The sequence below is a fragment of the Triturus cristatus genome, chromosome 1_2, assembly GCF_964204655.1.
Source record: "Triturus cristatus chromosome 1_2, aTriCri1.1, whole genome shotgun sequence".
NCBI lineage: Eukaryota > Metazoa > Chordata > Amphibia > Caudata > Salamandridae > Triturus > Triturus cristatus.
Window position 1 is genome coordinate 755,507,215 of NC_140580.1, and position 121,896 is coordinate 755,629,110.

At 44.3% G+C, this 121,896-nt stretch overlaps 1 protein-coding gene across 1 annotated transcript; it reads left to right on the forward strand.

Annotated features, from left to right (window-relative positions):
- Positions 1 to 9,315: 9,315 nt before the first annotated feature.
- Positions 9,316 to 104,285, forward strand: TMEM72 (transmembrane protein 72). Its single transcript, XM_085608693.1, has 5 exons — positions 9,316 to 9,775; positions 57,104 to 57,170; positions 58,177 to 58,248; positions 95,099 to 95,238; positions 102,056 to 104,285. Exons 1-5 carry the CDS (start codon positions 9,706 to 9,708, stop codon positions 102,538 to 102,540), a joined length of 834 nt encoding a protein of 277 aa, XP_085464819.1. The 5' UTR covers positions 9,316 to 9,705; the 3' UTR covers positions 102,541 to 104,285.
- The last annotated feature ends 17,611 nt before the right edge of the window (positions 104,286 to 121,896 follow it).

A 121,896-nucleotide genomic window follows, 5' to 3' on the forward strand; every position in this document is an offset into this window, starting at 1 on the left:
ACATGACTAAACAAGCATTGGCATAGCCAATAGGTCTCGCCTTTGAGACCTTATAAATGTTTAACCATGCAACAGTTAATGTTGTTGCACCAAGGATATTGTGCTGCATAACTAAATACTTATAAGGTCCCAAAAGCGAGACCTATTGGCTATGCCAATTCTTGTTCCTTTTTAAATGCATCCCATTTTCCTCTAAGAAAAAAGGGCTGCATTTCAAAAACAAAACTGCTTCATTTAAAGCAGGCCACCATCTCTGTGACTGCTGACCCAATGGGGTCCCAAATTGCAACCTGCCTCATGAATTGTAATGAGGCCGGCCGTTTGCAACCCCATTGGGATTTGCAAACAATGTGTGAGACTCTGTTGTACATTCCATTTTGTGAGTCACAATTTGCGACTCGCAAATGAAATGGTCCTACATCTGGCCCTAAAACTCTTGATTGCTGTAGATTTCACACTGATTTAAGTTTTAGTTGGAACATACCATTTTTCTATTGGGCAACCACTTCATGCAGATTAGGTTTAAATATAGTCCTGATGAATTGCCATAGATCCTATTGGAGTATGACAGGCAAGAAACATGTTGCCCTATGATTACGATATGAGGAACATTATTTTCCCAGATATTCTCTTCTGATTTTAACCTTTAACATGGCCCCTTGAATAAATATTTTTGATAGTGGACCTCTACTTAATTTTAACCTCCCTATTTCCAATCTACCCTTCTCAGTTGACAGTCCTCCTTATACATAGATTGAAGGACTCTTAGGGGCTTATTTACACGCCCCTATCGCCACAGGAATGTCACTTTTAGTGACATTCCTGTGGCAATAAACCCTTCACCTTATTTACAAGGCGGCTTTAAGCCAAACGTGACTTAACGCTGTCTTGTGAATAAGGCCCCCTTTCACGCTACACTTAGCGTGAAAGGGGCATGCAATGGGTGTTGTGATGGGTGTTCCGCCGCAACACCCATTGATGTTGATGCTGCCCTCTATTTACGAGGGTGGCGTAAATAGGAGGCAGCACAAAAATAAACACCAGGAAAAACCTGGTCTTAACATGACGAAAGGAGAAGAAATTCTTTATTTCTCCTCAATTTTGCTGTTTATATGTGTGCTACATTGTGCAGCTCACAAGACAGCAAATTGCCATGAATGATTGTTTATGTGCAGGAAGGTGTCCCTTCCTGCACATAAACAATCATTTAAAAAATGACGATTTGCAACTTCTATATGTGCTGCAGATCTCCATTCTGGATTGTTTATGAGCAGGAAGGGACACCTTCCTGCACATAAACAATCATTCACTCAAACCAGCCAATGGTGCAAGAGTGCCTGCAATGGCTCTAGGCAGCTGAATTTAGTGCAGGGGTGATACAGCACATCCCTGCGTTTCTAAAGTGACGGAGCGCGACGTTAGCAATTTTGGAGCTAACCAGCACTCCACCCCTTTTTCATACAGATGCCCCTTGGTTCTCTAAGACTTGTGCGGTCAGAATCAAAAGGATCTCTGGCAAAGAGCCCCCTCTTGGAGACCTGTTGGCCATTCCAGCACAAGAAGCTAAGCTCGATGATGAAGCATGCCACCTTTGGGAGGGTGAGGGATCTTGCTCCAAAAACATGAACACTGTGTGACCATATGTGTCTTTAGGCACTGATTTGGGGTCCCGTGACACTGGCATGAAACTGCACACTTGGTTATATAACTGTAAGAATAGGGGATTGTGTGCTGGACCTCAATTACTCTCTTTCTCTCCATTAATTGTTGCTATATTTCATCCATCCGTTCGTCCCTCTCTCAATCAATTCATCCATCTTTCTTGTTTTCTTTATATCTGTCATCAAACCTTCACTTCATTCATCTATGCACTCTGCTCTAAATCTATCCACTCTCCCTTCCATCCATCCCACTCTCGGTCTGTCCCCCATCTATTGACCCTTCTCTCAGTCACTAATCTGTGCATTCATTCATTTCCTTCTCCAACCCTCTCATTCGTCCATCTATCTGTTATCAAGCCACCCTTCCCTGAGCCCTTCTTCCCTTTGTGTTGGGGTCTAGTGTTTCATTTGGTTCTTCGCCCACTGCTCCGTCATACCATCCTCTTCCAATGTTATCTATGAGCTTCTTTTTGAAGATCGACACTTTCCGATTAAAGTCAAAAGAGCAATAAACCAAAGAAATTGAGGTTTTAATTCAAATAGAGCTAACCCCTGTGTAGGAGATTGGCATCGACTGCATAGTTGCCCCCAACTTTTTGCTGATGTTTTGACTGTTTTTTACTCTAGCCAGGCTGTAGCCCTGCTATCCAGGACCCCAGCCTATCTGCTTCCTCTCTAAACTAATGTGAGTACTCTAGGTACATATCAATTGGATACTGAGGACACCCTATGAGCCCCTTGTAGATGGTACCCTAGGTACCCAGGGAATGGGTTCCTCAGAGGCCTACCAGGGGCTGAAGCACTCATTGTGCCACCCCTGGGACAGCCATACAAACTGACACCACCAGACCACTACTGTAGTCTGGGTAAGGTGGTGCTTGCACCCCTTACAGGGATATAGGTATTCTGTATCCCACTTAAATACAACACATGTATCCTCATAAGTCACCCCTAAGGCAGGCCTTGCTAATCCTACAGGGCAGGGCGCTGAGATATGTGTGAGGGGGAACACCTACCTGAGTAGGGCCCCTCTGCAACTTTCGTGAAAACGAATGCGAGGTTGTTTGTAGTGCAGCCATACCATATACTCTTAAGCGCATTATCATCAATCGCGATAGGATGCTAACTTGAGAATGGCTGCACAGAACCATGTTGTGTTTGGTGTCAAACATCTTGGAATCATACCCCCAATCCAGTCATTGGAGAGAGAGCATGATTCCACCCTGCTAGTAGGGTGATATGGTAAAAGTGGTTGAAATTTATACACCAATTTAAAAGCGCACACGTAGTACAAAATGGATGCTACCCGCCACCCACACGATTCTGGCTGCCTGTTGCTGGGCAGAACTCCAGCCACGGCAGCTGGACAATTGGGATCTTGTTGCAGGGAGGTGTCCTCACCTCCCCAGACAGACTATGTGGATTGGAACTGGGTGGGTGCACCTTAGGATGACTTTCAAACATGCACGTAGGCTCCTCCAGTGCCTACTTCTGCATACACCGGCTCAGACCGGTTCAGGGGCATACTGTCCCCTGCCCTGGCGGGAAACACATAAAGGGGAGAGGGTGTAGCCACCCTTTCCCGCCTGAACTCCCATTGGTGGGCTCTGATTTAGACACTCCCCTAATCCCTGGATAAAGGTGGGTGCAGGGTCCCCAGAGCATCAGATTAATCTTGGATGAGAACTCTGCTTCAAAGACTTGAAACTTTGATGAGCTGCCGCTCAGCTCACGGAAGAAATCTCCCTTGGGGTAAAGGAGTTACCCCTCTGCTTGACAGGCACCTGAAACACTGCAAGTGACCCGGTTGGAACTCCACTGCTCCTATGGACATCGAAGACTCCTGCCTACCCTGAGGTGGGTTCCCAAGCATCCCAGAGGCCAGTGAGTGTGCACAGCTGAGCACCGTGGACCCCGTGGGTGCCGAGATACCCAATACCCCAGGACACCGGCCACCTCTTGCTCAACACATGAACCCGACGAGTGGGGAAGTTGTGCTTTGGCCCATCATTGAGCCAACCTATCTGCATCACCTGTGCCAAAGGACGACACCCCAGCCTACTCCGGCAACCCGTGGGCACATCTTTACACACTCCAAATTGCTGCCTCCTGCAATCCCTTGTCTCTCGACTGGTGGGCCCTAGCGGAGGTCAAACTTTACTTTCAAGGGCTCTCCTGGTTGCTCCAGGCCTGCCCTACAGTCTCCTCACTGGAGACCTCGCTCAGACCTCGTGGATCTGCACCATAGCTGTTTCTTGATCCTTGCATGGGTTGCGGTTGCCAAGGCTTAGTGGATACAATCCGGACACTAACACCGCCGCGGCCTTCATCCTTCGTGGGACAGTTGCCCTCCAGCAGCTGGCCTTCCTTGAAGCCCTTCCTCACTACCTTGGCTGGTTTCGTAAGGAGCCAGCGATCCTAAGTGCCCTAGGCACTGTCTGCAGAACTGTTGTGGTTCTTATACCACTTTTTTAATATATGGTTTGGTCCCCCCCTGGGGCCCTGTAATTCCAGTGCTATTTATTGTGATTATAAATGCTTTATTGAATTGTATCTTTACCTCCAGTCTCTCAAGAGACTAGTGGGATTTGTTCTTAGAATAAATACATATATTTTGAATATATACCTGTGTGGACAACTCTTTCATTTGGTCATTCAAGAAGTTATCCATGGTAAAACAATAAACTTAACACTCCTTCAAGACTTAGCCTGAAGGCTGCTCTCCACAGCTACCACTAGGATAGCTTTATTTAAAGGTTGTCTTTTTAACCTATCACCTTAAGAGTCAAATTGGACTGGTGCAAGGTGTCCCCTATAACTAGTGGACAGCATATGCCAGGCCAACTTCTCACACCCCGCTAAGCTGCCTTAGTGGAGGTGCGTGGTTTATGACGCTCCTGCACTTACTAATTACTATAACTGAGGATGCGGTCCTTTATTGATAAGGGGTTGCAGGCACTTCCGCTTTTGGCGCACACATGCAAGCATATCCGGAGCAATGGAGCACACACCAGAGCACAGGTGGCAGCATCATACTGATACTCATCATTTCCTGTGTCTGCGAAATGCGTCATATCCTGGGGGTGATAGAACTATGGCCTGGGTCTTGTTTATGCCAGCGTCGCAGCATAGAGGACAGTGCTGCATGGAACACGTGAGTGTTGTGCCATTGGGGCGGGCGAGATGGGTGGGAGATGGTGGGAGGGTGGTTCTCTTTTCTTTAGTTTGCCTGAGGGGGACAGAGAGGCAAAGAGGAGACGGAGTGAGAGGAATGGCAAAAGACAGAGAGATGGCAGAATAGAGGGATGGGATATAGATGTTTAAGGCATGGGCAGAGTGGCCAGTTGCCCAGGGCCCCTACCTTCCAGTGGGTCCCCTGGAAATGTAAACTTTATCCCTCTTTAGCTCACCTCTCTGTTTCTATATCTGACCCTTTCTCATTCTCTGTGACTACCTCAACATCGGGCTCATTTTGCCCAGTAGGATTTTGTGGATCCTGAAAAGACATTTTTCCACTGTTTTGTGTGAACCCATTTCTAAACATGCTTTGGCTTCATGCAGGCTACAATCAGCACAAAAGTTGACAATAAAATCCAAAGTTGTTATGATGAAGGGTTTCCAAAATATACCCTGCCCAGTTCCCCAAATATCTTTAAGATGACACTGAGCTGGGCATTGGTTGATAGGAGACAGTGGAGGAATAGAGGCCACAGACTCATCAGAGAGAAAGGGGAAGTGGCATGTGAATATTGAGACATAGGAGAGAAAATAGTGCAAAAGTGGGCCTGAAAGAGAAGTCAGAAAAGGAATAGAAGGGAAAGAGTTGGGGGATATAAACAGTGAAAAAAGACTCAGGAAATAGAGAGAAAGAGAATACATGGAAATGAGAGAGACTGCAGAAGCGGAAGGGAGTCCATGAACAGAGAAGAGCACCAAGGGTGAGAAGACACCTTTGGCAGATATGTCTGTATACTCTGACACAATACAAAGGGCAAACATGTATACTTTTGCAGCTTGCAATAGGAGGCTGATGAAATACTGATTCCAATAAAATACCTGCAAGCTGGCCCCACCCATAGTCCCAACCCACCACAAACTCCACCCCTAGTGCATAGCCCAGTTTGGTGAGTACCTGCACTCATGTTCCCCATTTAAAGCACCGAGAACATTCATCCACTAACGTGGAAGTCAGAATGGAGTACAGCCACCAAGAGTAAAGTAAGCCCCCGAGTTCTTAACCCATCCTAGTCTTCACTATGAAAATGGAGGCTAAATTATTGATAAATTGTCCGCTCGAAATTCGAATGAACTGAGAAACATTGATTGGTTTGTATTTAATTGAATAATAAGCCTCCGAGTCTTTTCTTGGTTGATTGCAAGACCTCTATGACGCTACTTAAAATAATTTCAAAGGAGACAAATAGTGTTCATGTTGTGATCTATGGTCTCAGTCTTTAAAATAACAAGTACATGTCTACAGCTCCTCCATGTTTTTGTGGATGTGGGCTTTGTAGGTCTCTTTGTGTAGGGTGACAGAACAGCCCAGTCGTCAACAAAAAGGCAGCTTATCTCTTATGGGCACGTCCTCACAATAGAGGCGGGGCTGGAGGCGGAAAGTCCTCCGTGTAAAGACTGGAGACAATGCGTCTGTCTGCCCCCCCCCCCCCCCCCCCCACCCGCCGAGTGAATCAGTTAACTTTCAGGCTGTTTGCCGTTACCCCGCATTTAGTTTGCTATCGCAGATGTTTAATCGCATCACATTTCGTTAGCATTCTAGGCCGCTTGAAAGGGACTTTGGTACTATCCGTGGGTCTTTGACAGAGGCCATCGCTTTTAGAAACTTTCAGAGCAAGTTAATGACTTCCCATATCTATCACGTCTGGAAGGTGCGGCTGTGACCTGAGGTTCTGCGTTGAGGATGAAATCACACAGATCCCCATCCAGGAATATCGGTGGTCTGGGATTAGGGATGCTGCAGCTAAACTTACTTTAGGGATGGATGGATGGATGGATGGATGGATGGATGGATGGATGGATGGATGGATGGATGGATGGATGGATGGATGGATGGATGGATGGATGGATGGATGGATGGATGGATGGATGGATGGATGGATGGGTGGGTGTGCAAGAAGGACTTTTGGCTGTAGAATATGCCCACTATATATATATATCTATATACATATATATATATTTTTATATATATATATATATATATATATATATATATATATATATATATATATATATATATATATATATATATATATAGATATATATAGATATAGATATATACAGAATAACTTTCTCACTAGTGTCGCGCAGCTCCCTCCACTGTCGTCCACTGTCTGACTACCTGAGAAGGGGACAAAGAGAATCATCCATCCACCCATGTTGGTGAAATCCCTGCCCACGTCCAACCCAATAGGCCACTGGGTGATTCAGGATGAGTGGGAAGCATGTAAGAGGCGGTAAAAGAATCTTTGGCTGGGACAAGCAGGAGGTGGTGTGCACTGAGCTCTACTGTGCCTAGGCCTGCCGGTTCTCCTGTGTGCGTCTCAAGAAACCAGAGACAGACAAAGGGGTTATGAGAGCATTCCGATTCTGGACCTGTGGTCCGGGGACCCCTAGGGGTCTGTGACGCCTAACCAGGGGGTCTTCTGCTGCTTAGAAAATTAAATATTAATAACAGATTAATAAACTGTATATACATTAAAAGATTCCTTCAATGTGAAGGTGTTTAAAAATGGACGTGGGTGCCCTCAGGTTGATTTGTGGGAGCTGTGTAGATGCGTCAACCAGGCTATAGTATGGACAGTGGGTGGCCTCAGTTAAATTTAGAAAAGCACCAACATTCCCATTACATTTTTTTTTCTTATATTTGTTTGTGAATTAAATAAAATATTTTACTGTGTGTGTGTTTGTTTGAAGTATGCTTGTTTCAGTATTTTTGTGTATTTTTTTGAGGTTCAATTCATCACAATTGCTTAAGCCGGGGTCCCTGGCTTCCATTAATGACTCCATGGAGTCCCCAGATTCCAATAACTATTCTGTGGGGTCCCCAGATTCCAGTTATGATTAAGTGGGGTTCCACGGAAGTCAATGGGTTAGGGATCACTATTCTAGCTTGTTCCGTGGCCAAGGGGGGAGAGACAAGGCACCCAAAGTCATGGTGTGAAAAGGGAATCCTAAACATGGAGGGGGGGAGGGCTCAATCATCCACCCAGAGCTCATCTAAGCAAGAAGAGGGCGGGGGGGAGGGGGGACTCCATACAATATAACCTGTAACCTAAATCACTGCAGGGTTTGGGAACAGACGGCACCGCAGAATATCATATGATCTGAGTGCAGAAGGTGCTCTATGCTGTGTTGTCTCCCAGTACTGTGCTATAACGTTTGATGGCACACAGTGCTGTTGTATGCAGTGCATAATTTGGGCCGGTGGTTTTAGGTGCTCGGCACTTATGACAGCTGCCACAGGGTGGTGCTGTTTGTGAAATATAAAGATGGGAATAACAAAAGTTGTTTATTATTGCAATATAAATTTAAAACAACTAATACCTGCCACCCAGGCTATTATTATAGCTTTGGGGACCTCGAACAGTCTGAATTGTCACGCGTGTACCAGTGTGATGGTGAGTACTGTCATTGGCAGCGCTGGCAGGGGCAATGTGTGGTGCAAGCTGCGGTGGCCTCCTGATGAGGGCCTTGGCGCTTATGTCTTTTTCCCCACAAATCAAGCGCGGGTCGTATGGTATCTAACCCCGTCAGTAAAGTGCCATGGGGTTTGCTGGCAGAAAGTGCTGCACTGTGTGTAACCTGTCAGTGCAGTGCTGTGTAGTTTGATGGCCGAAAATGCTGCATGAAGTGGGGCCTTTCTTAAAGTGTTGAGAGGTTTGAGGATGGACAGTGTGCTAGAAGGCTGGGTATGACGTGTTTATCCCAACCTCACAACTGCCACCTGTAAGTAAAGCAGACCACCAGCCATGCAGAATCTCAAGTTAGACTGCAGGGTGCAGTTAACAGTTCTATGCTAGGAATGGGAAAGCTACATGCAGCGCCTTGAAGCGCTACATCTCAGGCCTGTCCCTGCCCCCTCGATAAAACACAATGGCGGCTTGTTCTGGCTGCAGTGCCACCCCGCCCACGCGCCGCATGGGGTTAATCTCAAACCAAAGCCTCGAGGTATTAAGGGGCTTTATGCGCAGAAATCAGACGGCTCCGGCATAGCATCGACGAAACAACAAACTCCCTTGGCTGGTTCACCTGGACACGGCCCCAACCCAACTCCTGCCTCTCCCCCCGAACTCCTCTTGGACCGGACGCTTCCCCCCCACCCGGACCCCACCGCCGCCCACCAGAGCCCAACGCCTCCAGAGCCCTCCCCCACCAGGGCCAGCAATGCCCGCTCCTGGGCCAGAGGTGCGGGTCCAGCTAATGATTAAACTCCATCATTGGTAGAAGAGCGCGAGGGAAGCGAAGCGCAGTAGAATTCCATCAGTGCCGGGGGGTGCTGGACCAGCCCTGACTGGTTACACTTGGATGGAACCTGCTTCGTGCTCTCCATCTCCTGAGGGTTAGTGTTTGCACAATAACACCCTACAGCTGCCCTAGCCAGCCTTTCCGCCCTCAGTCTGCACCTACAGCTCTCGCTGAAGGTCACTGGTGAGGCAGAGGGTGTGCCGCGAATCTTTGGTGCTCCTCGCTGGGGTTTGTGAATGCAGTGCACAGCCTGAACACGTCAAGGCCTCGGCAAGTCACACACTCAGTCTGAACTGGCAGCCTTTCATGAAGGTCACTCGGATGACCGTAGGTGTGCTGAGGTCGCGAGCGCTTTCCATCTCGCGAGGGTCACGCCTCCATTGCACCCGGAGTGACCAAGCGAGCCCTGTGTCTACTCGCAGTCTTGACTGAACAGGTCGCCGTTGAGGCTGTGGGCATGCTGGGATCTGTGGTGATGCCCATCCCCTAAGCATCACTGGTGGGACAGTGGATGCGCTGGCCCGGCCTCTCGAGCCTCTGAAGACAGACCTGGCGCGCGACCATGAAGTCCCAGCTGTACTGGAAGGTTCTGGAGGGAGCCTGCAGGTTCCTGGGAGTGTCCACGGCGGCAGGTAAGGACCCCGGGCTTTGATGCCGAGTATCTGGGAGGTCGCTCTTTACGAACGACACGGTTTAACAGGGACGGCGATTTGGGATAAGTTATGACATGGTTCTATCTAAGAGCGAGGGGGCTTTAGATAAGGACGTATCCTGAAGGGGTGAGGGGGTGTTTGGAGTGTTACACCCCCTAATAAATGTATTATCTAATTCTAGTTCATAGGTGGGCACAGGTACTTTCACTCGGGCATTGGTGAGGTGTCTGTCCGATTTCACCATAGATTTTTACATACAGACAGACACACACTTGTCTCTGTAACTTCTCAAAATAATGTTGGTTATTTCATAGAATATTGTTTTAAGTACCCCTAACACTTAACACTTGTCTCCACTGCCCCTCAAGCCCCCCGTGCCCTCTTCTCATATAATGAATGTTATCGTGATTTGCCAGCGTGATTGTAGGTTAATCTGAAGCTCACCCCCCCCCCCCCCACTCCAGTCTTACCTGTCAAGCTACGCCCCATGTTTTAGAAGCGGAGACCACAAGACCACTTGGGGTATTGAGGGATCAATAGATGAGGGAACGGCGAGTGAATGCGGAAGGGTGGGCTCAGTCGATTGCTTGAACGTTTGTGGAAGGGAGTGATCGAAGTAATCCACGGTGCAACCACCAGAGGCTCCTGGAGAGAGATGAAGGGACATCCCCTGATGATTCAAGGGGAGAGGAAGGATGAGATGGAGGAAGAGTAGATCCATGGGGATGGAGAGAGAGTGCATCCATGGGGATAGAAGGAGGGTGGATCCACTGGGGATGGAGGGAGAGTGGATCCATGGGGATAGAAGAAGGGTGGATCCACTGGGGATGGAGGGAGAGTGGATCGATGGGGATGGAGGAAGAGTGAATTCATGGGATAAAAAGAGAGTGGATCCATAGGGATAGAAGGAGGGTGGATCCACTGGGGATGGAGGGAGAGTGGATCGATGGGGATGGAGGGAGAGTGGATCCACTGGGGATGGAGGGTGAGAGTAGATCCACTGGGAGGGCAGCCTGAGGAGAGGTGAAGGGGCGCCACCAATGACCTGCGAGGAAAGGGAGTGGCTTTGATTAGAGTAGGGAGGAATGGGTGCATAGGGTGGTGTGATTAGAGTAGATCTTAGGTGACTCGAACGCAGAGGCCGATCTACTAATGATCTGGGGGGCGCATAGTGAGAGATGAAGACAGAAGGAGAGGAGCAAAGGAGAAAGCGCAGTGGAAGGAGACAGAGAAGGGATGCAGAAGAGCTAAGAACAAAGTATTAGGAACATTAGAAAGTCTGCACATGAGACGACAGAGGTCTATGGAAAGGTGACAATGGACAGGCCTTGTCTGGCCACACATGAGTGCAGGATGGACAGGCCTTGTCCGGCCATGGGCGAGTGCAATAAGGACAGGCCTTGTCTGGCCATGGGCGAGTGCAGTATGGACAGGCCTTGTCTGGCCATGCCCGAGTAAAGGATGAACAGGCCTTGTTTGGCCATGCTCGAGTGCAGGATGGGCAGGCGTTGTTTGGCCATGCTCGAGTGCAGGATGGGCAGGCCTTGTCTGGCCATGCCCGAGTATAGGATGGACAGGCCTTGTTTGGCCATGTTCGAGTGCAGGATGGGCAGGCGTTGTTTGGCCATGCGCGAGTGCAGGATGGACAGGCCTTGTTTGGCCATGTGTCAGTGCGGGGGGTGTCCACTGAATGCCTCAAGTCTGCTGTCCTCCGAAGGGGCTTCAAGGCAAGAATGGAGCCTGCACTCACTTCCATCCATCATTACTGTTCTCAGACCAGCAGTAGACACCCCGGTGAACCAACAGAACACCTTAGTTTCAGAGGAGGAACCAGAGAGACTATCACAGAATATACTTGGAGAACCAGTCAGGGTCAGGAAGGAGAGATCCGGGGAGGCAATGCCTATATAAATACTCCCTAAAGAGCCCATAATAACACGTCCCGTCATTATAGGCCCACAGGTAGAAGTGTAGTAAATCGACAAAGCTGGACTGGGTCCTTCTGGGTCTCCGATCCGATAGTCGTAAAAAACTTACCTTGAAACGGTCCTTGTCGGGGTTGATGTGCATGTCCTTCGGTTCATAGGCAAAAAGATTGGTCAGTTTCTCACCAATGAGTTTAAAAACCCCTAATGTAATACATGTCACTGATGCAATCCCTGTTTACATTTCACATTTCTTTACTTCTTCGTGCATTCCCTGAGAGTATTTGCTTTTTCCAGTAGTGGTGTTTTATGAAACCCTCCTGCCCAGGTGAGACTGCGCTCTACAAATCTGCATAACATAACATAATTTGCACCATACAACTCTTTATTAATGCATACGATTAAATGAGTCACCTCTTGGAGTCCGGGTGAGTTCAGGTTGTGGGTAGATGTTTACGATGGGCCATGATTGAGAGCTCAGGAGCTGAAACTGAAGGGAATGCTTGTTTCTCACAGGGCCTACCTGTGGGTCTTAAACATATTCAGGCTACATGCACATCCAGTCCTTGGCCTCTCTGGAGAGCACACTGAACGATAGTCAACTATCTACCATTTGTATTTGTGTTTCTCGGGAAAGTGGGCGAAAAGGGTACACTGCTGTCCAAACACTGACAGCGCCAGTGAAAAAAAATGCAGTGTTTACAAATATTTCTCTTATTCATTGTTTGATTCTACCATCAAGTGTTGTCAAAGCCAGTAGGACCGGTTTGTTTAAGGCTGCCAGCAAGTGTCGTCAAAGCCAGAAGGTCCGGTTTGTTTGTCCATTGCTGTGGTATGTGTCTGGTGGCAAAAACAGAAACCTCACAGAGGTACCGAAATAGTGCTGACACAAAGCGATTCTCCTCTAAGCGGCTTCTGGCTGAGGAAGTGATGGTGTGACAAGAGCCAGTGAAAGTATTTTACAGCCCTAGGCTCACTTGAGCAGGTTCCAGCCAGTGAGCCCCTTCCGAGGGAGGAACTACGGTAACGTGTTCAAACGTTCCCTTGGTATTTTTTAATTTGCTTCCTTATGAAGCGCAGGTCAAATGAGCCATGAGTTGACTTGCAGCCCGTGGTCACTGTACCACCCTGGCACACGTCCTTGTTCCCAGCACTATTACGTGCTCTCCGGTTCGATACAAGGGGGGAGATTTACAAGCCCCTTGCGCCACTTTTGCGTCACTTTTAACATGGGAAAAGTGACGCACAAGTGGCGCAAGGGGCTTGTAAATCTGCCCCGAGGTATTCAGCCCACCGTCATCTGTTATCTTCACTTTCAGCTGTAGTAGTCAATAAATCATCCCTCACTCACTGTTGATAGCTTCCGCTTTACGCAATTCACTCCTGTCCATGACCGTTTTTAACATCACAGCCCAAGCATCTCACGGCGCCAGTTCTCACATCCAGTCTCTTAGTAACTTACATTTTTCAGGCACTACCTCTCTGCGTAAGCATTGACCGGCCCATTCATAGGCTTTGACCAGACTAAATTCTACGATTTGAATGTCTTCTTGACTACAATGTAATTCAACTGAATATGGCCCTTTTTCACTTCACTGACTGTCATTATTTTTCTCCCCCCTTTTTCCTTTACCGAAATTGTGCCATTTTTCCCTTTTCCTATCTAGTAATTACAGGCAATTGTTTTCAGGCATCATATCTATAATGTCCTGATGATGATCCTATATCTTTCTGTAAAGGATCGAAACGCTGTTGACATGTTGTCAACCTTATACACTGTTATTTTTAACCCCTTCGGTGCTCATGACGGAACGGTTCCGTCATGAGCCACGGTTGAGCTGTGCTCATGACGGAACCGTTCCGTCATGACCACGCCCGCGCAAGATTCCGTCAGCACAGCGGCGGAATTTGCGCAGCATGGAAGGGGTTAAGATACATTATGTGTAAAGGTGACTCTTCTACAAATGTTGTTTGTTGTATTATGATTGCTTCATACAGGCAATCACATGCTGCCTGAGCCTTCTCTGTCCCCCCCCTGTTATGTGAGTTCATTGATACAGGCTTGTGTCCCACTGTAATTAATTCACGTTTTGTATATCTCTTTTATTTGCATATTAAAATTGACCTTAACCGGCTAGATAACGGCTAAAATATAGCACCGATTGGGTCTATATTTATTATCTTTCCTTCCATTATTCTCTTGCCCAGGGACCATTGTCTCTTATAATAAGTTAAGTTCCCAAGGTCCCTGACCGATCCAGAATTGGGTTCCCTTGTCTTTTACAATATATATATATATATATATTCACTTAAAAAACCATAGTTTTCACACACGTTATAGTTAGGAATTAGCATTTAAAAAACCTTGCAAATTCACTTAAAAAACCATAGGTTTCACACATGTTATAGTTAGGAATTAGCATTTAAAAAACCTTGCAAATTCACTTAAAAAACCATAGGTTTCACACATGTTATAGTTAGCTGGACATTTCACTCGTAAAAAACCATTGAAATTCCCCCGTTATAGTTAGTTCAGATAACTATAACTCGCACGCCCGCAATCCACTGCTGATGACGTCACATATTACATCACTCATGACATGGTCAGTGGCATCACTCATGACATCACTGATGACATCATCCTTGTGATAGAGTGGCGGTCGCGCGAGTTATAGTTATCTGAACTAACTATAACGGGGGAATTTCAATGGTTTTTTACGAGTGAAATGTCCAGCTAACTATAACATGTGTGAAACCTATGGTTTTTTAAGTGAATTTGCAAGGTTTTTTAAATGCTAATTCCTAACTATAACGTGTGTGAAACCTATGGTTTTTTAAGTGAATTTGTAAGGTTTTTTAAATGCTAAGTTATGTATGTTTTATTATATTTTTTATATATATATTTTACAATAAGCTACCTATGTATATAGTTATAGATTGACTGTATCCTGTAATATGGAATGGCTCGTTTAAAATGTTTTTGTTTTTTTTAAGGATTTTTCACGGTGCGCGCACCCCGCGGTTTTTTGAAAAAAAAAAAAATGTTTCACCCTTCGGGGTCCTTCAGGGACCCCCTGACAAAGGCTAGGGGGTCAGGAACTCTCTACCCTGCCCCCTTTTCACGTACTCTACCTTTCTTTTTCACTGTCACACACAAAATGGCGGCCGACACTTCCTGATTTCGACCGATTCGAATGTTGACTGACATGTAACCACCAATCAGAATTACGCTCGCGCACGTTATGGTGCGCGCACGGTGCGCGCCTATAGATATTTATGGACTTTTAACTGCAATCAATTTTCTCAGGAACTACTGAACAGATTGACACCATATATGCAAAAGGCACATGCCTGACCTGAGGACTACCTCTTTGCCAAATTTCAAGTAATTCTGTTCAGCCGTTCGGGCTGTACCTTCGACTAAAGGTCCTATGGGAAAATGCATGGGGAAAACACCTTTTGGGACCCCCCTTTTTTCTCAGCCCCCGCTTGACGAATCACCCCGAGACTTTCAGGGTAGGAGCTGAGCGGAGCGCCCCATTAGTTTTGAAAATTTCGCGAGGATTCGTCAACCGGCGCCAAAGTTATTCAAAATAGAATTTTCAGATTTCCTATGGAAACACGGTCCTAACTATAACTATCCGCCAGTAGATAATAGACTTGCAGCCAATAACAAATAGCAAAGTGTTTTGATGCCCAGCTGTCAGCGCTAAATAAAATCTTATAGGAATTAACGCTCTGGAGAGGAGATAGTGAGGGGTATGGGTGGCTGGACTGGAGAGATGTGGAAGGCATTGGAGAAAGGGGTTTGGGAAGTCTACGGGCAGGGGGTTCAAGGCAAGTAGGTACACCCAGATTGCGCCTTGGGAGCGTAACATCTGTGGCGATGGAGGGGGCGAGATGACGTGCTGTCCTTCACTGACCTGACACGTTGGGGTTTGCTCCACCACACTATGCAGGGCCCAGATTGAGAAGAATGTCCCTTATCTACACCAACCCGAATCAGCAGCATGCAATGGTAGGGCCGGCTCTAGGGCGCACACTTTGGTGGGGGCTTCCTGTTTGAAGTATATTATGGTTTTAAAAGCACCTGCTGCTGTGTTCCTGGCCTCCAGCAATTTTCGGGAAACAATAGAAATGTCAATATATCTCCAGTGATTAATGTTCTTCTTAGAGAGACATCTGAGGTTTGTCTAGTGGACGTTTTGACTCATGTTAAGGTAGCACAGAGGGTTAATATGCCTGCTGCAAAGAACGTGTACCATTCAGATCTCAAAGTGCATATAATGTAAAAAGGTCAGTGGGTTACTGCTTTTGTCCGAGAGATCCTTTGTTACTTGCAGTTAAAAAGTTATAATCTTAACATAGAACAGTGAACTATTAACTTCAAGGAGCTGAATGCAAACTGGAAGGTATTGATTAGAGGGTTATGGTTTTTTCCCCCAGTCTTTCGTATCCTAATGTAGGAAACGGACCATTTCGGTAGCAATCAATTTCGATTATTAAGGAGAACCCCCAACCATTGTGTTACGTTTAAAAGTCTTCCTTTGTGCTTCTCCAGACCAAGCACTCCGAAATTATCCTGCCCAACAGTCTGGATGATGTGACTCCTACACCTTGGAGTCCTCTGTCTTATGTAACATTTCCTGTACACTGATTTACACACCTATGATTGATTGTCTCTGTGAAGTGTGTTTGATATAAAGTGCTCTGACACCCTACACTGGTATGATTGGCAGTGGCACTATAAAACGAATTAAACGCACCAGAGAGAGAGTGGTTATGTAGACTTGAGGGGCACTGCTAAGGGGTGGTAGTGAGGGAATCCATGGTGGAGTTGGTCATTGGGGCGCCAACAAACATTGTGGTACCAGGCGACACCAGCGCTAAAGCCGGTCCTGTATGTACAATGGTGTCAGGTTGTGTTATCGGTTGATGCACCCCCTAGCCCCTCGCGCCCCACCCAGGCGTACCCACCCATCTCGGACCGCATACAGAGGGAAGCGCAAAGGCTACCTGCAATGGCAGGTAAAGGCCACATATGCCAGGATTAAACCTACACCGAGTACTGACACTTTCATCACATGTGACCCTCGGGGTCATGAGTACAAACATCCGAGGACTGTGAGAGGCCCTGAAGGTGCTACTCCCACCTGGAAATGGATTTCAATCTCCGAGCCCATTTCATTGTTGGCCTCTGTTGCTGGTGTGGTCCTCGCTATGATGTATGTGGTGCTGCACACCACACCTACCCATCCTTTCCTTGGCCCCTCTGATTGCTGGTGAGAAGTAACGTGGGAGTCACAGGCCTCAATGCCAGGAAGAAATGGGCCCGGCCACGGATTGGCTGCTAGATGATAGCTGTAATGGGGAGTGCAGAGAACCCCTCACACCCCTGTGCCCCAGTGCTACTGCACTTGTTGCACCTCTGGTAGCTAGGGCCTGTCACATTCAGCTGTTGATCTCTCCCAAGGACATAACAAACCCTCGATGTCTGTTCACACACCTCCTCTTCTCCGGCGGATTTTCCACTCTGAGCAGTAAAAATATAATTTTTGCCCATTTCATGTTTGGCCTCATTGCAAGCAAACTGTCCGGCCAGCGTCGTTTGTGAATGGCACGATGATGGCCACTAGCCTTTGCAGACCACTTCGTCATCAAATTGTTATACATGCCCTGATTTACACGCTCCCTGTATCTATGTGTGATGTAAAACAGTGGACAGGAGCATTCGTCCTGTGCTGTATTGTGTTGCATTGGAATTGCATTTGGATGGTCCTTCTTACTCCAGTGCGAGCTGTCGAAGCACATTATCGAACGGATGCCTTGCTACACCACGGGGAGAATTATATTTGCTATGGACCTATGTGGAAAATCTTTTGAAGTTGTGTGTGAGCGACCAGTAGTGGTGCATTTACCCTGTGTGATGGTGGTGGGATGGGTGAGAGATAGGGCGCACTCAGATTACATGCACTAGCTGCTACAAGTTATTCTGAAGGTACATCAGCCACAAGATCCTCTGAAGGTACATCAGCCACAAGTTGCTTTGAAGGTACATCATCTGGCTGCTGCATGTTACTCTGAAGGTACACCAGCCACAAGTTCCTCAGAAGGTACACCAGCCACAAGTTCCTCAGAAGGTACATCAGCCACAAGTTCCTCAGAAGGTACAGCAGGCGCAAGTTGCTGTGAAGGTACGTCAGCTGGCTGCTGCATGTTACTCTGAAGGCACATCAGCCACACGTTGCTCAGAAGATACATCAGCCATAAGTTCCTCTGAAGGTACATCAGCCACAAGTTCTTCTGGAGGTACATCAGCCACAAGTTCCTCTAAAGGTACATCAGCCACAAGTTGCTTTGAAGGTACATCAGCTGGCTGCTGCATGTTACTCTGAAGGTACACCAGCCTCAAGTTCCTCTGAAGGTACATCAGCCACAAGTTCCTCAGAAGGTGCATCAGCCACAAGTTCCTCAGAAGGTACAGCAGCCGCAAGTTGCTTTGAAGGTACATCAGCTGGCTGCTGCATTTTACTCGAAAGGCACATCAGCTACACGTTGCTCAGAAGATACATCAGCCACAAGTTCCTCTGAAGGTACATCAGCCACAAGTTCCTCTGGAGGTACATCAGCCAGAAGTTCCTCTAAAGGTACATCAGCCACAAGTTGCTTTGAAGGTACATCAGCTGGCTGCTGCATGTTACTCTGAAGGTACACCAGCTACACGTTCCTCTGAAGGTACATCACCCACAAGTTGCTTTGAAGGTACATCAGCTGGCTGCTGCATGTTACTCTGAAGGTACATCAGCCACAAGTTGCTTTGAAGGTACATCAGCTGGCTGCTGCATGGTACTCTGAAGGTACATCAGCTACAAGTTCCTCTGAAGGTACATCAACCACAAGTTCCTCTGAAGGTACATCAGCCACAAGTTGCTTTGAAGGTACATCAACTGGCTGCTGCATGTTACTCTGAAGGAACATCAGCAAGTTGCTTTGAAGGTACATCAGCTGGCTGCTGCATGGTACTCTGAAGGTACATCAGCTACAAGTTCCTCTGAAGGTACATCAACCACAAGTTCATCTGAAGGTACATCAGCCACAAGTTGCTTTGAAGGTACATCAACTGGCTGCTGCATGTTACTCTGAAGGTACATCAGCTACAAGTTCCTCTGAAGTTACATCAGCCACAAGTTCCTATGAAGGTACATCAGCCTCAAGTTCCTCTGAAGGTACATCAGCTGGCTGCTGCAGGTTACTCTGAAGGTACATCAGCTACAAGTTCCTCTGAAGTTACATCAGCCACAAGTTCCTATGAAGGTACATCAGCCACAAGTTCCTCTGAAGGTACATCAGCTGGCTGCTGCAGGTTACTCTGAAGTTACATCAGCCACAAGTTCCTCTGAAGGTACATCAGCCACAAGTTCCTCTGAAGGTACATCAGCTGGCTGCTGCATGTTACTCTGAAGGTGCATCAGCTATAAGTTCCCCTGAAGGTACATCAGCCACAAGTTCCTCTGAAGGTACATCAGCTGTCTGCTACAAGTTACTCTGCAGGTATGTCGCCCACAAGTTACTCTGGAGATACAAAAGCTAGCTGCTATAAGTTACTCTGAAAGTACATCATCCAGTTAATTATTAATTATTTATTTGATTATTAATTATATACACAGTGTGATAATTTTATATTTTTGTTATATTTTAAGTATGGGCTGTTTAGTTTGTAGGGTTGTAGGGTGGGATGGTAACGTAGTAATACAGAATTAACAATGTATTGTTAATGTATTAATTATGTAATTGATTATTAATTATGTAAATTGTGCAATAACTTTATATTCTAGTTGTATTTTAGGTGTGGAATGTTGGGTTTGTAGGGATATAGCGTGGGAATTTAAGTAATAGTTAATAATTAATTATTTATTACTAATTATTCGATTGATAATTAATTATGTACATTATGTAGCACTGATGTTTTTTAGTTATATTTTAGTTGCTGGTTGCTAGGTTTGTAGGGGTATAGGGTGGGACGTTAATTTAGTAATAATCAATTAACAAAAACATTTTAATTGATAAAATTAATAATTTAATTGGTTATCAACTATGTGAACTGTGTTATGCTTATTTAATTTAGTTATAGTTTAAACAATCTAGCAATCTAATTATTAGTATGGGATCCCAAAATCATTTCCACGCTACCTCGAAAAATGTCAGGAAAACTTAGCCTCTCTAATAATGGGCCTATTGGAGCCCACTGTCTGGGGGTCTCTTTAAGTCTATCCTGGGAGGGGGCAATATACCCATATCATGGCAGGAAGGCCAAATTGTCCCTATTTTCAAAAAGGGCACGAAAGATGACCACAGTAAAAATAGACTAATTTGTCCTATGGATGCCTCACAAAAAGTTTTCTCTCTTCCTGTTTTCGGGGAACTGTCAGAGTGGGTACAGGCAAATGGTATACTTTCATATTACCACAGGGCCGTTTCTACCATTAGGCAAGACTAGGCGGCCGCCTAGGGCGGCAAAAGGGGGAGGGCGGCAAAAAACATGAGTTTGGGAATATCTAATGCATTAATTCATCTAGCCTGGATGACAGGGGGAGAGAGTGATGGTAGTAAAAGGGAGGGGGCGGCATTTTTCAATTCTAGCCTAGGGTGGCAAAACACCTAGAAACGGCCCTGATTACCGGGAGGGGTTCAGGAAACATGAAAGCACCATAGATCAAATCTTACGCGTTTGCTGTCTGTACTGGAAAATGGTATTGCTGGACCGGTGCCACTTGAAAATGGTCTTTGTTGACCGCAGGTCAAATATTTGATTCTATCCCCAGGGCGAACTTTGGGAGGTGTTAAAGCAGATGGGAGTCCCTGAGAATCCACTAGTCATTTTAATTAAACGCACACTGCAAATATTGCACGTGTTCGATTCAGAAATAAAGAGGAGCTAACTGACCCCTTTGGGATTGAGTCTGGTGTGAGGCAGGGTTGTGTTTTGACGCTGAGTCTGTTCACCATCTATATAAATGATTTAGTGAATGCACTGGACTTCCTGGGGAATGATGCCCTGAAACTGGGTTCCCATAAGATTTCCACCCTGCTATTTACAGATGATCCCCTTTTAATATCAATCACTCTGTTTGGTCTGCAAGCCAAAGTAGACAAGTTTCTGCATTTCTGCAGTGACAGGAGTCTACAATTAAATGTTAGTAAAAACAAAATTATTGGTCTTTAACCCATACAGAAAGGTGAGGGTGAATACCATGGTTAAAGAAGTTCTACTTGAGCAAGTCCAGGAATTTGCGTACCTGGGGGTCTGCCTAACAAACAAACTTAGTTGGGTGCCACAGATCAATAGGAGTACCTTGACATTTCAGCAGGAGGCTGGTGCTGTGACCAAGCTGGAGAAGAAGACCCAGGCTAGGCCCTTAATACCAGCTTCGGAGATCTTTCGCATAAAACTTAAAGGTGCAACCATGTATGTGTCAGAGGTATGGGGCCTGTGAGAACTGAACCTCTTATCAAAGCTGAAAATAAGTACATAAGAGATCTCCTAACTCTCCTGCGGAGTGTCCCCCACCTTCCCCAGTGCCTATATATGGGCATTTTTTCCAATCTAAGTTACCTTGCTGTCAAAACATTTACTTTATTGGCGCAGGCCGTGGACCACTGAGGAGCTGAAAACATACAGGCATCAGATTAAGTTTCTCCTCGCCCAAATGGGGTGAGAGAAGATACCATGGCTCACTTTCATTAGGACAATGTTTGAGGAGATAGGTCTACCAGATCTGTGGGAGAACCTGGTTCAGTGTAAGCAGTCTTACACCCTCAGATAAAGGGGCGCTGTAGGGACTATCTCTGGGAGCGAGCGATGAAGAGTATTAAGTCTGGCAGCTTGACTGACATATTTTTAGATTGTATACCCACTCCTGTATATCAGTCATTCCTTGATGTCATCCTGGGGGGCCACATTAGACAACTATTTCTGAAGTGGAGATATGGTATACTAGCACTTAAGAGCTTCACAGGAAACTGGACTTTTGATAAAGCCCATAATGGAAGATGCCCTTCATGTAATCAGGGAAAAGAGACACTACATAATTTTGCCTTTTCTGTAATGCACATTTCCGCCTATGGGTGTAATAGCTTAAAAGCCAAATTGCAGGCTCCTGGGCTTCAGGCAGTACTCCACCGCACCTAGAGTCTTTCGCACAGACCCTAGAGAAGCAGTTGTCATTGCAGCATCTAAATATATTCATGCAGCATGGCTTATGCGGCTCTGAAGGGAATGTCTAAGAGGACAGCTTGTAGACGTAGGCATGCTCCAGTGACAGGAGCCCACACTTTAAAGGTTACAACCATTAGAGTACTTTAGAACTCTCTATAAGCAGTCATCATTCAATTATTACAAAGCACTCACTTTTTGTTTCAACAGGATGGTAGTTCAACTCTCTTGTTCGAACTGGGTTTGAGGCTAGTTTACCAAGCCTTCCATCTAACTTTTAGTATGACATGTACCATGAGGATGGTTATCCTTATAAAAACTGTATTTTATAGTTTTATCACTTTCTGTGTTCTAACTGTATTTTAATTGTTGTGATTATTTATGATGGAAAAGTATTGTCTGTTTCATTGTGGTTTGATGGGTCCTACGTGATCCGAAATAAACGAATGTTGATGGCATATTGAACAAACACGATCTTATGATTGACAAACTGGAGTCCGTATTTATCCCTAAATTCCAAGCTTGGGCTGAGTTGTTTGGCGACAAACCTACTAGCTGAGGCCATACTGTTGATGGGTGGTGTTTGATTCATTTTCCACATATGAATATTTTTATTTGTGATATGTTTATTTTGCTGTGATTCATTGTCATCAATTTATGATTGCTTGTGACATTGTACTATTCAGTATGTGTCAAAGTCAAATGGGTTATCATACTTATGTATGATTTGTGTAGCATCTACTTAACCATACCACTTGAGATTTAAGAAGGAGATTAGGTCCAACAGGGAGAGACGGTAACGTTAAAGAGTGGGTAAAGCTGTTTGGTACATTAGTTGTGAATTTGATAGAGCTGACCCTACGGGAGGAGTGAGATGATTATCTCTCTGATAGAAAAGATACATTCTTCCTCAGTTGTGCGCTCTGCACTCTAGTGGTTGTCAAGTCTTTGTGGAAACTTGGGATGATTGTAGGTTTACCCCCACTTTTTTGCCCCCCACTTGGACAACTAGCTGCTAGTTTTTCCAACTTGAGGGTTCAATAAGGCCTTAGGTCTAGTGTTCTAACACCTTACAAGGTGTATGTTGAATTGGCTATCCCCAATTGGCAGAGACTGACTTACTTGTAAGTTCCTAGTATATGGTACCCGGGTACCCAGGGCATGTAAGTCAGAGTGTTCACCCAGGGTCGCAGCACTGATGGTGCCACCCTGTGTGTGACAAAGTACAAAATGCCCCACCGTCCTGCCATTACAGACTAGAAGGGCAGCGATAACACTGTTAATTCGACTTTGCCATTCAAACCAATGGCAAAGCTCCCACTTCTTTTATCAATGTATGTAGGTCTCCCCTAAGAAAGGCCTACTGAGCCCTACAACAGGGAGCTATATATATTACTAAGTAAGACATGTATTTTACATATCTGTCCTGGCAGCAGCACTTCCGAATAGTCGTTTTTCTGTGGAAAAGTTAGTAGCACCATTGGCTAGTACAGAGTTTGCGGCTGACCACTTCGCCTGGCTAACTTTTGAATGCGACTACTGAGATGGGTACTGTAAGGTATCAAATTAACCATTGCATTAAACTCGGCTTGATGCCCAAGTTAAATTTAATGCCGCTGGTGTGGAAATGAAACTTTTAAAAAGTTGCCATTTGTGACCAAGTTTGAACAGTGGCCTCACACCCTCACTGCCCACCAGACAGCTTTCTGCCCATCTGGGGAGTAGTGTAAATGACTCTCCGGCTTAGGAACAATTGCAGCCTGCTACAGGATGGGATGCTGACTCCCCTTTGCAGGAAGCCACTCACTGTGCTAGCCCAAGCCAAGACCTTTTGCCCATGGCAGTTGCCACTACCCCATTTACAAAGTGCATCCAGCAACTGCCGGTGTGCTGCTGTGAGTGGCGACCCATCTGCTGCTCAACTTCGAGTGACCCAGAGGCAGGTTCGATGCCTGCCATGAGCCCACACCAACACCTATTACCTGCGTTTACTGAAGGGCTCATGGCTCATGGCTCCATCTCAAGTTGCCCCATCCTGCTGCGGCCTACCCAGATTGAGGGCCACTTCTGCAACCACACCGTTTCATCCCAAAAGCGGGCAAGATCAGAGACGCATGTTGCCAAAATACACTAATACCTGCATTGTGGTGAGACTGTATCAAAGAGACTGTACTGAGCTGAGAACAACCATAATTGATCTGGGGTTCCTGCGCCTGAGCCTGGCTTCATGTCTCACAAAAACTAACTAAACGGAGATCTGGCTAGATTCATAAGAGGAGGGACTCATGGGAAAGAGAGAAGGGAGGACAGTATCTTATGGTGCAGTATACCAAGTGACTGTGCATATTATTGTACCTGCTTTAAGTGCGTCTACTAAAGTACTTCTCTTATCCAAGTAAAACACTGAGTTGTAAAAACAGATATTGCGCTGCTGGGTGATCTGAGTTCTGAGTTTGCATACTCTTACACTACCTCCCAGAGAAGCCAGTGACTACTCACCAGCATTACAACTGAAAGTCAAGTGCTTAAAGGTTTGTATTGGACCCAGTTTTTGGAGCCACAGTAGGACAAAATCCAGAACATCCAAGGCAAACTACCCGAGTAGCTCCTGCTTGCACTGTGCCCCCTGAACTGACACATTCCCTCTGCCAGAAAGGATATGTATTCAGAGTGACCAACTAACTAAACACTGTGTGCCACAACAGTACATAGTCACAGTCATTCACTTAATACTAAGTTTAAAATGGGAGTCAATAACAAAATATCTGTAGGTCGGAATGGTGCAGGAGTCTTGGCACAAAAGGCACTGAAGGAAAAGAATGAAAACAAGGCCATTTTTAATAAAACTAATACTGTTCTAAAAACCACTTTGCTACTTTTGGATAATCACCAGTACTCCACAAAATATGACATAACTCCATGTGTTATTTTTGAAGCATTAATGTTCTTAAGTTAATATGTAGTGCTACCAAGTGTTTTAAGCACTATATTGGATGTGTTTAAATACTTCTGAGATGTACTTTTTAGGTCTGCCTTGATGGTGCAGCTGTCACCATACCTTGTGTGATCATTGAAAAAAAGCTTCAAGGGGTCTGTGGCTCTACCAACATGTTTACCTTGAGTACAGCCTTTGACTGGGCAAAACTTGTGTGGTGCTGCTGAGGAAGAGTGCTTGTTGCATTCCTATTGGCTCCTGAGTGGTGTTTTCTCACCCGATGGTTGCCCCATTAAAACACAATGATGTGGCAGTGTGCAAGAAGAAGACCCCTTAACAATGATGTTAAAGAACTGGCTAAGACTATTGCTCTGTGAGCCAGCAGCAGTATAACAGGTTCTCAGAGGTCCTCAGGCTTGAAAAACAACGCTGCGGGAACCTAGGGAGACACTGGCGTAAAAACTACAATATCCTAGACAAAGCCTGATACAAGGAAGCTATGTCCAAATATAAACACCTCATCATTCAGGAAAAAAGCAAATACTTCCTCAAACCAGATTGAGACAGCTCAAAACTCCCCCACACAACTTTTCAAAGTGGTCACTAAATTGGCAGGCTCTGCTTTAAACCCCCCAATGTCGCCCACCCAAGAACTCTGCAATGAGCTAGCAAAATCCTTCTCAGACAAAGTTAACAACATATATGTCAACTTCGCCACCCAAGCTAAACTTACCACTCAACAGTCACCTCCGACAATAAGGAATATATTCCTTCCTTCCCAATTTTCAACCAAGTGTCACCAAAACAAATCAAGGACCTCATTCTAACTATAAAGTCCGGTTCCCCGACAGATCCATGCCCCTCATCGGTCTTAAAACTTTTCCCTGAACTTCTGGCCCCAAACCTCATGGACATTTGCAATGCCATGTTTAACACCGGCAATTACCCAGCCACATGGAAAAACTCCATCATCAAACCACTACTGAAAAAGTCGCACCTTGACCCTCTAGATACAAAATATTACAGACCCATTACAAGCCTTCCCTGCCAAAATATTTGAGAAACTTATGAATATACAACTGGCCAACTATATTGAAGACAACAACCTCCTGGACGACACTCAATTCGATTTCAGGAAAGGCCATGGCACGGAAACAGCCCTCATCAAAGCAGCAGATGAAATTAGATCCATCTTAGATCAAGGGGGAACGGCAGTGTTGGTACTGTTGGACTTGTCAGCAGCCTTTGACACGGTCGATCATCCCACCCTGATCGACCATGTCTCGAACATAGGCATCAAACATAAGGTCAAACAACTATTGACCTCATTCCTCGCCAACTGCACACAACTAGTGAGCCTCGGCAATTACAAATCCCCCCAGTTCACTCTCCCGTGTGGCGTGCCACAAGGCTCATCCTTGAGTCCGACACTTTTTAACATCTATGTGTCGGACCTGGCCAAGGTCATCAAAACCCACGGGATGAGTCTCACTTCCAACGCCGATGATACTCAATTGGTGCTAGCAATCCATAAAAATAGAGGAGAAATCGCTGCCAAATTCCAAACGGGCATGATTGCTATCAGCTCCTGGATGGCTAAAAACTTCCTAAAGTTAAACTCAGACAAGACCGAGGTCTTGATACTCGGCAAGCTCCATCCGGTCTGGTCCCCCATCTGGTGGTCTACTGAACTAGGCCCACGACCTTCCCCGGTGTCTAAAGTTAGAAACTTCGGCGTACTTTTCGACAACAAAATGAACTTCACCTCACACGTCAACTCTATTGTCTCATCTTCCTTCTACACTCTAAGGATGATCAAAAAACTTTTACCCTTCCTTCCACTTAACACATGAAAAACCCTCATCAATACTCTAGTCACCTCCAAAATCGACTATTGCAATGGACTTCTAATTAACACCCAGAAAAAAGTCACCAACAGACTCCAGATGGTGCAGAACTCAGCCGCAAGACTGATAACAGGCACCCCCAAGAACCATCCTATCTCAGGAACAGTACGGAGCCTTCACTGGCTACCCATAACAAGCCGGATTAAGTTCAAGGCCCTCTGCCTTGCCTCTAAGGCCATTCATAACAGCGGACCAGTCTTTCTGAGAAAAGCCTTATGTGGTTACATCCCCAGCAGACCCTCCGCTCCTCGACGGCGAACCTCCTGCACATCCCCCGAACAAAGAAAGTAGCCTGGGGTGACAGAAGATTCACAGCCGCTACCGCTAAACTGTGGAACACCTTGCCCCAACTTATCAAAACATGCCCAACCCTACTTGCGTTTAGGAAGCAGATCAAGACCTGACTTTTCAATCAATAGACTATCTAACTCTGGCCCAACCTCTACCCAGTCCGCAGCGCAGAGACACCCCAGGGTATTTGCGCGCTCTATAAATTGCTAAACTAAACGAACCGATAGAAGTATTGGTGACTAGAGCTTCCAAGTAGGGTTTTTCCCCTCATCCAAATGGTTGCTATGCTCAGCATGATAGTGCATTAGAATCTGAGCCTGTTTGTTTTAAATTCCTCATTTGCAGCATTCAGAGAAAAAACGTGTTCTGCCCAAACTTTATGGCACTCCAGTAGTGCTGATCACTGCAGTCTTAGCCTGTGATCCTGTGTAACAACAGCCTCATGACCGTCCCTCCTCTCACAACAACCTACAACCTCAATTCACTCTCCTCAACTTCACTGACTCCCCCACGGCTTCCTCCCATCCTAAACACCAGCTGCCGTGTCGGCATGCTCTCCATTCTGATACCAGCCCCTGCAGAGCCCTATCATCCAGGCCAACGGGGCCAAGATGTTGGTCTACATCTCGGCTTCCGAAGCAGCAAAAACAGCAGGTCTAGCTCACAGGTGACCCCTTCCTCATAGCAGCCATTATAAAGGCTAGTGGGGCTCATTGCAGAGCCAAGAATACCTCTTAAGCTTTGCTTTCTTTCCCCACCTGCACCACACCCTTAGCCTGCAGTCTCCATTCAAATCCCACACCAGCTCACAGCCTCAGTTGCAGGGCTTCACCCGTAGCCTGCTGTGATGCGCCCCCTCCTGCAGGCTTCACCTACTTTCACTGCTTCCTCTTGGCTGATCCCCACAGCCTAAGACTGACCCCGCCTCTCACACCAGTCCCCAGAACATCAGCTCAATTTCCTTTCTCGTACTTACCACAGCCTCAGCGCTGCTCCTTGCACTGGACCGGTGGTTACAGATGGAACTGAGTAGACATCTCGTACTGCTTGAAGAGCAGATATTCTGAGAAGGCATTCGTAGATATATGTGCATGTTCACTAGTTTGGGGTAATTTAATGAGTGGTGTATTAGAGGTCTGGTGTGTAAGTGCTGGGTGACAATGAGCAGTGCTTAATTTAACACTGTGGTTTCTGGGGCTCGGCACCGGCACTTAAATATCAACATCAGTGCTTGTGACAGTCTGCCACATGGTGGTGCTGTTTGTCGAAATTAGAGATGAGCACAAAAACAGTTGTTGATTAATTCAATATAGAACGAAAATGACTCTTACCTGCAGCCTAAGGCATTCTTATAGCTTTGGGAAGCTGGAATAGTCTGAATTGTCACACTTGTAGGGGCACTGTGTGGTGCAAGCTGCAGTGGTTTCCTGACGAGGCCCCTGGCACTTATTGTTTTTTTACAAACTAAGCAATGACTGTGAGTGGTATAAGTGCAGCGTTAGCAGTGTGAGTGCAAGGTGAAAAGAATGCCCATGTAAATGCAAGGTTAAAAGTGTGACTGCAAGGTGAGTCGAGTGTCCGCAAGAGCGCAGGGTGATTCGTGAACCTGTATGAGTGTAGTGTGAGTTGTGTGAATGCAGGATGATTTATCCCTAGACACTAACACATTCACCACATCATTGACAGTTGGCAAGTAGGAGTTCGGTGTAATGTGTACTTTGATTATCAAAGCTGATCCTGCAACAAAAGGTCAGCCTTTTGAATATGCAGCAAGTCACTTTTCTAGAGGTGGGAGAGCCCTTGGAGGCCAGAGCCAGATGTTGAGCTCTGGCTCTGGAAGAAGTCCTCTTGGAACATTTGAGCCAAGTATTCATGTGGCTTCTGCCACTCAAGCCCTTATGTCACTCACCAAGCCCCTCCCCCTTCATCTAACTTGTGCACTGTAATACCAGGAAACCTGGTTTCAAACACGATTTACCTGCTTGAAAAAATCTCTCTTACCCGAGGCAATTACCTTATTACATTGTGCCTCCTTTTCTTTTATCGTTCATTTTAAGAGCGCATTAAGCATGGGCCCTTTACTCTTATGCTTTAATAGACTTTAATGTTGCTAAATATGTTATAAACACCTAAGCGGGGTTCACATAACAGTTGGCTTGCCTCTTGGTTAACTAATAGCCAGGGCCACTGGAATTATGTGGTAGAGGACTACCTAATCATTATACAGAGGTGACGAAATTATGCAACAAAAAAGACAAATTATGTGGCATAATGCGCCACGTTTTGTGATAGAATTAGGTAATCATTTTGTCATTTTCACACATAACACTGTCTCTAAAAAGATTTCACACTAATATTAGTAACAGTGCAACACCAAAATACAGCAATGAGCAACTGAAATATGAACAGTTAACATTTGGGAAGGGCCTTCCAGTGTGCAGGAACAAGTATCACAATGTTTTACATAACCTTTGATTTGTGTGAGCAAAAAAAGAGTTTTTAATGTTAAAATCTACAGATTTTTTCAGTAGACCATGGGTAGACGTGGGTCCCTTGCTCACTTTGCCACTGGATTCAAGATAGCCTGGCTGATGAGGGTTATGAACCCGAAACCGGTCCCAGGATGCTTCTTTCCGGTCCAGGGAAGACATGGCTTGGCAGTTCGGGCTGGACTGTTCCCATGAGGCACAGGGTCAGACTGATTTGCATGTGGCCATGTCTGAACTGGGGTGGTGGATTGAGCTAAAGAATGATGATGGATTAAACCCAGATCAGTTGACTGGGGGTGAGTGTTTGATTTGCTCAAACGCTCCGTCCATCATCCCCTTTGGTATCGCTGTATTTTAAGTAGAAGCATCACAAACTAACCTTCTGTTGTTTAGAACAGCAGAAGTGCACCCTGGCCTTGTCCTGTACTTATAGGGTCATCTAATGAATGCTGTCACAATAGATCTCAAAACCAAAGTAGACATCATCAGACAAAGGAACATTTTGGAATGCCAATTGGGTGGTGATTGCAGACTTTGCAAAGTTAACTATCTTTACCTTTATCCACACTGCATGGGCCTTTAGTAGTAACAGTGTGTCCGGCAACTCGCGCTGTTCTTAACATTGTTCTTAACACAATAGAATTGCACCTGCCCTTGAGATATACTCAAAAGAGCCATCAAGTGAAAGATGTCTCAAAAGTCTCAAAACATAGTAGAATGTCAGCCTGGCCTTGTGATATACTTAAAGGGGCCATAGAGTGAATGATGTCCCAGTAGGTTTCGCAACACAATAGAATTGCACCCTAGGTTTGTGCTGTAAATATAGAACTGCTAAATACACTTGAAATGTATCTAGATCAGCCATTCTACCTTGCAAGAATTAGCAATACAGGCTCTTCTGTAGAGTTTCCGTTTGTTTTACTTTTGGTACCTTTTTTGGTTTAGGCATAAATTAGATTTATTTATTCAATGCGCGATTAGTTAGGGAGAAACTCGAAGTTGTGAACGTTTGGTTGTTCTCACATACCAGTTTTACACATAATATACAAACCTCTGGCATGTTGTTCAGCTTTCAGTTTGACGCTCACTGGGTTCAAGGGAATAAGGAAATAGCAGAGCCCCTCCCTCATTCATCTGCCTCCAATGGACTGTAGCAGGCATGTGGCTCTTTGTGGCCAGGACAGAAAGATGTTTGTCCACATGATCGCCTGCTCTGCTAGGCCTTCTTCTCCCATCCGATTTGCTAATTTAACATTACGTAGAAAGACTCTACTGGGCACGCTGGAATTGCAGGGTAAACCAATAGCGAATAGCATCAACCAACAGAAAATTGCTTCAGTGGCTAAACCAATGGAAAATAGCTGCTTTGGGTAAACCAATGGAAAATCGCATAATTTCGATATACCTACAGTAAACACTGTCATTGGGTAAACCAACAGCAAATAGCAGCAATGGAAAACCAATGTAAACCGTGAGATTGGGAAAGCCAATGGCCAATAGGGGCTTTGGGTAAACTAATGGGAAGTGGAGGCATTGGCTAAATAGCGTCTTCGCATAAACCAAAGGCAAATAGGTTACTTGGATGTAATTTGGTAAATCAGTGGCAAATTATGGCATTTGGGAAAAACACATAAGCAGAATTGGGTAAGCCAGCAGTAAATATCGTAATTTGGTAAACCAATGTCAGATAGGTAATTGGATGAACCAAAACCAAATATCATAATTGGTTAAGCCAATGTCAAATAGGGTAATTTGGTAAACCAATAGCAAATATGTTTGAGAAAACTAGTCCAAATAAAGTTATGAGTAAGCCAATGGCAACCAGAGTCACTGTGTAAACCACTAGCAAATAGCATATTCGGAATAAACAATAACTAGTGTTCTTGAGCAGGGATGGTTTTACCATGATCATTACAACTTACGTTGCAGTTTTCCATCTTGAAACTACAGTGCACGGGTGAAAATCCATAACAGATAAAACCATGATTAAAAGTAGAAGTCACTGTGCACTTGAGGTTCCATGGCTCATTGACAAATCTAAGGTCTAGCTAGAACTTTTTAGCCCTGGGGTGCTCAACTGTAGATCTAGGAGGTTCAGATCCATGCCGGATTTTCCGGATTGCCTCTGACCACGTAAATGTTGTTTGCACTTTGGCCTGTATGGCACATGCTGGGAGCGATGCATGGGGTTTGGTTGCGTTGTATAAGCCGTGTCTGTTGAATGTTATTGTGCACAAGCATGGGGTTTTGGAGAGAGGTAAGGATTGATACTCACCCTCTTTTGTATGAACAGTATCATATGTAGATACTGTCATTTGGTGCATCAGTGGGGTCGACAAGGGGATATAAAGGTCACCCAGGAGCATGAAAAGGCCCAGCCCATTAGAGGCACTGTTACGCTACCAGGGAGCGGTGCATGGCTGCCACCAAAAGGACATCCCTCAATTAGTCTCTGTCAGGCTCTCAGTCAGTATTGGAGTCATACTACAGTGAAAGAGGACACACTTACCGGAGGCGCGGCTAAACCACGAAGGAACATTTTATGGAGTCCACCAAGGAGTGACACAGGTGCTACACTACAGAGGAGGTTCACCTGGATCAACAGATTCCTTTGTACCACACCACAGGCATTGATAAGCCATCGGGGGTGGGATTTTATGGGATCAATTCATAATCTACAGAAGCAGGTCTATGGGGTCAACACCAGAGCAGTGAGGGCGATGGTTTCAAAGTGGGTTTAAATACTCCAGGCGGTAGCAGGAGGTGACAGCTGTGAGCCAGGCACCCAACAGACTTCAATGTAAACATTCCCAATACTCTCAACAGCCCCAGAGCTATCCAAGGTGCTGAACTCTGACATACATTCTGACACTGGTCGTCTGATCCTAGTGCTTGAAATGGAAAAATAGAAGTGCAGGTACTCTGTGCCAGAGTACCTGCTTGTTTCTGAGAAGTGCCGGTACTCTCCAATTAAAAGTATGACATTTCTCTTGAGAAGTACTCTCCCCCGCAAAATAAAAAAGTGCCAGTACTCAGTACCGGACAGTACCAGCCCATTTAAAGCACTGTCTGATCCTCTAAGTGTTGTTCAGTTGAAACGAGCCATGGAACAGGATAATCAGAAATAGAGAAATGGAGAAATACACATAAAAACGCACACTTGAGACACAAAATCAAACTATATAAGCGTAATAAAGTAATAAACCAAGCCATGGGATGCCAGAACACCAGTATCACAGATTGTTGTACAGTTCAGTAATTATCATTCTCTTCAAAACCGCAAACAAAAATGTAACTACTTTACATAGTATCCGAAAATTAACACTTTTAAAACAGACAAGAACGCAATTTCTTTACAAGCATTAAACCTACTGTGCAGAAAGACCTGCTGTAGCACTGTCTTTTTTCTGGTAAGAGAGCTTTACAGATACAAAATATGAGCAAAATTGATTTATTCTAGAACAAACATAGGCGCATAATTGATCAAGGTTTTGCGTCGCCCTTGAGCCATGCAAATGGACGCAAGGGCGACGTAAAACATAAATGATATTTCTCAAGCCACGTATGGCCACCTTGCATGGCCATGCATGACTTTATAAATCTGGAGTAACGCAACACAGGGCAAAACGCTGCCTTGTGGTACTCTGTGGCAGTGAGGTGTGTTATGAGTGGAGTTCCCATACATCCACCCCTGCATTCTGGCACATTCCCAGATTTACCTACATTGGTCGACCTGGGAATACATCAAAATTGTACGCCTCCCCACCAGAGGTGCAACCAGTAGAAATATCTTTATTTTACCTTTGTTTCCTCTTTTTAACTGTGCTGCATTCTTCAGCACACTTAGAAAGAGAAAAATGCCTCTGAGGATTGTTTTTGTGCAGGAATGAGCTCCTTTCTGCACAAAAACAATCCTGCCTGCAACACAGGCACCCCAGAACATGGTGCAAGGGTGCCGCATTGGTGCTAGGCAGCAGTTTGTGCGTCAGCACTGAGCATTCCTGCCCTCTCACTTTCACACAGCAAGGTGGCTTGGTGCATTGCATTTCGTGAACTTTTGATAAATATGAGCCCCAATCCACAGAAGCGCACCAATTACTAGACAAAGATCGCTAATTCTGCCGGATTTCCAAGAAAGGAATTTACATGACTCTAAAAAGAACAATTTTTAATCTTATATGTTGTTGCAGAGTATGTAATAGGTATGCTTCATTTTGAGGTATCTGTGTAAGAACGCTTTATATAATTAGAATATTTACATAAATCAAGCGCTTGCGAGATCATTTTAGTCTACCTTTAAATCTCCTCTTTAAAGGAGTCTACGGTTACATTTTCCCTCAAATTTTCATCCACGCCCATGTCTTAAGAAGTTCCAACAAGGACCTGGCCGATTGAAGTTGATGGTGTTCAGTGATGTCGCAAGGGTGCACAGGCCCCCCCAGGCAAACTGAAAATTGTTTCCCCAAGTCTGAAGGTGGGTAGCAAACAAATTGGGGTGCAGGGGTCTCACTGACGTTGCACCTGCTACACCAATGAGAGCTACGTTCCTCATGGTATATCTTTCTAGTCCTTCGATAACAAATACTTCTTAAGGAGTCTTCCTTGACACTTCTGAGACTGTGACAGCGTCGCAGAAATACAACTTTACGAGCCTCGGTCTCAGTTGGCAAGTCAGAATCAAGCCTGGCCTGGGGCGTGAACCACAGACGAGGCTCCAGAACTGGTTCGACAACCGTAGAACAATCTCAGAACCAAAACACTATTTGTTTCGCTATCTCTTGAAGGGTTAGGGCAAGAGACTGGAGTCTTTTACAATTCTTTTCCATTTTTAGGTCCCACCTAAAGCTATCGCTTTTGATTGTCCAATATCAATTCCTACAGTGGGCTTTGAGTCACCCCAATGCTTATCATTGGATGGCCTTCGTGTCAATCTCATTAGCTTGCTTCATGCTACGCCATCACTCTGGGGACAGAATTTGTTTTTTGGGTTTTTTTTGAGCGATGTTGATCAGCATCAGCAACAACCATCAACAAAGCCAAAAGGTCAACTAACGACTTTCAAAGGCGAGGCCTGTTGGTTCGGCTGCTCGATACTGTAATGTAATTGTAACTTCTTTTCTGAAGTGTTAATAAACTCCATGTGAACCTTCACATAAAGGGGGTGATGGTGCAAGTATGCATTATCGTTCGTAACCTATTGCCGCACTGGACATTTTCTCTCTCAGCACTAGAACGAAAGTGTAGCATGTTCATTTCTTTTTCTTTACTGATAACACAGCCTCTAGCAAATGTTTAGAGAGTAAACACAGAAACATTTGGAGCCTGAAAGGAAACAGAAAATGTGTCTTTTTTTCCAGTGAGATTGTTTTCGTTCACTGTATGGCAACATGCCAGCCTGGCCGCCTCTGGGGACCGCCTTTTCTACCAGTGACCAGAGGAAGCACATTGGTAGGCAGTGGTCCCGCGCCACGGGCGTACACAACTTTGATCACTGGCGGATGAGGCACCTGTGACCTTCTAGGATGAGTCTATGATTGTAATTGTATTTATATAGATCTTACTGACGAGGTTTTGAAGCAACTTTTTGGTAAGTAGCCCGCTACTCCGGGACCCAACAAGGATTAGTGGTGGATTACTATAGGGAAATGTGTGTTAATATGAGCGGTGGCCATGTCAGTCTCTTGGTAGGATTCAATAGGATAATGGAGGGATAGAGGAGAGAAGAGTCTAAAAAGTAGTACTTAGGAGATCATAGTAGTAAAATGAGACTTGGGATGAGTAAAAGGAGGAAGGAAGAGTCTCTAGAAAGAGATTAGGGACTAGTAAAATGAGGTTTGGGATACATGAGGGAAAAGTTTTACAAATAGTTGGTTGGGATATCATAGTCCTAAAATTAGGTTTTGGGTGAGCCAAAGAGGGATAGAGGGGGAAAGAGACCAGAAAGGTTTATTTTGGAGATCATAGTAGTAGAATAGGTTTGAAATGAGTCAAAGAGTGGAGATAAAGGATATATTGAGAGAGGTATAGGGTGAGACAGTAGTGCATTGGAGAGAGCCAAAGGTGTTTTTTTTTCTTTTTCTTCTACATTTGGAGTAAAGTAAAAACATATATTGATACATAACTACATAGAAATGGCAGACATGTATAAGGAAGATAATATTTTGAGATTTACAGTTGTATTGTACAAACTCAGACTTTCAAGTGTTGCTGTACTTGAAGCTAATTTATAGCGTTTTCATTTTTGTTTGTTTTTTTATAAAATTTTATAGATTTTTCTTTTTCTCAATATTTCAATAGTGACGCACTTGTAGCTAAAATGGTGATGGTAATATTTACATAGTGTCCTAGATGACTAAAACAAGGAGCCATAAGCATCTAATCAAATAACTTATTTGAAATAGGGGTGAGGGAGGTTACATGCTCTATGCTTGGGGTGCAGATTGACAGTGTACGACCTTGAATGCTCGCCTGCTTACAAACAAACCAGAGTTCTGTGTAAAGCCTCACCTCACAGGCACAGCGCCCCTAGGAGTGTTTACACCACATCATAACACCCCGCACAACATGGTGCTTATCTTCCTGACTAATAACTGGGCTGTGAGCCTCTGCACACTGGAAGTGCCATTGTTTTTTATTTACAACGAGATTGTGTCCATGATAAATACTCTTGATGGTGCACTGCCCAAGTTCGTTCTGGTGTCTGCTGGTCTATCGAGATATTAAAGGGTCCCAAACATCCTGGTATCTTTGAAAGGACGGCATGGCTGTTGAAAGTCTGTGCCATACCTGCAATAAGGCTACCGCCGCACTGGCCCACCAGGCCAAGTCCAATATGACTGATGCTTACTGTCCCAGGCTCTACTGACCTTTCAAATAAGCATTTGCAATGCAAGAGGTCTCACATTTTCGAGAGTTTGAGCTATTGGCATTGTAAATGACAATGCATTTTATTTATGGGTTGTTTTTAAAACAGATAAATATAAGGCATTGTCATTTACAATGCCAATAGCTAAGACTCTTGCAAATGCAAAACCTACTGCACTGCAAATGCGTTCGGCGCCCGTGCTATAACATTTTTCAAAAAGCGTTAGGGGAGAGCGTGTCCTGCCTTCAACAGCAGGCAGGACAAAGGTATAGCGCTCAGAGGCTGTAATTGAAGCCTACTGAGTAACAGCCCATGTAACAGGGGGTTTCGCCATGGGAGGTTACAAAATGAGACAAGGCAGTACTAAAGAGGGACTACTAAGCCTATTGACCAAGGAACAGTCACAGTTTACACTGGACAATGACACAAACCAATGAAAAATATGGGTGGGGAGTGGGCGGAGCTTCAAGTCCCTACTTGAATAGAGTATGCCTCGCAGAGCTCTCAGGCTAGAGCTAAAACACCTATCTTTCTGGAAATACTCCTTCCCTATTGGTCAGTCAATTTCTGTTCTACAGTTTGAGGACTTCATGAAAAGTTCACTTGTTGGTTTCTGGGTGAAATTTAGCCGCGGCTCTTCTCTGCATTATTTCTAACGGGGCTGTTTTGTGGCTCCTTGGTTTAAAGTGGAATTCTTCCACTGGATAAAGTACAACAGACTGGGAATGCCTTGTTGTCAGAAGCATACTGGCAGAGGTGTTTGTGTCTGTTTCTTTTCTTACCGCAGTTATGGAAGATCATACTTAGCAGAGATGAACGTGATTAGAGTGTTTGCACCTTGCCATATTAGCTACAGCAAAGTGCATTGTGGGTAATGTCCCCCCTCTCCTGTGATGTACATGGCATGATCCAGGGGGCCATCGCCCAATTGGAGCCAGCCGTGACACAGGCCCTTCCAATTCTTGTCTGTACATGAGGATAGATAATAGCTGTTATACATGATGTTGGTGGGGCCTTGGTATGTGTTTTGGTGTGGGCTGCTGTGGCCAGTGAGCAAAGGATTTGGATTGATTGGAGGATGAGGAGATGTGGGATGCTGTACTGATGCACATGCGTTGTTGGTTATTGTCCGATCTAAGGTGGTAGCTGGTGGTTTTGAGGAGGTGTGTGTTGGAGGTGAATGCTGGTGAAAGAGGGATTGCTCTTTACAGTCACTGTGTAATGTTCAGACGATGGTCGCATGGGTTATGTGTGCAATCTTCAGTATTTGCGGAGAGATTTGCGATCATGCAGAGGAAGTGCATATGAGTCTAGAGAAGAAGTTGTGAGCTGGTAAGGTGTGCTCAAATTGATGTTGTCTGTGTATGTGCTCCCTGTTGTAGAAGAGGTGCTTGCTGGTGTGGAGGTGGTTGTAATCTGTGCAGGGGTGTGCAAGTTGGTAGAAAGGTTTTTGCTGATTTGAAAGAGGTTTAGGTTTTGTGCCGCAAACATGGACTGTGGGGGAGATGTAAAAGGATAGAGGAATTGTTGTTTGGTGCTGAGGATACATGGAGGGGTGTGAAGGAAATGTGGCAGCTGCTATGGAGGAAATGGGGCTGGCATAGGGAGATGTGGTAATAACTACCAGCCACATGCATTAAGTAACAGGATATAAAAGTGTGAGGGGATGCCCACAGAGTTGCATTACATTTATCCCTGATGGAGGCCCCCTTAAATGTTGCAAAGGATGCTGACTTCCCTGCAGTAAAATGGGCTTGGATGATGTTATGCCGTTCATCCCCTGTTTTCTGGTAAGTCAATAATATTGAAAGCCAAAACCAACAGTTGAGAGTTATATTAGTCAGCTGTAAACCTTGGTTGGAAAAACCAATTGACCATTAAATTGTCCACTTTTCAAAAAAAAGCTATGTATTTTACATAAAACGACAAAGCTCGGTGCACATCTAAAGAATGCTTGAGATTCTGCTCAGTAAAATTGCTGATAATATCAGATCGTGGAGCAATGCAAAGAAGATGGAACCTTAGGTAAAAATGAAAGACTGATAAATAAATACCTTATCCTTGAAAAATCGCAAAGAAAAAGAGCACCATAAAGCCCCTAAATTTCCAGTGTCACATCAGCAGAAATGGCAACCAAAACTAAACTTTAACTGAAGGAAATTTCAAGTCTACTGATTCTCGGGGCTAAAAGTGCAAACATTGCGAGAGTAATTGTAAGTCCCAAGAAGGAACTGGAAAATAAATGACTGGCCAATTTTTAAGCAGCCTAGAAGGCAATGCCCCCATCTGAAGAGCATTCTGACCCTTTCAAGCTTGAATGGCCAGTCACTCCTTCTAGAAAATGTGTCTGCTCACATGCCTGTCTTTCACACTTTAGAGGGAACCCAGGTCTCAGAGCTGTGCCAATGACATGCGTACAGCTAAAAGGGTAGACTGATGTCAAGACTGCTGGATACAGCATTGCCATTCCCCAGATTCACACAAACTCTTCCAACTGTATCCCAAGATGCTTGCACCCTGTAAATGACAGATACATCAAAATGAAGTTATGAGCACAACCGGATTCAGATGTGCCTCCAGGCAGCAACAGCCAACCCTGCAGATGCTGTCATCACACAAAGGCTATCAAATGAGATACCCGAGAGGAAGCAGACCTGTTGTTCCATGATTGATAGAATTGAGGTGCAGGTGATACTTTGCTACATATCCTCAGCCAAAGTCTGGAAATCTTTCAATATGTATTAAACAGCATATGTTGCATAAGAAGTGGTTCTGACAGAGTAGTTACTTAGAAGAGGAGAATGCCCCTTTGATACCACACCAACCCTTTTGTCAACCAGAACCAGGGAGGAGGCTTCCTTTGAAATAAATATTCCTTGTGAATAGAGGGCAGACATCAAAGGGGTCATTTTTTCAACAGGCTGGAGCTTTTTAGCAAACATTTGAGGAGGTAACACTTTATTAGGTACCTATGAAAAAACCGAACTGTCTGAAGCTTTGGATTTAAAGGAAATGACTTGCGTACTGGCCCATGCAATGGGAGACTTTCAGGCTCCTTTCCTTGGTAGTGAGGATAAAATCCTCCACTTCTTTCTGATCTGGTTCTGGAAAAGCTAGATATGTTTGTAAGTGCTGCAAAATTTCTGCTAGGCCAGCACCTTGAATAAATTGACCCTTTATGTCCTCATCTTCCTGCCCCCCTCACCTTTCTCCTTCTGTGTTTCATCCAAGGGGTATTAACTGGTGGAACCTCCCTGTTTTGTAAGGCTGCAGCTACTGCCTGTTCAATAATTCCCTGTAAGGGAGCCAAAGACGTAGCAGCTTCTAAAAGTGAATAGAGCCAGAAGATTCTGAGCTTTCCTCTACATTATGATGCCTTTTCGATACCTTTTCAGCTCCATTATATCAAAATGAGAAAGTACTCTGGGTTGACGAACACGCTATCCCACCACCATCTTTCCGACTTGTATTGATTCCTCCTGCAATGAAAACAACACATCTCTGAAGTCTCAGAAGACACCAAACTCCTCAAAAAGACAAAGGAACTGGTCCCCAATGCCCTGAAGGGTAGACAAGCCCCCTAGCTCCCACTCAGCAGTAAGTCAGCTTTGCTTATGATTGATTACGCAACAGAGGTCAAAATGTTAGTAAAACTGGCCCGTAGTGTCAAACTAAAGAGTAAACCACTGCTATGAAAAATTGTGAGCTGGTATTGAGGAGATAAATGGGCGGGTGATTTCTCTTTCGTGTCATGGGCTGGTCAGGCAGGCACTGCAAGGGACACCTAGATAGTTCCTTCAGTCTCCCTTGCAACCTAGGTCTCTGCTGAGCCCAGAGTAGAATGTAAAGTAATACTGGTTCCGTTGGGTACAGAATTGCTTTACCACTTATTAAATAATAAACAGTGAAGAGAAAATCAATTACTCAAGCACTTGATGGTAACGAAAGGAAAAACACACCAGTCATGGATAAATCATAAGAATGTATTAAACAATTAACCACTTTTTACTTTTTTCATTCTTTGTGCAAAAATGACGTAGTAAGGCTGTCACAGGGGGAAACATCGTTTACAACGCGGGGATTACATCGCGATGCCATTACATAGCGGTTTTTACAACGCAAGTCGTTACAACGACTTGCGCTAGATGGCGCTCTAGGACAAGGAATAGTATAATTTACTATCCAACACCTTCCCTACTGTACGTAGACTGGAGTTGGAATAGTAAATTATACTACTCCTAAGTCCTATTCCTTGTCCTAGAGCGCCATCTAGCGCAAGTCGTTGTAACCACTTGCGTTGTTAAAACCGCGATGTAGTGTACCGCGATGTAAATGTATGCATTGTAACGTCATACATCCTGTAAATAGAATATATACAGTGCTGATGTACTGGTTTAAAATTGTTATTCAGAAGTAATCCATCCCTAAGTACATGAATCTCCAGTTCTACTCAGACTTAGTTTGCCCTCCCACTTGGAGTGGAGAGAGTAAGGTTTGAATTTAGACAAGCACGTCGACGTTTCGACCTAGAAGAGTGCGTGAATTGAGGATGGTCTCGGTGGGTTTTCCTCAGGAGGAAGGAACAAGAACAGCCATAATGGCCGTGATAGATACCAACGTAGATCTTCCAGTATAGATCCACCAAAGTTTGGAATCAGGAATCAGATCAATGTTCGAGATGAATCGAAACAAGGGACGGGAACGGCACTGTTCAGTTGCTCTCTGGATGCGGCTTGATAATGGAAAGCGGACGCAACAGCACTGTATATATTGTATTGCCTGTGACAGCCTTACTACGTCATTTCTACACTAAAAAGTAAAATGTGATTAATTGTTTAATTGTTTAGTACATTCTTATGATTTATTCATGAATGGTGTGCTTTTCATGTTTTTATCTCTCGTTTCCCTTGATTAAGTGTTTGAGTAATTGATTTTCTCTTCACTGTTTATTATTTAATAAGTGGTAAAGCAATTCTGTACCCAACATAACCAACATTACTTTACATTATACACACCCAGGTTCTGAGGGGCACTGAGTTACCCCATTATACTAGAGGGAGCTCACAGTAGAGGCAAACAGAGCTTCACAAGGTTCTTGGTTGGCCTATGGTAATCCGACCTAACAGGAGGCGATGTTCTGCTGAAGCTGCAGTGGTGGAGGCAAGGCACAGTGAAACCTAATGCAATATAGTTTCAGATAAAGTAGCATTTCCAGCCGGAGTTTATCTGATCTCTAAATGAACATTTGATTGCTCAACTATCATACAAGTATAGGGTTAAAGGGATTAAAGAGGGGCAAGCATGGTTAAACACTCCATACCTGTTTAGACAGAAATTATTTAACTGATTATATGTAGGTAAAATAGACAAAAGCATGCTTAGCAGAATACCGACATGCTTTACAGCTGAAGGAAATCAAGGGATGGTACTAAAGGAAAAAAGGGAGTAATGCTGTTCTGTAGGATGATAAGAAAGTGTGTCAGACTGTTCTAACTATGAAGGTAACATTTTTAGTGAAACCCAGCTTTAAGCTCAAACTGAGAAGATGGGGTACTGGGTCAACCACTGGAGGTAAATTGGAGTTGGATAGTTAAGTCTATTACTCTCTGTGTATTTTCCTTGCTGAAGTGTAATTTCTCTGGTTGGAGATTCCAAATTCAACACCAAAGTATACTTAGGGCCTGATTTAGATGTCGGCGAATGGGTTACTCCGTCTCAACGGTGACGGATGTCCCATCCTCTGAATATATAAATACCATTATATCCTGTGGGATGTTTATTTTGGCACTTAGATCATATCACCAGCAAATTAGAATAGAAAAGAAGGTACACTGTTCTACTTTAATCAATGCGTCAGCCAACCAGAAAACCATTATTAATACTGTGAAATCTTTCACAGAACCAAAACTTTTAGAACAAGAAATCCCTCCATCACAGGGTCTATGTGATCAAATTGCTGAGTTCTTTGAAAACAAAATCACAGATTTAAAAATAGACTTCACGGACATAACCCCTTAGTCCTCTGAAACTCAAATCTCAAGAACCAAAAGTGAACTTAAACCTGCTTCAAGGAGATAAATCTGGAACAGTCCAGGCAAGCCATTCTCTCCTGTAAGTCAGGCTCTCCCTTTGATCCCTGTCCCTCCAAAATCCTACATGCACTTGTAGTTGTTTTAAATCCGATCATTAATCAGATAATCAATTCTACTTTTAGGTTATTGAGAGTTCCTGACAATTCAAAAATTGCGGCTGTGATGCTACTTCAAAAAAGAAAAAAATTCTGACCCTACCAATCTCAGACCGATTTCGTTGTTTTTCATGTCTGAGTAAGATAGCAGAGAAATTAGTCAACACTCAACTGAATGATTTCTTGCCAGAAGCTAACATCCTACACCCTAAGCAATCGGGTTTCAGACCTGGCCATTCAACAGAATCAGTGCTGCTCCACACTACTGAAACTTTAAAGTTTGCCATAGATCAGGGAAATGATGCGGTACTGATTCTGTTGGATTTATCAGCCGCATTCGATACGGTCTCTCATGATATCCTGAGAGATAGGCTGGCAAATAGTGGGATCACAAATAAGGCATTGGCCTGGCTTACATCCTTCTTGGAAAACAGGCATCAGATAGTAACATTGGGAAGTTACAGATCTACTGAAAAACTGTTGTTATCTGGGGTCCCTCAGGGTTGGTCCTTGAGTCCAACTCTTTTTAATCTTTACATGACACCGCTCCTCACATTGATGGCCACACTTGATGTGGAATCCATTGCATATGCAGACGATACTCAGTTGATTTATACCCTCGACAAAAATTCTACAGCAGCTGAAGAGAAGTTTCAACATTGCCTAATGGCAGTGATGAATTAGATGAAACTTAATCATCTCAAATGTAATGGCGCAAAAACAGAAATCATGCTGTTTGGAAAATCCAATTGTTTCATGCCCAAACAGTGGTGGCCTCCAGATTCGGCTCCACCCCCAAACACAGTGGACACTGTGAGAAATCAAGGGATCAAATTTGATTCCACACTATCTTTTCACAAGCAAGCTCTCGCGGTGGCATGTATGTGCTTTCACACAATAAAAATCCTCAGAAAATTCTTTGATCTTCTTCCCATAACTGCTAGGAAATCTGTTGCAGCAGCCTGGATCTTATCACGCCTGGATTACTGTCAGCCTGTACGCAGGAACAAAAAAGACGGGTCTGAAAAGATTACAGTTTGTCCAAAATGCGGCAGTAAGGTTAGTACTCAAATGGCCTAAGGGCTCTTCCTCCGCAGCAGCAGTGAGAACATGCACTGATTACCTATCCATACAAGGATTCTCTTTAAAATCCTAACTATCATCTATAAGGCCACAAAGGCAACAGGACCAGGAAACCTAAAATCTAGAATTAGACCATATACCACCCAAAGCATCCTGCGGTCATCCTTGCAAAACTTTTTAGCAGCCCCCACCTTTCATTTGAAATCAAGAGGGGGTAAGGCAATGGCTGTCCTGGGGACAATAGCCAGGAACTTCTTGCCCTCCCAACTGAGACATACACAAACGGAACCTATGTTGAAAGAACTTCTAAAAACCTGGATTTTCGCAACCCCAGACTACACTGTGTTATCTCTCATTTAAAACATGTTTCTTTTCTCTTAGCTAAGCTTTCCTTACTGCAGATTTTCAGGTGTTTTCCGCTAGCGCCAAGATGCTCCTTGGAGTGAACGTTGCGCTTTATAATAAAATTCAGTAATTCATTCATATCCGTCACCGTTTTGACAGAGTAACCCGTCCGCGGAGATCTAAATCAGGCCCTAAGACTTTTATGGGAAAATTTCAAGACTTAGATTCAATATGCCATTGCAGAAAAATACATCTGCACAGCTTGTTGTTGACTAAGTGGCAAAATGGGGTACAGCTACTTCTTGCTTTAGGAAGTATCACCTTGCTCAATTCCTCATTGCAGAGCAATGGTGCTCTGGGTAGCTCCAACACCCAGGGCTTGCAGTGATATTAAACAGAAACTTCTGGGTGGTTCTGGACTACTTGTCCATACACCAAGTCCTCAAGGCACCTTCTGAAGGTGACTTCTGCATTCTCCTCAGGACTCACAGACAAGGCAACCAAGCAAGGGAGAGACCAGTAGTATGAGTGCATCCTTGGAGCAGACTCAACATCAGACATTTCTGAAGGACCTCAAAAGAGCTAGAGTTGTCTGGAATTGAACAGTGGTGAACCAAACTGGATATCCTTTTGTGTTGCATCCCGGAGGGCTTACAGTCATACTCAGATACAGAAAGAGTGCAATGGTACACCATCAGGTTGAGGCTATACAGTTTCACACGAGGATGTCTGATAGATGGGCACTGGTTGATATCGTCTCCTGTCTCATGCAGTGGCATACCATCTGGGGAGGTGAACAATTCTAGACGTTCTACTGTGAATGTCATGTGACATATTCGCCATGCTCCCATTTTCCCAACACAGAATGTACATAATGTATACTTCCCCACTGGGGAAATGTAGCTGTATGTGCAAATGCACATTTATTATTCTTGTTTTCCGCCATGGGGAAAACAGTTTTCCCTACAGAGAAGTTCCTTCCCCTACATCCCACTCCAAGTTTGAGGGTGATCCATCTTTCATCCCATCCTGGAGAGGAAGTAGTCCAGCCTTTTTCAGGAGTAAAGGTTTGACTGTTTCCAGGGTGAGAAAGAGTTAGATTGAAGTTTGTGAAAGTGCACAAATTCATGGGCTTGTGGCCATTGACACATTTTCAAGACAAACCGCACTGTGATCCGCTCACTTCCCACCATTTGCGTGGTGTGTACTAGTGCAGTTTGGTATAAGGTAATATACAACTTCCGCAGTTCCATTCTGAGTTCTGTTGTACCAAACAGGTCGATCCTCAGGGTTCTGCTTTGAGTCTCACTTTATTTAATATTTATTTGAAGCCGCTTTCTCAGCTTCATCGTAATCAAAGCTTCCAACATCCAATATCACATGTATGCGGATGATACCCAACTGTACATGAAACTATCTTCTCCTAAAGATATCCAGTCACTTAACGGAACCCTGCACAAAACCTTAAACTGGCTAACATCCAACCACCTCAAACTTAACGCCCGGGGCAATTCCTAACAAACCTCACCGCTCTCAACTGCACACCATACATCATTGTCTCCACTAAATCACTGGAAGTTGTTCTTGACAAGAACCTAAACATGCAAGACCATATCAGAGCATCTACCAAAGGAGCGAACTTTCAATTGAGCATCCTTCGAAAACTTAAACCTTACCTCCCACAAGAAGACTTCAAATCAGCGGTGCAAGCACTAATCATCTCACGGCTTGCATACGGCAGTGCTACTCTATGCGGTCTCTCGAAACTCAGTTTAGCCCCACTCAGACCATCTCTCAATGTGGCCACTAGACTTGTCACTGGCTCCAAGAAATCCAACCACATCTCTCCTGACCTGAAAGCATTCAACTGGCTCCCATTTGAGGCAAAGATCCAGTTAAAAATTGCTTGTATGACCCATAGAGCACTACACTTCAATACCCCTATCGACCTGAAGAATAAGCTCAAGCTATCTGGAAGCGCCAGGCCCTCAAGGAGCACCAGCACTATGCTCCTCAAGCCAAAGAAATTCAAAAAACTGAAAACCTACAAACGCACATTCTCTGGCGTTGCCCCGAGAATATGGCACTCCTTACCTGCTGAAATAAGACTAATTCCCTCAACCCTTGCCCTCAAAAGGGAAGTGAAAGCTCTACTGATGAACAATATACTGACCTAAAAGCATTACCCCTTTTGGCGACCTGCCTCTTTTTAACTGTCTTAGTCACCTCCTGGCCTCTGCTACGGACCTTTGTCGCATGCCACCTTTCCACTGTTATTCCTTATGTATCGTGTTGCGATTGCTATCTGGCCACTGTCACGGACCAGTATAACCACTTTTTCACTGTTGTTACTGATGTATACTACCTTAAATGTCTCCCACATCTCTCGATCTATGTCCTCTGCAACCGCCATGTAAAGCGCTCTGATACCCACTTGGGTCATGTTCGCGCTATAAAAACTTCAAATAAATAAATAATCAGGGGGAAGTCTTAATGAATTATGCAAACGACACACAACTTGCAATATGTGTGGATTCGAGGGCGTCTGCTTGGTATGGCGCTTTCATCAGTGTATGCGGAAAATCACTAATTGGCTCACCTCGAATCCCTCAGCGCTAATGAGGATAAAACTAAAGTACTGTGTTTCGCCTTTAATAATATCCCTTGTACACTCTGCTCTGGTTTCTGGCCTCTCCAATCGGATTGTCCAGCAGTGGGATCATCTGGGGTCAGGAACTTTGGGTTCATTTTTTGATAGTGATTTAGCCTTGACCTCACATGTGAATAGGCTGGAATCCACTTGCTTGTCACTACTTAAAGTCCTTTTGAAGTAAACACAGATCACTAATTGTACAAGCCACCATTCTCAGCCGGTTAGACTGTGGGAAGTCTTTGTGCCTTGGTTCTCCAGATTATCTGATAAAGTGCCTCTCTTGTATACAAAATGCTGCCATCACCCTGTCCATTTTGCTTCCACGGGGATGATTGGTTACCTCTGTGCTAAAAAAAAGAAATTGGCCATCGGCACCTGAAAGGGTTCTCTTTAAATCTTTGTGCATTGTCCATAGGGCTTTTTATAAGATTGGATCCATGTACCTGCAGGACAGGTTCATTATGTATTGCCCAGGTCGCTATTTCCATTCTGTCGAGGATAGTCTTTTGCTACATCCGAAAGTTACACTCTCTCATGCTGGAGGCAGAGCCTTTTCGGCACTGGCATCTTGACTATGGAATGGCCTGCAAATTTCTCCACAGACCTCAGTTAATTCAGGAAACTGCTCAAAACCTGGCTGTTTACTTTGTAACCTAGTGTCTAGTGGGAAATTGGTTGGCTGTTAAACTCAGCGCCATGATGCCTTTGCAAACAGTCGTGCACTTTGGAAATTACTTGATTGATTGATTTGCTCAACTGCATCACATGGGCTATATTGCATGACAATTTTATTGTCTCCAAAAATTGTCCTACCACTACGATGCAAGATCAGTATAGGTAAGTATAACAGTCGAATAGGTAATGAGATCAGAGTAACGAAGTAAATGTAAAAAGAATAATAATATACGATTATGGTGTTATTAACCCTTAGGCCATGCATAATTCTATGCAGTCTTAAACCATAATTACGAGTGTGGCTGTCCGAGGACTGCCAGACTCATGGGGACACAGCGCTCCAGCCACCGCCGCACCGGCAGTCTAACCGCCCTATCACAAGTTGGGTGGTCGGACCGCCCTGGGACCGCCGCCAGGGAACCGCCATTCCCTTGAGGTGGCGTGGTGGTCAGGAGGCATATTACGAATTTCCTCTCCACCAGGGTTTACATGGTGGTTCTTACTCCATGGAAACCCTGGAAGAGAGGAAACAAAGGGGGCCCTACAGGTCCCCCCTCTGCCTCCTACGCTTGTGGATGCACACAGCGAGGCATAACATGTGACCCCCTGAGTGTATGCACAACAGTTCCTGCACGACATGGACTTTCAAGTTCATAATAAAATCGTAATCTAGCGGGTGGGCAGCGGTGAGTCTTGGCGGTGTGGGGGCACAGCGGTGGTGTACTGCCCGCACTGACGAAACTCCTAATAGGGCTCTTAGTGGTGAATTCCACAATAGTGAAACCATTTTGCCTGGTAGGAGACCTTCTTTAAATTCCTAACTTGTGTAAATGGAGCTATTTATAACTGTAAATGTACTTTACACAAGAAATTGACTTTGAAATCAGGCCCCCAGTGTCTGTCAAAGACGGGAAGTTGATGAGAAGTCGGTCACACAAGAGGCTTGTCACTGAAAGGCCATTAGAGGTAAGGATGAATCTGTCACACATTTTGGGGCATATTTAACAAACTTTAATGCAGTGCAGGGGGGCTCGTTGCTGCGCTGCGCTGCATGAAAGGGAGAGGGCCGGAATGCACCGCATCTAACAATTATTCTGTACATTCCTGCTCTCTGCCTGTGCTGGCACACAATGTGCTGCTTAGTACCAAATTCAGACACCCTTGCACCATGGAGAAGTCCTACATGGAAGAATGGGTAACATGTCAGGTCTGATTTGGACATGTCAGCTGGGAAAGAAAAAGTTAGTTACATATCAGAAGCACAAATGAAGGGTCAGTGGGCCTGGTAAAAAACATTCATACAGACAGCTTGCCCGACATGCGATTGACTCTTTCCCAGCCCCCCATGCATTTCAGCAGCACTGGTCTGTCATGGAATATTATAATGGTCCTCTTTTCTGTGAGACTAGTAGCCCAGTGTGAGCCCCTGAGCCTGTTCCATTTAGAAGTGGCAGTGCCATGGTTACAGCTTTTCCTAAACATAGTTGGAATATCTGAAGAGCTTTGCGAAAACATTGAGACTTTCACTAAGATCCAAAATTGGGAGGGGTGGCCATCCACAGAAGCAAAGAGAACGGTATCACCTACAAAGTTATACATCACAACACTTCAAAATATGTCGCTCAGAAATCGCAGTGTTGGGATGGTAGAGAGACTCTCATGGCAAAGAGAACCTCAGGCTTAAAATGCAGAACTTTAACAATACAAAACACTAAGGCAAGTATTCCTAGTATATGGGCGCGAAAATCCCCCACTACTTACAACATCCCTATCATACCATACTATCAGATAAGTACTTCCAAAGCCAATATATCTGGCCTTGAAATGCTTGTAGAATGGTTAATTATATTTTTTTGCAAGCATATGCCGTAAAAAGTAGAAAAAAAACATACTGCTGCCTAAATGTGGTGGCCGTTCGCTTGCAACAAAAAATGTCAAATTAGAAAAAACTGTTCATTGGTTATAATTTGTATATTCCTAGCAGACAGGTGTACTTAGAACATGTAGAGAAACCCGTTTTAGTTTTAATGCAAGTTGCAGGAACATATCATTTTTGTTGGCACAAAAAAACTGTCTTTGAACATTTGCAGAGTAAAGTAGGGATCAAGTGAAAATGCCATCACTCTCAGAGCAAGAAAGGCAATGGCTGAAGTTGGCTGAAACATTGCCCCACGCATGTGCTGTAGTGGAAGGAAGCAAAATGTGCATGACATTAGAACACACCAATGGGTGAAAAAGGCTCACCTAAAGTCCCTCAATTAATATACATTGGTATATATTTATGATTTGGTTTTTATTAGAGGAGGTGAGAGCTTCAGTAAAAGCTGCACCAAGGTCTGACTTAAAAAGGAATAAAACAGCTTTCGCATAATAAATTGTTTGTAATTGTCTTACATTTAATCTGCTCAGAACAGCCATGATGAGTTGACAGGTAAAATTACATCATTCTTCTCTTCCTCAGCTGAGATTTCTGTCAGTTTGTGAATGTGTTCAATGTCCTGAGCTCTCCTAGGTGGCATTGACTGACCTCCAGTACACTTGCACTACTGTACACAAGAAGAGCTTCCACTGAGGTCTCTGGCCATGGCTATGAGGCAGCATAGGCACTAGGGACTACCAGGTGCAAGAAAAGTTAAAATGCATAAAACCGGACCAAAGAGCTACAGGCTGGCCAAGGGCGTTTCTAGGAAACTGGAAAATCCTGGCTATGAGTGACTGGAACGGAGTAGCTTCTATATAGTTGAGTTTGTGGACCTACGCCCCAACTGAAAGGATCAACGTCTTACAAATATCCTAGGGGCACCACACAAAGGGGCCGATTACGATTGCGGAAGGCCCGTCACTGATAGCCATGCGGTGGCGGTCCTTCTGCAATCGTACCTCAATTTTCCCCCCGCCATATTGCAATGGCAGAGGGAATCGCACTCGGGCAGTGGCGGACGCAAAGTTCGTCTGCCACGGGTCCGCCAAAAGCAATCTGACAGATTGCCTGGCGGACGAATCCGGCAGCCAGAAATAGTGGCGGTGCCTAGCAGGCACCGTCCACCAAATCATGATGCCTGGTATTGCAGGCCTTTCCATGGTGGTGATGCTCGTGGGGAAAAGTGACGGTGGCCCATTGCGGGCCCCCCTTGTGGGAGGGGAGGTGAGGGAGGGGAGGTGAGGGTCCCAAGGTATCCCCCTACATTTCACAGCACAACGTGGCAGGCACCGTGAGGTGCCTGCCACGTAGTGTTGTGAAATGCACATCTTGGCATTTCTTAGCACCCGCTGCAATGTTAAAATGCAGGATCTGTGCGCCATGGTGGCGGACGCATCCTGATCGGGTGTGCGGGACTGCCGCATGCATGGCGGACGGTCCCGGTTTACACCTGGATGGCGGACGGACTGGAGTCCGTCCGCCATCCTAATGACCCTAAAAATGTGTTCCTCGAGCTTTAGGAACCCACTCACTGGACTATTGTACTTCCTGGTTGCCTTAAGCATGAAATAGCAAAGATTTAGCAATTCTGGGGGCCCTAGAAATTAAAGTCATTTTAAGTAATGTAGTATATCTATTGATTTTTTTTTTATTTTTCTAACCTCAAAGTAGCAGTATCAATGAAACATGAGAGCGGGGGCATGACAAATTGGACTGCAAAGGTCACAACCCCATCAAAACCTTAGGAGTCTGATTGCCACAATCCCTTGTAAAGAGCTTTACAAGAACCTAGCTATTGTGCTAAAAGTCCATAAAATACCAATGTGCAATTGAACAACAATTGACAATATTTTTTACACTAATGGCAATCTGTATTCTTACATGACACTTAAATAGAGCACAATCGACAGTTAGCATGTCATTGCTGAACTTTCAATGGTCCAGGTGAAGACAAGGGAATCACAAAAACTGCCATATGCTAATAGACTAACTTTGGGCCTTAGGGTTACATATAGGGGATTTGTATCTATACTAAGGCCAGATTACAGTGATCACTGATTCTTGTTTGAAGGCTTCCTAGGGTTTCAGACATTTCTGTGTATCTCCTTGTCCAAGTGGATGGTAGCATGGTTCACATGGAGAATGCCGCTAGAGGCACCCATCCCATGATGGTGCTAATTGGAACAGAGTGCCGCACATGGTGATAGTATTGACACAGGTGAGGTATATGTGCCCATGAGTGCCAGCATCCCATTACTTACAGTTGTCTAAATATTGTGCAACCTAATCTCAACTCTGAGAGCATTAAGCTTGACACTAATGTTATTTTGTCACATGTAATGGAACAGGCCGTATCAGTGTGCCTCCTCATGCCACCTACTCATACCCTAAGGTAATTATAACTCATACCTTGGCCATGCACAGCTAATTATCCCACATATTACATCACTCGTGACATGTTCTATGACATCACTGATAACATCACTGCAACATTTGAAATGACATCACTCATGACAAGACTGTGCACGGAGGGGTGCAAGTTATAGTTACCTTAGGGCACAAGTTACAGTTACTAGCGCTAACTATAACTGGTGAATTTCAGAGTAATTTTTTATTTAAACTTTACGTTGTCACTTAAATTTTCACCTAACTATAGCGTTAATTTCAGTGAAAAAAAAAATATATATATTATATATATATATGTGTATATATTCCAAAAGCTACAATAATTCGCACTCTCAGGTTCCATATAAAGGAATAAACCTTAGAGCGCAAATTATTGTAGCTTTTGGAATTGGAACACCGGTCTAGCTCTACCGGCATTTCGCGCCACCGAACCACGGGCGGATCTCCCAGTAGGAGCTGCAGGAATCGGGAAAATATATATAGATATATATATATATATATATATATATATATATATTGCGATATCCGCAGCGTCCTCAGCTTCCTCTCGCCACACACGGACACAGACCAAAAAGTTGGTGCAAGATTTAATTATTTATTTTCTTGATGCCGCCGCCATTACGCGTTTCATCTCCTAAGAGTCTTGATCACACGGTAACGTTATCATCATAATTTGCATTTTTTAAAGTGACATAGTGCTCGGTGATAGGTAGAACATTTGCACCTGATTTTAGACATAGAGAAAATACATGACTGTAATGCTTTTCAACCACGATACTTTGCTTCAATGCATATATTTATACATTTATATATATATTTATATATATATATATTCAAACAATCTTTCCAACTCATGAAAGACATTGCACTCTGGGGCGGAAGAAGATCAGCATGTGTTTATTCCATCAGGCCTCACCGGACAGGACGTGTTTCGGCTTCGCAGCAGCCTTTGTCACCTAATGAGCGCCATCATGTAACAGTATATATACTTTAAGTAAATAAAGACATAAAAGAAATACTACAATGTTCATTCAAAAACAACAGCATTGTCTAAACATATTTTTTTTTAAATGCTCAGGGCAAATATGTAATGCAAAAATTCAACTCATTCTTTTTTTTTAACTCATTCTTATTTATAATAATTTAGATATTACTGCCCACAAGGTAAAATACCTTCAATTAGAATGTATCAAAAGATACATACTGGTGGGCATTTGTCAACATTCCTTAATAGAAACACATGTTATTATGCCAAAAGTAATACTGGAAAACTGAGATTATAGTTACAATTAAATACTCAGTATTCATATAATACACACTATTAAAAGTGCACCCACACGCGGCGGATTAATACATTTATAATTGCAATGATGAAAGGCAGCTGCAACAACTATAAAAACACTCGGGGTCAAAAATGTCCACATTGTATCCAAAATCTTCGGTATTTAAAGCACACTTCTGCTTCAGACTAGAAACTAATCTCTTGTCCCACAATGGACAGTAGTAGTCCCTCGCAAACTTTTGAATTCACACCTATTGAAAAGGGTCACTGTACCACTCGTGAATGTCTCGACCCCAGTTCATTCCAAAGCACGACTCCAAATTCAAACGGTTTGCAATTGTTTTATTTTGCCAAGAAGATAGGCGGCAGTTCACTTTTCTCCTTTCTGCTTACGCGTTTCCGCCCTCTAAGGGGCCTTGATCACAGGTCAGCATTCTCCATTCAAACTTACCACGTGTCTTTCACTGACAAATAACAAACCACCTTTCTATTCAGAAGTTTGCCGGTCGTGTCATTATTGGAATGAGCTTCAGAAACAATAAAAACAATTAACTTTCCACAGCAGCTTAATTGTGCCAGTCTCGATCCACTGTCTATCCCTTATTTGAACACTGCAATTTTCATTTATTTTTCATCTCATTCAGAGGCTCACAATATTTTATATCTCATTAACTTGTGACTCTGCCGTCCGCTTTTACGTCTTGCTGGTGCACTTTAGCTTCATTTGAAATCTGCAAGAAAGAACCAGTGTGTCATCTGGCTCCCTTGCCCACATCTCTTATGATTTCATATACAGAGGTCTGCACAATAAAGATAACAACAGAGATTGACTCGTGAGTGCGTCTTTTCTTTCCGATATTTGTGCCGCTGTGGAAGAATATATCGCGGCTCACCACCGCGACGACAGCACCCAGGACAAGTGATGCGGCGGCGGTGACTTTCGTGTTCCAAGTAGATAGTTATAGTTAGGACCGTGTTTCCATAGGAAATCTGAAAATTCTATTTTGAATAACTTTGGCGCCGGTTGACGAATCCTCGCGAAATTTTCAAAACTAATGGGGCGCTCCGCTCAGCTCTTACCCTGAAAGTCTCGGGGTGATTCGTCAACAGGGGGCCGAGAAAAAAGGGGGGTCCCAAAACACGTTTTCCCCATGCATTTTTCCATAGGACCTTTAGTCGAAGGTACAGCCCGAACGGCTGAACAGAATTACTTGAAATTTGGCAGAGAGGTAGTCCTCAGGTCAGGGAAGTGCCTTTTGCAGGTCTGGTGTCAATCTGTTCAGTATTTCCTGAGAAAATAGCATTTAAAACCATATAAATATCTATACGCGCGCACCGTGCGCGCACGATGCCGTGCGCGAGCGAAATTCTGATTGGTTAATAGATGTCAGTAAACATTCGAATCGGTCGAAATCAGGAAGAGTCGGCCACCATTTTGTCTGTCGCACTGAAAAGGAAAGGTGGAAAAAAGGTGGAAAACGTGAAAAGGGAGCAGGGAAGAGAGTTCCTGACCCCCTAGCGTTTGTCAGGGGGTCACAGAAGGACCCCCAAGGGTGAAAAAAAATATATATTATTTTTTTTAAAAATCGCGGGGTGCGCGCAGCGCACCGTGCGCCCCAAGCGTGCGCGCACGGTGCGCGCACAGGGTGCGTGCACGGTGAAAAACCTTGAAAAAAATATATATATATAATAAATACACAACTTAGCATTTAAAAAACCGTACAAATTCATTTAAAAAACCATAGGTTTCACACACGTTATAGTTAGGAATTAGCATTTAAAAAACCTTGCAAATTCACTTAAAAAACCATAGGTTTCACACAGGTTATAGTTAGGTGGACATTTCACTCGTAAAAAACCAATGAAATTCCCCCGTTATATTTAGTTCAGATAACTATAACTCGCGCGACCGCCACTCTATCACAAAGATGATGTTATGTTATGTTATGTTATGTTAGGTTATGTTATGTTAAAATGGCTTTTATAGAGCGCACGGCTACTCAAAAAGAGTGTCCCGGCGCTTTTATTTAGGGTAGGCTGCAGTATACTAACATAACACATTAAAAGAGAAAGTGTCACAGACAGAAAGAAAACAACGAGCAAAAAAAGACCTACTGGGTGAACAACCAGGTTTTGAGGTCCTTTCTAAAAGCTAGTAAGCTGGTGGCTCCCCGAAGTGTAAGAGGCAGAGAGTTCCACAGCTGTGGCGCCAGTAGTCCAAAGGAGCGACCTCCCAAGCGCACTCTCTTCATCATGTCATCAGTGATGTCATGAGTGATGCCATTGACCATGTCATGAGTGATGTAATGTGTGACGTCATGAGCAGTGGATTGCGGGCGTGCGAGTTATAGTTATCTGAACTAACTATAACGGGGGAATTTCATTGGTTTTTTACGAGTGAAATGTCCACCCAACTATAACCTGTGTGAAACCCATGGTTTTTTAAGTGAATATATATATATATATATATATATATATATATATATATATATATATATATATATATATATATATATACATATATATACATATATATATATATACCACCACCAACAGTTCTCCATATATATAAGTACGTATTGATTTATGCAGTAAACAAAATCAAATTTTGGTATCGTAATCTGCCTGGTTTCCTGTGTGCTCGTATACCTGCTTACGTATTTGGGATTGATTTGCTGGTTCTCCGCCAGCGTTGCACGCCACCTCCCACGAGTCTGGCTTCCCGGAAGGAGCGCTTTGTTTACGGATATATATATATATATATATAGAGAGAGAGAGATACAGAAAGAGGAAGAGGGAGCGGTAGTACCATCTTACCAGGGCGGGACGATGTGGCAAATGATGAAGCATGTCACATTACGTGAGTGAGCCATCCTCTTCCAATTCTTGGCATTGTTTGAAAACTGGAATTATAGGAGGTAGCGAAAAACAGGAAACCCTTTAGGTCCTCCTACTTATGTCGCTGAGGATCCAACTGGGCTCAGAGCGAAATCCAAGGGTATCACGTCTTTTTGTCGTATATAATGCTAGTGGAACATGCCACACTCCAAGAGTTACATTTCCTGAATTGAACAGAGGGAAGCCGAAAGGCAAACACTGGATTGTTAGAGCAGAAAATATAGATCAACCATCAGTGCGGCTCCCAGCATTCCAATGCTATATGTTAAATGTTGAAGAAGAAAAGAGGCAGTGTCTGGGTCTCTCATCTCGGTCTACCAGTACACACTGTGTGTTACTATTGTGTGACAGCATTGATGCTGCATATTAGATGTTTTACTTGTGTTGTGAAAGTGAATTTAGAATTAATAAATATTGTGTGTAAACATGAGTAGGTCATAAATAATATAATTGAACTGTATTTAACATAACTAAGCTTTTTTACGTTGACATGACCAGGCCTCAAATTCACTTTCCTTTGTTCTACTTTGCACATTTTAAGATGAACATGGTTCCTTGTTTTTTTGTTTGTGCAGCTCTAGTTAAAATGTGTACTTCAGCATTTTGTAAATTACTCTTAATCTGAGTAGTCTTAAGGTCTTGTTTTGTTGTATCTTTAAGATGTATTTGTTGGGCCTGAAAAGTCCCTTGCATGGTGACTTACGTGCCCCCCTGCCCTGGAGGCCCCAGTTGCACCGATATCTGGAGCCGTGCTGCTGATTTGTAGTCCTTGTCGATCACAGATCAAGCATGTGCCCCTGGATTACGGTCTTGTTGGACCGGAAGTGGTGCCCAAAGATCTACCCTCTTAACCTCTTCAATGCCCATGACGAGCTGGTCTCGTCATGGGCCACGGTTGCGCTGTGCCCATGACGAGACCAGCTCGTCATAAACCCCGCCCGCTAATGCAACGGCCGGCACAGGGCGGGGAAAGGGGCGGGCACTGAAGGGGTTAAATGGTATTGGGCTATTGCCCTTACCACAGAGTTAAGCATCACGAGCCCTGTGACGGCAGCATACTGTGTTTAGTAACGAAGGTCAGTAGTGTGAACAGTCTTTGTCACCATGTCACTGGCGCAGCTTCAGCAGGTCTATATGTTGTAATATATCACTTCTTGGTATGTAGCGCGTTATGAGTGTTCGTGGCCACTGAGCGCTTTTCTCTTCTCTTTGCATGTGCCCTCTGACATCAGTGCTGACAGGAGTGGGAGTCGAGACGCTCCAGCTAGGACAGTTCCAAAGCTTGGCCTACTACCTGCTGTGAGTATTTCTGCCCTGCAGAGACTGCTATCACCCACCCCCTCGTACAGGAACCAGACTAACTTCGCCAATACCCCTTTCTTTGAACAAGACACTATACCTCTGTCTATTTTCATCCTTTCTGCAGGAACCATTTTGATTACCAATTCACTTCAATCCTTGGGGGCCATTCTTGCCCTCTGCTTCCTTCACTCTCTAATTCTTCTCCACTCTCTCCCCTCTATTATTTACCTCTTCAGCTCTAGATCCTGTTGAACCCCCTCTCTCTCTCCGTCTCTTCTGCAGTAACATGTCCTCCTTGAACCATTGCTGCAATAACTCACTCCTCTTATCTCCTGCAGTAACCACTTACCTGCCTCTCCCCTCTCTCCCTGGCAGTAACCACTCTAACTTTCCCTCCAATATTCTCTGCCTCCAGTAACTACTTTAACTCTCTCTCCCTTCGGTAATCACTTCAAACTTCCCTACCACTCCTGCTACAGTAATAGCGCCGACTCTCCTTTTTTTCTCCTTGCAGTAACTACTCAGAACTCCCCCTACCCTCTCTTCTTGCAGTAGAGGCTCTGTCACTTCCCCCTTCACATCCTCCCTGCAACAGTGCTTAATTTGTGCTACTTAATTGTCAACACCGCATTTATGGCTGTCTGCCACATGGTGGCGCTGTTGTCTGATTTAGAAATGAGCACAGCCACAGTTGTTTATTAATTCAAAATGCATTACAAATGACTAATACCAAGCTATTCTTATAGCTTTGGGGCCTACAAGAGTCTGTTTTGTCACATTTGTAGGAGAGTGATTGCTAAATTTTGCTGGCACTTATTGTTTTACAAATTAAGCACTGCCCTGCAGCTGCAGTACCCCTCTCTCTGTCTCTGCTATTCTCCCCTGCTGCAGTGACCTTTCTCACGTTCCCGTCCCCTCCTGCGTATAACCACTCTTGCTCTCACAGGCTACTCTCTCCCCTGCAGTAATCGCTTTAACTCTCCCTCCTTCTCCCCTCCCCCAGGTTCTCCGCTGCCGCGGTCTCCATATGTGAAGTGACTTTCTTCCTGCACCTGCTCCTGTCCCGGTGTTGCTCGTAAGTACCGCGGCTTTATTCGGGCGCAGTCCATGCCTCAGGAAGGCCAGGCAGTGGGCGCGCGCAGCCAATCAGCTGTCAAGGCTGTGGACGCCCATAGGCGGCAACCATGGCCAGGACACTGCTTTTGAAATGCAACGTATGGGATAATATTAGGGGGCGTCAGTAAGGAGATGTGGAGGTAACCCAAGGACAGCAAAAGGCGGGAGGAGAGGAGTGTAAATAAAGATAATTCAGAGAGAATAAGAGTGAATGAAGAGACGAGTAAAATGTATTGTAAATTCATTCATATAGCGCTTCACACCCCTGACAGGGGTTGAAGCGCATTTAGAGCAAGGTAGCTTGCTTTTCCGCGGAAGTGCTAAGGTTTGTAGAGTGTATGCTCGATTCATAATGTCATTTTTGTCCCTAAAGATAAGCTTGCGGGGGGAAATTGTTCCATCAATGCTTGTTACGAATTAATAGAATAATTCATGTCAAACAGTAGTTTAACTACTGCAGAATTCTCAGCCACAAGAATGTAGAAAATGCAATATTACAATCTAAACCGGGAGTAGTGGGAGTAGATAGATTAAGGAATAGCGTGCTTTATGAGCACCCATAGAGTTGTGAGATTCCCCTCCTTGGAAATGGGTAGATGTGTTCTCTGTGAAGGGCTGGAGTGATTGATGGAAGACAAAGGGAGCAGATCGCCTCTAAACTTGAAGGGTGTGTAAGGGAAGAGGTTTCTACCACAAGGGAACATATTACACAAGTGGAGAAAAAATATTAACAAAAAAAGTGCATTTGCGCATTGGGCTGCATTTCCCTAATACCAAACTGTACACTATGTACAGTTCCTCATTGGGGAAACGAGAATAGGGGAGAGCCCCAGGAGTGCACATCAAATAACTTTCTAAGGAAACAACTGGGAATGTTCGTGAGTTCCCAAAAGTAGTAAGTCTGTAACTGCCCATTGAAGTAGTGCTGCAGGTGCAGCTGTTTTCCTGTGTGTCTGTCAAAAAGCTCCCCGACGCCTCGTCAGGGGTAGGAAGCGCTATATAAATGCAATTACAATACAATACCATACGGGCCACATAGGTCGGTATGATTGCATGCTTGAAGGCCAGCGTTGAGGCCCGGAAATGTGCTCCCTTGTGTTTTTGTTGCTGTGCCTCTGGCGGAATCTGAAGCAAAATGGAGTGAAGGGTAGGACGCTTAAGCATTACATGAAAGTGTGAGGATGGATAGAAAGTGGGAATTCTATGTGGAAAGTGTTTCTGTGTCAATCATATATGTGTGAAAACTGCTGTGCCCATGTCACTGCAGGAGTGAAGCTGCATCTGTGCATGGGCGTGGGAGTAAATGTGGGGAGAGGCACAGTGTTATAATAATTGGACACATTCTTTCGAGACATCTGTGGCACAGAGCTTAAGACCTGTGCTTAATGTGCCACGGGAGGTGCCAGGATACGAAGGGTGCTACCCTTGCAGTTGCTTTGTGGATCAAGTGTAGTCATACTCTGAAGCCCGCCCAGGAGTAGTAGCAGTGGCGGCTCCTACACTAAGGACGAGGAGCATTGCCCCACTGCGAAAAAAAAATGACAATAACGTATCATCATCATTCATATTTTATTTTTCCTATTGCATGCAGTCTGTATGCAGTGTGGGGCGTGGTGGGGCTGGCCAGGGGGAAAGTGGTTTGCACTCCGAAAGTGCGCATGAACTGTTTGTCCGACACTCTTTGGCTGACCAAACAGTTCACGAGCACTTTGCATGTTCCTAAAAGGCTGCATTACACAGCCTGGCCAGGAACATGCACAGGCTCCCTGTTCGAGTCTGATTGGTCCGATCCACAGCTCTTAGACCAATCACAACGCTGCGTTGTGATTGGTTTAGGGAAACCTGTGTGCCGAGTGCTTCCTGCTGCAGATGAAGAAGGAAGAGGATGCAGGGGAGGCGGCCGGCCAGCCGGCCAATCTAAGGTAAGTGTTTTTTTTAATTAATTGACCCCGCCTCACCACACCCGTCCGGTAGCAGCCCCTACTGAATAGTAGCGAAGCAACCCATAGGAATGTGCATTATGTAAGAAGCCCCGGTATAGGCTCCGAGGAGCCCACCCTGGAGTGACAGTTAAAGAACGATAGGGGTGAGAGATGAATGGAAGGATGTAAGAGAAACAGAAATGAAGTCAATGAAAGGGGGTGAGGGGCAAGAGAGCAAATGAAACAAAGAGAGAAAAAGGATGAGACGAGGAAAGAGCGGGGAAAAAAACAGAGAAGGATGTAGAGAGATGCGGGACAGAGATAACTGTAAAGTGTTGGGGCCCTAGGCCCCCATACACTTTTAATAATCACACAGACACAAGGAGTTAGTATCTGGAACTGGACAATGACACATGCGCCCGGCCGCTTTTATTGGCAGTGTCACATGTCCTGTGACACCTGAGATGGATGGGTGTGGGGTAAGTGTGGAAGTCAGCCCTCTAGAAGTGGCTTGCGGAAACAAATTATCAGGAAACACTAGAACGTGACCAGCTGCTCACCACAAGAACATAAGAGCAGGGCTTTAAGTGGGCCGGGTCTGAGCACTGGTAGTTTTTTAAGCGGGGCCTCGAACCGTGTCTCCATCGGGCTCTGTTTTTTGCCCTGGAACAGGCGGCCCGTTTTTTTTTTCCGGACTACAGTGACAGCAGGCACACCAATGTGCTCGTGCTCTCACAGATCACTTCTCACTAGTGGAGAAGTTACAGCCTGGCGTCATGCCAGGTGAGCGTTGTAGGGGAAGTGAAATCCTCTAAAGAGAGTCATTTTCTCTCTGAATTTCCCTTCTCTTTTTTAAACTCTGGAGCAGCAACATTGTCGTGGGGTCACCAGGGCTTTAAGTGGAAGCTTTTTCAATAATATTCAAGACATAGTTGCTGCTTATTTATCTTATGCAACTAACAACCATTGACAAAGTCGATAGTCCTAACTTATTGTAGGTATGATATTACATGTTGTTATAATCACACTGCGTCTCTGTAACCTTCCATTTGGTATCTTCCCTTTCCCCCCCCCTCCTTGGTTACCTTGGTATAGCCTGGTTTAGGTATTGGGAGTGCACCTTAGAATGTTGAGAGGTGAACTGAGGAGCGCCAGGCTAGGCACTTTGGGATGTGTTAATAAATCGTTCTTCCTATCTCTGGAGTTGTCTGAAGTATTTTACAACAATAATTGGCGACGATTGGAAGGGAGCTGCGCAGGGGACAGCAACACATCTCACCCCTGTCTTATATTGCCAGCTTTTCATTTTGGCGTCCTACGGAGTCTCTTACCTCAGCGAAGTAACCTTCTTGCTTGCTCCGTGGTTCATGGATCCATTTCAAGCCTTCCAGTAAACTTCCGCTACCACGGCAGACTTCTAATTGCTTCCGTGTGAGGTAGTGTCTGCATTCGGAGTCTGTGAATCCTTTATGTGAGCAGTGTCGGACTTCCGTGAAGCGTCCCCTCCTCATCGCGGGAACTGGAGCTATCCCGGCAGTGTACACCAGAGTTTCCTGCCTTCGTCACGTTTTCGGCGCTGAAGGAGGTAGCGTCTTCAATCGTAGCGTCTTTCCTCGGAGCATTCCCTCTGAGCCTTTGGGGTGAGCAGCGTCGTACTCTGTGAAGCGTCTCCTCATCGCGGGATTTCGGAGCCAATCCTTCACGGGGCAAAAGAGACTTTCCCGGCCTCCGAGTGTGAGTAGCCTGACGCTGGCGCTGTCACGTGTTGGGCTCTGAAGGAGGTAGTGTTTTGCTCTGTATATCGCACGAGTGTGCAGAGCTCCTGCCATCGTTGTCTTCAGTGTTTTGTGCATGTGGAGGATCTCCTTCAGTCATATTGGGGAGCGTTATCCCACGTTTGGTTGTCAAGGTAGGAATTCTTTCAGCGCTGGAGGGGGTGCATTGGTATTCGCCTGCTGGCAGCGCTGTTTCTGTGCCTCATCGAAGGAAGTTTCATTTTCCTCAGAATCTGCGTAAATTCTGCAATTTCAACTGTGTTCCTCACTCTCCTCTCAGCTGTACTTGCGGTGTGTTAGGGTTTCTTTCCCTCATAAGCTCTACTGTGAAGGCTTTTTGCTGGTAACTAGTAACAATATCGTCCGCTTCCTCTTTTAAGAATCAGCAGGGAGGAAACTCTTTGTTTTCTTTTGCCACAAGTAGTTCACCCCACGCTGATAGGCACAGCTTGCCTGCAGCTTTGTTTTTCTCTCATTCATCGTCAACTGACTCTGGTTTGTGCAGCCACGTATTTTTGGTTTGACTGTAGAATCTACAAGTTTAAGCTCTGTTTGTGATACAGCTTTTCACGTCAGCCTTGGGATCTTTACTGGTATACTTGTGATTTGGTGTGTCTCAAGAGTTTTTCATCGTTTTGTAATGTCTATCACAAATATGAATCAAACACCTCCATTTCTAAATGATGAGGAGGAGCCGGAAATTCCATGGGATAGATGGGTTAAAATGCTTCATTCTTATTTAATTGCGATAGGAGGGGAAACATTTTTCCCAGTTAGAAAACAACACATATTACTGCATAATTTGGGCACACAAGGGAGGAAAATATATGAGGACCTGGCTGATACAGGGGAGGAGGATGGTGAGGGTGATGTGGATGTGTTCACAACCACCTTAAGGAAATTAGGCGCTCATTTTAAAGACAAGGTAAATGTGGTTTTGGAACGCCATAAGTTTTTTCAGAGGACACAAGGTAAGAATGAGAAGGTAACGTCATACATAGCCACCTTGAGGGGACTCTCTGCCACTTGTGAATTTGGCGTACTTACTGATTCGCTCATTAGAGATCAATTGGTTAGTTGCACTAATGATCACAAAGTGCAAGAGAGGTTGTTAACTGTTAGTCCAGAATTAGATGAAGCTGTGGCTATAGCTAAAAGTATAGAGCACACAGCTTTTTGTGTCAAAGAAATGAAGAGTAGTAACGATTTGGCATCAGGAGAGAAGCAAATTAATGAGGTTAAAGAGGAGAATGAAATTTTAAAAGTTGAGTATAAAGGCAACGTTGATAAAACTAAGATTAAGAAAGAGAATTTCAAATGTTACAGATGTGGTAACACTAATCATCTGGCCAACTCGCCAAAATGTCCTGCAAGAGGAGTTCAATGCAGGAAGTGTAACAGAGTGGGACACTTTTCTAAAGTTTGTAATTCCAAAGAGGTAAGAAAGACTGTACATGTTGTCCACGAGCAAGTTCCAGATGACGGTGGAGATAAGTATATATTTCAGGTACATAGTGATGAGGAGACAATCAGCTATCCCATGTGTGAGATACAGTTGGATGGTAAAGAGGTCAAAGCTTTTGCCGATTCTTGTTCTCCGTACACCCTCATAGAGGAAAAAACTTTTCAAAGTATGTTTAAGGAAAGAGAATATGTATTAGAAGTTCCAGATATACATCCGGGAGGGTACAACAAAGACCCTATTCCCTTGGTAGGAATGGTGAAGATGCGTATATCATTTAAAGATAGACATACGTGTTGCAAAATTTACATTACAAAAAAAGGCAGTCATTTATTGGGGTGGAAACACCAAAAAGAGTTGGGAATCAGACTTGACCCTAATAATACAGAACAAGTAATGTTGGTTGATAGGTCACTCACAGGAAAGGAGGTATGAAATGAATTTCCAGAAGTGTTTACTGAACGAGTTGGGTTGTTAAAAAATTATATGCACAGAATTAAGCTAAAAAAAGATGCTGTTCCAGTCACCCATAAGACAAGGTCCATTCCTTTGGTAATGCGGGAACCATTAAAAAAAGAGTTGGAGAAACTAGAGAGTTTGGGCATTATTCAGGCAGTGGAGAGTTCAGAATGGTTGGCCCCCATTGTTATTACTTCAAAAAAAGAGAGTAATGATATTCGCATGTGTGTGGACCTCAGGAGTCTCAATGCCAATATTTGGGTAGACAGGTACCCACTTCCCAAAATAAATGAAATGTTGTCAGTAATAAACAATGCCAAGTTCTTTTCAGTGCTAGATCTTACATCGGCATATCACCAAGTGGCGTTACATCCAGAATCCCAAATTCTCACAGCATTCGCCACACCTTTTGGTACTTACAAATTTTTAAGAATGCTGTTTGGGTTAGCCTCGGCTGCAGCCACTTTCCAGAGAATAATGCAACATGTGCTTAAGGACTTAGAGAAATCCATCTGTTTCCAAGATGACATTTTAGTGTATGGAGCAGATGAAGTAGAACATAACCACAATCTAAGGAAGGTATCTACCAAACTTAGTGAAGCAGGGTTCACCATTAAAAAAGACAAGTGCAAGATTGGAGTGGCATCAGTTGAGTTCTCAGGGCATACTTAGTCCAATGAAGGAATGAGGCCTAAGATGAATCTCATAGAAGCTGTGAGTGAGGCTCCCATTCCTGCCAACAAAGATGAGATAAAATCCTTTTTAGGACTGGCAGAGTACATGTCTAAATTCATTAAGAACTTTTCTCAGCTTGCACAACCCATCAGAGATCTTTTAAAAAAAGAAAGTAAGTTTGAGTGGGGATCGAGCCAAAATAAGGCGTTCAAGGAATTAAAGGAAGCCATTGTCACAGCACCTTGCATAGGAACTTTTGACAGCACCAAAGATACGGTCCTTACCACTGATGCCAGCAACAGAGGCATTGGAGCTACTCTTTCTCAAATGCAAGGAGGGAAGGAGAAAATAATAGCTTTTGCGTCTAGGACGCTTAAAGATGCAGAAATTAATTACTCAACAATAGAGAAAGAAGCATTGTCTTGTTTTTGGGCCACTAATCATTTCAAATATTTTCTTTAGGGTATACCGTTTGTGCTCAGGACGGATCACAAACCCCTGGTGTCAATATTTTCTTCTAAAGACATTGAAAAAAACCACTCCTCACATTGGTAAATGGTTAGTTTCGTTACAAAATTTCAATTTTAGGATTGAATATGTTCCAGGCAACAAAAATCAAGTAGCTGACTGTCTTTCACGGTTACCTTTAGATAAACATTTTGGTGATAGTAAAGGGAATGGTGAAATCCTACAAATAAACATTCCTGCCATTCTAGAAGAGGATTGGAATATGCTAATGTCTAAGGATGGCACTTTAAAACAGGTTAAGGAAAAGATCATTAAGGGGTGGCCCAAGAAATGTAGTGACCTGCCTAGTGAGCTACAACCATTCTGGAACGTAAGGGATGAGTTATCTATTACAGGCATCAATGTGCTCAAAGCAGACAAGGTTGTTCCCCCGGGAGAGCTCAGAGAGCGCATCTGTGGAATAGCTCACGAGGGCCACCTGGGTAGGAGCCTTACCAAAAGCAAACTTCGTTCAGGATATTGGTTTCCTGGCATGGACAACTGCATTGAAGAATTAGTCAAAGGATGTCATGCTTGTGGTCTCAGTGATAAAACCAAGAGCACAAGGAAAACACCCTTGGAACCTGTTCAGGTGCCCATAAAAGTGTGGGAGAAAGTAGATGTGGACATTATTGGGCCTCTGCATATTCAAGGTTTGCAGGAGAGATTCATCATTGTGCTAGTAGACTATTTTTCAAAATGGATCAGTCTTAAGTTTGTCAACAAGGTAGACACTAAATCGATCATACTTTTCATGTCGGATGTGTTTGCCAATGAAGGTATTCCTCATACTCTCATCACGGATAATGGGGTACAGCTGGTTTCTGAAGAAATGCAACAATTTCTTACTAGTCTGGCAATAAGTCATATCCGTACTCCTTTATACTGTCCACGTGCAAATGGGTTGGTGGAACGGTGTAACAGAATGATCAAAGAGTCTATACAATTGGCCATGGCTGCAAGCAAACCAATTGTTCAGTCCATCAAAGACACTATCTGGTCATACCACATCACTCCTAACAGTGTTTCGGGGTATTCTCCTTTTTGCCTTCTAAGAGGTCGCAAACCAGGATCGAAACTTACTCCCAACTGGTTATTTGAGGACAGTTCCTTTGTAAAAGATGACTTTGAAATCAAACAAAAAATTGAGTGCAACCAAGATAAGTATAAAAGTGCTTATGATCGCAGATGGGGAGCAAAGTCACGCGAATGGAAAGCTGGTCAATTAGTTTATGTTAAAAGACCTTTTGATAGTACCAACAGGTACAATAGATATTATGGTCCGGACAGGATAAAGGATGTCAAGAAAAATGTAGTTACTATGTCTGACGAGAAAATGTGGAGTAAGGAAAGATTAGTTCCTTATTCAGAACAGAGTAATGGTAACAAGTCGGACGCAAGGAACAGAATACATGACAGTAATCCTGTAGTTAAGCACAGTGACAGGAACACGAAACCTCCCAGTTGGCATGGGGACTATGTCATGAAATAAACCATAAGGAAATCCTTGAGTACACATTGTTTCACACATTGTGGGGAAATGTAAGGTGTCTTTTGGTATTTTGCTTTTGTATTCATCTCTTTGTCACCATACAATGTTCCTTCCCCTTGTTCTCCACCTCGTCCATGGTTCTTTCAGGGGAAAGGAGATGTGTTATAATCACACTGCGTCTCTGTAACCTTCCATTTGGTATCTTCCCTCCCCCCCCCCCCCCTCCTTGGTTACCTTGGTATAGCCTGGTTTAGGTATTGGGAGTGCACCTTAGAATGTTGAGAGGTGTATTGAGGAGCGCCAGGCTAGGCACTTTGGGATGTGTTAATAAATCGTTCTTCCTATCTCTGGAGTTGTCTGAAGTATTTTACAAGAATAGTTGTATCATATATCTAGATGCAATGACAGAAACAGCAAAATACAAGTCGGGCGGCACACTATGATAATCACAGATTTTTAGTTTACCTGTTTTTAAGCCACGCCCCTAATTACATTTGACCACGCCCCTTCGAGAGACCCCCAGTTGTTTCATCCCACTTAAAGCCCTGCATAAGAGGGTAGGAAAGGTCGAGGGAAAGATACAGGAATTTAGAGGAGAAAGGAAGGCAGAGGGATTACAACGGGAAGGGAGGGAGGTGAGAGAGAGAGTAATGAAGAGGGGAGAGTGAGGTAAGAGATGCTTAGAGGTGAACAAGAGAGTTAAGCAGCCAGGTAAGCCACCAACTGTAGAGTCATTCATACCGCACATAGAAGCATCACATATGTCCGCTTGGCAAGAGTGGAGTAAGGTGTCACTTCCCCTTCGACACAAAAATCCAAGATCGGACTCTGGGAGATAGAGAGGGAGGAGGCGGTCGTGAGTCTGTGTTTGCGGTGTTCTCCGGCTCCTTGTGCTCACTGATGGGTGATCGATTTTAAGATAGAACAAGGAGTTTGTAGCACAAGGCTACACCCTGCAGCAAAGCGCGCGGCCAGCAGATGGCGCCCTTATCCCACGAATGAATCAAACACAATTGCACCAGAGCGCTGTGGGTTTATTGAGGATTATTCGATTATCTGCAGTAAAAACCAACTCCGGCATTAAATGAAAAGTGGGCGGAAAGATACTTTCAGGAATTTTACAAAATTCTTCCAAAAAATCTCCAGCGTTTGTAAAAATGTGAAGTAGGTAATCATGTTTCACTTTCTGAGTTTATATAAGAGTCCACCTGTTGATTAAGAAAGTAAACCGGAAGCAAGGAAACACAATGTAGTTTCAGTATAGCATATTGTTTTCGCATAAAGTAAATACTACGCCTAGAAAAAACCTCTCTCTCTTTCTCTTAGTCTCTCTCGATCTCGCTCTGTCACCCTCTCACTCGTTGGGTGTATCACTTTGACTGTTTATACCTGGGTACCTGAAGTGCCTGGTGCTCTTCAGGGACCAACCAGTGTATGGTGACCTCCGGGTATCTGATTGTCCTTGTGGGCAGCTGGGTGCCCTTCCTGTCTTTTGATGTCTTCTCCTGGGTGTTATATTGGTTATTAGGTGTCTGATAGTGTCTGTTGGTGTTTCAGTGTCTGATAGGGTTTATTAGTTTCTCGGTGCATATTCCTCTATGCTCGTCACTGGGTGTCTTAAAGCACAATTTTGGTGTATGGGTGTCTGAATCTCACTGTCAGGTGGATTCTTCGTGTCTGATAGTTAGTGACCATTTTCTTTGGGTGTCTCTTAGCTTGTGTTGCTCTTCAAGTGTCTGATCATGGCCATTCGCATCTATCTGTCGGTCTCATATTTTTGTCTAACAAATAGTGTTGTGCCAGGGGGTCTACTAGCAGTCCTTAATTCATGGATGTCTAACAGGGACTACTCCCCTTTGGTGTTTCACAATATTTTTGTGTTTTAGAATCAGGGCCACTGGAATCATGCGATTTTGTGGTAACTGCATTTTCCGCATAATTATGGATTTTCCATATTTGACACATAATCCATCATGTGCTGCATTATCTGCAGATTTTACTAAAATAATTGTTTGTAGCTCAAACGGATCAAACGTTACAAAACAAACGGCAACATACGTTGCTGCGGAGTGGAAAGCCCTTCACAAAAGTTGACAGGTTATCTTTCTGTTGCCTATTGCTGTATTTAGGCGTCAGACCGATACAAATGAGGTGAAATATTTGCCCAGATGGTGTTAACGAGTAAAAATTACAGCATAATGTGGTAATACTATCATAAAATGTGCTGCATCATGCCGGATAATTTATCTTTTCGTACCGCATAATTTCGTAAGTCCTGCTGCTTTATTTGGTCCCCTCCTCCCGCATAATTCTAACGGCCCTGCTTCTAATTCGGTGTTTGATTGTGTCCACTGGTCTCAGGGTGTCTGATAATGCTTCTTCATATTCTCTAGAGTACACCTCTTTTGTGCACTTCATTAGTCCTACAGGTGGCTCTAATTTTTATATTATGATAGTGGGTACCTTATATTATCTGTTGGGGGGTTGATTTCTGATAGTATCCTTCGTTCTTTGAATGCTCCACAGCGTCTGCTGTTTTTTGGGAGACCACTGGTCTCAGTTAGTCTTTCGGCATGGTTTATCTGCAATGTTTCACTGGTGAAACATTACACTATACCCGAAGCTCTGCAACAGGAGACTCATTGTATCCTTACCTGCAGTTATAACACAGGTGTGGTGTTTCATGATTATCTGCATTTATAATGCAGGCAAGGTGTTTTGTAATTACCTGCAGTTATGACACAGGTGAGGTGTTTCATGATTCTCTGCAATTATGAAATAGGTGAGGTTTTGTATGATTGCCTGCACTTATAGCACAGGTGAGGTGTTTCATGAATACCTGCAGTTAAAACACAGGTGTGGTGCTTCATAATTACCAGCAGTTATAACACAAGTGAAGTTTTAATAATTACCTGAAGTTATGACACAGGTGTGGTATTTCGTGACTACCTGCAGTTATGACACAGGTGTTGTGTTTTGAAATTACTTGCAGTTATGGCACAGGTGTGGCATTTCATGATTATCTGCAGTTATGACACAGGTGTGGTGTTTTGAAATTACTTCCAGTTATGACATAGGTACGGTGTTTCGTTATTACCTGCATATTGGCACAGGTGAGGTGGTTCGTGATAACCTGCAATTATGACACATTTGTGGCGTTTCAAAATTACTTGCAGTTATGACACAGGTGTGGTGTTTCGTGATTACCTGAAGATACGACACAGGTGTGGTGTTTCCTGTTTACCTGCAGGTATGACACAGGTGTGATGTTTTGAAATTATTTGCTGTTATGACACAGGTGAGGAGTTTCATAATTCCCTGCAATTATGAAATAGATGAGGTTTTTCATGATTGCCTACACTTATACCACAGGTGAGGTGTTTCAGGATTACCTGCCGTTACAACACAAGCGAGGTGGTTCATAATTACCTGAAGTTATGACACAGGTGTAGTATTTCGTGATTACCTGCAGTTATGACACAGATGTGGTGTTTTGAAATTACTTGCAATTATGACACAGGTGTGGTATTTCGTGATTACCTGAAGTTATGACACAGGTGTGGTATTTCGTGATTACCTGCAGTTATGTCACAGGTGTGGTGGTTTGAAATTACTTGCAGTTATGACACAGGTGTGATATTTCATGATTACCTGCAGTTATAGCACAAGTGAGGTGCTTCATAATTACCTGAAGTTATGACACAGGTGTGGTATTTCGTGATTACCTGCAGGTCTGACACTGGTGTGGTGTTTTGAAATTACTTGCAGTTATGACACAGATGTAGTGTTTCGTGATTATCTGAAGTTATGAAACAGGTGAGATGTTTCATGATTACCTGCAATTATGACACTGGTGAGGTGTTTCGTGATTACCTGAAGATATGACACAGGTGTGGTATTTCGTGATTACCTGCAGGTATGACACAGGTGTGATGTTTTGAAATTACTTGCAGTTATGACACAGGTGTGGTGTTTCTTGATTACCTGAAGATATGACACAGGTGTGGTGTTTCTTGATTACCTGAAGATATGACACAGGTGTGGTGTTTCTTGATTACCTGAAGATATGACACAGGTGTGGTGTTTCGTGATTACCTGCAGGTATGACACAGGTGTGATGTTTTGAAATTACTTGCTGTTATGACACAGGTGAGGAGTTTCATAATTCCCTGCAATTATGAAATAGATGAGGTTTTTCATGATTGCCTACACTTATACCACAGGTGAGGTGTTTCAGGATTACCTGCCGTTACAACACAAGCGAGGTGGTTCATAATTACCTGAAGTTATGACACAGGTGTAGTATTTCGTGATTACCTGCAGTTATGACACAGATGTGGTGTTTTGAAATTACTTGCAATTATGACACAGGTGTGGTATTTCGTGATTACCTGAAGTTATGACACAGGTGTGGTATTTCGTGATTACCTGCAGTTATGTCACAGGTGTGGTGGTTTGAAATTACTTGCAGTTATGACACAGGTGTGATATTTCATGATTACCTGCAGTTATAGCACAAGTGATGTGCTTCATAATTACCTGAAGTTATGACACAGGTGTGGTATTTCGTGATTACCTGCAGGTCTGACACTGGTGTGGTGTTTTGAAATTACTTGCAGTTATGACACAGATGTAGTGTTTCGTGATTATCTGAAGTTATGAAACAGGTGAGATGTTTCATGATTACCTGCAATTATGACACAGGTGAGGTGTTTCGTGATTACCTGAAGATATGACACAGGTGTGGTATTTCGTGATTACCTGCAGGTATGACACAGGTGTGATGTTTTGAAATTACTTGCAGTTATGACACAGGTGTGGTGTTTCTTGATTACCTGAAGATATGACACAGGTGTGGTGTTTCTTGATTACCTGAAGATATGACACAGGTGTGGTGTTTCTTGATTACCTGAAGTTATGACACAGGTGTGGTATTTCGTGATTACCTGAAGTTATGACACAGGTGTAGTATTTCGTGATTACCTGCAGTTATGACACAGATGTGGTGTTTTGAAATTACTTGCAGTTATGACACAGGTGTGGTATTTAGTGATTACCTACAGTTATGACGCAGGTGTTGTGTTTTAAAATTACTTGTAGTTATGACACAGGTGTGATATTTCATGATTACCTGCAGTTATAGCACAAGTGAGGTGCTTCATAATTACCTGAAGTTATGACACAGGTGTGGTATTTCGTGATTACCTGCAGGCATGACACAGGTGTGATGTTTTGAAATTACTTGCAGTTATGACACAGGTGTAGTGTTTCGTGATTACCTGCAGGTCTGACACTGGTGTGGTGTTTTGAAATGACTTGCTGTTATGACACAGGTGTGGTGTTTCATGATTACCTGAAGATATGACACAGGTGAGGTGTTTCGTTTTTACCTGAAGTTATGACACAGGTGAGGTGTGTCATGATTACCTGCAGTTATGACACAGGTGAGATGTTTCGTGATTATCTGCAGTTATGACACAGGTGAGGTGTCTCATGATTACCTGCAGTTATGACACAGGTGAGGTGTCTCATGATTACCTGCAGTTATGGCACAGGTGAGGTGTTTCGTGATTACCTGCAGTTATGGCACAGGTGAGGTGTTTCATGATTACCTGCAGTTATGGCACAGGTAAGGTGCCTCGTGATTACCTGCTGTTATGGCACAGGTGAGGTGTTTCGTGATTATCTGAAGTTATGACACAGGTGAGGTGTTCCGTGATTACCTGCAGTTATGACACAGGTAAGGTGTTTCGTGATTACCTGCAGTTATGGCGCAGGTGAGGTGTTTCGTAATTACCTGCAGTTACAGCACAGGTGAGGTGTTTCATGACTACCTGCAGATATGACACAGTTGAGGTGTCTCATGATTACCTGCAGTTACGGCACAGGTGAGGTGTTTCGTGATTATCTGCAGTTATGACACAGGGGAGGTGTCTCATGATTACCTGCAGTTACGGCACAGGTGAGGTGTTTCATGATTATCTGCAGTTATGACACAGGTGAGGTGTCTCATGATTACCTGCAGTTATGACACAGGTAAGGTGATTCGTGATTACCTGCAGTTATGGCGCAGGTGGGGTGTTTCGTGATTACCTGCAGTTATAGCACAGGTGAGGTGTTTCGTGATTACCTGCAGTTACAGCACAGGTGAGGTGTTTCATGACTACCTGCACATATGACACAGTTGAGTTGTTTCATGATTGCCTGCAGTTACGGCACAGGTTAGGTTTTTCGTGATTATTTGCAGTTCCGACACAGGTGAGGTATTCCGTGATTACCTGCAGTTATGGCGCAGGTGAGGTGTTTTGAAATTACTTGCATTATGACACAGGTGTGGCGTTTTGTGTTTATGTGAAGCTATGACACAGGAGTGGTGTTTCGTGATTTTCTACAGCTATGTGTAGTGATGTTGTATCACTTTAAGTGGGCTCGTGGGTAGGAATAGAATCTACATCTGTATTAGGAATGTTAGGGTATGAGTGTGATTCTAACTGAGTGTCAGTTATACTGGATGAGCTGCTGATCTCTGGATGTACTCAGCTGTACTGGAATAAACTTGGAGTTATCTCTACTACATATGTCTTACTCCTAATTTGCATGGATGATCTACCACCCGATGTTACACAATTTTGGCGACGAGGATGGGATTCGAACCCACGCGCACTGTTTACAATTTTGCAAAGAAAACATATGAAATGCGAAATTTGTTAAAGAACAAGGTTACGTTTGATTGGACGCCTGCGTGTCAGAGCGCATTTGTCACCATTAGAGAAGCAATTGCTCATGCTCCCACATTGCAGGGTTTTGATCCACAGGCGTTTTCTGTGGTCACGACGGATGCTAGCGGTACTGGTCTTGGGGGAGTTTTGTCCCAAATTGGGAATGATGGTAAAGAAGTAATCATAGCATTTGCGTCTCGTTCGCTTTCTCCCACAGAGGAGAAGTACTCTGTGATAGAACGCGAAGCCTTAGCCTGTGTCTGGGCTATGGAGCACTTTAGAAAGTTCATATGGGGTAAGAAATTCTTGTTGCGCTCCGACCATAAACCATTGATGAAGCTATTGACGACAGAAGGTTTGTCTAGGGCATCGGCGAGAATCGCAAGGATGTCTATGCGACTCCAAGATTTTGTATATGAGGTGAAATATGTACCGGGTGCAAAGAATATCATTGCAGATTTCTTAAGTAGACTTCCGTTACCTATGAAAGAAATTGACCTTGATCCTTGGAGTGAATTCTCTGTCGCTGGTGTATTTGATGATACAACAGGGTTGCGTAGAGATGATTGGCACTTGGAGTGCAATAATGACAAAACTCTGGAAATTGTCAGAAATAGAGTCATCCAAGGGTGGTCTAATGAATGCAAAAAGGATGTGGCACTGAGAGCTTTTTGGGAGGTGCGCGACGAATTAAGCCTTGATGGGGAATTTGTATGTAGAGGAGGAAAAGTTATACCTCCGTCTGGTATGAGGAACAAAATTATCGTCATTGGGCATGAAGGTCACCCTGGAGTCTCTCGCACCAAAAGGAACATTAAGGCGTTATATTGGTGGCCAAGAATTGATTTGGAAATTGAACGGTTTGTAAGGGAGTGCATCAGTTGTGAATCTTCGGATAAAGCACAGAAGACACTCAATCCCCCAATGTCTTCGTTGTCATGCCCGGATTTGCCTTGGGAAGAAGTCGCTTTAGACATTATGGGTCCTGTGGAATGGCAAGATGGGGTTACCAAGTACTTAGTTGTGCTTGTGGACATGTTTTCCAGGTGGATTGAGGTTGAAGTGGTGATGAAGGTGAACACTGAAACGGTTATTAATTTCTTACAAAGATGCTTTCTTAGAGAGGGTTTTCCTGCACGCATCCTTACAGACAATGGTGTTCAATTCAAGTCTGATTTGATGAGAAAATTTATGGAGTGTACTGGTGTTCAGCAACGGTTTACAGCATACCAGACGGAGGTATAACTTTTCCTCCTCTACATACAAATTCCCCATCAAGGCTTAATTCGTCGCGCACCTCCCAAAAAGCTCTCAGTGCCACATCCTTTTTGCATTCATTAGACCACCCTTGGATGACTCTATTTCTGACAATTTCCAGAGTTTTGTCATTATTGCACTCCAAGTGCCAATCATCTCTACGCAACCCTGTTGTATCATCAAATACACCAGCGACAGAGAATTCACTCCAAGGATCAAGGTCAATTTCTTTCATAGGTAACGGAAGTCTACTTAAGAAATCTGCAATGATATTCTTTGCACCCGGTACATATTTCACCTCATATACAAAATCTTGGAGTCGCATAGACATCCTTGCGATTCTCGCCGATGCCCTAGACAAACCTTCTGTCGTCAATAGCTTCATCAATGGTTTATGGTCGGAGCGCAACAAGAATTTCTTACCCCATATGAACTTTCTAAAGTGCTCCATAGCCCAGACACAGGCTAAGGCTTCGCGTTCTATCACAGAGTACTTCTCCTCTGTGGGAGAAAGCGAACGAGACGCAAATGCTATGATTACTTCTTTACCATCATTCCCAATTTGGGACAAAACTCCCCCAAGACCAGTACCGCTAGCATCCGTCGTGACCACAGAAAACGCCTGTGGATCAAAACCCTGCAATGTGGGAGCATGAGCAATTGCTTCTCTAATGGTGACAAATGCGCTCTGACACGCAGGCGTCCAATCAAACGTAACCTTGTTCTTTAACAAATTTCGCATTTCATATGTTTTCTTTGCAAAATTGTAAACAAATTTGGAATAAAATTCCGCCAACCCAAGAAAAGAACGAAGTTCGTCCTTTGATTTAGGTGGGGGTGCATTGAGAATCGCATCCACCAAACTACATTTGGGCTTTATGCCTGCACAACTAATCTCATGGCCTAAATATGTGACTGACTTCTCAGCAAACTTACACTTACTGCCTTCAGCTACCAATCCATTGTCACGGAGAATGGACAACACCTCCCTTAAAATCATGTCGTGGTGTGCTCTATCCTTCCCCATGATTAAGATGTCATCTTGGAAGACAGCTACTTCTTGTATGTGCTTAAAAAGATTGGTCATGAGCCTCTGAAATACTGCAGCGGCTGATGCCAGCCCAAACGGCATGCGCTTGAATCTGTAACACCCAAAAGGGGTGCAAAAAGTGGTAAGGTGCCTGCTGCTCTTTTCCAAGACGACTTGATGATAGGCTGCTGACAAGTCCAAAGTGGAAAACCACTTTGCATTTCTCGTTACAGACAGCATTTCATCAATCCTTGGGAGGGGAAACTGGTCAACTAGTATGTTATCATTTAGATATCTCAAATCCACGCATAAACGGGCTTTACCATTCGATTTGCGTGCTACGACTAAGGGAGAAACCCATTCCGCAGCTTCTACTGTTTCAATGACATTATTTTCCAACATTTTCTGTAATTCTCCTTTCACCTCATCCCTCACAATAAAAGGAATATTCCTAGCTTTGTGGATTTTGGGAATAGCTCCCTCTTTTAAATGGATACGATGGGTAAATCCTTTTAACTTGCCCATGGTACCTGTGAATACTTCTGGAAATTCTTGTACGACCCACTTCTTAGTGTCCTCCCCATCACATGAGACTAAAACTTGTTCCTTGCTATTAGGATTCAGGATGATATGTAACGACTTCTGATCTTTCCATCCCAACACTGGTGGACCTTCTTTAGCTACATATAGTTTGCCCACTGCTTCTCTCTCTTTGAACCTGAAAACTAACGTTCTAAAACCTAACATGTCTATTCTGTCCCCTGTGAAACTCTCAGCAGAGACATCATTGGGTTCTAACCACTCCCCAATTTTACCCACAAACATGTTGTTCCATACATCTCGTGGGATTATGGTGAATGGAGATCCCGAATCTGCAGCAAGTTGTACTACTATGCCCCCTAAAGAGATCATGCATAACGGCTTGGACGATGAATTACCAGTTATATTCAGTACTACCTTCTTTTTTTGGATGCAATTCACCTGAATATCTGCATCACTAGCAGTCGAAGAACTATCATCCTCCTCTTCTTGAACATATTTCACTTTACTATTCGTGTTCAATTTTTTTTTCCTTCTGCAAACTCTAGAGAAGTGACCCACTAGACCGCACTCTAAGCACTTAGCCAATTTTGCCGGACACTTCTCAAAACCTGCAGAGTGAGAATAACTTCCACATCTATAACAAATCAAACTTCCTGACCTTCTGTTATCCACATAGTCCGTTTTCTTTTTTGTAGATACATCAGATTTACCTTTGTCAAACCGTGAGTTGGTGTTATTACTGTACACCTTTTTCTTATCGCTAACTTTACCCACCACCTCACTAGTGGTCGTTTTATCATTCGAAAGCGTGGCTTTCGCACATCTCTCTGAAAGTTCTCCTTTCTTAACTATGGCAACGATGTCCTTAAGACAACTCTCTCCTTCTATCCACAATTTGTCTTGTAAAGACTTATTCTTGGTGTACATTACCACCTGGTCACGGATAAACTCATCATGCAGTTGAGCAAATCTGCACTTGCTCGCTAACTTCCTTAACGCGGACACATATTCCTCAATAGTCTCTAGTTTGTCTTGTTTCCTGTGGAAAAAAGCATGCCTAGTTACAGCAATACACACAGAAGGGGAAAAATAATCATCCAAATCTAATATGGCCGATTTGAAAACATCTGTGTCCCCCTCTGATCTTTCCACCTTAACCATTTCATTAAAAATCCGTAAGCCTTCGGGACCTAATGAATACAATAGCATCCTTTTCTTCCTTTCCGGAGAGAATGTTCCGCTAATGTCCTCCAAATTCGCAATGTAGTTGATGAAATACTCTTTCCACACGAACCATGTTACTACCGGATCACCAGGCGTTGGTAAAAATTCTTTTGGTGAATTAATGTGTGGTTTCACAAACATTCCATCGCCAGAAGCGGCATTTCTTGTATCCGAGGATGATGAAGAAGTGTCAGACGGCATTTTTTAATTAAAAACAGTAAACAAGAAAAACCAGAAAAAAAAACTGTAAATTAATGAAGATCCAAAAACACGAGTTCCGAACTGTTCGTTTGGAATACCACATCCAGTTGTTGCTACTGTACTAAATAGCTCACCACTTCAAGAAATCCCTGGTGTACTCAGCCAAAACGAAATAAATAAAAACAAATGAGCTGCTTGAATGTCAACACTATAATTTAACCTTCCTTGTGTTCACGAGGACTATTTCGTTACTATTTGCCTGAAACTCACGTGACTTTGGGCTCATCTGCTCATCACGAAATGCTTACGAACCCAATCTCCTGCGAAAATGAGTCCTTGTTCTGAGCACACACTGCGCCGTCGAGGCGTAACTATGGTAAATTAAAATTGTGTAGCGATGCTCCACAAACGTAGCAGGAAGAAAGAAATACAGACGAAGGTTGAGCTTGAAGTCTGTGTATTTAATCCATGGTACTGAGCACAACAGGGACCAGCAGCTCACACAGCACAACGGATACACCGTTAGAATATCGCTTCAACCCATAACATTCTAGACATCAGTGTAGGTTCTACTCCAACCCCACGAGCTTACTTAAAGCGATACACCACCATCGCTACACATCTCCCTTCTTAAATATATTTTTTCACAGCGTTCTCACAAATGCACATTCACCCAAATAACATACAACATTGTTAAAATGAATGCACAAGAACTTACAAAATACTTTACTTAAAAACTACAAACCCTTCAAGTTTTCTGGGAACCGTAATACTCCTACCAAACCTGCTCACCCTGCTCCCAGAGGTACCTTCCTTGATAGACTCTCTGATCTGTGTTTCACCCTCAATGCTCTCTCCCTGAACATGACCCTCCTCTAATTCCACCAATTCAGGAGTTTGCTCACAGATGTTATCATGATCACCAGAAACAACTTCACCTGCTCCATTCTGCTCAATCTGAGAACCCAAAGGGGCCATGGACTGTTCACTCATGTCAACATCCCTATCCACCAAACTCTCATTACGTTTTCCCCCTGATGGGAACACATCCATCCACCAATAGTCTCTTCTCCCCTCTGAAATGCAATGTTTTGCTGAACCATGATCATTTGAAAGAGCAATGCGACTCATGTGATGGATACTTCCATCATCAAGCTGCACTGTGTTTCTCATGACCTTTATAATGGTTCTAGGATCCGAAAATCTGGGTTGTAACTTGCTAGATTTTTTTGCAAGTTTCACCCTTACACTTTGTCCTACTTGGACACATGGTTCTTTTGTACCATGTTTTTTATCAAAATACACTTTATTCTTCCCTTGCGAAGCCTCCATGGCCTCTCTTACAAGATCAGCATTCCAATCATATTTCCTGCTTCTGCCAATCCACCCAGGATTAATTTTACAATGTGGAAATCTTCCACGCATTAACCCAAAAGGACTCTCCCCAATTGTGTCATGGGAAGTAATTCTATATGACCAAATCAACTTGTCCAATTCATCATTCCAATTTTTATTACCTCTCTTTGCTAATTGCAAAATGCCTTTTAGAATTCTATTGACCCTCTCCACTACTGAATTACCTCTAGGGTGGTAAAGCGCCGTGAACTTCTGTTCAATCCCTGTGTTTTCCATAAATTTTCTCATCAATTCAGACTTGAATTGAACACCATTATCCGTAAGGATACATGCTGGAAAACCCTCTCTCAGAAAGCATTTTTGCAAAAAACAAATAACTGACTCCGTGTTTACTTTAGTAACCACTTCAACCTCAATCCATCTTGAGAACAAGTCTACCAGAACCAGTAAGTACTTGGTAAAACCATCCTGCCATTCCAAAGGACCCATAATGTCCAAGGCGACTTCTTCCCAGGGTAAATTTGGACAAGGCAGTGACGACATTGGAGGGTTAAGTGTTTTCTGTGCTTTGTCAGAAGACTCACAATTAATACACTCCCTGACAAAACGTTCAATTTCCAAGTCAATTCTTGGCCACCAATATAGTGCTTTAATGTTCCTCTTAGTCCGAGAAACTCCAGGGTGTCCTTCGTGACCAATTACTATAATTCTATTTCTCATCCCCAGTGGAGGTATAACTCTACCACCCCTGCAAACAAACTCTCCATCAAGACTCAACTCATCACGCACTTCCCAAAAAGCTCTTAATGCTACATCACGTTTGCAGTCATTTGACCAACCTTGGATGACCCTATTTCTGACAGTTTCCAGAACTTTGTCCTTGCCACACTCCAGGTGCCAGTCACTTTTACGCAGACCTATAGTGTCATCAAACACCCCTGCTACAGAGAATTCACCCCAAGGATCTGGGTCAATTTCCTTCATGGGTAACGAAAGTCTACTTAAGAAATCCGCAATTATATTTTTAGCCCCAGGAACATACTTCACCTCATACACAAAATCTTGGAGTCGCATAGACATCCTTGCAATTCTCGCTGAGGCTCTGGACAAACCCTCAGTTGTCAAGAGCTTCGTCAGCGGTTTATGGTCTGACCGTAACAAAAATTTCTTCCCCCAAATGAACTTCCTAAAGTGTTCCATTGCCCAAACACAAGCTAAAGCTTCACGTTCAATCACTGAGTATTTCTCTTCTGTTGGAGATAAAGAACGAGACGCAAATGCTATGATAACTTCTTTACCATCATCCGATAATTGGGACAACACTCCCCCTAAACCTGTGCCACTGGCATCAGTCGTGACAATAGAATATGCCTGTGGATCAAAACCCTGTAATGTGGGAGCCTGAGCAATTGCTTCTCTTATGCTAACGAATGCACTCTGACATGCAGGCGTCCACTCAAACACAACTTTATTTTTCAATAAAGTTCGCATCTCAAACGTTTTCTTTGCAAAATTATATACAAACTTGGAATAAAATTCCGCCAATCCGAGAAAAGAACGAAGTTCCTCCTTTGACTTAGGTGGAGGAGCCTTGAGAATGGCTTCAACCAAACTACATTTGGGTTTTATGCCAGAACTACTAATCTCATGGCCCAAATATGTGACTGACTTTTCAGCAAACCTACACTTACTGCCTTCAGCCACTAACCCATTTTCATGAAGAATGGCTAACACCTCCCTTAAAATCATGTCATGGTGTGTTCTATCCTTTCCCATGATTAAGATGTCATCCTGGAATACTGCAACTTCCTGAATATGATTAAAAAGATTTGTCATGAGCCTTTGAAAAACTGCAGCCGCTGATGCCAACCCAAACGGCATGCGTTTAAATCTGTAACAACCAAAAGGGGTACAGAAAGTGGTAAGATGCCTGCTACTCTTCTCTAAAACCACTTGATGATAAGCTGCTGATAGGTCCAAGGTGGAAAACCACCTTGCATTCCTAGTTATAGACAGCATTTCATCAATCCTCGGAAGAGGAAACTGGTCCACTAGTATGTTATCGTTGAGGTACCTCAAATCCACGCATAAACGGGCTTTGCCATTCGATTTGCGTGCTACGACCAATGGAGAAACCCATTCAGCTGCTTCCACCGTTTCGATAACATTATTTTTTAACATCTTCTGTAATTCTGCCTTCACTTCTTCCCTTACAATAAAAGGGATGTTCCTTGCCTTGTGAATTTTAGGAATAGCCCCTTCTTTTAAGTGAATGCGATGTGTAAACCCCATCAATTTGCCCATGCTGTTTGTAAAAACTTCTGGAAATTCTTGTAAAACCCACTTCTTGGTGTCTTCCCCATCACAAGAGACCAAAACTTGCTCTTTACTGTTCGGGTTCAGGATAATATGTAAAGACCTCTGATCCTTCCACCCCAACACTGATGGGCCTTCCCTGGCTACGTATAGTTTGCCTACTGCTTCTCTTTCTTTAAACCTAAAGATTAATGTTCTGAAACCTAACATGTCTATTTTGTCGCCTGTAAAGCTTTCAGCAGAGACATCATTAGGTTCCAACCATTCACCAATTTTACCAATGAATAATTTGTTCCAAATTTCTTGTGAAACTATGGTGAAAGGAGATCCCGAATCAGCAGCCAGTTGGACTAAAATGCCACCCAACGAGACCATGCATAACGGTTTAGAAGCAGAACTACCCGTTATATTTAGTACTACTTTTTTCCTTTGAATGCAATTCACCTGTATTTCTGCATCGCTAGCAGTTGAGGAACTGTCATCATCCTCTTCTTGAACACACTTTACTTTACTTTTATCATTAATTTTTTTCTTCCGTCTGCAAACTCTAGAGAAGTGTCCAATAAGCCCACATTCTAAGCACTTTGCTGACTTAGCCGGACACCTCTCGTAAGCCGCAGAGTGTGAATAACTCCCACATCTATAACAGATCAGATTTCCCCCTTTCCTGTTGTCTAGATTATCCATCTTTTTTTTTGTGGTGAAATCTGATTTGCTTTTGTCGAACTTTGTGCTTGCATTATTTCTGTACACATATTTCTTTACACTTACTTTTCCTACTACCTCACCAGTGCTCGTTTTGTCATTCGAGAGCGTGGCTTTCGCACACCTCTCTGAAAGCTCACCTTTCTTAACAAGTGCAATTATGTCCTTAAGACAGCTTTCTCCTTCAATCCACAATTTATCCTGTAATGTCTTATTCTTAGTATACATGACAACCTGATCACGGATAAACTCGTCATGCAGTTGAGCAAATCTGCACTTGCTCGCTAATTTCCTAAGTACAGACACATATTCCTCTATGGTTTCTTGTTTCTCTTGTTTCCTGTGGAAGAAAGCATGTCTAGTAACAGCAATGCACACAGAAGGGGAAAAATAGTCATCTAGATCTAATATGGCCGATTTAAAAACGTCAATGTCCCCCTCTGATCTTTCCACCTTAACCATTTCATTATAAATCCTTAAACCTTCGGGACCCAAAGAATACAACAACATCCTCTTCTTCCTTTCAGGTGAGAATGTTCCACTGATATCCTCTAAGTTAGCAATGTAATTAATGAAATACTCCTTCCAGACTAACCATGCTACCAGTGGTTCGCCAGGCGTGGACAAAAATTCCTTAGGCGAGTTAATTTGTGGATTTGCGAAAGGTCCATCGCCCGACGCAGCATTCCTTGTTTCAGTAGATGAAGTGTCGCTCGGCATTTTGTGAAAAAAATAAAAAAACAACAAACACACAAAAAAAAAATCAGAACTGCTTGTAAAGTTGTGCCTTAAACACCACCTCTAGTCTGTTCCTTTGATGATCTCAAAAGAAATGAGAGAAAAATAAATCACCATATAAAGTTGCCATGCGACAGTAAATTACCAACTTCTAGAAATCTCCCTGTTGTACTCAGTGAAATATATCCTTTTCTTTTTGTCTTGAGCTGCTTAAATGATAAAATCTTATATGGTGAATAAACAATTCCTTTGCTGGCTTGGTTCCACTTCTTTTCTCTCTTTATTTAATGAAATTTACCTTTATTCCCTTTATTTAAACACTCCACTTCAATGTGCTGTCAGAATTGTGCCATCGTTTACTGCATCATTAGAAATTCCAGCCTCTCCGGTAGAAATTGCTACGATCGTGAACAGTTGTCATGGTAACTAGACTTGTTGATCTGATCCTGTGGGCGTTTACCAGCGTAGCGTAGTGAGGTGTTAATCCGTCTCCCCACGTACGTCAATAGCGTACTTGCCTCTATGCTGACGTGCGGTTGTTGCAGCCCAAGCGCGAGGTGGAGGACTCGCAGAATCCAACAGCGTCATTACAACGTTTAAAAGTAAGCAACTCCTTTCATATTACACAGTCACAAACTTTGTAAAGAATTCCACAAAGCCTGCTTACCGCTATCAAGGCAGTCCCAAGAGAGTTCAACTGATGCAAAACGACGCGCAGACAAATCAATGCTCCCTCTTTTGCCGGTTGAAACGAAGGAATCGGATTCTCCAAAAAGAGAAAGAAAAAAAAAATTGCCGTCTCGTTTGTAGGTTCCTGGCTACAATGATTTGTGTGCAGAAATGGGAAATAGATGGCCTTTGCAGCTTCCTCGTTGTTCCTTCTAGCTTAAAGTTGATATTTTTTTTAAGAAGAAGATCCCAAAACGTCGCCAAAATTGTGTAGCGATGCTCCACAAACGTAGCAGGAAGAAAGAAATACAGACGAAGGTTGAGCTTGAAGTCTGTGTATTTAATCCATGGTACTGAGCACAACAGGGACCAGAAGCTCACACAGCACAACGGATACACCGTTAGAATATCGCTTCAACCCATAACATTCTAGACATCAGTGTAGGTTCTACTCCAACCCCACGAGCTTACTTAAAGCGATACACCACCATCGCTACACAGAATTACAGAAGATGTTAAAAAATAATGTTATCGAAACGGTGGAAGCAGCTGAATGGGTTTCTCCATTGGTCGTAGCACGCAAATCGAATGGCAAAGCCCGTTTATGCGTGGATTTGAGGTACCTCAACGATAACATACTAGTGGACCAGTTTCCTCTTCCGAGGATTGATGAAATGCTGTCTATAACTAGGAATGCAAGGTGGTTTTCCACCTTGGACCTATCAGCAGCTTATCATCAAGTGGTTTTAGAGAAGAGTAGCAGGCATCTTACCACTTTCTGTACCCCTTTTGGTTGTTACAGATTTAAACGCATGCCGTTTGGGTTGGCATCAGCGGCTGCAGTTTTTCAAAGGCTCATGACAAATCTTTTTAATCATATTCAGGAAGTTGCAGTATTCCAGGATGACATCTTAATCATGGGAAAGGATAGAACACACCATGACATGATTTTAAGGGAGGTGTTAGCCATTCTTCATGAAAATGGGTTAGTGGCTGAAGGCAGTAAGTGTAGGTTTGCTGAAAAGTCAGTCACATATTTGGGCCATGAGATTAGTAGTTCTGGCATAAAACCCAAATGTAGTTTGGTTGAAGCCATTCTCAAGGCTCCTCCACCTAAGTCAAAGGAGGAACTTCGTTCTTTTCTCGGATTGGCGGAATTTTATTCCAAGTTTGTATATAATTTTGCAAAGAAAACGTTTGAGATGCGAACTTTATTGAAAAATAAAGTTGTGTTTGAGTGGACGCCTGCATGTCAGAGTGCATTCGTTAGCATAAGAGAAGCAATTGCTCAGGCTCCCACATTACAGGGTTTTGATCCACAGGCATATTCTATTGTCACGACTGATGCCAGTGGCACAGGTTTAGGGGGAGTGTTGTCCCAATTATCGGATGATGGTAAAGAAGTTATCATAGCATTTGCGTCTCGTTCTTTATCTCCAACAGAAGAGAAATACTCAGTGATTGAACGTGAAGCTTTAGCTTGTGTTTGGGCAATGGAACACTTTAGGAAGTTCATTTGGGGGAAGAAATTTTTGTTACGGTCAGACCATAAACCGCTGACGAAGCTCTTGACAACTGAGGGTTTGTCCAGAGCCTCAGCGAGAATTGCAAGGATGTCTATGCGACTCCAAGATTTTGTGTATGAGGTGAAGTATGTTCCTGGGGCTAAAAATATAATTGCGGATTTCTTAAGTAGACTTTCGTTACCCATGAAGGAAATTGACCCAGATCCTTGGGGTGAATTCTCTGTAGCAGGGGTGTTTGATGACACTATAGGTCTGCGTAAAAGTGACTGGCACCTGGAGTGTGGCAAGGACAAAGTTCTGGAAACTGTCAGAAATAGGGTCATCCAAGGTTGGTCAAATGACTGCAAACGTGATGTAGCATTAAGAGCTTTTTGGGAAGTGCGTGATGAGTTGAGTCTTGATGGAGAGTTTGTTTGCAGGGGTGGTAGAGTTATACCTCCACTGGGGATGAGAAATAGAATTATAGTAATTGGTCACGAAGGACACCCTGGAGTTTCTCGGACTAAGAGGAACATTAAAGCACTATATTGGTGGCCAAGAATTGACTTGGAAATTGAACGTTTTGTCAGGGAGTGTATTAATTGTGAGTCTTCTGACAAAGCACAGAAAACACTTAACCCTCCAATGTCGTCACTGCCTTGTCCAAATTTACCCTGGGAAGAAGTCGCCTTGGACATTATGGGTCCTTTGGAATGGCAGGATGGTTTTACCAAGTACTTACTGGTTCTGGTAGACTTGTTCTCAAGATGGATTGAGGTTGAAGTGGTTACTAAAGTAAACACGGAGTCAGTTATTTGTTTTTTGCAAAAATGCTTTCTGAGAGAGGGTTTTCCAGCATGTATCCTTACGGATAATGGTGTTCAATTCAAGTCTGAATTGATGAGAAAATTTATGGAAAACACAGGGATTGAACAGAAGTTCACGGCGCTTTACCACCCTAGAGGTAATTCAGTAGTGGAGAGGGTCAATAGAATTCTAAAAGGCATTTTGCAATTAGCAAAGAGAGGTAATAAAAATTGGAATGATGAATTGGACAAGTTGATTTGGTCATATAGAATTACTTCCCATGACACAATTGGGGAGAGTCCTTTTGGGTTAATGCGTGGAAGATTTCCACATTGTAAAATTAATCCTGGGTGGATTGGCAGAAGCAGGAAATATGATTGGAATGCTGATCTTGTAAGAGAGGCCATGGAGGCTTCGCAAGGGAAGAATAAAGTGTATTTTGATAAAAAACATGGTACAAAAGAACCATGTGTCCAAGTAGGACAAAGTGTAAGGGTGAAACTTGCAAAAAAATCTAGCAAGTTACAACCCAGATTTTCGGATCCTAGAACCATTATAAAGGTCATGAGAAACACAGTGCAGCTTGATGATGGAAGTATCCATCACATGAGTCGCATTGCTCTTTCAAATGATCATGGTTCAGCAAAACATTGCATTTCAGAGGGGAGAAGAGACTATTGGTGGATGGATGTGTTCCCATCAGGGGGAAAACGTAATGAGAGTTTGGTGGATAGGGATGTTGACATGAGTGAACAGTCCATGGCCCCTTTGGGTTCTCAGATTGAGCAGAATGGAGCAGGTGAAGTTGTTTCTGGTGATCATGATAACATCTGTGAGCAAACTCCTGAATTGGTGGAATTAGAGGAGGGTCATGTTCAGGGAGAGAGCATTGAGGGTGAAACACAAGCACAACGGTGTATCCGTTGTGCTGTGTGAGCTGCTGGTCCCTGTTGTGCTCAGTACCATGGATTAAATACACAGACTTCAAGCTCAACCTTCGTCTGTATTTCTTTCTTCCTGCTACGTTTGTGGAGCATCGCTACACAATTTTGGCGACGTTTTGGGATCTTCTTCTTAAAAAAAATATCAACTTTAAGCTAGAAGGAACAACGAGGAAGCTGCAAAGGCCATCTATTTCCCATTTCTGCACACAAATCATTGTAGCCAGGAACCTACAAACGAGACGGCAATTTTTTTTTTTCTTTCTCTTTTTGGAGAATCCGATTCCTTCGTTTCAACCGGCAAAAGAGGGAGCATTGATTTGTCTGCGCGTCGTTTTGCATCAGTTGAACTCTCTTGGGACTGCCTTGATAGCGGTAAGCAGGCTTTGTGGAATTCTTTACAAAGTTTGTGACTGTGTAATATGAAAGGAGTTGCTTACTTTTAAACGTTGTAATGACGCTGTTGGATTCTGCGAGTCCTCCACCTCGCGCTTGGGCTGCAACAACCGCACGTCAGCATAGAGGCAAGTACGCTATTGACGTACGTGGGGAGACGGATTAACACCTCACTACGCTACGCTGGTAAACGCCCACAGGATCAGATCAACAAGTCTAGTTACCATGACAACTGTTCACGATCGTAGCAATTTCTACCGGAGAAAGGAAGAAAAGGATGCTATTGTATTCATTAGGTCCCGAAGGCTTACGGATTTTTAATGAAATGGTTAAGGTGGAAAGATCAGAGGGGGACACAGATGTTTTCAAATCGGCCATATTAGATTTGGATGATTATTTTTCCCCTTCTGTGTGTATTGCTGTAACTAGGCATGCTTTTTTCCACAGGAAACAAGACAAACTAGAGACTATTGAGGAATATGTGTCCGCGTTAAGGAAGTTAGCGAGCAAGTGCAGATTTGCTCAACTGCATGATGAGTTTATCCGTGACCAGGTGGTAATGTACACCAAGAATAAGTCTTTACAAGACAAATTGTGGATAGAAGGAGAGAGTTGTCTTAAGGACATCGTTGCCATAGTTAAGAAAGGAGAACTTTCAGAGAGATGTGCGAAAGCCACGCTTTCGAATGATAAAACGACCACTAGTGAGGTGGTGGGTAAAGTTAGCGATAAGAAAAAGGTGTACAGTAATAACACCAACTCACGGTTTGACAAAGGTAAATCTGATGTATCTACAAAAAAGAAAACGGACTATGTGGATAACAGAAGGTCAGGAAGTTTGATTTGTTATAGATGTGGAAGTTATTCTCACTCTGCAGGTTTTGAGAAGTGTCCGGCAAAATTGGCTAAGTGCTTAGAGTGCGGTCTAGTGGGTCACTTCTCTAGAGTTTGCAGAAGGAAAAAAAAATTGAACACGAATAGTAAAGTGAAATATGTTCAAGAAGAGGAGGATGATAGTTCTTCGACTGCTAGTGATGCAGATATTCAGGTGAATTGCATCCAAAAAAAGAAGGTAGTACTGAATATAACTGGTAATTCATCGTCCAAGCCGTTATGCATGATCTCTTTAGGGGGCATAGTAGTACAACTTGCTGCAGATTCGGGATCTCCATTCACCATAATCCCACGAGATGTATGGAACAACATGTTTGTGGGTAAAATTGGGGAGTGGTTAGAACCCAATGATGTCTCTGCTGAGAGTTTCACAGGGGACAGAATAGACATGTTAGGTTTTAGAACGTTAGTTTTCAGGTTCAAAGAGAGAGAAGCAGTGGGCAAACTATATGTAGCTAAAGAAGGTCCACCAGTGTTGGGATGGAAAGATCAGAAGTCGTTACATATCATCCTGAATCCTAATAGCAAGGAACAAGTTTTAGTCTCATGTGATGGGGAGGACACTAAGAAGTGGGTCGTACAAGAATTTCCAGAAGTATTCACAGGTACCATGGGCAAGTTAAAAGGATTTACCCATCGTATCCATTTAAAAGAGGGAGCTATTCCCAAAATCCACAAAGCTAGGAATATTCCTTTTATTGTGAGGGATGAGGTGAAAGGAGAATTACAGAAAATGTTGGAAAATAATGTCATTGAAACAGTAGAAGCTGCGGAATGGGTTTCTCCCTTAGTCGTAGCACGCAAATCGAATGGTAAAGCCCGTTTATGCGTGGATTTGAGATATCTAAATGATAACAGACTAGTTGACCAGTTTCCCCTCCCAAGGATTGATGAAATGCTGTCTGTAACGAGAAATGCAAAGTGGTTTTCCACTTTGGACTTGTCAGCAGCCTATCATCAAGTCGTCTTGGAAAAGAGCAGCAGGCACCTTACCACTTTTTGCACCCCTTTTGGGTGTTACAGATTCAAGCGCATGCCGTTTGGGCTGGCATCAGCCGCTGCAGTATTTCAGAGGCTCATGACCAATCTTTTTAAGCACATACAAGAAGTAGCTGTCTTCCAAGATGACATCTTAATCATGGGGAAGGATAGAGCACACCACGACATGATTTTAAGGGAGGTGTTGTCCATTCTCCGTGACAATGGATTGGTAGCTGAAGGCAGTAAGTGTAAGTTTGCTGAGAAGTCAGTCACATATTTAGGCCATGAGATTAGTTGTGCAGGCATAAAGCCCAAATGTAGTTTGGTGGATGCGATTCTCAATGCACCCCCACCTAAATCAAAGGACGAACTTCGTTCTTTTCTTGGGTTGGCGGAATTTTATTCCAAATTTGTTTACAATTTTGCAAAGAAAACATATGAAATGCGAAATTTGTTAAAGAACAAGGTTACGTTTGATTGGACGCCTGCGTGTCAGAGCGCATTTGTCACCATTAGAGAAGCAATTGCTCATGCTCCCACATTGCAGGGTTTTGATCCACAGGCGTTTTCTGTGGTCACGACGGATGCTAGCGGTACTGGTCTTGGGGGAGTTTTGTCCCAAATTGGGAATGATGGTAAAGAAGTAATCATAGCATTTGCGTCTCGTTCGCTTTCTCCCACAGAGGAGAAGTACTCTGTGATAGAACGCGAAGCCTTAGCCTGTGTCTGGGCTATGGAGCACTTTAGAAAGTTCATATGGGGTAAGAAATTCTTGTTGCGCTCCGACCATAAACCATTGATGAAGCTATTGACGACAGAAGGTTTGTCTAGGGCATCGGCGAGAATCGCAAGGATGTCTATGCGACTCCAAGATTTTGTATATGAGGTGAAATATGTACCGGGTGCAAAGAATATCATTGCAGATTTCTTAAGTAGACTTCCGTTACCTATGAAAGAAATTGACCTTGATCCTTGGAGTGAATTCTCTGTCGCTGGTGTATTTGATGATACAACAGGGTTGCGTAGAGATGATTGGCACTTGGAGTGCAATAATGACAAAACTCTGGAAATTGTCAGAAATAGAGTCATCCAAGGGTGGTCTAATGAATGCAAAAAGGATGTGGCACTGAGAGCTTTTTGGGAGGTGCGCGACGAATTAAGCCTTGATGGGGAATTTGTATGTAGAGGAGGAAAAGTTATACCTCCGTCTGGTATGAGGAACAAAATTATCGTCATTGGGCATGAAGGTCACCCTGGAGTCTCTCGCACCAAAAGGAACATTAAGGCGTTATATTGGTGGCCAAGAATTGATTTGGAAATTGAACGGTTTGTAAGGGAGTGCATCAGTTGTGAATCTTCGGATAAAGCACAGAAGACACTCAATCCCCCAATGTCTTCGTTGTCATGCCCGGATTTGCCTTGGGAAGAAGTCGCTTTAGACATTATGGGTCCTGTGGAATGGCAAGATGGGGTTACCAAGTACTTAGTTGTGCTTGTGGACATGTTTTCCAGGTGGATTGAGGTTGAAGTGGTGATGAAGGTGAACACTGAAACGGTTATTAATTTCTTACAAAGATGCTTTCTTAGAGAGGGTTTTCCTGCACGCATCCTTACAGACAATGGTGTTCAATTCAAGTCTGATTTGATGAGAAAATTTATGGAGTGTACTGGTGTTCAGCAACGGTTTACAGCTTTATATCACCCTAGAGGTAATTCGGTGGTAGAAAGGGTTAACAGGGTTTTGAAAGGTGTTTTGCAATTGGCGAAGAAAGGTAATAAGAATTGGGATGATGAATTGGACAGGTTAGTCTGGTCATACAGAATCACCCCACATGACACTATTGGGGAGAGTCCTTTTGGGATAATGCGGGGGAGATTTCCATATTGTAAAATTAATCCGGGGTGGATTGGCAGGAGTAGAAAGTATGATTGGGATGCTGAACGTGTAAAAGAAGCTATGAAGGCTTCACAAGGGAAGAATAAATCATATTTTGATAACAAACACGGTACAAAAGAACCGTGTGTTCAGGTTGGACAATGGGTAAGGGTCAAAATTGCTAGAAAATCCGGCAAATTACAACCCAGATTTTCAGAACCTAAGACTGTTACAAAAGTTATGAGGAACACAGTGCAACTTGATGATGGAAGTGTCCATCATATGAGCCGCATTGCTTTGTCACAGGACCAAAGTAAAGGAAAAAATAATATTTCAGAGGAAGGAAGAGCATATTGGTGGATGGATGTTTTCCCGTCTGTAGGAGATGGTAATGAAAGACGTGGGGATATAGATATGGGTGAGTGTACGCAGTCCATGGAACCTTTGGGTTCTCAGATGGAGCAAAATGGAGCAGCTGAAGTTGTCTCTGATGAGGGGAATGTTATTGGTGGGGAAACCTTGGAAGGGAGTGTGCTGAAGGATGGTCAAGTTCTGGGTAAAAGTGGTAAAGTAGCAGCACAGTGTGAAGAGCCTTTCAAGGATTGTGCAACTGGGAGTAGGGTAAGCAGGTTTGGCAGGTGTATCACTACTCCCCGGAAACTTGATGGTTTCGTTATTTGTAAGTAGCGTATTTTTGTAAATTGTGTTGTTATGATTTTTGTAACTAAGTGTGTGTGAGTTTTGTAAATGTATTTTTGTGAATACAAAGTATTATTAAGAAGGGAGATGTGTAGTGATGTTGTATCACTTTAAGTGGGCTCGTGGGTAGGAATAGAATCTACATCTGTATTAGGAATGTTAGGGTATGAGTGTGATTCTAACTGAGTGTCAGTTATACTGGATGAGCTGCTGATCTCTGGATGTACTCAGCTGTACTGGAATAAACTTGGAGTTATCTCTACTACATATGTCTTACTCCTAATTTGCATGGATGATCTACCACCCGATGTTACACTATGACACAGTTGAGGTGTTTCATTTTTACCTGAAGTAATGACACACACAGGTGAGGTGTTTCCTGATTACCTCCATTTATGATACAGGTGAGGATTTTCATGATTACCTACAGTTCTGACACTGCTGAGGTGTTTCAGGAATACCTGCAGTTATGGTGTAGGTGAGGTGTTTCAGATCTGTGACTAGGAGTGAATGTTTGATCAATTCATTATTCTGTCCATCATCTGTTCTTTTTGCATTTGTCACCCCAAGTGGGAGGGGTTTGCCCAGACCCGTGCTCCCTATGCCACCAGATTCAAGCTAGCCTAGCTGATGAGGGGTGTTACCCTGAAACCGGTCCCAGGTTGCTAGTTTCTGGTCCAGGGAGGGAGGACCTGGCCTGGTAGTTCGAGCTGAACTGTTCCCATGGGGAACTGGGTCAAGACTGATTTGAATATGGCTGGGTCTAAACTGGAATGGCATGCAAAACAAATGATGGATTTAACCCAGATCTGTGACTGGGCGTGAATGTTTGATTAAATCATCATTCTATCCATCATCTGTTCTTTTTGCTGGTGTTTTATGATTACCTGCAGTTATGCTGCAGGTGAGGGGTTTTATGATTACCTGCAGCTTTGACACAGGTAGTGTGTTTCCTGAGTTACCTGCAGTTCTGCCACTGTTGAGGTATGCAACGCTTACATGTATCACTGACAGAGGCGAGGTGTCTCATGATGACATGTAGCACTAGAAGAGGTGAGACATTTATACTTATCCACATCTGTGGGACACGTAAGGCACTCAATAAATACCTGTAGCTCATCAAAAGGTGATGTGTTCTATGTTTATCTGCAGCTTTGACACAGGTTAGTTATGCCAAGCCTACTGCGCTAAAAACAATACAGCGGCTCAGTGGGCCTCTTTTCACATACAACCATGAAGTTATCCTGAAGAAACTCTCCCAACATCATAATTGTTTTTGTTTATTTATTCTTCAAACAGGTGTTCTGTATCACATACGATTATAAGTTGTGCAGAAGGCACAGCGCCCATAGGTGCAGTGATGTGAACTATAAAAAATGATACATATGTACAATCAGGATGTTACAAAATGTATACAGAGCCATAGTTCAGTATATATTCTGATCAGAGTCATCAGCTCATTGAGCATTGGACAATCCCTATTTACAGAGTTGACGTTTCGACCCACTCCCAAGAGGCTTTCATACCTGGCTTCTTGATCCCAATTGCAACTAAAATAGGGTCTCTACTCAATCTAGGACCCTCCATGCAGCACGGCTCCCTGGCGCGTCTGCAATCCGTGGTTATCAGACTCTAGACTGTGCCGTCTGCACCGCTTAAAATCCTGTGTGATTTGTAACACCTGTTTGGAAAATAAACACACAACATCAGTTTTGATGTTGAGAGAAAATTTAATTTAGGATAACTTCATGGTTCTGTGAGAAAAGAGACCCAGGGAACCATTGTATTGTTTCTATGGTATACCCTGGTTCCATTAACAGGCATAAGGGTTTGGCATTGTGTACTTTTCTATGCCTGCTGTGCTGGCATAGGTGCAGCTGCTCGTGACTTCCTATGGCGCTGAGATAGATGAGGTCCTTGAGGCACACATACAGGTCTTGCGCAGGTGAGGCGCTCAGTGGTTTTCCGAAGCTCTGATCCAAGTGAGGTGTTGCAGGATTACATGTAACTCATCCATTTGTGAGGTGTTCCATGAGTACCTGATTTTAGGAGTTCAATGACTCCCCAAAGCATTAAAAGGTTGGTCCTTCCATGCTTATGTGAAGTAGAAGCACACATGTAGGGTACCGATTGCTCGAGCATACGTGAGGCATTCAATATTTACCTGTAGCTCTCGCACAGGTGATGCGATCCATGCTTACCTAAAACGTGCATAGCCCACTTATCACACATGACACTTAAACATCCACTGATCACTTAAAGCACTGCTGGAATTTTTGCAAACAATCACTTTTCACACCGGTCACTCTACCTTAACCCCTTGAGTGCCCGCCCCTTTCCCCGCCCTGTGCCGGCCGTTGCATTAGCGGGCGGGGTTTATGACGAGCTGGTCTCGTCATGGGCACAGCGCAACCGCGGCCCATGACGAGACCAGCTCGTCATGGGCACTCAAGAGGTTAAAGGAAGAACCCCACTGAAATGCTAATACAGGGTTCGTGTGAGGTCATTCTATCATACAGTAAGAAATCGAGGGCTTTAAGTGGGCCGGGTCTCACCGGTGTCGAGTACCGGCAGTTTTTAAAAGGGGACCTCAAAACGGGTCTCTATCGGGCTCTGTTTTGTGCCCAGGCACAGGCGGTCCTGTTTTTCCGGACTGCAGTGACAGCAGGCACATCCATGTGCGCTGCTCACACTGCTCACTTCTCACTAGAGGAGAAGTTACCACATGACGTCATGCCAGGTGAGCGTTGTAGAGGAAGGGGAATCCTTTAAAGAGTAGCCTTTGTCTCTCTGGATTTCCCTTCTCTTTTTGAAACTCAGGAGCAGCAACATTGTCGTGGTCTCACCAGGGCTATAAGTGGAAGCTTTTTCAATATTATATACAAGCAATAGTTGCTGCTTATTTATCTTATGCAACTAACAACCATTGACAAAGCCAATAGTCCTGATTCATTGTAGGTATGATGTTACTTGTTGCATCATATATCTGGATGCAATGACAGAAACAGCAAAATACAAGTCGGGCGGCACACTATGCTAAGCTCAGATTTTTAGCTCACCTGTTTATAAGCCATGCCCTTAATTGCCTTGGCCACGCCCCTTTTAGAGACCCCGCCCCCCCAGTTTTTTCATCCGACTTAATGCCCTGAAGAAATCCACTGTTCGCGTGAGGATAGCCTACAGCAGGGAAGAATGCCCTTCTCACATAAGGCTCCTCTAACACAAAGCAAACCAGCCACTGCTTATGTGAGAGCACTTTAACTTAAAGGAGGGGTCCGACTGCCCACAGGAGCCCACTCCTCCATAGGGCTAGATATGCACTTCTCGCATAAGGCTCCTCAAACACAAAGTAAAAGATCCACGGTTCAAATGAGGTAACTCTATCTTACAGCAAGAAATCCCCAGCTCGCAGGAGAGCCCTCTGTCAGAGAGTAAATAAACCACTGATCACAAGAGGGTCCAATATGATAGGGTGGGTGAGGCACTGCTCACGAGTAGAAACTCCGCCATCGGATATGGGCCTCACATAGGCCAGTACAGCACAGCCTGCTGCCCGGGCCAGACCTTCTACCTCTTGGGTGAATCTGTGGCAGGAAGCAATGTTGGGGTGCCAGAAGCTGCTCCCCTTATCCTGAAGTGTAGACTCTTTCTCTTTTTCAGGTGTCCTTCGGAATCCACTATGGCTATGTGCTGGGAGAAAACAGCTCGAATGGGAGGCTTCCAGAAGTTTCTGGGGTACACGCTGCTCTCCGTCGCCTGCTTCCTGCACCCCGTTTTGGTTTGGCATGTTACTATCCCAGGTAAGTCATGCAAGTTGTCAGGGCTCTTAATCTCAAATTTACCAACAAAAACGCAGTGGGCTGCAGTGTGGAGGGGTGAGATGGCCATGGTAAGGGATGGACAGTTTCCATGAGGAGCAGGGTCAGGATTGATTTGCATCAGGTGGGCCTCTGTCTAGAGTGACACAGTGGGTTGAAAAAAATGGGTTGAAATGCTACTTTGAGCAAGTGCCAGTGGTTAGACTGTTTACAAGCATTCCTCCCATCACATTTTGGGTGTTTGATTGCCAGTAGTATGGCTGGAAGCCCGAGACTGGTGCAGCTTTCTACCATTCTACTGTTTTTGAATTTTAAAAAAAGTAAATTGTGCCCATTGAAGGAGTCCTCCTATTGGTGCAGATGAACTACTTTTTTAGTGACCCAGTCACTATATATATTCTGCTTCAAATATTGAACAAGTTAAAAGCTCTTAGTGAAATGACAATAATGAGAAAAAAACAATACAGACATAGCAAACCTGACTCAGGGCCTCCAGACCTCACTACTAAGCTAAGAATGCATTTGGGGGATGTCACACCCCACCTGAAGCCACATCCTTGCCCATCCTTCCTGGGCCTGTTAATTCTCTATGGAAGCTCATAACTACGGTAAGGTACAACACAATGGCCTGGAGTACTTACTCTGGGATGACTTTTTTAAATGTATTTTCACTGCAACATGCTGTTCTGCTTCTCTGCTGCGAGAAGCCTTCATTGTAGAGTTGTCAAATTGGTGCATGTAGGCAGAACTCCATGTTTCCAGTCCCTCTCTTTTCGCAAATCATTCTATCAAGTGAATAACAGCCCCATATACTAAGCCCCAATCGCAATTAAAATTGGGCACACCGGCAAATTAATAAGGCAAGCCGAGCAAGAGCCAAGTCAAGAGGTTAGCTTAAAAATATGATAAAGACTCTTCAAAATTTTAAAATGTGGATTTCTTTAACGTGCCAAAGCATTTCACCTTAGTACATTTGTACTAGTACAACAATTTTATTGTGTTAATCACAATTACAAAAATAAAAGTATTTATTTCACACCTGCCTAAGTGAACATTTAATACGATGGTAAAACAAACTGCTTTAGTTCAACATACTTAAATATAATTACTAAACATTTTATAAGTTAAATCTAAAAATGTAATGAATTTAATAATGCAATCACATTTTTTTAAAATAAAACAGTATTTTACAGTTTCAGAGATTAAGCTTATATTAGCATCCTTAAAAAGAGTCCACAGGTAACATCTCTGTAAGGGCAGAAGTTTTGGGCAAATGCATAATAGGTGACTCAGGGTTTCCTCTTTATATCAACAGAGACAACATTCCTTTTCTTTCCTTGTAGACTCTGACGCCATGACCCCTTAAATTCAATAACAGGATTATATAGCAGTCAAAATCTGAATTACGTCCTTATCATAGCAACACCAATATGGAGTGTTGAGAGTGACTTTAGATTCACTCCAGCCGGATGACACAATGAGGGGTAGCAGGTCGAAGACGAATACTCTGTAAATAGGTTTTCTCAAGTTTGATTACGATCCTCCCATTCAAAACAGGTGAAGCGTAATGTAGAAGCGGAAGGAGTTTCATTCGTAAGGCTTTTAGAGAGGAACCTAAAGCTCTGCCACCAAATACATTGGAGAATCTCTTTGATTTAGTAACTACAGTAGACTTGAACATCCAAGTTGAAAGATGACTTGACCATGATAACCTACTAATGATCGAGACCCCAAGATAATTGTACTGAATAACAGTTTCAATGATGGCAAAACTGAGTTCCCATGCTATCTTTTTTGATTTCTTTCCAAACACTATTATTTTGGTTTTAGAGTAAATAGCGGTTAAACCATTCACAGGATTGAACTTGTTTAATTGCCCTAAAAGATGTTGTAATCCATTGAGTTTGTGAAAGAATCACTAAGTCATATGCACATGCCAAACGTGAGATCCCACACATTCCCAGTTTTAAGGAAACCACTTGATCTTGAATGAGAAGCTCAGGCAAGTCGGCCATTTATAAGTAAAATAGGAGTGGAGCCAAAACACAACCTTGTTTGAGTCCTATTTTGGTTTGTATATTAGTGGACAGGATGTTCTCTGTAGTAGATCTTATTTGTAGCCATGAATCCGAATGTATCTTTTTTAAAAGGTGCAAGAGTGATGGGTCAATTTTTCATTTGCTGAGCTTATTCCACAGACAATGGCGATCAACCTCATCAAAGACTGTGGCATATTCCACAAAACAAGCGTGGAGAGCTGTATTATTCGTAAATGCCTATTTTGCAAGAAGGGACAGCACCGCGATATTATCAATTGTTGAGCATCTTGGGTGAAAACCTATTTGAGTTAAAGGTATTAGGCCCTGATCCTACGCCCACTTCTCTAAAGGGTTTAACAAATATTTTGCAAAAGTTTCCCCTTGAAATCCAGAAGCACAATTAGTCGATAATATTCAGCTTTGAGTCCTTCTTATGGATAGGCTGTACTACTCATCCTGTCCATGTTGGAGGAATCATACTGGTAACGATTCTGTTGAAAACAGATTACACAGAAGATTGCTCCAGAATGGGACATTAAGTTTGATTAGATCAATCAGAATGCTATTTGGACCTGCAGTTTTGTACAGGCAGATTATTAATTAAATGCGTAACCTCCACCTGAGTTATATTTAGAGTCGACACATAAATTACTTTACAAATCTGAGGAGTTAGAATGTTCGATGTATAAAGTTCATTAATATGCGACTCCCATTTGTCGTTTGAGATCGAAAGGTTGTCTGTGCATCGATAGGCCCTTGATCCATATCCGATTATAATACAGAATGCTTTCTCTTTACTGGTTTTGATTGATTTTGATAACTAAGCTGTCTCAGGATTATTTCACTCTATTTCCATAATTCAGTTTCTGAAGATTATATTTAAATCCCTGATTTTTATGTTGCAAGCATCAGAACTTGGCTGCTTCAGAGTGAACCTTAAGCTTATGAGGGGCAACCTTTTGGCATTCTCAATTTCTCAATTAAAGGAATCAGTGATACCGTGAACTTTTTGCCCCCTGATAGTTTCCATATCACATGCTCTAGGATGCGCACAGTAATACTTTGCCAAGATTGAATCCAGTTGCAGTTGATGGTACAAAAAATGCATCAATTTGAGGTGGAAACAGGAGCGAAATTAGGTCTATTTTCAAATTCAGTACTGTGGTCTTCATGGCATATGAGCTGTTTGATATTAAGTGTAGTCTTCAGGGGCTCATGATCACTTTACGTTTTCTTAACTATTCCAAAGTTTTTGCATATGTGAAAATAGGTATAGTGAAGGAAGGTGTAATCAATGATGGACTGTGCACAAGGACCTCGAAACGTAGATTTTGCTGACTGAACCTTTGACATTGCCAATAATCGATCAGTATCCAGCATCATTTAAAATATTGTATGATTGTCTACTTAGTAAAGACGATTGCTTATGTTCCTCGAATTTACTTGTGGACATGGGATATTATACGCTTAATCTGAGTCTTTTGTACCTGTATTGTATAACGCTGGTAGTAAAAGGTTTTGATTTAAATCTCCTGTTACGATATTCAATAAATGGCTATATTTCTCTAAAAGCAAATCTAGCTCCGCAAGTATCGCCGCATACTTGCGTTTATCTTTTAACAGGTCTGGAGGAAAGTAGATGGCCAGAATCACAAGTTTCCAATTATTATAATGATTTACCAAAACTGCCAAAATGTAGTTGCAATTTGAATTGAGCCTAGCGCCTTCAAGTTGAGTTTCTCGTTGACCGTAGTCAACAGACCTCCACTAGGCCTTCCCATACAGCTCTTCTTACCAGAGTTTCGTGGATAGAAAAAAATCAGAAACGAAAGGTTAGAGGATATCCAGGTTTCTTATAAACATATTAATGATGATTGTAGAAAAAATAATTCGTTTTCTCCAGATAGATTTAGATGTCTAGCTAGACCTGTTATATTCCATTACATTCGGGATGGATCTCCAAGAGAGCCGTGCATTACCTTAGTAACATTTAGGTACGCTGATTCATGAGTGCGGTTAACAAAGAATTTTGACCACAAGGTTCACCTGGAAGATGTATTGAGCATTCAGATGGTAGTTGTGCATTTGTTGTAATCTTTAAGTCAACAAATGGTATGAATGAGTCAGGTGCCTGAAGATGGAAATCGATTGTAGCGAAGGTGTTGAACCTGTAGGGTGGTGACCTCTAAGCCTGAGTATGTTGGGGTAGTCCTGGCCAAATGAGGAATTACTGGGGAATCCACACCTGATTTACTTCTTGAATTCAATGTGGCTCATCGGGGTCCACCTCATAATGTGCCCGAAATTCCCCACCCCTGGAGTAACTGCTACCCCGGTGTGCATAGATCTTGGGGTGGGAAAAACCAGCTCATTTCCCAGGCCAGTTTTAATTAGTGCCTTAGTGGCAACTGGTATAATATCCAAATTGGGAAAGGCATGTTGTGTTGTCAGATATCACTTCTGATTATTGCTGTTAATTTCGGCAGAGACTTCCATTGGTCAGACGAGGATGCCTGACTGAGGTGAATAACTTAAATGTGCGTGTTTGCTGCCTGCAGCCTCCTTTGCAAGCAGTGCCCAAAAAACGACAGGCTTTCTTCAGCTGGCAGGTCCATCAGTCTTCTCTTCAGAGCTGTCAGTTCATGAGCACTTCCTGACGTGGGTTTTCACTGCTTTGTTGTGAGGATGGTTTTTTTTAGACAGAAACGGTGCAGCTTCCATAAGAGATAGGTCCACTCTGGGGTGGGCAGATCTAGTGGCCAATGAAACAGTGACCGCTATCCTGCCTACTGGAGAGAGGTGGGAAATCACTGCTTTGGTCCACGTAGAACTAATCACACTTCCTGACCCCGCAGGAATGGCTTTGAGATGAAATAGAATGAAAATACAATTTCTAAAGTGCGCTAATACCCAAGGGTGTTTAGGCGCTAAGCTCAAGCGAAGGTAACTTGGGGGCATATTATCAAGAAACGGCGTTAAAATTATCGCGAATTCCCATAGAAGCCCATGTTCTGGTGTCAACATGGGCCTCTATTGGAATTCTCTGCGGCATATTATCAAGCCCATTATCGCCGCTTCAGCAGCAGTTTTCTGCCGCTAAAGCGGCGGTAATTTTATCGCCGTGCTTGATAATATGCCCGTAACTGAGTATGATTGGATGTATGCAGAGCAGTTTACTGTTTAAACCGCCACGTTTTAAGAGCTTTGCTCTATCTTTCTCCCTTTTGCTGTAGATACACTGGTGCACGGGAGGACTCAGACTGTTATACAGTTTGTGAACTTAAAACCTTTTTTTTCACATGGGAAGGAAAGCAGATGCAAAGAGTTATGTTCAATAACACACGTGTGCAGACCTTACCGAGACAAATATTCCCCCAACATGAAATGCTGGGTGGAGATCTTTCTCTACCTGACCGATTAAAATCCCTGCAAACAAGCATCTTATAGGGATGCGCTGTCCATGCACTGAAAAGAAAACGGACAGAAATGCAACTCTAAATGCCAGATGTATGCACGGCAGTGGAGAAGCAAGCAGGCACAAATCCCAATTATGCCCCTATGCATGCAGCGTAGGGTGACCATACGCCCCAGATTGTTGTCCCGACAGGCCCAATTTGTTTTCAGAGGACGGTCCCGGCACCCCAACGCTTTTCTTCATTTTCAATACATGTCCCGGTTTTTGGGACAAAGGTCAACTCATTCTGCGAAGCAGAATTGAAACTCGGCTTTCCTTTCAACAGGCGCTACTAAAGTCTGAAGTGATTCAAGTTATTGACAGTTTTTTTCAGACAGCACAGGGGGAGGTCGGCCGTGTGCTTGCAGCAAACTAAAGACAGAGCGGGTAGGAGGGCAGGGTGGAGGTCCTGCCGCAGCTAATGTTATATATAAATAAATATAGATATATTATGTCTAAGCTATCCCTGTCTTTGCTTTTAAAAATCTGCCACCCTAATGCAACTGCAACATGCGCCGCACCTGGAACCTCTCCCAAAGGGCCTGTAACACCTCCAGAGGGTCCGTATTGGCCTATAACATTACAGCAGAGCCTGTAACACTTCCACAGGGCCTACACTGCCTGTAACACCACACAGGGCCTGTAGTGGCCAGAAACACTCCTGCAGGGCCAGTATCACTCCCACGGGGCCTGAGGGCCTGTAACACCCCACAGGGCCTGTAGTGGCCAGTAAAACTCCTGCAGAGCCTGTAACACTCCCACAGGGCCTGTAGTAGCCAGTAACACTCCCGCAGACCATGTAACACTCCCAAAGGTCCTGGGTGCCTGTAACATCCCACAGGGCCTGTAGTGACCTGTAACACTCTAGCAGGGTCTGTAACACTCCCACAGGACCTGTAGTGCCTGTAACACTCCAGCAGGGCCTGTAACACTCCCACAGGTCCTGTAGTGACCTGTAACACTCCAGAGGGCCTGTAACACTCACACAGGGCCTGTAGTGCCTGTGACACTCCCACAAGGCCTGTAGTGCCTGTCCAACACTCCCACGGGGCGTGCAGTGCCTGTAACACTCCTATGGGGCCTGTAATGGCCTGTAATACTCCAGCAGGGTCTGTAACACTCACACAGGGCCTATAGTGCCTGTCACACTCTCACATGGCCTGTAGCAGAATTTATGACATTAATAGAAATGTGGCTGCGCCTGCAGAAACAGCAGCACTTCAGCCCTGCGCACAATCTCTGTGCATTAAATATAGGTCTCAATAATGGACTGTTTGTAACAATGCCCTTTTTGTTCTCTCCACAGGCAGCATGCTCATCATCACCGGGGCAACATACTTCCTCCTCAGCAAGAAGAAGAAGGTGAAGCCAGTGGAAAAAGAAAGTTTTGAGCAGGGCAGGGAGTACCGAGACCCCTCGGCCACAGCAGTGTCGATGACCCAGGCCGGGGACACGGAGCAGACCTACACCTTCAACAGCACCTTCAAGGAGCGCAAAGCATCCCTTCTGACGCAGGTGAAAAGCATCCTGAAGGTCAACAGGGACAAGGCGCCCCCCAAAGCCCCTGAAGGGGCAGCAGGCCAGGAAAGTGGGGTAGCCGACACCCTCAACAAGCGGAAGCAGGTGCACTTTGAGGAGAAGGTGGTCCAGATAGTCCCGTCCGTGGCTGGGAGCCTGGAGGCGGCTGAAAGCGAGGGCGAGGAGGAGACGACCTCCGATACTGCCCCCATCATCCCCCCAAGAGACGGGAACAGTGCAGCCACCTCACAACTCACCATCGGCATCTTCTGAACTTTCCTGGGTTTTGTTGTACAGTTTCATGACTGAAGATTGTGCCTTACCCAGCAGGTTCTTCTCCAAGGACCAAGGCCTCTTTAAAACCTTTTTTCTTCTTTACATGTCTCATAAGTGACCTTGACCCCTGCAGTCTATCAGCAATTCCTGTTAAGAATGGATGCCACCTTATTTCAGAAATGGCTACAATGACTTTCAGGAACCTGCTTGAGAGGGGGCAGTGCGGGACCTAATGTAGGCTTCTGTATTTTGGGGCCAAATGTAAAAAGGGGAACTCCTTCTCAATGGGGTCTAGCATCCTCAGCATAACTCATATGTTTGGGGTTATACCTCATGATGAACTTTTTCTTAACAATAAATATGGATCCCCAAATTACAACACCACTACACTGAATGCTGTTTCTTTAAGAAATTAAATCACTTCTTGGGATATTGGACCTCTTCTTCAAAATTTGATGTTGTTGTTGGACCCTCTGGTCTCAGACTATGGATTTTCCTTGACCGAGCCGTTCTTATTTCATTAGCAGGTCCTGCGATGGACCATGCAAAAAGCTTGAGTCTCCTGCCCTAAATCTGGCGGTAGTCATCTCCAGGACCAGAAATTTCTGACTCAGCTGTGGACTCTTCACATTCCACTGTTATCGTTGTTGACATTTTGAGGGTACAGTAAGCGGAAAGATCATGGAGCAGATGGGGTGCGAGAGGACAACCTTAGATTTCTCCCTGGATATCTGCCGTGCTTCGGGGAAGAACAATCACTCCTTTCGATCTGTGACACCAATGAGACTGATATCAAAGATGCTTTTGTGAAATCAATTTGCACCGTAGACTCTGGAAGCAGAACCTAAATTGTTGGAGCAGATTGTCGGGATGGGTCAAATGGGACGCGTGCTGACCTCTACTGCAAGAGGGCACGTTTGTTTTGTGTTTGTTTGTTATATCATGAGCAGTAGGCCAGCGCAGCGCGTTCTTTGTATCTCAGTCACTAGATTCTGTCGTCTCTTAGGGATGTTATCCTGCCATAATATTGTATATGTTTATATATATATATATATCTTCAGGGTTCGTAGATGTGGAGTTCAGAATAATAAAACAATTCTCACCTAGGTATACTTGCCTTCGCAATACTGTCATGGTCAGTATTCTGGATGCAAAATTATAGTCACTCCATACGGTGATAAACATCTGTGGCCAATGTTCTTCACTTACCCAAGATCACACAGTGTTAGCATCAGCACTATCAAGGTACTGATACTAAACAAAAAAATCAGCAACTTATCCGAATTCACTCACAAAATCAGCAGCAGGGCCTGCATAGACAGAGACACAGGAACTTTGTTCAGTGACTTTTCTTCTGTCACCCTCCAGGTCAGCAACATAGTCTGCATGGGATTATGACACATGGAAGTACTCCAATCACTGTTTGGAGGTCCCATTTGTAGTCAGCAAGTAGACAGTGTGGAAATAAAACACAGGGAAGCTGAGTGGCTCGTCTAAGATCACACATAAGTCCTGCAGCAGAGCCAGGAGCCTGTCTAAAGCAGAGGGAAGTGAAGGAACTCGCTTAAGATGCACAGAGGGCGAGGGACAGACATTTGTTTGCTGAGTTTTAATTTGCTCAAATCATTGAGCACCGGAACTTGGATCATAAAGTAAAAGAAAAAGAAAACCTGAAATTATTTCCTACAATGGAAAGAAAACGTGGACTAGTGTCTTTAAATAATAAATGAGATCTTACTGTGTTTTATGCGTGTTTGTCTTTCTAGGGCCTTTTCATCAGATCCCGTAGCACCTGGTGAGTGATGGGATGTGTCAGTGACGTGTGATATCTTATGTATTTCTTTTATTAAGTGTATATTAGGTTTGTATGCACCGTGTAAACAAACTTATTCCACAAAGCAAATGAAATCACAATATCAATTCCGCTCTGATAAAAATGATATTTTTCCCATTTCAGTGCTCCCCCATCCTAAACAAGAAGTTCATTTTTGATGCCATTAAGAGGAAATCTGGTACCTTTTTGTGGCCTCTTGTGGTGGAGCTTATAGTATCCTTAATGTAACACTGACTCTAAATTCGTAGGGGGAAGTAATACTCTTTATGTCCGCAGTGAGGAACTTATTACACTGCAAAGTATTAGCCACGAATCCCTGTGTTTAATTGACCCCCCCCCCCCCCCACCCCAATGCTAGTTTGGGGACGAGTCAGCACTTACTGTAGGCCTTTGTCAAGGTACAGTATGACATAGTAATCACATAGAATGATTGACAATTTCTGCACAGTGTTTGCTATTATTTTAATAAGAATAACTCTTTGGCCCAAATTCATGAAGTCTTTGCACCAAGGCTACTGTAACGTAACCTGATGGAAAGTGTCAGCTGCAATGAACTCGCCAGCTCCAAAAGTGTTTTCTTGGCGCAAAAAAAGCTTTTCACCGCTTTGTATTCAGATGTAATAAAATCAGGGGTCTCAAACCAGTAGCTTGTAAGCTACTGTAGCTCTCCAGCTACCTCCGAGTAGCTCACCTGTGTGCAGCCTGGCTTATTAAATTAGAAAGTGTTTGCTTGGTTGAATTAATTTACATATAACAAAATTGAGATGATACAACACTAATACTATTAGTAGCTATCAATGCGTTTCATTGAACATAAGTAGCTCTCAGTACAGAACAGGTTGGAGACCCCTGCAATAAATATTGCATCTGTTAAAAGATCTGACATCAAGGAGTTCCCAATATATCAGCTGCAATGATTACGTATTCTGATTTTTGGGGGAATGACCTGCTTAACGTAACAAAATCCACATGTCCCAGTAAATACTAGGCCTTTTCCCCTCGGTAAATTCCATCAGGTTTGACCGGTTGAAAAGTAAGGGTTCGATTTTTATCCAAACTGGTGATTACCGGGTGCTATAAACATCGCTCCACTTGTAATTGCAATTACTGAGCAAACTGGTGCTCCAGCAGGGATGGCAGTTTAACAAACTACTTGCAGCCCGGGCATTAGTGAGGTAATTACAATTTAAACTGTTATAACTTACTTGTTGCCATTCCTCTTCCTGTCGTAGGACGTGGATACCCCTTTTGAGTAAGTGCAACATTTCTGAGGGTTGTTTTGAATCTCTTGTGAGTCTCGGATGTTTAGGTCGTTACTTCAAGCCTCTCAGTTATGAAGCATACAGAGGACTCTGGACCTGGCCTGAAGTTTGTGTGGGGTTTTGAAAGACAGAGCACATCTTTAATTATTCTTCACTCTATAAGTGAGCTGGGAGGAGGAAGTCACTGTATTGTATTACAGCTACATGGATATCATGGACAAGGACTTCACTTTGGGTGAGGACTTCGGGTGAGGGATTGCTCACCGGAGTAAGAGACTTCCTATTTTTTTATTTTCATTGCCACAATACAGTTTTGTGGGGGTGTGAGTGAGTGCCTCTATCTTGTGGGGGTGGTGTGTGCCCCAGTTTAGTTTCATAGGGAGGTGGGTCCCTTATTATGTTGAGGTGGTGAGTACCCCAATTCTGTTTCATAGGGATGTGTGTACCATATTACGTTGAGGTTATGGGGTGGTGAGTACCCCAGTTCTGTTTCATAGGGATGTATGTACCCTGTTATGGTGTGGTTGTGGGGTGGTGAGTACCCCAATTCTGTTTCATAGGGATGTGTGAACCCTGTTACGGTAAGTTTGTGGGGTGGCGAGTACCCCAATTCTGTTTCATAAGGATGTGTGTACCCTGTTACTGTGAGGTTGTGGGGTGGTTAGTACACCTGCTCTGTTTCATAGGGATGTGTGTACCCTGTTACGGTGAGGTTGTGGGGTGGTGTGTGCCCCAATTCAGTTTTCCAGGGTGGTGAGTACCCTACTATGTTGAGGTTGTGGGGCTGTGAGTGCCCCAGTTCAGTTTATAGGGAGGTGTGTACTCCATTACGTTGAGGTTGTGGGTGGTGAGTACCCAATACTTAGAGGCATAGGCTAGTTGGTGTTTTAAGCCGTGCTCTCGCAATTCTCGTTTTCTTTATTTTCCCTATGGGAGGGGGATGGGGGGGGGTGAGTGCATGTATATTTTGGAATGTTCCTTTCATATTTCCTGACGTAATGATATATGTACATTTCATGCATGTATAATTTAGAGTGTTTCTTTTCATGCATGTATATTTTTGAATATTCCTACCATCTTTTCTGATGTAATGTATTTAATGATGTTTCCGTTTCTGTGCATCATTTCTGCATTTAGTTTCCCTAAGGGAGGGGGATGTGTTATAACTTACTGTAGGAGAGTAGGATCTGCACTTATGTTGCCAACACTTTTTTTCTGATGTTAACACTGGTTAAATCAGGGCCCCAGCCTCCCTGTTCTCTCTAAACAACTTGGAGTGCATATTAGATGCACTAGTGATTGGATACTGTGGTACCTTATGAGCCCCTAGTATATGGTACCTTAGGTACCAAGGGCTTAGGTACTTCACAGGCCTACCAGGGGCTGAAGCATGTATTATGCCACCCCTGGGAAGCAGACTAAATCTGACACCACAGGCCTGCTACTGCAGCCTGGGTGAGGTAGTGTTAGCACTCCTCACTGAGCTATAGGTTCACTATATCTCTACCTGCACACACATATAAACCTATCAGTCACCGCTAAGTCAGGCCCTATCAATCCTGAGGGCAGGGTGCTTGGTTTCCATGTGAGGGGGTGCCTCTGCCTGAGCAGGCCCCTCTGCAGCTCTCAGAGTCTATTCTCTGTGGCTGTTTGAGGATGCGGTTAAACCATATACTCTTACGTGCATTATAACCTCGCGGTTAATGCCAACTTTGGAATGGCTGCATCAAAACATGTTGTGTTTGGTGTCAAATGCTTTGGAATCATACCTCCACACCAGTAACTGGTGTGGGAGTATGATCCCACCCTTCCAGAGGGATAGACTTGTACCCACTGTGGAAACACGGTAGAATCCTGAAGAGCCCTGGCATCACAAAATGGATGCCACCAGTCACAGACACTGGGCTGCCCTCCTGCTGCTGACCGAAACTCGCAGTGGAGGAGGCCCAACAATAGGCATCCTGTCACAGGGAGGTGTCATTATCTTCCAGACAGGATTTAGTGTATTGAGGCTGGGTGGGTGCACTCCTAGAGTGCTTTGAAGTCCTGCACTGGGGGAGCAGTAGGCTCCTCTGTGCATATGCCAGCTCAAACTGGTTCAGGGGCTACCTGCTCCTGCTCTGGCACGAAACTGGACAAAGGGAAGTGGGTGTAGCCACCCACTCCCCTGACCCTCCCATAGGAGGGGTCATAGAGCTAGTCCCTCCCTTCCTTGTAGTATAAGTTAGGGAACCCTTGCCATAGCAAACTAGATATCCCTGAACGACGCTCTGAAGAAGAATCCTGGACCTTCGACGTTCCACTACCTCTGGAAGACTGAAGAATCTCCCTTGGAGTCAAGGAGTGACTCCCCTGCTTGGCAGGCACCAAAACTTTGAATCAACGGTCGCAAACTTTTTCGCTCCCGCCGTAGTCCGAGGTCAGGAAAGTGGATTTCCTGACTTCTCCAAGGCCATCATGAGTCCCCAGCGATGCTGAGGCAAGTGGACCCCACGAGTGGCGAGAAACAGCAATACCCGGGTACAGTGCACTACTGTCGAGTGCAACCCCTTCACGCCGTTCTAAAAACTTGTGCATTGGACCACGTGTGGTCCAAGCCTCCAGCAGGATTTCCTCCAAAGATCAGAGGCCTACCTCGTCCCGGGTGACTGTGGGCTCCTGGTGAGTGAATCCTCCCGAGGCATCTTTGCGATCCCTTGCCGGTTGGCTTGTGGGTCCTCAGAAGACTTTTCTACAATTCCAAAGGCCTTCCCTGGTTGCTCCAGGCCTGCCATGACTTACTCCCACTGGGTGAGTCCCTCAGACCTTGCTGGTCTGCACCGCTGACTTTTTACACTTTCCACAAGACTTGCTGTTGCCAAGGCTTGTTGGCTCCAATCTGGTCGCCGATACCGCAGTAAGCTGCAGACATTATGGGACACGCCGAATCCAGCTCCTGGTTGTCGTGGACGCCTCATGGATCTCGTGGCTGAAGAGTCAAGACACCTGTGATCACCTGAAATCACCCGACGACTATGGGCATCCATCTTCCTTGCCCCTGGTCACTGCCAAGTGACTTTGAACACTGTCTCCTCTGCTTTTAGGTCTTCTTTCTTCTGAATCCAGCCTTGGATTCCACCGGACACTTCTCCTGTCTTCACAAGCAGCAAGTCTTCTTTGGCTCCCATTGAAAACGACGCCCCGACCCGACACCAAAAGACACCTATGCACCCGGCTTCCCTGGGTGAGGTAACTCCAGCACTACAGTGCTCCTGTGTGTGTTGGCTCTCGAACTACCTACCCTGTAAGTGACTTGCTTGTAGACTCTCCCGAAATATCCTAAAACTTTAAAATTCCAACCGCGACTTGCTCCATAGAAGTCAATTGGGATCCACGGCTGTGTTCTCACACTGCATGCGTCTCCCGTGGGTCCTTTACTTACCTGCCTTGGGTGGATTAGTGAGGGACCAGCGCTTCTGAAGGCCCTAGGCCTTGTCCCTTCTCAAGTTGTTGTTCTTAAGTCTCTTTTTTAGTATATGGTCTGGTACGCCCCTAGGGCCCCAGCCATATTTGTGCTTAACTTGTTGTGAAATGTTGATTTGTGCATATGTTCCTGACTTCTAATCTCATAAAGAGATTAGTAGAGTGTGTTAGAAATAAATACATATATATTTTATATATATACCTGTGTGGTGTCCTTTCATTTAGTAATTCAAGAGATTATAAGGTAAAACAAGCTGCTTTACATTTCTCTAAAGACTTAGCCTGAAGGCTGCTCTCCACAGCTACCACTAGGATAGGTTTCTTTAAAAGGTTGTCTTAAACCTATCTACCATAAGAGTCGAATTGTACTGGTGCAAGGTGGCCACTTTAGCTAGTGACCAGCATATACCAGGCCAACTTCTCACATTGGTGGGCAGCGTGTGGGGTTACAGCTTGCCATTGTTTTACCAGAAAATCTCTATTTGAATTACTAACTGAAAATCACTATAGGTACTCAAGGTACATATAAAGTCAAGCTTAGTATCAATAAGTTCTACTGAACTTAGAGCTGTGTGTCAAGGGATAGCACACCCTTTCTACAACTCAAGCTAGGATCAGTAGGCCATAAACTAGTGTAGGTAGTACAACACTGCACAACACTAGAATGTCCTTAAGGGGTGGAGCCAGTGGGTCCACTTAGCCTCAGTATAAGGTCATGACTTTCTTTGACTTGAAAGCCATGTGTGCTGCAAGGCACCTGAAGCTAGGACAGAGTCCCTCCACACTACACCTGATAGATCTGCTGACAGAAGATGGTCTTAGATTAACTCTAGGAGCTAATAGGTCTGAATCAGGGGGTGGGTCAATTACAGTCTTTGGGTCAGATGAAAAAAATCAAGATGACCTGGACCCTTTGTTTGAAGGGCCAGATCCACAAGGATCTGAAAAGGACAGAGGAATTCTCCCTCAGAGAACTGACAGAGTGGAGGAGAGGCCTAGGTCCCCTTCTAGGGAATCTGACCACTCCTATCACTCTGGCAGAGAATCTGTCCAGCAGAGGAACTCATACTTTAATATAAGAGAGACCTCCTCTGAAAGAATGTACAAACTGCTGCAGTATGACGAAGCAATATTTGCCATCAAAACCAAGCAGTTGGCATTGGATAAGGAAGCCTTTGAGCTCCAGAGAGCTTCTAGATGAGAGGGGTTAGAAACCCCTGGTGGCAGCAACAGTGTCCCTAGAGTTAGAGAATATATTCCAGACCATAGGAACCTGTCCAAGGTTGTTCCTCCCTACCAGAGTGGGGATGATATCCACAAATGGATAACTGCTATGGAGAGGGCCTGTAGAGTACAACAGGTCCCCCAGAAGCAGTGGGCAGCAATCTTGTGGCTCTATTTTTCTGATAAAGGTAGAGACAAGCTCCTCACTGTTAGAGAAGAGGATGCTGATGATTATGATGTCCTGAAGAGTGCATTAATAGATGGGTTTGGCTTAACCACTGAGCAGTACAGGCTGAAGTTCAGAGATACCCAGAAAGCACAGACTCGGGACTGGACTGACTTTGTAGATTGTGCAACCAAGTCTATGGAGGGTTGGCTGGTTGGTAGTAGAGTTACTGATTTTAAGGGATTGTATAATCTTATGATGAGAGAACAGATCCTTAATAATTGGCAGAACCCGTTGTTGCATCAGTACCTGGTGGACTCTGATCTGACCTCTTCCCAAGAAATGGGAAAGAAGACAGACAAATGGGTCAGAACCAGGGTGAGGCAGAAAACCCAGAACCAAGGGGGTGACACCAAGAAGCAAGATCCTAAAGGCTCTGAGAAAGGTGGGGATAAGTCAAAAGACCAGAAGTCTTCACAAGGGCCCCAAAAATCTGCATCTGGTGGGGATTCACAGTCTACAAAGGGAAAAGGCCAGAAGAAGCCATGGTGCAAATTCTGTAAACAGAAAAGGCACTGGACTTCTGACTGTAACAAGTCCAAAGACCAAACCACCACCACTCCTGCCCCTAAGGCAACTGTTCCCCCTAGTTCAGCAACTGGTGGAGGTGGTACTCAGAATAAGGTTGTAGTAGGGTTGACCCTGGGTTCTGAAGTGGACTCTGGCCTAGTCAGAGTACCCACTCAGGCATTGCTGATTTGTGATGGAGACATTGATATGTCCTTCCTAGTGAGCCCCAGCAATCTGGGCAAATACAAACAGCAGCCAGGCTTTGGCATTTAGGGACACAGGTGCTAGTGTCACCATGGTGACAGAGGATCTTGTGGACCCTGGACAGATCATCCTGGGTGAAATGTACCAGGTTACCAATGCAAGCAATGTCAGGACCAACCATAGCCTGGCAGTTGTGAATTTCTCCTGGGGAGGGGTAACTGGCCTCAAGAAGGTAGTAGTCAGTGCAGACCTCCCTGTCGAATGTCTATTGGGCAATGATCTAGAGACTTCAGCCTGGTCTGAAGTAGAGGTATGGACTCATGCTGAGATGTTGGGCATCCCTGCAGAGGTATTTGCTGTGACCAGGTCACAGGCCAAAATGCATCAAACTGAACCAGCTCTGGATCCTGAAAATATGGACCAGGTGCTACCCAAGAAGAGGAGCAGTAGGGTTAAGGCAGTGCCTTCCCCTCTGTCTCAGATCACAAATTCACCTCTTGAGGGAGGAGAAGCAGATCCTGAAGAAGGAACTGCCCAAGAGGGACTTGAACCTGATCAGGTTGAGTTCTTGGTGGCAGGGAAGATCTGAGTAAGGAGCAACAGTGCTGCCCCTCTCTTGAACCCCTCAGACAGCAGGCTGCTGCTGAGGCTGCTGGGAGTGCTAGTGGGTCCCATAAAGTTTATAGGGATGAGGGACTCATATATTCTGAGGGTAGAGATCCAACCCCTGGAGCCACCAGGAGGTTGGTAATACCTCAGAAGTTTAGGGGGTTCCTCTTGACCCTAGCACATGACATCCCTTTAGCAGGTCACTTGGGCCAAAACAAGACCTGGGATAGGCTTGTTCCACATTTACATTGGCCACATATGTCAGAGGACACCAAGGAGTTTTGTTGCTCCTGTGTCACTTGCCAAGCCAGTGGCAAGTCAGGTGGCACAACAAAGGCCCCCCTGATACCACTACCTGTGGTGGGACTACCCTTTGAAAGGGTAGGGATTGACATTGTTGGTCCCCTTGACCCTCCAACAGCATCTGGGCACAGATTTATCCTGGTGGTAGTGGATCATGCCACCAGGTACCCAGAGGCAATTCCCCTGAGGATCACTACAGCCCCTGTGGTGGCAAGAGCCCTCATTGGAGTTTTCTCCATAGTGGGTTTCCCAAAGGAGGTCATATCTGACAGAAGTACCAACCTCATGTCAGGATATCTCAAAGCAAAGTGGAAGGAGTGTGGTGTAACTTATAAATTCACTACTCCCTATCTCCCACAATGCAATGGGTTAGTTGAACGTTTCAACAAAACCCTAAAGGGAATGAATAAAGGACTCCCAGAAAAGCTTAGGCGAAAATGGGACCTTTTACTTCCCTGCCTTCTATTTGCATACAGAGAGGTTCCACAGAAGGGGGTTGGTTACAGCCCATTTGAACTTCTGTTTGGGCATCCTGTAAGAGGTCCATTATGTTTGGTGAAGGAGGGCTGGGAGTTACCTCTCAAACCACCCAAACAGGATGTGATGGACTATGTACTTGGTCTCTGCTCCAGGATGGCCGAATACATAAAGAAGGCAACTAAAAACCTGGAGGCCAGCCAAGAACTACAAAAAACTTGGCATGACCAAAAGGCTGTGCTGACTGTATACCAGCCAGGTCAGAAAGTGTGGGTGTTGGAGCCTGTGTCCCCAGCAGCCCTCCAGGACAAATGGAGTGGCCCCCATACCATTGTTGAGCAAAAGTGAGATTTCACCTATCTGGTGAATCTTGGAACTCCCAGGAGCCCACTTAGAGTGCTCCATGTCAACAGATTGAAACCATATGTTGACAGGGCTGACATGGGCTTGCTCACGGCAACTGATAAGGAACAGGAGGAGAAGAGTGACCCTCTCCCTGACCTGCTCTCACAGAACCCTGATGATGGGTCAGTAGATGGTGTTGCTTTGGCAAGCAGCCTCACTGACCATCACCAAACTGAATGCACACAAGTTCTGCAGCAGTTCAGACATATGTTTAGGCTGACCCCTAGTCAGACTACCTGGTGCACCCATGAGGTGGACATAGGGGACAGTCTGCCTGTCAAGAGTAAAATCTACAGGCAGCCTGACCATGTCAGGGAGTGCATCAGGACTGAAGTCCAGAAAATGTTGGAGTTAGGTGTGATTGAGCCTTCAGATAGCCCTTGGGCTAGTCCAGTAGTCCTTGTGCCCAAACCTCATACCCAGGGTGGTAAGAAAGAAATTAGGTTTTGTGTAGACTACAGAGGCCTCAATGCAGTCACCAGGACTGATGCCTACCCAATTCCAAGGGCAGATGAACTGATTGATACTTTGGCCTTAGCCAAGTATCTGAGTACATTTGACATAACAGCTGGCCACTGGCAGATCAGGTTAGCTGAGGATGCCACGGCCAAAACAGCATTTTCGACCCCTAGTGGGCACTACCACTTTGTGGTGATGCCCTTTGGTTTCAAGAATGCACCTGCCACTTTTCAGAGGTTGGTGAACAAAGTTCTGGCAGGGATGGAAACTTATTGCTCAGCTTATCTAGATGATATTGCTGTCTTTAGTTCCTCCTGGCAGGATCACCTGGTTCACCTCAGAAATGTTTTGGAGGCTCTGCAAAAAGCAGGTCTCACTATCAAGGCCACTAAGTGCCAGATAGGACAGAGTCAGGTTGTGTACCTGGGCCACCTTGTAGGTGGAGGCCAGGTTCAGCCCTTACAGAGCAAAATCCAAACCATCATGGAATGGGTTGCTCCAACCACCCAGACACAGATGAGAGCCTTTTTAGGCCTGACTGGGTATTATAGGAGGTTTGTCAAGGGATATGGATCTATAGTGACTCCCTTGAATGATCTTACCTCAAAGAAAATGCCAAAAAAGGTTCAGTGGACAGTTAGCTGTCAGAAGGAATTTGAAGGCCTAAAGCAGGCCATGTGCACTGCCTCCCATCTTACAGAGTCCAGACTACACCAAAAAGTTCATTGTCCAAACAGATGCTTCTGAGCTGGGTGTGGGAGCTGTACTGTCTCAACTGAATGATGAAGGTCAAGACCAGCCAGTAGATTTTATAAGCAGCAGGCTGACCCCTAGAGAGAAACGTTGGTCAGCTATAGAGAGGGAGGCCTTTGCTGTGGTGTGGGCCCTGAAGAAGCTGAGGCCATACTTGTTTGGCACTCACTTCATAGTTCAGACTGACCACAAGCCCCTCCTATGGCTCAAACAGATGAAAGGTGAAAACCCAAAATTTTTAAGGGGGTCCATTTCCCCACAGGGAATGGACTATACAGTGGAACATAGACCTGGGACCCAACATGCCAATGCAGATGGACTCTCAAGGTATTTCCACTTACAACACGAAGACTCAACTGGTCAAGGTTAGTTTAGTGTCCCTGCGTTTGGGGGGGGGGTTGTGTAGGAGAGTAGGATCTGCACTTCTGTTGCCCCCACTTTTTTTCTGATGTTAACACTGGTTTCTGGCTATAGTCTGGCTGGGACCCTGCTAATCAGGGCCCCAGCCTCTCTGTTCTCTCTAAACAACTTGGAGTGCATATTAGATGCACTAGTGATTGGATACTGTGGTACCTTATGAGCCCCTAGTATATGGTACCTTAGGTACCAAGGGCATAGGTACTACACAGGCCTACCAGGGGCTGAAGCATGTATTATGCCAGCCCTGGGAAGCAGAATAAATCTGACACCACAGGCCTGCTACTGCAGCCTGGGTGAGGTAGTTTTAGCACTCCTCACTGAGCTATAGGTTCACTATATCTCTACCTGCACACACATATAAACCTATCAGTCACCCCTAAGGCAGGCCCTATCAATCCTGAGGGCAGGGTGCTTGGTGTCCATGTGAGGGGGTGTCTCTGCCTGAGCAGGGCCCCTCTGCAGCATTCAGAGTCTATTCTCTGTGGCTGTTTGTGGATGCGGTTAAACCATATACTCTTACGTGCATTATAACCTCGCGGTTAATGCTAACTATGGAATGGCTGCATCAAAACATGTCGTGTTTGGTGTCAAATGCTTTGGAACCATACCCCCACACCAATCACTGGTGTGGGAGTATGATCCCACCCTTCTAGAGGGATAGACATGTACCCACTGTGGAAACACGGTAGAATCCTGAAGAGCCCTGGCATCACAAAATGGATGCCACCAGTCACAGACACTGGGCTGCCCTCCTGCTGCTGACCGAAACTCGCAGTGGAGGAGGCCCAACAATAGGCATCCTGTCACAGGGAGTTGTAACCCCCTCCCAAACAGGGTTTAGTGTATTGGGGCTGGGTGGGTGCACTCCTAGAGTGCTTTGAAGTCCTGCACTGGGGGAGCAGTAGGCTCCTCTGTGCATATGCCAGCTCAAACCAGTTCAGAGGCTACCTGCCCCTGCTCTGGCACAAAACTGGACAAAGGGAAGTGGGTGTAGCCACCCTCTCCCCTGACCCTCCCATAGGAGGGGTCATAGAGCTAGTCCCTCCCTTCCTTGTAGTATAAGTTAGGGAACCCTTGCCATAGCAAACTAGATATCCCTGGACGACGCTCTGAAAAAGAATCCTGGACCATCGACGTTCCACTACCTCTGGAAGACTGAAGAATCTCCCTTGGAGTCAAGGAGTGACTCCCCTGCTTGGCAGGCACCAAAACTTTGAATCAACGGTCGCAAACTTTCCCGCTCCCACCGGAGTCCGAAGTCCCTGCAGCCCTGGAAGTGGATTTCCTGGCTTCTCAAAGGCCATTGTGAGTCCCCAGCGACGCTGAGGCAAGTGGACCCCATGAGTGACGAGGAACAGCAATACCCGGGTACCGTGCACTATTGTCGAGTGCAACCCCTTCACGCCATGCTACGAACTTGTGCATTGGTCCACATATGGTCCAAGCCTCCAGCAGGATTTCCTCCGAAGATCAGAGGCCTACCTTGTCTCGAGTGACCGTGGGCTCCTGGTGACTGAATCCTCCCGAGGCGTCTTTGCGATCCCTTGCTGGTTGGCTTGTGGGTCCTCAGAAGACTTTTCTACAATTCCAAAGGACTCCCCTGGTTGCTCCAGGCCTGCCCTGACTTACCCTCGCTAGGTGAGTCCCTCAGACCTTGCTGGTCTGCACCGCTGACTTTTTACACTTTCCATGAGACTTGCTGTTGCCAAGGCTTGTTGGCTCCAATCTGGTCGCCAACACTGCAGTAAGCTGCAGACTTTGTGGGACACGCCGAATCCAGCTCCTGGTTGTCGTGGACGCCTCATGGACCTCGTGGCTGAAGAGTCAAGACACCTGTGATCACCTGAAATCACCCGACGACTGTGGGCATCCATCTTCCTTGCCCCTGGTCACTGCCAAGTGACTTTGAACACGGTCTCTTCTGCTTTTAGGTCTTCTTTCTTCTGAATCCAGCCTTGGATTCCACCGGACACTTCTCCTGTCTTCACAAGCAGCAAGTCTACTTTGGCTCCCATTGAAAACGACGTTGCAACCCGACACCAAAAGACACCTATGCACCCGGCTTCCCTGGGTGAGGTAACTCCAGCACTACGGTGATCCTGTGTGTGTTGGCTCCAGAACTACTTACCCTGTAAGTGACTTGCTTGTAGACTCTCCCGAAGTATCCTAAAACTTTAAAAATCCAACCGCGACTTTCTCCAAAGAAGTCAAGTGGGATCCGCTGCTGTGTTCTCACACTGCATGCGTCTCCCTTGGGTCCTTTACTTACCTGCCTTGGGTGGATTAGTGAGGCCCCAGCACTTCTGAAGGCCCTAGGCCTAGTCCCTTTTCAAGTCGTTGTTCTTAAGTCTCTTTTTTAGTATATGGTCTGGTACGCCCCTAGGGCCCCAGCCATATTTGTGCTTAACTTGTTGTGAAATGTTGATTTGTGCATATGTTCCTGACTTCTAATCTCATAAAGAGATTAGTGGAGTGTGTTAGAAATAAATACATATATATTTGATATATATACCTGTGTGGTGTCATTTAGTAATTCAAGAGATTATAAGGTAAAACAAGCTGCTTTACATTCCTCTAAAGACTTAGCCTGAAGGCTGCTCTCCACAGCTACCACTAGGATAGCTTTTTTTTTTTTTTTTTGCAGAGTTTTATATAGCGCGAACTTGACCCGAATCCAATCAGGTATCAGAGCGCTTTACATAGCACCAGTTACGTTACATGAGGGCACACATTCATTTTTTGTTAGGCACGGGGAGATTAAGTGATTTGCCCAGAATCACAGGATGTTCAGTGTCATTACCGAGACTCGAACCCAGTTCCCCAGGTCCGAGGTCGAGCGCCCTAGCCGTTAGGCCAACTCCTCTCCCCAAGGTTGTCTTAAACCTATCTACCAGAAGAGTCGAATTGTACTGGTGCAAGGTAGCTACTTTAACTAGTGACCAGCATATACCAGGCCAACTTCTCACACTTACTTGTTGCCATTCCTCTTCCCTAGCTACGTCTTCCCTACTGCTCAGCCAGGATGGATGCTGGAATGTATGATGATGTCATGGACTACTTGGGTGCTTGGTTATGTGTGGAAGTGTCAGTTGGTGGATGCAGGCTGAGCAGCTGGGAGGCCGCTCCTGGTGGGGCAATTCTACTATCTACTTATCTTCTTCTACCAAACAAACCCCGGAACTAAGCCTGAATAAAGCTATCCTGTTTTGTATACCTGGCTCATGGACTTTCTATTCACAACATAAACGTAATGGAAAAATAGTCTTTAGAAACTCTTTATAGTAAGTTACGGCAGTTGCACCTGAATTACAGTACGAACGGGGTACCTAAGTTTAGGGGTTATCAATAAGAAAGATCGAAACCTAGAGGGAGAACAGGAGAAATTTAAGACCATCAAGTGGAACAGAGTAGAGGTAGCAGGTTGAATGTGGTAATTTAATCCAAGAGATATGGAAGCGTAAGTAATTTAAACATTTGAAGACAATGAAACTGAAAACGATACGAGGCAGTGAAAGACAAACCAGCAGAAATAGCGTAACAGAGTAATATGAACCGAAAAGATGGGAATAAAAATGTGAAGGCACACTGATCCGTAAAGGACACATAAATAGTTGAAGACACTATTGTGTAGCCAATACATAATGTACAACAATATTACAAAGGTGATTAAAAAAAACAATTTGAGAAGAAATTAATCAAGTGAGAATGGTAAAAAAAAGTTCTGAAAGTTCTGATTTGTTTGGTATTACAAACTAAAAGTAGTAAAGTTTGACTGCTGAAATGTACTTGTAAAATTGTAAACTAAAATGAATAAGAAATTAAAAATGATACCAACATTTTCAACAGCCATAGTAGGGAGAGTAAATAGAAGCGGATATGAGGAAGACTAAGAGAATACAAAATCACTGAATCTGCATATATTTTTGAAGGGATAATGTGAAGGAAGTGTTTGACCATTCAAGATATATGAACATAAAAGCTCATAGAAAGAGGACACTGCAAAGCTAGTTTGGTTGTCCTCAGCATAAAGGTGGGGATAAAAATAAAAGAGGAAGAGAAGCCAGATGTATGATGTACAATGTAAAAAACACAAGTTAAGAACATGATCTTGGGATAAGAGGAATCAATCGGAGAATAAATCTTTACAAGGCAAGAATAAAAAGAAATAACCAGAAAAATAGTGAAGCTCACTGAACAACTTATAAACTGAACAGATACTTTCTTCCCACAGCAATGCAATTCCAGGTCTCCAGTGATCAGAGGAAAACAAGCATTGGAAAAGCAATAGGTCTTGCATTTTTCGGAGTTAGAGCTACTGGGATTGTAAAGGGCAATGCCTTTTATCATGTGTTATGGAGTGTATGTATGTGGTGTGTAGTGGAATTTTATGGGTTGGATCGGATTAGTTAGTTGTGGAATTGTGTGGCGTGGAATTGTGTGGTGTGGAGTGGATTTGTGTAGTGTAATTAAGTGGCATGGTGTGCTGTAGAGTTATGTGGATAGATTTGGGAGTCGAGGTGGGGCAGTCCTCATCAGCTGTGGGACACCCATTCTCCATACCCAAAGAGACCGGCTTCATTTCTTCCTGATAGGGCCTCTTCTTGTTCACTTAGGCTTTGCCTCAAGGCCCAGTAATTGTCCTTTAGGCCCTCAGTTGCTGGTGGGTTGGCTGCTGTCAGCAAGTGGTGTTGGAGACTTACATAGATGTTCTGAGGTCACAGCCAATGGAGTTGCCATTCCTGTTCATCAGACAGGTGTGAATTATTAAGCATCCGAGTGATTGTGTGCCTGCTTGCCCTTTCCCAATCCCTGGATAACCTGCAATGAGGGTAATTGCATGAGCAGGTGGCACACAGCCCTGTTAAGTTCCTCCGAGTCCACCTCCGGAGCGGATGGTAGCCAAGGAGGTGATCCTGTCCCCCTAATGGGACAGGGGTAGAGCTGGACCGGCTGGACACATCCTACATCTGACAGAGGCCATGGAGACAGAGTGCCACTGGGTGGAGGGCTCTGCTGTGGTGGAGGGAAGCCCTGTTTCACCTTCCCACATCCGGTGTGCTTTGCCAGACCATGCAGAGGCGCGCCTCGGGGTCTGTGTTTACAATTTCACCTAAGATATCCGCAATATTGGTATCTTTTGAGAAACAATTTCTGGCCATTATTGGTGCAAAGATGTACATATAAGCGATGTAAAAAATGTGTCTAAGTCAATAAGTGAGATGAGCGCCAGCAGACCCAATTATTTTGAACTGCAGTCCTGAGATAATTATTTCCATTGCCCGAGAGGCTGAAACTGCGGGTTATTGTGCGTGTTCCAACCAAAGAGACCTGAACATCTAGAGCCTTTAATACAACTGGCCCATAATTTGATTTGCAAATTTCACACCAGTTAAATGCAGATACAATGGGCTGTGGTGTTAAACGGGTGTTGGAAACGGCCCTTTTTGCAGGGTTATCCCCAAACTTTTTGCTTCTTCCTCCTTTATTTTTTCTGACCCGTGGTTGTTGGCAATAGGACTCTGGGCACTTTACCACTGCTGATCAGTGCTAAAGTGCATATGCTCTCTGTATAAATTGTTATATTGATTGGTTATCCATGATTGGTATATTTGTTTCACCTGTTAGCCCCTAGTAAAGTGCACTGCGTGTGCCAGGGCTGGTGATTCAAATGCTACTAGTGGGCTGCAGCACTGATTGTGCCACCCACAGGAGTAGCGCTAAAATGATGTCTTAGGCCTGCTTGCAGTGCCTATGTGCAGTCCAGGACTGCCATGTCGACCTGGCCAGTGCAATCACTGACCAGGCCTTATCCTTCCCTTTCTGTACATGTCAGGCATCCCTATTGTAGCCCTAGGTACCCCCCTGGGCTGGGTGCAGTGTACCTGAAAGGTAGGGCATGTACTGAGGTGTGTAACATGCCCTGGTAGTGAATTACAGCCATTTTCGTTTTTCACTGCTGAGAGGCTATCTTGCCCATTGGATAGAATGGGGAAGGCTGTTTACATGCCTATCTTCCCATAAGGGCAAGATAGAAAATCCAAGTTTGGTATCTCTGTGTTCAGAATTTAATTATACATCTTTTTAGCAAGATGGTTTTTAAATTCACTGTGTGAGAATAGCACTTTTTAGAAAGTAGCTATTCTCCTGTTTAACCTTCCTGTGTGCCTGTGTGCTGGTTGGCTGAAGGGTGTCATGTGATGGGCTAGGTGGCTCCAGGAGCCTGGATGAGTCAGCAGCAGGGTGAATAGGGAGATCTGCTTTAGATGGGTGGGAGGAGTAGTCCCTGGGTTTGAATAGGGCTGCCTCTGCCAGCACAATGCCGGCTCCACCCCCTGCTGGCCAGGCTGAGGACTCTGCCTCTGCTGGCACAAAGAAGGCTCCACCTCCTGCTGAGCGTCTAACGACCCTGCCCCTCACTCTGAAAGGAACCAGGTGCTCCAGAGCAGAGCACACCCAGGAACCGGTTTGAGCAGGGGAATCCCCCCACTGAAACACAAGAGACAAAGACTTGGAGGGGTATAAGAAGAGGACCCCAGACACCTAAAACTTTAGATCACTTTGGAACTAAGAAGAAACCTCTGCCAAGGAGAAAGCTGGAAGAAACTGAAGAGGAGAAGACTGCCTGCTTGCTGTTTTGCTTTGCTGCCAAGGAGAGGGGAGGGACTTTGCTGTGTCCCCTTCTTTTGATTCTGATCTCCAAGGGCCTGAGAAGAGCTGGCTCCCTGTTAAGAAGTCCCAGGAACAAAAGGACTTCACCACCAGCTCCCCTGGAACTCTGCTGAGAGAGTTCTGACCTGCCTTGGAGTGCTTGCCCAGTCTTGGGGCTTCAGGAGGTCGTTTTTGCTGTGTTGAGGGAGCTGGGAAGCAGAAGCGTGAACAAGAGTGACTGGTACCCAACGCATCATCCGATTGCGTGTCGCAAGACGAGAGTGCATGGAAAATTTCATCGCGGCACCATCGCAACACGCAGGGTCTCCGCATCGCCGAGTGCGTCGAGCATCGTCCCGAAGCGTGAAGCTTCCTGCCATTGCGAGGGTTGTCGCAGAACCAGTTTGCGGGCCGCACCACTGCCGGTGCGTGAAAAGTCTCCAATCGCTGCGTGCGTCGACGCAGAGTCCCGTTCCGTGGCGCATCGAGAGTTGCGGCGCCGGAAGGCAGCGCTGCGCCACGCATCGCACCACATCGAAGAGTGTCGCATCGAACCT

Coding starts and splice junctions, on each gene's coding strand:
- TMEM72 (XM_085608693.1), top strand. CDS start 9,706: ATGAAGTCCCAGCTGTACTGGAAGGTTCTGGAGGGAGCCTGCAGGTTC. Junction 9,776..57,103: donor GGGAGTGTCCACGGCGGCAG/GTAAGGACCCCG, acceptor CTCTGACATCAG/TGCTGACAGGAGTGGGAGTC. Junction 57,171..58,176: donor AGCTTGGCCTACTACCTGCT/GTGAGTATTTCT, acceptor CCCCTCCCCCAG/GTTCTCCGCTGCCGCGGTCT.